This window comes from Canis lupus, chromosome 18 (genome assembly GCF_003254725.2).
Source record: "Canis lupus dingo isolate Sandy chromosome 18, ASM325472v2, whole genome shotgun sequence".
NCBI lineage: Eukaryota > Metazoa > Chordata > Mammalia > Carnivora > Canidae > Canis > Canis lupus.
Window position 1 is genome coordinate 31,450,614 of NC_064260.1, and position 135,091 is coordinate 31,585,704.

The 135,091-nt window shown below is 42.9% G+C and overlaps 3 protein-coding genes and 1 long non-coding RNA gene across 12 annotated transcripts; 1 reads left to right on the forward strand and 3 right to left on the reverse strand.

Annotated features, from left to right (window-relative positions):
* Positions 1 to 14,592: 14,592 nt before the first annotated feature.
* Positions 14,593 to 26,693, reverse strand: LOC112663501 (uncharacterized). Of its 2 annotated transcripts, none has more exons than XR_004806856.2 (6): positions 26,332 to 26,693; positions 25,164 to 25,267; positions 18,673 to 20,306; positions 18,373 to 18,567; positions 17,839 to 17,949; positions 14,593 to 15,011 (listed from the first exon to the last, which is right to left on the reverse strand). It is a non-coding gene; the product is annotated as an uncharacterized LOC112663501 (long non-coding RNA). The 2 variants fall into 2 exon arrangements; XR_003139298.3 differs by having other exon boundaries at positions 26,250 to 26,693.
* Positions 26,694 to 30,189: 3,496 nt separating this feature from the next.
* IFTAP (intraflagellar transport associated protein) lies at positions 30,190 to 94,046 on the reverse strand. 8 transcript variants are annotated; one of them, XM_049096401.1, is made up of 9 exons: positions 93,906 to 94,036; positions 92,474 to 92,558; positions 80,053 to 80,155; positions 77,040 to 77,195; positions 56,782 to 56,939; positions 55,295 to 55,366; positions 53,846 to 53,912; positions 42,162 to 42,301; positions 30,190 to 32,469 (listed from the first exon to the last, which is right to left on the reverse strand). In XM_049096401.1, exons 4-9 carry the CDS (start codon positions 77,170 to 77,172, stop codon positions 32,305 to 32,307), a joined length of 735 nt encoding a protein of 244 aa, XP_048952358.1. In that variant the 5' UTR covers positions 77,173 to 77,195; positions 80,053 to 80,155; positions 92,474 to 92,558; positions 93,906 to 94,036; the 3' UTR covers positions 30,190 to 32,304. The 8 variants fall into 8 exon arrangements, with proteins under 8 accessions (XP_048952358.1, XP_025308291.1, XP_025308290.1 ...); XM_025452506.3 differs by lacking the exon at positions 80,053 to 80,155 and adding an exon at positions 93,330 to 93,481 and having other exon boundaries at positions 93,906 to 94,033; XM_025452505.3 differs by lacking the exon at positions 92,474 to 92,558.
* On the forward strand, positions 93,935 to 97,391 carry RAG2 (recombination activating 2). The gene is made up of 2 exons (XM_025452502.3): positions 93,935 to 94,075; positions 94,355 to 97,391. The coding sequence occupies exon 2, from the start codon at positions 94,383 to 94,385 to the stop codon at positions 95,964 to 95,966; it is 1,584 nt and encodes a 527-aa protein (XP_025308287.2). The 5' UTR covers positions 93,935 to 94,075; positions 94,355 to 94,382; the 3' UTR covers positions 95,967 to 97,391.
* A 9,852-nt stretch (positions 97,392 to 107,243) lies between these two features.
* On the reverse strand, positions 107,244 to 110,558 carry RAG1 (recombination activating 1). Its single transcript, XM_035702001.2, has one exon. The coding sequence runs from the start codon at positions 110,556 to 110,558 to the stop codon at positions 107,427 to 107,429; it is 3,132 nt and encodes a 1,043-aa protein (XP_035557894.1). The 3' UTR covers positions 107,244 to 107,426.
* Positions 110,559 to 135,091: the final 24,533 nt, after the last annotated feature.

Sequence of the window (135,091 nt, forward strand, 5' to 3'; positions counted from 1 at the left end):
CAATTTTCTGCGGCACTGGTGTTCACGGAGGACTGAGAAAGAATCCCTGGAAGCAGTGACCTACATAGCTGGGTCATCTCAGGAGCCGTGCCGTCGTGTCAACACATCACATGTTGAAAACAAGGCTGAAGAGGAGTGAGGGTCTGAGAGAGCAAGCCCTACTCGTTTCATGCACGTTCCTCCAAGATTGTATGTAGACAACTGTATGGAAATAGAGGTTGAGGGGTCTGACGATTATGTTATCCTACTCTGCAGGATTGAGTTCCTGAGATTTTTCTGCCTCTAATTTTGCATCACTAGCAACCAAAGAATGAGGCAGCATGAATTTCAGCTCAGTGTTTCACTGTATACGGTGTATACGTTTCTGACAAGCTCTGAGTCAATAATTTTTTGAAAGTCAAATCACAATATAAGTACTCCAGGAGAGAATTTGTAAGATCATCTGGAACAGTGAAAATGTCTTGACTGTTTTTGTATAAATGCCTGCTTTTTTTTTTTTTTTTTTTTTTACATCAGTTTTGCTGGCTAAGAGGTACACTCGCGGTGGGCTCTGCATCTCCCTCTGGAAGGCAGACTATTTAGAGCCCTATGACAATTACTGATTTAATTTACAAAATTTGCCTGCTCAGGTGGCCAGCATCCTGCAGGAGAGTCTTGATGATCTCAACATGCCAGTGGTGGAATGCACAGGATAAATCCGGTCATCCCCAAACTGGTAAGAGATCTGCTCACCTGACCCACTGGTAGAGGAATGAGTAGTCAGACTCTTGGGAAACACAGAGGATGCCAGGAACTAGATAAGAGACTTCTTACAGCTACAGGCTCTTATCATAAGAACAACTGATAAAAAGGTATTGGAACAAAAGCCTCCGTTTCATTGAAATAGTTAATGGAGATTCAAGAATCACGGTGTTTACCGTGGTGTTGCATCAGGTTAGACACTCAAGTTTCTTCCAGGGTCAACAGCATTCTGTCGTGAAGAGAAAAGCACGCCTTGTATCTCATCAACATGACTAGCTTTGCACAAGACGATCCTTAAGAACATTTTCAATAATAAAAATAATTGGCTGAAGGCAGTTCCTGGGGGCAAAGTAAAGGATGGCCCCAGAGAACTTGGAAACAAGGGTGCCTGCTGACAGACAAACCAAAGTGATCGCTGAATAGGAGGAAGCAAAAAGTCAACCAGGCTTCCTCAGAAACGTAATCAATGATGTTGGCACATTGGGACCTCCCCTCGACCCCAAATAAGTATCCCTCAAAAGGAATCTGAATCCTTTTGCTTTGCATCTTCACTCAACCATCTACTGATTAATAACAAAGCTCGACACCCTGAACAGGAGCCACCCGGGCACACAACAGGAGTTTCCTCTTGTCAACACTCACATTGCCATTCGAGTTTATCCATTAATCTTATGTGAATGGACTCGTGAGTATTCGCTGCTTTAAATCTGATCAATTCTAAGTACACTGATAAAGCCCAGGTTCTGCAGTCCGTGGACATGTCCTATGACTCGATCCTTCCCTCTCCCACTGATCTTTATCCATTGTTTCGCTGTTGTTTAAAAGGAAATTAGCCTTTCCTTTGGTGGTAAGACTCAGATACGGTATCTGTGCAATACCAAAAGAGCTAGTTGATCCCTTTTAATTGTGCGATTAAAAACCCATTCGAAATGGTTATTTAGTGGCACAGGCAGAGATACAAGACTAGACTTTGTGATTTTCAGTAACACAAAAGCTCAAACTTTTTTAGTGACACAGACTTTTTTTTTTTTTTTTCCTTTAAGAATCTGAGAAAAGCTACACGGGCCCTCTCTCCACTGAAATGTCCAATCACAAGAGTTAGAATTTGGGCTGGTCCACCAATCCCATCTACAGACTGCTACTTATGAAGCTCAGTCTTGGGGCACCTGGGTGGCTCAGTGGTTGAGCGTCTGCCTTTTGCTCAGGGCGTGATCCCCGGGGTCCTGGGATCAAGTCCCATATCAGGCTCCCTAAGGGGAGCCTTCTTCTTCCTCTGCCTGTGTCTCTGCTTCTCTGTCTCTCATGAATAAATAAATAAATCTTTAAAAAAGAAGAAGAAGCAGCAGCAGCAGCAGCAGCTTGGTCATATGCAAATCCTTCATTTTGTAGATGGGGAAGCTGAGGCTCAGTAAAGGGAAATGACTAACTCAAGTATTACACGACTAGTTATAGGCAGAAATAGAATGAGGTCTTTAACATCTTCAAATCAACATTCATAGGACCAATTATTTTTTTCACTTTCTAACAAGGCATGTTGACATCTAGTAGACACAGTCACGTGCAGAAAGTAATCAGCACATCCTGCTTGGGCACCAGCCCATCCTGGGGCCTGGAAAGGGACCTGGAAAGATCTCCTTACCCAGCCACCCCCCATTTTCTAAGCCATGCCATCTGTACTCATCCAATTCTTGAGCCTTCATTCATATATTTTTTTAAGATTTTATTTATTCTCTCCAACATTTGTGGTTTCCTGCCTTGTTAGTTTTCCCCATTCTCACTGGTGTGAGGTGGTATCTCATTGTGGTTTTGATTTGTATTTCCCTGATAGCAAGTGATGCAGAGCATTTTCTCATGTGCGTGTTGGCCATGTCTATGTCTTCCTCTGTGAGATTTCTGTCCATGTCTTTTGCCCATTTCATGATTGGATTGCTTGTTTCTTTGGTGTTGAGTGCTGGGGATTTACCCCAAAGATACAGATGCAATGAAACGCCGGGACACTTGCACCCCGATGTTTCTAGCAGCAATGTCCACAATAGCCAAACTGTGGAAGGAGCCTCGGTGTCCATCGAAAGGTGAATGGATAAAGAAGATGTGGTCTATGTATACAATGGAATATTCCTCAGCCGTTAGAAACGACAAATACCCACCATTTGCTTCGACGTAGATGGAACTGGAGGGTATTATGCTGAGTGAAATACATCAATTGGAGAAGGACAAACATTATATGGTCTCATTCATTTGGGGAATATAAATAATAGTGAAAGGGAATAAAGGAGAATGGAGAAAAAATGAGTGGGAAATGTCAGGGAGGCAGACAGAATATGAGAGACTCCTAACTCTGGGAAATGAACTAGGGGTGGTGGAAGGGGAGGAGGGCGGGGTTTGGGGGTGACTGGGTGACAGGCACTGAGGGGGCACTTGATGGGATGAGCACCAGGTGTTATTCTGTATGTTGGCAAATTGAACACCAATAAAAAATAAATTTATTATTAAAAAAAGATTTTATTTATTCATGAGAGAGAGAGAGTGTGTGTGTGAATGAGAGAGAGAGAAGCAGGCTCCAAGCAGGGAGCCCGACGTGGGACTCAATCCCAGGTCTCCAGGATCAGGCCCTGGGTTGAAGGCAGTGCTAAACCACCACTTGAGCCACCCAGGCTGCCCCATTCATATTTTTAAAAAAGGAAGCTGAAAGAGGGAAGCAGAGCTGCCCAAACCAATCTGGAGAAGAACCCGGGAATTATCAGGGCTTCCTCCAGCAACTTGAGCGATATTATGCAAACCTTTGGTTTGCCCAGTGACTTCAGTCAAACAAATGTGAGATCATGTAAAGAAAATAGCCCATTTTTCTGAACGAACTAGGCTGGTCAATGAAAACTGACCATGTAAAGGACCCAGGAAGGCTTCCCCTACAGCCATTCCTCTGTAAGGCATTAACTAATGTGTCTTTGAGGTTTTATATCTCATAAAGTGCTTTTCGGGTACAGGAAAAATAAAAGGGAAGGAAGGATCCGCAAATCCTTAACATTAAGGGCTTTGCTTCCAAAACAACTCTGAAATAGAGACCTCTTTTTTAACCCATGAAGAATCAGATTCTGAGCAGTTAGGTAATGCACGAGGCCACGGGGTCACTAGCAGATCCAAGATTCAAATCCCGATATCTGAGTAAAACCCCATTTTATAGATGACAGATTTAGGTACTGGAAGGTTAAGTCACTGCCCTCATTCATGCAGCTCCTGACTTTTGGAGTCTGTGTTTGAAAACTGACATCTTTATGTCTCACAGCACGCCGTTAAATCCAGGGAGTCAATGTTTCTCAACATGGTACGCGGAGCACCTAAATGAGAATCGCCCAGTTGCCCATTCTTTGAGAAACACAGGTCCTGAGTAGAGATTCTCAAAGCACTGGACAGCATCCGCCACACCTGGGAATTTGTCAGAACGGTACCCCCAGCTAGGGGCCCACCTCAGACCTACCGAATCAGAAGCTCTGGGGAGGGGGAACCCAGCACCGCTTTAAGGAGCCTTCCAGGGGATTTGAGAAGCCATGATCTAGTGGTATACTTTCCCTTCAGGGCCTCCATTTAAAGAAACTCATTTACATTTAAGTCTTTTCTAGAACAATTCTAACACCTGTACCCTACCCTTAGGAGCCATCACAAGGTATTCAGTATTTATCCAAAGTCCCTCAAACTTTGCAGGATTCCAAACCCCATGGCATTTGATCGCACCACATAATTTCGCTTAGACCCTTTCCCCCAGACACACTCAGAAATCCGAGAACTCTGTATGTTGGCAAATTGAACACCAATAAAAAATAAATTTATTATTAAAAAAAAATTTTTTTAAAAAAACAAGAAATCCGAGAACTCAAGAACGGTTCACAGAACTCAACTCCGACCATGTCCTCAGAGACTGCTTCCTACTAAAGAGGAAAAAGATTCCCAATAATATCATTTGCGTAAAAACATTTCACAACTCCAATTTTTTTTCTTTTTTTTTTCTTTTTCTTTCTTTTTTTTTTTTTATGGAGGAGCTTATATTAGAAAATAGAGTTTCCTCCAAGAAAGCCAGCAGGGTAGGTTGTAAGGCTCTGTTACGGAGCTGAGCTTGGCAACATGATGTTGGTATGTGGGCCTTTCACAGTTTCCTTATTTCTTGGTGGGTGGTTTGTTTTATGACACTAAATGTTCTTCTCAAACAGGTGTTGGCTGGATAGAATAAAACTAATTAGTTTGATCTTGGGGAAAACCGAGCCTATATGCCTGGAATTCAGACTGTGTCTGCATTTGTTATTTGCTCGAATTACAAGAGTGTTCTAACAAGGGGTGAAAATGTATTACTTTTCCCGGAGTATGCTGTATTTTATCATGGAAAACACAATCAGTGGTACCAAATACAAGTATAATGTTCGCTGGTTAAACCAACACCGTCCTGCATCTCCCAATTTATTGCTTAGCAATTGGATTTACCTGGAGCCCGGCTGCGGGTGAAGGTCTCCCAAGGAACGATGCAACATTGCCACCGTGTGGTCCCCGCTAAGAATGGCTGGGACAGTGGGACCGTCCAGCCCCAGGGCAGCAGATGCCCAGCGGATGCGCGGCTCCTGCCCTCCCTACACGCTTAACCTCTGCGTTTGCAGCTCAGAAATCAGCCGGAGGAGCAGATGAGACTTCTTTCCAGATGGACACAAGGCATTGGTCAGAGGGTGCGGTGGTGCCGGGTTCTCGGCCTGACCCCAGGAACCCCCACTGTGCCCTCCTGTTCCATACACTCTGTTCTCTCCCTCCCCTGCTCCTCTCTGGTTAGTAGCCCCTACAGCACTCACTCCAGCTTGATCCACCTCCGTGCCATTCCTGAATCTCAGCTGCTGCTTATTTAATTCCCTCCCTACCCCCAGCCCCACCCCAGCCGCTCACACACACACACACACACACACACACACACACAGCTCAAACCACAGGCCCCACAACTATTCTGATCCTCCAGGCTTCACCAAGTCCCCACCCAGTCGTTAGGAACCAAACCTCTCCCTGGTCTGTAAGAGGGAAAAGGGCGGGGGGGGGGGGGGGGGGGGGACTCAGGAAACATTAGCAGTCACCCCAAAGGTTCTTTGACATTTCTTACCTCTTCCTGAACCATGTGGGAGTTTCGACTTAGTATAAACCCCAAAGAATCTCACAAGCCTCCTCTAACTGGAGGAGGAAAAGAATGATTTTTTTTTCCCCAAATAAATCCAAGGGCCGTATTGGTAAGTGTATTTATCTGCACGAACAATTCCCAAGCCCTGCATCGGTGACGCTTCAGGATTGTCACACCCTCAGCATCACTCCTAATCGGCGGGTGGGAGGCCGGAGCGCGACCCCGGCCCGTACAGATCCTGTTGCGGGCACTGCGCACACCGACCGGCCCGGCTCTCAGGTTTCACTTAGGGAATTGCGGACGACATGTGTCCTACAAAGGACAAGCACCAAAGGCGACGGTTAGATCCCGCTGGGAGACTTCCTATCTCTCCCAGAGGAGGCAGCATAGGAGAGCAGAAGGGGCACGGCTTTCAATCCACTGGAGACCTGAACCCCAGCCTTCCCACCCTCGGGGCCTGGGCAAGTCACCAAACCCCAGAGGCCTGCATTTTCCTCTCCATAGAATCAGTACACGAATCTCTACCGTGCAGGGGATAGTAAGACGACTGAACGGGGTATTGCATGAAGGCATGCACAAGGTCTAGCTCGGGATCATGAACGGAGGCCTCCTCCCCCCTCAACCAGCATATTGATGACATATGATGACATAGACTCTGATGACATATGATGACATAGACTCTAATGACAAGAGTCTCTCTTTTTTTTTTTTAAGATTTATTTTATTTATTTGACACCGAGAGAGAGAGAAAGAGAGAGAGTGAGAGCACAGCAGGGGGAGCAGCAGGCAGGGGCAGAGGGAGAAGCAGGCTCCTGGAGAAGCAGGGAGCCCGACGACGTGGGGCTTGACTCCAGGACCCCGGGATCATGATCTGAGCTGAAGGCAGAGGCTTGACCGTGGTGCCCGGGCCCCCCGAGTCTCTCGACAACACTCTCTCACACAGAGAGTGGGTGTGTAAAGAACAAAGGCTGACTATCCACCCAAGAAAAATCTGGTCGTCCCGTATTTTCACAGCTTATCCCCATTTTATTAATCACCCTGTTGCATGCCACAGTCTGCCTAGGTCCTCATTGTGCTATTTCTAATTCTCAAAATACTTGGCTTTTTTAAATATTTTATTTATTTATTCATGAGAAGCACAGAGAGAGGTAGAGACCAGGCAGAGGGAGAAGCAGGCTCCATGCAGGGAGCCCGACGTGAGACTCGAACCTCCTGTCTGGAGATGAGTTGGCAGTGAACGGAGAGAGGTTTGGGCTGGGCCCCGGGAGAAGGCCGAGTAGGGACTGTTCTAGAATAAGCATGTTTGCTTGCTTGCTGGGATCTGCTTGCCAGCAGCTGTGGGCCAAGCTCACGGTTGTCCTGGGCTCCCAGGCCCTGCGAAGCAGAGGGGAAGCCTTTCTCGCACGTTCCCTCCACCCTGGGAGGCACTGCCTCCCGCCGACACCTTTATAAACAGAGGTCTGACTTGGGAGCTTACAGAGAAAGCTGGGAAATATTCATTCCCACAGTATTTTAAGAAACATAAAGCACACACTGTAGGAGGATCAATATTCACTTACACTATACTCGGATGTACAAAAACAAATAGCCTTTCTATTCCTCCGTAATTGATCCGGCTTCCCTCACAGGCCTGCGCCCAGCTGATGGCAGGAGGGGGGGAAAATGAAAAAAATGAAAAAAAAAATGAAATGTTTGTCCAGTTTTGCAATTTAGCTTTTTGGGTATCACGTCCCTGCTTGGGTGACTTGGGCGATGTTCAGTGCTTCCGAGTCTGATGTCCTTTTCCTCCTAGGATGGGAGGATGGGAAGACCCACGTGGCTCATGTGACATCACGGGGACAGAGGGGCACGGCTGGGGGCCTCACGATGTGGACGGGCCTCTGGGGCAGAGGCCTCGGGCTGGGCTCACCCCTGGACTGAGGCATGACCCTGTGCCCTGGGCTTCCCGCGGGCGCCTCTGAAGTGCACGGTGGCCTAACGACCTACAGGCCAGCCTGACCTCAGTTCTGGCTGGCACGGTGGGCACACCCCTGACAGCTGGCCGGGGTGCCCTGACCCAGGGGCCTCAGCAGCCCTGGCTCCCCTGCCCACCGAAGAAGCAACCCCGTGGCCAAGCTCCCTAATCGGGCTCAGGGAGCCTTATCCTCTCTTGACAGAGGCCTCATCTTACTGCAGAATCAAAAATACTACTTTAAACACCAAACCCAGAACATTCACTTCTTCCCTTCGCATCCCTCTGGGAACCAGTCCACCAGGTTCGAAAGGGTGCCCCGGCAATCTAGGGAGAAGATTATGCATCGAGACATGACAAATTAAGTTAAAACAAATTTCAAAAATATCATCCTGTATTACTACCCCCCTCCCCCCAGCTCTTCAGTTAAATTCTCCAGATCTTTCATGAGCCCCAGCTACCTGTCTCGAGATTAGAACAACTGCAGGAAGTACTGGAGAAGCAGAAGGCTCGGTCCCAACCTCAAGGAAGCTTCAACCTCATAGCAAGAAAGCTTCTTGAATAGTAGTAAGAAGGGAAGATGGACTTGTCAGAAGGAGGGGTGAAGTCCATAGAAGCTCTAGCTGGCGGTTCAAAAGGAGACCCCTGCTTGCCCTTCCATTCCTGCTATTGTGAAGTTCTTTATGTTTTTGTTGTTGTTGTTGTTGTTCTTTATGTTTTTAATCTCTTTGCTGCTTGAAAGCAAAGCACTGAAGCAAAGAGAAAGCCAGCACCTGCTCTCAGCCTGTCTGCAGGCAACCCCCTGGGCGGGAGGCCGCAATTCCATTCCCTAGGGTAGAAGCGGGGTGGCCAGGGACACCTACCCCCTATCGGTTCTGCATATGCGATTTGTGCCCATAATTACTTTGCTTCCTTCACGGGTCAGGTAAGGCTTCACCAAGCCAACAGCCACTAATTAAATATTATGCAAAACGTCTCTTTCCCATGCAGTCTCCTATAGGTGAAGCAGGTAAGTCTTCCTTCAAGTGGTTCTTACCCGTCTACTCGAATTTCAGCAAGATCTCTTAAGAAAATGGTAGAGGTCGATTCTTTTTGTCATCTTTCATAAATAAAAGACTTAAAAGGACAGAAGGAAATGTTGCCAGTAGTTACTGTGGCTCGTGTGTGTGTGTGTGTGTGTGTGTGTGTGTGTGTGTGTTTTCCTTTGTGCCTTTTTTTACGATTAGCATCAACACGTAATTGGCCAAGTAGAGCATGAAAAGTCACATTCGAAAGTCAAAATATCTTCTACTGAATTTTCCATAGTTTTTTTTTTTTGAGGATCATTTGGATTTCCACCCAAAGGTAAAAAAAAAAAAAAATCAAGAACAGGGGACCTGCCGACAGTGTCCCACAGACGGATGGATGGATGGATGGATGGATGGATGGATGGAGAGGAGGAAGAGAAGGCCACTGGTCAGTGACTTCCCCAGAAGGTTTTCTATCCCCCGACCCCAGTCACCACAGACTCCCCTGGTTTTCTTTATCCTCCTGCTCAATGACCTTCTCCAGCAAACAGACCCTATAATGGTCCCAGTGTCTGCGTCCCCACCCCACAAGGTCATGGTGTTAGGACGTGGGACATTTGGGAGGTGATTAAGATTCGATGTCGTCATGACGGTGGGGGCCTCATGAATGGATCAGTGCCCTTGTGGGAGTGATAAGACAGCCTGCTTCCTCTCCCCTGACCATGCAGACCCCACCCCACGAGGGCACCCCGGGAGGCTGGCAGGCTGCTCCCGAGAAGAGAGGCCTCTCCAGAAGCCGACCTTGCGGCAGCCTGACGTCTCCCAGTCTCCAGGACCCTGGGAAATAAGTCTGTGAGGTAGCTTCGCAGCAGCCCAACCTGAGAGGGGGCCACCTGCCCCTTTCTCAGGCTCCCCCGGGAAGCCACCCCCTTGGCGACAGCCTCCTCCAGTCCCAGCCCCTGCCTCGCAGGCTGCACGGAGCAGTTTGGAAACGTCCTCATCCCAGGGGGCTGCCCCCGGGCCTGGTGTCTCCGGCCTGCCTTCCAGGTTCTTCCCGTGTGAACCTCAACACACTGCTTTAGGGAGCCTCCATTCCTGGGGGAGCCTTTGATCACCAACTTCTGTTTCTCAAATTTCTTTGAAAGATCAGAGACATGGGTCCCCTGGGGGGCTCAGGGGTTGAGCATCTGCCTGGGGCTCAGGGTGTGACCCCGGGGTCCTGGGATCAAGTCCCTCATCGGGCTCCCCGCGTGGACCTGCTTAAAGAAAAGATCAGAGAGAGCTCTCTCCCTGGAGTTCACATCTGTAGTAAGTGGACTTTTTTCTTTCAGGAAAAGAATTCTGACTTTGTCAAGCTCCTCCTGCTTCTGCGCCTCCTCCCTCCGGTGGGTTAGGATCCCTTCAGAGCCCCCCACGATTTTCCCATCACCGGGCGTTTCTTGCAGAGCTGCTCCCACTCGCTTTTCCATTCCACGCTCTGGGTTCGCGGGACCCCACGGGGAGCCGGGCTGCAGGCCGGGGCTGCAGGGCATCAGCGGGTCCCGTGCCCCCAGCGGTCTCGCCCCCGGGATCCCGCCCGCCAGCTGCAGGTGGCTGACTCCCCGGGAGGCTGCTCTGCACCCTGAATGCACCTCAGGGGCCACAGCCAGCTCCTCGGGGCTGTCCTTCGGGAAAGGCTCAAATTTGAGGTAGAAGAACCATTGCTCTTCTTGAAGGGGCAGACTCTTGAAAAGCCAATGTTCTAAACTCCTCTGGGTCCTGCGCCTAGAAGAGCAACGAAGCCTCTGAGGCTCCTCTCCTGGCGCCCAGGGGCCTGGCCGAGAAGGGGGCCGGGGAGGCCCAGCTCCTGGCCAGGCTGCTCTGGGGACTCGGGGAGCCCGAGGACTCCACCCCCACCCCCACCCCCTTGCTGCTCTTCCAGCCTCTGCTACTCTCTTGGCTTTTCCGGAACATCCTCAGGTGATTGCAGTTTGCAGCCAACCTTGCAAAGACTGAGCAGAATGGCTGTGGCCCCCGGAGGGACCCCGGTGAATTTGGGACAGGGCGTGTGTCAAAAGGACCCACACACTTGTCTCATTTCTCCTGAGGCTGGCATTTATGGCTTTAGTTACTGTAAGTATTTTGCGACTGGCCAGAGAACCAGGCACCTCTGCGCCCAGTAGAGCATGCGCTCTGCAGAGAAAAGCTCGGGAACGTTGGTCGTTGGTGTTCTTTAATGATGGTTTTGCTTTCGTTGTTAGATTCAAGCATCTTGGTCAAAGTTCACCTACCAACTTGGTGTCACATGTCTTCATTTCTTGCCAGTTGCGGAACATGCGCTAGCACAACAGGTGACTGTCTAATGCAATGTGCCGCCAACTAGAATTCAAGTAAAAGAAAATCCAAAAAAGAAGAAGAAAGAAAGAAAGAGAGAGAGAGAGAGAGAGAGAGAGAGAGAGAGAAAGAAAGAAAGAAAGAAAGAAAGAAAGAAAGAAAGAAAGAAAGAAAGAAAGAAAGAAAGAAAGAATCCTTTGCCATCCCCACATCCTTTTCACATGACCTGCTGTCAACAGTTCTCTGCGAAGATGCTCAGGCTTCAGGGACACCAGGAGCTCATGAAAACAGATGGCTCGGTCCATCCCAGAGTTGCTGGGTTAGTAGGTCTGGGCCGGTACCTGAGGATGTGCATTTGCAAAGTTCCTAGGTAATGCTGACACTCTTATTCTAAGAACTAATATGAATTAGAAATTAAAAAAAAAATCTCCTGGAGGTAAAGAAATTGGAAAAAGGCCTTCCCCCACCCCTTGTGTTCCTGGAGATTTTACCTTTAAAAACTAGTCACTGTAGGCTCTTCCTCTGCTTCTTTGAAATATATGTAAATCTTTTTAAAAGCTAAGCAAGGTTCTTGCCAATTTTGCCATCCAGAAATGTTTCCTCAAGGACCAAGAAGTCATTTCTTTGAAATGTAATCACTGGGATGCCTGGGTGGCTCAGCGGTTGGGCTTCTGTCTGCCTTCGGCTCAGGGGGTGACCAGGTCCAGGGATCCAGTCCCAGGTGGGGCTCCCTGCAGGGAGCCTGCTTCTCCCCCTGCCTGTGTCTCTGCCTCTCTCTGTGTGTCTCATGAATGGATAGATAGAATCTTTAAAAATAATAATAATAAATGAATTGTAATCATCAAGAACAATAGGTTTCCTGGAAGGGTAAGAGCTTAACTTCCTAGATCCATATTACAAACCTACCTCCCATTCATAAAGATATTAGAAATCTGCTTTTCCTTTGAATGAAGACGCCTAGCAAGCACGGATGGCCACGCCACTTATCAGGTGACCTTGGGATGAAGTGCGTGTGGCCCATAGTACTGTCCTGTCCTCCTACTTGAGGACCAGATATCATTTATCATGAGAACATGTATGTCAGGGCTGCATCTGCGCGGCTATATTGGAGAGTGAGTTTTCTTTCCATCTTCGTAATATCTTAGCAGATTGCCTGTGACTCACACCCCATTCTAGTTTAATACTTAATTAAAAAAGAAAACTCTATTTCTTTCTCTTTTATCTTTGTGGAGAGATTTCAGGGCTGCCAGGAAGGTTTGTTTCTCTGTGTGTGTGTGTGTGTGTGTGTGTGTGTGTGTGTGTGTGTGTTCTTTAAACACTCCAAACCCTCTATATTGAATACTTACCATGTTTGTGATTTTTAAAATATTTTAACATTATATCACAGAATTAATATAAAAATTAAATACATCCCAATGCTGTTTAGTTGTCTTAGACTAACAAACAAATAAGAATAAAAGATCAAGAAGGACGGATGGGACGCCTGGGTTGGCTCAGCGGTTGAGTGTCCGTCGGCCTTTGGCTCAGGGCGTGATCCCGGGATCCGGGATCCAGGATCAAGTCCTGCATCGGGCTCCCTGCATGGAGCCTGCTTCTCCCTCTGCCTGTGTCTCTGCCTCTCTCTCTTTGTCTCTCATGAATAAATAAATAAAATCTTAAAAAATAAAAAAGAATGATGGATAATTCTGGGATACTCTGGATAATCTTCAACACAGACTGATTATTACAGACCTTGGTGTCTCCATCAGAAAAATGAGGATTCTGTAACTTGTATTAATCAACTACAGGTTTTAGAAGATGTCTAAACGTCTTCTCGAGATGTCCTAAAGTACAGTAAATATGTGCCTTAATCACACACAAACTATAGATGGGCCCTCCTGTCTATAAAGCTTTTCTTCTTTTGAAACTATGGCTATTCTGTTAAAGGAAAAACAAAACAAAACAAAAAAACCACTGCAGGAGTTATCCAGTGATCTACAAGTAGTCAAGATACAAAAAGTAAAGAAATGGGTCACTTTGACATTAGTATAAGCCACCACCCTCCCTCATCCCATTATCTATGTATTTTTATCAGCGAAATATTCAGAGATTTGCTCATTAGGAGTGTTCAGGTTTTTAAAAATTACATAACGTATTTTAAATCCTAGAAATACTTTATTTAACATTTAAGGCATGTCACAGCGATGAATAATGGCCTCATAACAAAGATCAATAATACTTTCCATCACATTAAACCTTTTATCAACCCTAAATTCAAACATGGCCATGCTAAGATAACTATGAGCGAAAGGAACAATGGGCTATCCGGTACCTAAATCCCTACGTTAAAAGTCATGGAGGGGCACCCGGGTGGCTCAGTCAGTTAAGTGTCCAACTCTTGATTTGGGCCCAGGTCATGACCTCAGGGTCGTGAGATTGAGCCCCGTGTGGGGCTCCATGCTGAGCATGGTGTCTGTTTAAGATTTTCTCTCTCCCTCTCCCCATCCTCCGACCCTCCCAACTGCCCACCTGCTCAATCAGGCTCTCTCTCAAAAAAAGAAAAAGTCATGGATATGCTATTTGACTTCAACATCATACAGACTTTACAAGGTATATTCTGTTATTTACTGAAATCGAGATTAACTTTAGCAATGTAGGATCTGCCCTAATCACACAAAAAAACCCAAATTTCTAAAATCCTAAGGCCTGAACAATAAGGGCCATAGATTTGAACATAGGGAAGAAAAAAAGAGAGGCAAGCCAAGAAACAGACTCTTAACTATAGAGAACAAACTGAGGGTGACCTGGGGGTGGGGGTGGGGGGTGGGGGCGGGGGCGGCACGTGCTTAAACAGGTGCTGGGGATTAAGGAGGGCGCTTGTCCTGATGAGCACTGAAGGTTGTACGGCAGTGATGAATCACGGGGCCCCTGGAGGGCTCAGTGGTTGAGCGTCTGCCTTCGGCCCAGGTCCTGATCCCAGGATCCTGGGATCGAGTCCTACATGGGCTCCCTATGGGGAGCCTGCTTCTCCCTCTGCCTGTGTCTCTGCCTCTCTCTCTGTGTGTCTCTCATGAATAAATACATAAAATCTTAAAAAAAAAAAAAAAGGAAGTGATGAATCACCAAATTCTACACCTGAAACTGATATTATACTGTATGTTAACTAACTGGAATTTAAATAAAAACTTGAAAATACAAGTAAAATAAAAAGACCACAGATTTGGAATCAAACATCTGATTTTTTTAAAAAGAGTTTATTTATTCGGGGGATTCCTGAGTGGCTCAGCAGTTTAGCACTGCCTTTGGCCCAGGGCGTGATCCTGGAGACCCAGGATCGAGTCCCACGTCGGGCTCCCTGCAGGGAGCCTGCTTCTCCCCCTGCCTGTGTCTCTGCCTCTCTCTCATGAATAAATAAATAAAATATTTTTAAAAATTAAAATTTAAATTTAAAAAAAAGAGTTTATTTATTCATTCACGAGAGACACAGAAAGAGGCAGAGACACAGGCAGGGGGAGAAGCAGGCCCCCTGCAGGGAGCCCGACATGGGACTCGATCCCGGGACCCCAGGACCACACCCCGGGCTGAAGGCAGATGCCAAATGGCTAAGCCACCCAGGGATCCCCCAGATCTGATTTTAAAGGCAGGATTAACCATTAACCAACAGTGGGAAAACAGTGGGAACTTGGTCAGGACCCCCGTCCCCCCGCTGCAGAGTCTCCTCAGGCGAAAGTGAGTTAAAATCAGAGGCGATGCCCCCCTCAGCAAAGAGCAGCCACTAGCGCTGCTGGACAATTGCTCCATCGGGCTGTGTCCTCCAAGGGCACCGGGGGTCTTGGCTTCACGGTCACCTGCGGTCTCCGTTTACAACCTTGGTCATTTGCTGTTGGACAGAAAGAAAACAGAAGTCGCCAAAACACTCTCACAGATGCTCGTGGAATCCAAAGCCAGTAAAACTCAGCCCAGCTCCCAGATAAGGAACGAGTCCTTTGGTTTGGCCCTTTGGGAAATCCGAATTCTGGATCCACCACGCAGCCGAAAACAAAAGAAAAACTCAACTGCAGCTCACGCCTAGCAGAGAGACTTAGTGCTTTCTACCCAATGTATCGTTCTCCGGTCCAAACCAGCATCACGATAGCAGGTTTCAAATTAATGAAAAGACATTCCTTTCCATCCAAGGTACAATCAAGGCAATTTACTTCCAAACATAATCAAGAAATTACGTAAAGGAAGATTAACCATATGAGGAACTTTTCCATGTGTGAAGTTAATTGATTTTCATACATGTATATATATATATATATATATATATATATATATATATATGTATGTATATATATATATATTTTTTTAATGTTTCCAATAACAACTCTGAGAGACTGGGTTTTCTAAAATATCTCAACTCAACTCTATCTCAAAGGGCACTTCTTCAACGGAGATCACACTTGGCCCCCAAAAGAGCTCACAGGCTCCGGGGGACACTGGGATGCTCAGTGAGTTTGTCACAGGCTGGAGCGGCTGCAGTCGGGGGCCCCGGGGCTCGTGGTCAGGATCCCCTCCCAATCCGTCAAGAGGGGCAGGAGGATCGATGACCACACACGCTCCCGGGCAGCTTGGAGCCGCGGAGCTGAACAGCCCAGTGGGGCGACACCCTTGGCAGCTCTTAGAACGAAGAGCAGCGACGGGGAGACTGCTGGCCGTGTCGGTTCCCCTCTGAGTCCCCGGGGCAGAAAACAACCAGACACCTGTTCACCTGCTATAAGCCGGAGGATGGGTGCCCTCCCCCGAGAGCCACTAAGAGCCTTTTGTAGACGACAGACACACTGCCATTGCAGTAGGGACTCACAAAGGGTTCCCTGGCCCCAAATCTCTAGCTAGCGTGTCCATGGCTCCAGAGTCACCCCAGCGAACCCCCGTCTTGCACAATGTGGCAGGATGGCAACACTATGGTGCCGTGGGCGGGCATCGTGCGCGCTTGCTTGCCCAGTATCTTCCCAGTTAGGATCCTTTCTATCGGAGCCTTCCCCGCACCTCCATGGAGTCTGTGTATTGGATGATCTTGCCAATCAAACTAAGAGCATTTATTAACAATCCTTTGTTCCCTATTGGGTTTTATTATTATTAATAAAGGACAGAGGAAACCAACATCACTGCAGTGAGTTGATCTAACCCCCAACCAAAGTCTCGAAAGAGTGGGTCAGGGCCCAACCTCCAGAGCCAGAGCCCCTGGGTTAGGATCCCAGCTGTGCCACTTGCCAGCTGTGTGACTTTGGGCAAGCTGCACAACCTCTCTGTGCCTCTATTTTCTCATCTGTAAGCTGCTAGTAATAATAGCACCAGCCTATTAAAGTTATTCGACTAAGTGTGTTAACATAAAGGACTCGTAACACTAAAATATAGTGAATGCTAATGTGTGCTGGCTCTAATTTTTTTTTTTTAACAACTTTATTTCTAGAACTATCTCCAGGAAATATTCCTAGAAACTCGTGTTCCTGGGTGTTTGGTCCTAAGTGAAGGGCTTTCCATAACGGCCTTTTAAAAATTCAGCTTGGGGCGCGAGGGTGGCACAGTGGGTTAGGTGTCAGACCCTCGATTTTGGCTCAGGGTCGTGAGATCAGGGTTGTGAGATCAAGCCCAGTCTCAAATACATCCTAAAAAAAAATATTTTTTTAAATAAAAATTCACCTTGTTCTCATGTGCCTCTCACCACTGTAACTAATTATAGCTTTAGGAACTCTAGGTCTTTTAAAATAACCATTTCTTCATTCATGAGGATGAAGAAATGGGTACATCCTTCATTACTAGGATGTACCCAATGTACCCATTGTTTCTATTTCCCGTTTCATTTGAGATGATCTCTTGTGGGATAGAAGACAAGCCGTTGGAGGGGGGGGGGCAGTCATCAAACGGCAGGAGAAGTCCGTTGGTTCTCTCAGTTTTCTGGGGGAAATGGGCCAAAATGCCCTAACTGGTAACCTATGTTACTAGGCCCAGAGGCAATGAAGTTTCCAGCGATCTTGGCATCAAGCAAGACCTCGGCCAATGGCAGGGGCGCGGTGTTCTGAGTGCTGAAATGGGTAACGACCCAGTGGGGGAGACCCGGGGCCACACAGGCCCCATACCAGCCGCCCCCGGGCCACCAGCGCTCGGGGACAGACTCGGTGCAGACACCCCCTGCCCCCATCAGCTTGCAATACGGGCTCTCTAATCTTTCTTATTTTTATTTTTTTTTCCTGGCTCTGTATTCTTAAGAAGCCACCCCGTGGCTTGATCTCCTCATTGGTAAAATAGAACACCCGTACCTACTTTATAGGGTTTTGTAAGGATTAAAGAAGTAAATGTACAGAAAACTCCTAAAACAGTGCCCAGATTGTTACAGAATCTAACGATTACGTTTCTTTAAAAAAAAAAAAATACAGGTTCCTAGGCTTCTCCCCAATTCTAGTGAATCTGAATCTGCAAATCTCCGCCTGGGTGATTCTGACGTGGAGCAGCCTTGGGAACTGCGCATCGGCAACTTGATTATTATTTTATTTTATTTTATTTTATTTTATTTTATTTTATTTTTTGATTATTATTTTAAATGAAAACATCATCGGGTCCTCCCATTTCAAGCACCTCCAAGTGGGTCAAAAGTCACCCATTTCCAGCTGTAAGAGACAACAAGCCATGGGAATGGGGTGGGCAGCACAGAGACGGCAGTAACACACCGTGCTGCGTGTTTGAAAGTCGCCAAGAAGTTCTCATCAGGAGCAAACACTTGCACCTCTGGGTGGTGATGGATGTTTACCAGGCTCACCGCGGCGCTCACCTCACAATATCTACAAATATCAAATCATTATGTCATACACCCGAAACTAATGATATATGTCAATTATACCGCAATTAAAAAAAAAAGAAATGAGGCCTTTACAGGAAGAAGGGGAAAAAATATCTCCAAATGGCCCAGAAACAGAAATATGAGACCATTTGGGGGATCCAGACCAGAAGTTCTAAATGGGGGCCAACTTTGCCCATTCCTCCCCCCCCCCCCGAAGACCAGGGTCCTCCTGCCAGTTTCCGGAGGAGTTTCTGCCCCTCGTAAATGGGAGGGCAGCTCCACGGGCTCCCAGTGGGCAGAAGCCAGAGGTGCTGCTAAACATCCCGCAATGCGCAACACGGCCCCAAAACGTCGGCAGAGCGAAGATTTGAGAAACCCTGATCTGAAGCAATGCTTCTCAAACCTTCCTGTATATACAAATTACCTGGAGATCTCATTCATTCAGGTACGTATTTTGACTCTGGAGATTTAGGGTGAGGCTTTAAGGGAGTCTGCTTTTCTAACAAGCATCGCCAGACACCTGGTTGGAATCATCTCAAACTCCACCCCGGACCTGTTGGCCTGCATCTCTACCGTGACAGTGTCTCTGGGGGGACAAGAGAGTTTGAGAGGCATTGCTCTAAAAAAAAAAAAAAAAAAAAAAAAAAAAATCCAATCAGATTCATACTAATCCGTAAAAGAGAAAGCGATTTTTTGGACATAGTGACAAAGAGTGAGACCGGACCTTAGTGTCTAGGCAGTTTCTCTGTCATTTAAATACGATGGAAAACGGTAGGCATTTCTGAGTCCCTGTGTTGGCTTATTCAGGCATTCAGAGGAGTCCAAGCCCCCCAGATTGTTGGGGTGTCCTGGAAAAACCAAAAGGGGAGGGAAGGAGAGAGAGAGAGATGCAGGGAAGGGAAAAAAGGGGAAAAAAGAAAGAAGGGAGGAAGGAGAAAATAAAGGAAAGAGGGAGGAAAAGAAAGAGAAGGAGGAAAGGTAGGGATAGAGGGAGGAAGAAAGAAAGGAGGAAGGAAAAAAGAACGAAACCTCAGGGTTTGGGAGATGCCCCACTCAAGGTTAAACAAGAAAGTTTCCTTTACTGCAGGACTTCTCAGAGCCTTTAACATCCTACGTGCCATTTGAAATTCAAAGGAGCACAGTTTTTTGTTTTTTCCTCTAGACTATCTCAAGGCCTTGAGGAGCCCCCCTTTGGAAATGCTGCTCCAAGGAAACCATTCCATCCACCTGAGCATGGAAAGGACCGCGCTGCCATCTTCCTGGGCCCCCAACTCCCAGGGCCTTTATACCCCTCCGGAGGCAGAGAGGCCCCGTAATAAAGACAGCAGCCACCGTTTCGACCAAACGCGGACGGGACACTGCGCTCGACGCCGACGCGCGTCTTCTCAGGTCACACAGGCACCCTGCCGGGCAGGATCACACTCGGTTGGTGCCCCCAGAAGAATAAGCCCCGGGACGCGGAGAAGAGCACTCGATGTGCCAAGCCTGGTGCACCTGGTGCTCGGCCAGCTGCCGTCCATGGGCTGTCCCGAGGCACAAGGTGCAAAGCCCACAGCCCCCAGCACCTCCCCCCGACTCCGATCCTGACTGCAGACACCCGGCCTCCGTGGAGGCCCGGCCTCCTCTTCGCCAGCCGACGGCCTTGCCTCTGTCCCCCATCAGCACCCAGTAACCCGTAGAGCCGGTGTGTGCTGTCACCCTAGAGTAATGGGGGCCCCTCACCCCCTCTCCCCGCCAGGTGCAGCACCTGGTGCCCGCCAGCAACCCTCCCTCAACTCCTGGGCACCGAGGAGTAACAGCCCCACCGAGACGAGGAAGGCCCGGCCCGGGGGCACACTGTCCCCACCAGCCGAGCCCCAATTCTGCTCTTCCTGACCCCGAACCTGCCCAGCTCTCAGCCCCGAAGACCCTGGAGCAAGCAAGCACTCAGAGAACCCCCTGGAAGTGGGTGAAGGGGGGCCCAGATAGGGGGTGCAGGCCGCTTGCTTCCCCGGAGAGGCACCGGGGGGCTTCCTAGGCGAGTGTTTCCAGCGACGGGGGTGCCAACCGAGGAGGGCCGCTGTGACACGCAGGGGTGCCGCTCGGCCCGGACACCCGGTCGGGACTCCGGTTCACGTCCGAACGGGGGGCGACAAATGGGCGCACAGGCTCCAGGCTCGGGGGTGCGGCCGGTGAGGCGAGCGCCCCGAATCCCACCCTGGGAGCCACCCGGCTGGGTGGAGGCGGGCGAGGGCCCTGTCCTGCGCTTCGGGCCCGGCCTGCTTGTCCTCCGGACAGGGCCCGGGGGCGACAGGGGCCTCTCTGTGAGATGGACCACGCGGGCTCCCAGGGCCTTCCGGCTCCAAACTCCAGGTGTCTCTGCAACGGCAAAACCAACATCAAGCGGCCCCTTGGGCGGCCTGTCGCACGTGGAAGGCGACACCCACGAAGCTCGAGGCTTTCCCGCCCGTCGGTTCCCAGCTCCCACTTCCCCGGATCGTGGGCTTCCCGGGTTCCCGGGCGTCTCTGGGGTCTGCGTGTCGGGTACCCACGGGGGTCACATGCGCGGCCAGAGCCCCGACTCCCCGCGGGCCACTCGCGACCGCAACGAGCCAGAGGAGGAAGGAGCAGAAGCAGCCCGACTTGCCCCAGACGCCTCCACCCGCCTGTCACGCGGCCACCGGTACTGGCCACTTGGAAACACGGGGACGCTGTCACGTGGCCTCAGCCAGTGCTTCTTCAACGTATGGGGGGGGGCGGGGGGGCATTAGTTTGCCTGTTTAATTTCCCATCCAGCTCAGACGGGCGCTTTATAAAATAGAATAAAAGCAAATCACTGAAGAAAAACAAAAATGAGGTGCAGCCCGGGCGTCACAGCCGCTCCAGATCGCGGGAAAGCTGCTCCACGTGGACTGTCCGTCCCCACGTATGGCTTGGCGTGCAGCCGGCGGCTCGCAGCCCCGCGGGGGGCACGGCCCGAACCCCCCAGCTCAACCCCAACTGCGGTAGGCAAGGTGCGGGTGCTGTGCGCACCGGTGGGAGTTAGGGGACTCGCTTCAACCCCCCACCCCGGGAGCCGAGATGCACCAGGTTGGGGCCGGGCCTCGAAGTGAGGCTGGTGCTAGTAACCCACAGGCCTCAACTTGAGAAGAGGGGAGATCGCGGGTGGCTTGAGCCACATCACCTCCACGTCCAAGGCGATGATGCTTCATGGGGACCGCGACCCGCTGCCGCCGTGCCTGGAAGTTCTAGACAAACCCCCACGGCCACCATCGCATTTCTCTCCATCCTGGCTCTGACCCCGCGACGGGATAAGAGAAACCCAAAAGGCAGAAACGGGACACTGGGCCTTGGGGCCTCCCGTCCACTCCCCCCACCCCCCCGGCTAACCACCCCTGTGCCCATCAGCTCTGCCTCCGGGGCACGGCCTGGTCCTTGCCCCGCCACCAAGGCCTCCCCGCCGGGTCACTGCAACGCCAGCCACTGAGCCGCTGTCCCCACTTCCCCTGCTGACCCCACCGCCACCATCGGGGAGGATTGGTCCCCCAAACCCTGAAGCACATCCGAGGCTGGCCAAGCAACCCCGTGGCTTCCCATGGCGAGACCAAGACCCGGCTCCCCACCATGACCTCTGCGTCCCCGCCACCGGCCCCCCCCCAGCTGCCCCCTCCCCAACAACCTCTGCGTCCCCTCTTCCCACTCCATGCATCAAGGCCATCAAGGCTGCCCCCGTTTCAGGGCCTTCGCCTGACCTTTGGCTCAGCCAGGAAGGTGCGCGCCCGGGGCCCGGTGAACGGGGCTCCGACTGCACCCCACACGCAGCCCGCCCAGCACCCACCAGGACGCGCGCCCTTTGCGCCCAAATGCACCTGCCGCTGCACCTGAACCGGGGCTCCCTGTCACCCCTGTCGGTGACGGGCACCCCGCCCTACTCGCCCACTCTCCTCCGAACCTGGGTGCCTCCAGGTGATAAGCACTCAATAAATATTTATGGACTGAGTTGCTACTCAGTGTGAAAAATAGCTAATTCAGTTTATTTAAAAAAAAAAAAAGTGCAGTAAAAGGAGCCGAGGGGTCTGTTTGCTGGCTTCCTCGATGATCCTGATGGGAAGAGGGACAGAAACTGTAGTTCGTCGTGGGGCTGCTATGTGGGAGTTCTCGCTGCTTACGGGCTCCGTCCTGGGGTTTCATCCATGAGCCCCACCCTCGCAGGCGACAACGGACCACAGTGAGCTCCGTGGGTCAAGACCAAACAGCAGAGCGGAATCTACGCGAATCGCGTGGGCCTGCGGGCCGGCCGCCTCGCGGGACCCTGGCTCCCTTCCTCGTGCGCCTGAGCCGGGGCCCGAGCTGAGCCGGCCAGCCCCCCGTGCTCCGGGACACGGCCACCCAACCTGCCCCCCGAAGAACGCAGGGATCGAGGAGGCCCCTCAACGGCCACTCGTCAAGGACTCGACGGCCCGAGTCCCGACGGCCTGGGACCACGATGGGCCTGCTGGCGGCCACCTGCGCTTCTCTGAGAAGTCGGCCACCTATTTGCCACCTGCCGACTTCCCAGGAGCAGCTCCGTGTGCCCAAGCGGGGCACTGGTCCCCGAGGGGTGGCACTGCCTTCAACAGACAACCTTCAGAAGATGGGCAGCCCCGTCCGCCCACCTGCGCCAACCGTCAGCGGCCCACGAGAGGGGGTGCAGCGGTGGGAATGCCCCCGTTATCTCGGGCTTCCATCGCTGTGGCAGGGAGGAGCTGCTCTTGTGGGCTCAGAGGGAGGGACTTCAAGGGCTTCCTTGCCTTTCATGTCAGCCCCACGGTGAGCATGTGCCACCTGTCTCGCCGGGAAGCAGGCCAGGCCAAGGATGTGCCATCAGAACAGGCGTAGGGTGCGTAATGCAAATGGCATTTGCCATTGATGCTACGTGATCTAGAGGAGCCGTCCCTTCCCCCACAAGGACGTGGAACTCGGCTTCTGGAAACTCAGAAGGAAAGTCCTTTTACTTCTGCTCTTAGCTGCAAAAAAAAAAGTCAGGATTTGAAGCCCCGGGCCCAGCCGGGGCGGCACGAGTTGGCCGCTGGATCTCCCGGGAGGCTGCGTCGACCTGCCTTCCCGGGGCCACAGCGAGGCCCCGTGACGTTCTCGAGTGCGTATCCATTCTTTGCTCCTTCCCTCATGTCTCACCTAAGATGATGCTGGGACGGGCAGCAGACGCTCCAGTGATTCTTAGTGCTTTCCCAATATTTTCTATTTTGATCAAATTATTGCTCAAACTGGGATGACTGTCCAACTTGGGGGAGAATGAACACGTGAGTACACGTTTTGCAAAAGGTATTTTGTTTCTTCTTCTGAACCACTGTGGCAGCGTCAGGCTGGTTATGAACGTGACACGTAGCACACGTGAGTTGCACTTCAGCGTGAAGAGAAGAGATCACAGGTGGGGGTGCCATCGGTGCAAGACTCTGTGAACCCCGCAAATCGAAGACAGTGACCAGATAGGCTAGAAGAGACAGGTGCAGGCTGACAAGCACGGAAGCCGGGATGTCAGTGGAGGCGGGTTCCAGAAATACTATGACCTGCACCTCCCGCGGTCCCAGACATAGGAGACGCACACGTGTCCTTAGTGTTTCTGCACCCAGAAGAAGCATCTCGAGTCCAACACCCCAGAGCTCACCTGCACCTCGCATCCATTCTTCTGTGTGTCTTCAGTTGCAACCCCTTCTCCAGAGCTCTGTGCACCTGCACACGAGCAGCCAGGTGTTCAGCTGTTTAAACACAAGCCAACGAGCAACACGCGCCTCTCTGTCGCGCTTCTACTCGGTGGCCTGGGGTAAGCAGAGACTGATGCCACAGGCCACACCACAGGCCACGCCACAGGCCACGCCACAGGCCACGCCACAGGCCAGAACCATGAAAAGGAAGAGGGTTGAATAAAGACAAATGCTGCGTGCTTCCTTTTTTCCCGAGAAAGGTTAACAAACTCAATTCCAGCAAAACGAAAAGGCAACACAGACTAATCTGTGGGATTTGTTGACCTGCAAAAGTAAGTCGGATTCACTGCAAAATGACATATATACGGGTGCATAGAAAATACACACAAAGATGCAGCAGTTGCAGGATGCGGACACTGCAGCCCAAGAATTTAAAGAGAGGCCAAAACTATTTTTTAGGGACTGAAGCTGATTTGGGAATCAACTGACCTTGATTTTCCCAAGCTAAGCCCTCCGTAAGTCCAAGACACCAACCCTCTTAAGACCCCAGGACTTGGGGATGCCCAGGTGGCTCAGTGGTTGAGCATCTGGGCATGATTCTGGAGTCCCCGGATCGAGTCCCACATCCGGCTCCCTGCATAGAACCTGATTCTCCCTCTGCCTGTGTCTCTGCCTCTGTCTGTCTCCCATGAATAAATAAATGAAATCTTAAAAAAAAAATAAAAAATAAGACCCCAGGACTTAGGAAATCACTTCTGCAAAGGCACCTGTTACCATGGTTTAAAATAAAAGGGCTCCAATTGAACACCAATAAAAATAAATTTATAAAAATAATAAAAATAATAAAATAAATAAATAAAATAAAAAAATAAAATAATAAAATGGCCCCAATTGAATACCAATAAAAAATAAATTCACAAAAAATAAAAATAATAAAATAATAAAATAAAATAAAATAAATAAAATAAAATAAAATAAAAGGGCCCCAATTGAACACCAATAAAAAATAAATTCATAAAAAAATAAAATAATAAAATAAAATGGCCCCAATTGAATACCAATAAAAAATAAATTCACAAAAAATAAAAATAATAAAATAATAAAATAAAATAAAATAAATAAAATAAAATAAAATAAAATAAAATAAAAGGGCCCCAATTGAACACCGATAAAAAATAAATTCATAAAAAAATAAAAATAATAAAATAATAAAATAAATAAAATAAAATAAAATAATAAAATAAAATAAATACAATAAAATAAATAAAATAAAATAAAATAAAATAGCCCCAACCTGTGTGAGAGATGCAAATCCTTCCCAGGTTTCCCCATCCTCGTGGGGGCAGGGACGGAGGGGGAAGGGGAGGAGAATAATTAATGGGGTTTTGTTAAACAAATTACCTCGAGCGTCCTCTCCGCCCCTGGCACAGAAGCCGCCCTCTGAAAACGCTTCTCAATCCAAACTAAAATCGATGCTAATTTCTTCTGAGAATATGGGCCATATTAACACGATTCGGAGAGTCATTGGACTTACTGTTTTAATCCTAACGGGGATGTCAACAGTCTCCGTGCACGAAACGGAGATGCTCCGGGGGCGGGAGGCGAACCGGGACCTGCAGGTCTGGAAGGAGGCGCGTCCTGCCAGACGGGAAAGGCCTTAGCACCCGCGCCTGGGCCGCAGCCGTGGTCCCCGCCCCCCAGGCCCGTCCCTGCGTCTCTCCGAGGTGGGTTCTCGTCGTCGTCGCCGCCAACCTGCGCTGGGGCCTGGGGGGCAGTGCACGGGGCGGTGCAGCGGGAGGCGACCCCAGGGACGGGATGAGCCAGGTGGGGGGAGACGTGGGGGCGGCCTGGGGGGGGGGCCTGGGGGAGGCCTGGAGGGGGGCGGCCTGGTGGGGGTTCTGGGAGGGCAGCCTGGAGGGGGGCGCCTAGGGGGCCTGGGGGGGCAGTGCACGGGGCGGCGCAGCGGGAAGGCGGCCCCCAGGGATGGGACGCACCAGGTGGGGGGAGACGTGGGGGCGGCCTGGGGGGTCCTGGGGGAGGCCTGGAGGGGGGCGGCCTGGGGGGCAGTGCACAGGGCGGTGCAGCGGGAGGCGACTCCAGGGACGGGATGAGCCATTGAGGGAAGACGTGGGGGTGGCCTGGGGGGGGGCCTGAGAGGGCGGCCTGGAGGGGTGGGCCTGGGAGGGCGGCCTGGAGGGGGGGCCTGGGGGGCCTGGGGGGGCAGTGCACGGGGCGGTATAGCGGGAGGTGACCCCAGGGACGGGATGAGCCAGGTGGGGGGAGACGTGGGGGCGGCCTGGGGGGGGGGCAGGTACAGGTGCTGCAGCACAGGTGCTGCAGACGCATGGACCACGGACTCCACGGGAACAGGATGACCAGGGGCCCCTCCCCGGGAGGGTGGCCGACGCCCAGGTATATGCCTTCCGGGATCTGCCCCCAGGCACCTCCCCCTCCCCTCCTCCCCTCTCTCCTTCCCCCTCCTTCCCTTCCCTCTCCCTTTCTCCCTCCCTCCTCCCCTCCCTCCTCCCCTCCCTCCTCCCCACCCTCCTCCCCTCCCTCTGCAGCGAAGCAGCCCAAACAGGGATGCAGGCCGCACATGCTCAGGCCTGGGGCTTCCTACCGGCCGCAGGTATCCAGGCAGGTATCCAGGCCCCCAGACACCCCTGTCACGCAGCAAGCAACCGTGTGCACCCCATCTTCACCTTCTCGCTTCCCGAGCTCCTGTCCTGATGCAACTGGCACGGAGCAGGAGGTGTTTCCTTGCGGTTCCTCTTGGTTCTGTGGTTCACGGAAATGGTTTCACCGTTTTATGGATTTTAACATAAAGTTCAGGGCCGCCTGGGTGGCTCAGTCTGTTGAGCATCTGCCTTCCGCTCTGGTCATGACCTCGGGGTCCTGGGATCGAGTCCCGCATGGGCCTCCCTGCTCAGCCGGAGTCAGCTTCTCCCTCTGCCTCTGCCCTTCCCCCCTGCTCGTGCTCATGCTCTTCTGCATGTGCTCCGTCTCTCCTTCAAATTAACAAATAAAAATCTTTTTCTTTTTTAAAGAGTTTTTTTAAAAGATTTCATTTATTTATTCCTGAGAGACACACAGAGAGAGGCAGAGACACAGGCAGAGGGAGAAGCAGGCTCCTCGTGGGGAGCCCCATGCAGACCCGATCCCAGGACCCTGGAATCACCACCTGAGCCAAAGGCAGATGCTCAACCACTGAGCCACCCAGGTGCCCCCATGAAATAAAAATCTTTAAAATATAAATAATATAAATAATAAAAATAATAAAAAATTCAAAAGAGAACAGAACATACCCATTGTGATTTTAAAATGTCAATGATAAAGTTGAAAAGAATCTCAGAAAAGAGAGCAAAAAGGAAAACAGGAGAGAAGAGAATACAAAATAGGACAGGAGGGACTGCATTAGAGTAGCAATCTAAGAAGTTCACCACCTGAAATGTGGACATTCTAGGAGGAAAGAAAAGAGGAAGAGAATTGAAGGAAGAGAATAATCAAAAAATCAAGATAATTTCTCAGAACCATGGACATAGTTTTCTAAATTCAAAGGCTACTGAGTGCCCAGGATCAAAGGAGGGAGATAGGCCTACGTCACTGAGCATCATCATACATTTTCAGAAATGGTCACGATGGCACCCAGTTCCAGAGAGAAAGCCATGAAGAGGCCCTTCCCAGCCCAGCCCTGCATCCCCCTCCCTCCGGGGCCGCCTCTGCCCAGGACAACATGGCCCAGGCCCCTCGCCACCCATCTCCCCTCCAATGTCAGACCGTGTCCCTCCTGTTTAAAACCTTCTGTGGCTTCCACTGCTCTCAGAATAAATACAAAGACAGAGGAATTGGACTCGAAGACACCTCGCAAGTTTGATGACTCTCATGAGCATCAACATTTCTAAATGAGGGGACAAAGGACTGTGCTTTACAGACAGCTACCGAAATGGAGCTTTTCCTCTTCTTGCCTCTCTCTTCGAGGCCTGTCTGCCTTTCCCTTCCCAATTTGGCTTCTGTCATCAGTCCACACTTCCCCATGCAGGTCGTTGGCAATATCAGAATCATGTGACTTGCTCCTTTATGGGATCTTTCATGAAAGAAGTCCTTACAAAATTTCAAAAGAGCACCTGAGAAGTGGGTGAAGTTCCCATGTGAACCAGGTTCTCAACTCTCCAGGGAAGTTACGGTGAGGAAAAGAGGTTGTGCGTGGAACGCGGAATGGCTCAGTTCAAGTCATATTAGGCATCCCAAATTTGCACTGGCCGTTGGATTACCTGAGTCTGAGAAGTAAGAACTTGTATGTTCCCATATATGAGCTCATAAGGTGCACATAAACAGTGCTCAACATATGTCTAACCAAACTGATCTGATGAAGTGGGCCTCCAGGGTCTTCCAACTGATAAGCTTACACTTTCAGGTTTGATTCATTTAGCAAATGTTTACTGAGCACCTACCTTACTCCAGGCCCTTCTCATCAATAAAAAGATGGAGTAAGTCCCTGGCCTCTTACAGCTTATGTCCTGCTGGGAGCATCTGATAGAAACAAGCAAGGGGATGCACAGTGACGGTGACGGGGTGGGAGGGTGGTCTGTGAGATAGGAATTCCTTTAGATAGGGTGGTCAGAGAGACACTGGAGAGCTACATTTCACCTGAGACCTGAGGAATGAGAGGATCCAGCCACACAAAGGCCAGGGGAGACCAGGCAGGAAGAAAAACAAGGGTAAACGCCTGGAGGTGGAAACAAGGTAGTCTCTTTAAAAATATTTTAAAACCAGCCACTGGTCATAACGTAACAAAAAATGAGGAAGACAGTGCAAGATGGGATCAGAGAGGTAAACAGGGACCATGGTATGGATTTCCTTTCACATATGGAGAAATATTTTTCTAGAAAATTCTTAATAAGACAACAATAAGACAATAAAATGCTATTGTAGTCACTCACCACCAACTGCCAAGAAACAAACGAAATGAAAATTTTTTCAACTATCTTTTTCCATGTTAATTCAACTGTACAGTCACTGAACACCTAAGGGAAATTTCTTTTTCTAAACGAGGACACAGCTCTATCACATTCGTGGCAAAAGGAGAGAGTTCAGGATGAAGGAATCAAGGAAACTCAATAGCAGATCTGACTTTTTTCTCCTTGTGCTACTCCACACCTGGTGGATCGTGGAAGAGGACGATGGCTCGGCCTGCCACCACACTGCAGGCCTGACGGGAAATCGTCTCTCTCCGAGCTAGTTTGCGTTGCTGCTGCTGCTGCTGCATTATTTCAAGACACCTTTAAAATGTCCATGTTCTTCCTTCCCACTCCGGTACAGACATGCGGGTGTTTCTCCTTATCTTTTGCTCTCGATTACTCTTACACTACACCTTACGTGTATACAGCTACCTAATTCAGGCGAGCGCCACCTATCAATATGTGGGCACTTGGTTAGGGCTTGCCAGCCAATGTGACACAAACTAGTGACATCGATTCAAGGGATCCATGAAGCTCAAAGTCATGGAGGAGCATTTGCTACTTAGGGGCAAGAGTAACGGAGACACAACTACTTCACACAAAGGCTTTAAGGAACCCATTTTCCAGTGTCACTTTTGCTGTAATGCGCAATCGCCCCAAATGATGCAGGAATCAAAGTGACAAAAGGAATAAAGCCAAAACCTAGTACAGAAACTATACACAGAGAATGCTCTGCAGTAATATCCACCTGCCATTTAGACTGGCTGGTTAATAAAGTACTCCACTGAAATGTCATTCTTTTTAAACACTTAGAAAGATAGTTGCGGGGTTTTTTTTTTCTACTATAAAATGATTTAAGTCCATACAATTGTCTTTTTTAAGATTTTTTAAATTTATTTATTCATAGACACACACAGAGAAAGAGAGGCAGAGACACAGGCAGAGGGAGAAGCAGGCTCCATGCAGGGAACCCAACGTGGGACTCGATCCCCGGTCTCCAGGATCACACCCCAGGCTGCAGGCAACTCTAAACTGCTGCACCACCGGGGCTGCCCCATACAACTGTCTTATAAATGAAGTCTTTTCTTTATTCAAATGCCAAAATGCTGCATATATGCTAAGTCAAGAGAGTCCCTGGTCTTATGTCATGACGTGTTGTCCTCAAGTCAGTGTGCAGAGAGACCATATGCTAAAATCTTGTCTTAACCTCACAAGTGCTCTCTCATTCCCACATCGTATTGATCAATAATCCTTGCTTGTTCTACTTCCAAATCTCTAATCAGATCCATGCCCTCCACCTCCACCTCCACTGCTTTAATTAAAGCTCTTATCATTTCCTGCACAAACTATTCCAACAGTCTCCAACCAAAACCTCCCACTGAGCTCCTGAGCGAGCTCAGATGTCACCCCCTCTATGAAGATTCCCCAGCTCTCCGTTCGTGATTAAATAACTCCACTTACTTTGCCCCAGTAGCTTTCAGTGCTTACCACTCTTACAACACACACTGCGCCCCACTGCAGTGCTGGCAATACAAATATGCAAGCCATGTGAGTAATTTTCAAGGTTCTGGTAGCCTCATTAAAAAGGTAAAAAGAAATCGGTGAATTTTAATAATAGATTTTATTTGACCAGATATGTCTATAATATTATCATATCAACATGAAATCAACACAAAAAAAATAATACAATTTTTTAGATTAATTCTTCAAAATCCAATTTGTTTCACATTTATAGCATATTTACATTAGGTGCTACGCTGTCATAAAAAATAATTGGTCTGCATTTACGTCTGTCATAAAAGTTACAGATGAAAAAAATAGATCCCCGTACCCACATCATTACAAATATACTTGTAAGTTTTAAAATAAATGCATCAAATATCAACTTATTAAAAAAAGACTTGGGCCCTTTCTTGCTTGCTTGGTCATTAGCACACAGTGGACTAGTTTCGGGTGTACACAGTAGGGATTTGACATTCATGCACGCTGCAAAATGGTTATGTCACCACAATGAGTCCAATTACCTACCACTTGTCACCTTACAAAGTTAACAGAATGTTTTCGACTATATGCCCCGTGCTGTGTATTATAGCAACTTTTTATTTCACATCAAAGTAAAATTAACATTTAAAAATCAGTCCCTCGGTCATACTAGCTACCTTTCAAGTGCTCAGAGCTGCACGCAGCTAGTGGCTATTCTAGTGGACAGAGCAGCTCTGCTGTCATTAGCGTAGGTATCTGCCTCCCGGACTAAACCAGACCATGTCCAATTTACTCTCTCTTCCCCGTCACCTAGTTTAAGGTCTGGCATGAAAACGGTGCTTTATGAGGGTTTGATGACTGGATAAAGAAAAATAGATGTGGAAATCTCTTGACTCTATGACAACATCAACTCAAGAATGTCCTTTGTAAGGAATATAAGTGGCACACCCCAGCCCAGGGCCGCATGACAACTCAGTAAGCCCATGCACATTTGTTACCGAGTCCTTTAATAATGAAAATGGCTTCAGACACACTCTTCCCCATTCTTCTGCACCTTCCCCGTTCTTTTCTCCTTCCCTTAACACATTCACGGGTACTCTTCACAATTAGCACTTCGTGATATGCCTCCACATTCTCCAGTTACCTTCTCCACCTATGTCTTGCCGTCTTAAATTACATTTTGAGCTTCTGGAGGTAGACACCATTCCTTGTACTTTCTAACTATCATCACGCATGGCTTAGGGGCAATAATAAAGTACAAGAATTTAGCATATGCCCTCTTTTTCAGTGAAGCCTTTCCGGATCCATCCTAGAAGCCCAACCTCTCAGCACTCACATTCACACCGCTGTTTCTGGAGAGCTGGGACCAGGGAGCTCCCCACACCATCGGTTCCTCTCTACGTGCTACAGCGTGTTATACATGTGCAATGTCCTTCACCCCCAGGGAGGTGGGATGATGTTTCCGATCTTTGTAGCAATTACCTAGTCGCTGTGCTCACATCAAAACGGGCCCTTCTGTTCTGTGCACTGTGGGTACTCCAGGAGGGGAGCTGAGGCTGAAGCGGCACAAGCCAGGGTGTCCTGGGTACACTGAGCAGGGGGTGCCCTGGCGGGGTGGTGGGAGAGAGCCAGTGTGCGGGCCAGGAGGTCCCTGAGCTCTCTGAACAGAGAGCGCCCTGGTGGGATAGCCGAAACTAAAGTGGGGTGCCAGAGGGGAGGGGGGCTGAGGAGATGGACAAAACAGGTGCAGGAGAGTGGGAGATACAGGCTTCCAGTCACGGCAATGAAAGGCGCTACCTAGGGAATACAGTCAGTGACAGTGTAATAGCGTACCATGGGGACAGGTGGTAGCTACACTTGGGGTGAGTGTAGCGTAATGCATAGACTTGTCAAATAATTATGTTGTACACCTGAAACTAATGTAACATTGTGTGTCAACTATGCTTAAAGAAAAAAAATTTAATGAAAAAAAAAGGACCCTCTGGAGGTGTGGCTCCTGTCCTCATGTGCCACCTCCATCCCCCACCCCTACCTGCTACAGGATTCAGCAACACCATGACAGAGGAGAGCCCCATAAATGTACAGATCTCTTTGCTCTCGTTAGTTAATAGCTCCGTCTCTCTCAGGAATGCACAAGTCAATTTCTACAAAGGGAATTATGGTAGGATTACCTTTTATTCCAATGTTGCTTGAATAACAACGAAATACACATTAACACAAAGATGTCTCCGTGAGTCAGTCGTGTGGTTCCTCTAAGCCTGTGCTGGCGATGTCCCTCTTTTGCTTGGAGAGCTCTGTGATCGCATCCATCTCTGCAGGAGTGAACTTGGGGGTTAGCATCACAGCGTCATAATCAAATTCTTCATCAAGTGAGAAGGGCTGAACTTCATCTCCGAGTGTCTGTAAAAGGTAGCAGGAGAAAAATCCTACACTCATCATAAATGAAGAAAAAGTTGAAAACATAAACTCCCTATTAATATTTAATTCAACTTTTTTTAGACTTCAGCACTCTCTGCTGATGAAGCTGTTTTTAAGTAAAGTAATAAATTCAATTATTCAATTTGACCTAATTTAAGTCTCTTAATATGCCCCATTTGTACCATCCTGCATCTGAATGAATATCATTAATTAATTCTGCCCCCAGCAAGAATTGGAGTTTCTCTTGCACACATTCATTACATTTTTACCACTTGTAGTGTTAGGGTTGGAGGCATATGGAAAAACTAAGAGTTACCTTAAGATGTGAGAAAATATACCTTGAAGTTTTGATCAACCTTCAATACACCTTCACCCTTTACTAAAAAGGACCTGTACCAACAAAACAATTTTCAAAAATAAAAATACACTACACTTAATGTACTTACCACTTCAGATAGTACCTATAACTCCCCAGCCAATAATAATGGGAATTAAAACACTTACTATAGGGGCACCTGGTGGCTCAGTGGTTGAAGGTCTACCTTTGGCTCAGGTCATGATCCCAGGGTCCTGAGATCGAGTCCCACATCAGGCTCCCTGCAGGGGGCCCAAATCTCCCTCAGCCTATGTCTCTGCTTCTTATTCTGTGTCTCTCATGAACAAATAAATAAAATCTTAAAAAAAAACCCTAGAAATAAAAAAAATAAAAAATAAACACTTAGTATCACCTCAAAAGTCCAGGATCCCTCTCTCATTCCAAGAATTTAAAAAATATTACGGAATTTATCTACAAGTCAGAGTAGCTGCAAAGCAACGAAATAATTCTGTATCTATTTATTATTCATCTGTGAGTTTTAAAGACTTCCTAAAGGCAAGTAGATATTTTCCAACAAACAAAAAGAGAATACCTTAAATCACATTGTATCACCCCTTAAAGAGCCTCTCCAAAAGCAAATGGTGTGTGATACAATGAAATTATCCAACACCTCTTATGTATGGAGATGCTAAAATTGAAAACTATGGTTTATAGAAGAATGAAAAAAAAATGCCCTGAAGCTATAATCAGTTTTAAATATTCTTGCATTCAAGATTATCTCATTGAGTGGATTTCGCAATGAATGTTCTTAAAAATAGACGGTGTGGCTGAGAAACTACGTGCTGTTACTAAAGGTGCACACACACAGCCATGCACCATCCTTTCTAAGTAAAACTAGCAAGAGAACAGACTTCAGACTTTGTCCATTGCCTCTTTATTTGAAAGTGCCCGGGTGCCTCCCTGAGAAAGGTAACGATGGGAGCTGCCACTGAGTGAGCTCCCACCTCGTGTCAGCCCCGTACAAGGAATGGCCCGGGCATCAGCAGTAATCTTCAAACAGCCCATCTTCCGAAGCTCTGAAAAAGTTAAGTGACTTGCCCAAGGCTGTACAATTAGTAGGGGCGAGAAGCAAGATTGGAATCCAGGGCAATCGGCTTCAGGTAAAGCTACACCTTCTCAACAAAAACACCAGCAAAAGTCAGCCTTGGGCTTTGCACTAAGCCAAGGCAAAGCTCTTCTAAATAGGCTAAGCAGTTGCCCCAACTTCTCATAAGAATCTCATCCAAGGCTCCACCTAACACCGTGACCGTCTTTACGAGAGCGGCTGTACACAGGGAGCCAATCGGGCTGTGGAGTAACTGATCTGTCCATTGTGGTCACTTTCTGAGACTGAATTTATCACCACAGGGAAAGTGAGTGATGATGTTGTTAAGAAGAGCTCGAATGAGGAAACCCAAACAATGACGCAATGTGTTCATTTCCTGAACAGAAGCATCTTTGCCATCTCCAAATCCACTTGGTAGTAAGCACTGCGGCTGGCAGGCTTGGCCACACCTCATCCTGAGCTGATTCCAACAGATCCTGGGAGAGGACCAGAAGGAGCCCCACATCCAGTCTGACGGGATTCTTGCTGCCCTTTTATGCCTGGTTCCAGGCCTGGCAACCACTTGTCGACCGAGTCTGAGGCTGCAAGTACCTATGTGGGTCCATTGCACTAGGAATCTGAACCCCCCTCCCACCCCCAGGCCTCGAAAACCTTACCTACACCTTACCAGCCACTCTCACAATATGCAGTCCCTTTGCTTTCATCCACCTCCCTTGTGCTAAAACCCCAGTGATGCCAGACCATCCTCCTCACATTCCCTCTGCCTTCACATCCCCACCTCCCTCCCCTTTACTTGTCCACTCCCTAACCATGTGTTGAGGTGTTCAGCACGTATTAGATATGGGGAACACGAGGATGAAAACAGCAAAATCTGTGTCTACAAGGTTTTCTCACTTTAGGGAGAAGACAGAGTAAATGCACAATTTCCAGGTCATGTGCCATGCTCTCTAACAGAGAAATGCAAAAAGGGTTGCAGGAGCACAGAGGGGAAGGGCCGAAGCTTACCTTCCCCTCAGCTGAGCATTGCCACTCTCCAGAAAATCCTGCTTGCCTCCGCATGCATCACCCCACTCATGACCCACCTTGTATTAGCAACCCAGGCAGAGAACAGCTCGTGTGTTGGCCTTCTAGACTCTCTGAGAAGGGCTCACTCCCATGGCCAACTTAGCTCTACCTACGGCACAACCCATCACCTCCTTATTCTTCTCCCTTCCCTGAGGTCCCAACATACCTTGCAGCCATAACATCCAACATTATGGTACTAGAAGTTTATGGTTAAGTGGAAAAATCTTATTTTCCTTTAAGTTTTTTTTTTTTTTTTGAGACACTTAAATTTTTCTCTGTTAAGGAGTATGATTCCCTTCATCAGTCATTCGGTATTAACCGAAACAATAAACAACGAATAAAGTTTTTAGCTGGTCAATAAATTTGATGCCGACACAAGAGTTATTCATTTATAATACGCTTAAAGTTATAAAAATATATCTGAAAATATAAATTTCTTCACTTGGAAAATGAGTTATTAAGGCAGCTATTGTTAGATTAACTCCCTGGACAATCATTTAAATGCTGAACCATAAAAGCAAGAAACCAAGAGTAGCAGTAATTTTATATTTGCAATGTCAACATGTGATGATACTCAAGACACTTTAAACCTTTTGGGGGCCAGTAATGTGGCCAGTAGGTCCCTGATTCAAAATGTCAAAGGAGCAGCTTCCAGGCATCATTCACTTACTTTCCATTCTTTCCACGAAAACTATGTTCCTTTTTTTTTAATTTTTTATTTTTTTTAAAGATTTTATTTATTTATTCATGAGATACACAGGGCGGGGGGGCGGGGCAGAGACACAGGCAGAGGGAGAAGCAGGCTCCATGCAGGGAGCCCGATGGGGGACTCGATTCCGGGACTCCAGGATCACGTCCCGGGCCAAAGGCAGGCGCTAAACCACTGAGCCACCCAGGGATCCCCGAAAACTATGCTCCTGCAAAATTCTAGGCATTGTGCTAGGTGCGGAGGATGCAAAGATGAAGCCTTGTACCACATCACAGAGAAAGGAGACAGACATATAAACAAGTTCATATAGTAAAATATAGTAAGTATGAACCATATAGTTAGGGAGGGATGGGAACAGAGAAGAGATGCCTAACCCGGCACAGACTAAGGGGCTGGGGAAGGAATCAGAGAGGGCTTCGTGGGAGAGGCAATATCTAAGCAGAACCTTAAAGGATAGTAGTTAACAAGGTTGAGGGAAGGACAACTTTGCAGGTAAGGGGACTTCTAGTGAGCAGGCCAAGGAAAGAGACACCAAGTTTCACATGTGAGGATCTGCAAGCCAGTAAGTGTTAAGGTAGAGAGAAACAAGAGACGTAAGATGGTGCCAGACCACGACGGTTTCACACGCTGTTTATCCTAGACATGATGAAATCACTAAAGGATTTTTTTTTTTTTTTTTGAAAGCAAGGTAGATACTTGGTCATCTATGCATTTCAGGTAAATTCCTTCCTTCATTCAAATTTTAGCTGAGCACCTACAATGAGACAGGTGCTGCTGGACAGGTGGCTTTGTACAAAACAGAAGATGCCCTGCCCTCTTGGAGATTACATCTAGATCGGTTACTTTGAAGAGTAAAAAGAGGGTAGACTAGTTGGGAGCCTGCTGGAGCAGCCCAGCAAGAGGTAATGAGAACAGGGAGCCGAGAGCAGAAATGTAAAAAATATCAGAAGGAGGGACGCCTGGGGGGCTCAGTGATTGAACGTCTGCCTTTGGCTCAGGGCGTGATCTCAAGGTCAAGGGATCGAGTCCTGAATGGGGTTCCCTGCAGGGAACCTGCTTTTCCCTCTGCCTGTGTCTCTGCCTCTCTCTCTGCCTCTCTCATGAATAAATAAATAAAATCTATTAAAAATAAATAAATAAAAATATCAGAAGGTAAAACTGGCAGCAATGGATGACCGATTTGGATACTGAAAGGCAAGAATGCATGAAGGGAAGCAGGTAAAGAAACAAGCTCAGTTTCGAACATGTTGATTTGAAGGTACCCAAAGGAATTCAGATAGAGATGACAACAGACACCTGAAAACAGGAAACTGAAGCACCCAACAAAGTCTGACGCTAGAGATACAGCTTTGGAGATACAAACAGAGAAGGCAGTAACCTAGAGATGAAAATGGATCCAAGTATGTACGTGGGAAGAGGTTTAGCACGCAACCCTGAGCAACACCCACTCATAAGGGATGGATGGAGGGAAACCCCCAAAGGAAGCAGGAAAAGCACAAACGGAAATGCACCAGGACTCTGAGGAGAGCAGTGAGGCGAGAAGCGGTGACCACGACGGTCAGGCATGGAAGAGTGACCCACTGAAATAAAAGCTGGAGGGGGCACCTGGGTGGCTCAGTCAGTTATGTGTCCCACTCTTGATCTTAGCTCGGGCAGGATCGAGCCCCACGTCAGCTTCCATGCTCAGCGTGGAACCTGCTTAAGATTCTCTCTCCTTGACTCCTAACTCTGGGAAACGAACAGGGGGTAGTAGAAGGGGAGGCGGGCAGGGAGGATGGGGTGACTGGGTGACGGGCACTGAGGGGGGCACCTGTCGGGATGAGCACTGGGTGTTATACTATGTGTTGGCAAATCAAACTCCTATAAAAAATATACAAAAAAAAAAAAAAAAAAGATTCTCTCTCCTTCTCCCTCTGCCCCTCCCTTCACTCCCCCCCCTTACGCCCCCCAGTCCAACCCCGAGCCTCCAAAAGAAGACTGGAAAGAGTCCACTGGGATCGGGCAGTTACAGAGTAACTGGTACCTTTATTCTGAATACATCCAGGTAAGTGACTGGAGCCAAGGACATTCTGCGGTATAATGAATGAGGAATGAGGGGAAAGGAAGCAGAGTCAACCAGTAGAGTCAAGTCTAATATTTTCTGAAGTCTAGATAAGAAGAGAGGGAGGGGCAGCCCGGGTGGCTCAGCGGTTTAGCGCCGCCTTCGGCCCAGGGCCTGACCCTGGAGACCCGGGATCTAGTCCCACGTCGGGCTCCCTGCATGGAGCCTGCTTCTCCCTCTGCCTGTGTCTCTGCCTCTCTCTCTCTCTCTCTCTCTCTCTCTCTCTGTGTGTGTGTGTGTATGTCTCATGAATAAATAAATAAAATCTTAAAAAAAAAAAAAAAAAGGAAGAGAGGGAGAAGAAAAGACAGTAGCCCAAGAGGGCCCAAGAAAGAGAAAGCTGCTTTTCCTTTCCTTTTGTTTTACTTCATTTCATTAAGGGTGGAAGAGACTTGAACCTGTTCACATGTTGAGGAGAATGAACCAGTAGAGAAGAAAAGAGAGGATGACCCTGACCATGTTATTATACCAGAAAAACACTCTCGGTGGGTAATGAGGTTTTCCACTTATTTACTTGTTCATTCGACATTCATTGCATGTCTACCATATGCATAGCACTGAGCTTGGCACTAGTTCCCACTTTTTGGCTTTTTTTTTTAAACTTATTTTTATTTATTTATGATAGACATAGAGAGAGAGAGAGGCAGAGACACAGGCAGAGGAGAGGAAGAAGCAGGCTCCATGCCAGGAGCCCGACGCGGGACTCGATCCGGGACTCCAGGATCGCACCCTGGGCCAAAGGCAGGCGCGAAACCACTGAGCCACCCAGGGATCGCTGGCTTTTTAATTAAGTCAGCTGATGAGGACACACATTAGTGAATGCAGAGTCCTCCAAGACAAGGGGCACATATGCAATCCAAACAGATGGACACTGCAATTCAGAAGACATCACTGTGATCTTCACAATGGCAGCTTTTAAAATACAGGAAAGTTGCAATCCTATGTATTTCGGCTCTTGGCTACAGCCGCACATGCTGGAAATTCTTTTCCTTCAGGTTAGGTTCATTTCAGGGTTCTAAGCTATATGACTCCAAGGCTTTGGGATTACAAATTGAAATTCTGATTTATTTCAAAGAGAAGAATCTGTGCAATGGAAAACCAAATCCCCTGATACTAAAAAGAAAACAACTGTGAATTAAGTTATTAACTTGTTATTTTTGCCTAAGGAGCAGAGAGAAATATGTGGATTTGAGGGGTCTCATTTCAAATCTAATTGAAATCTTTTCATAGCCTCTCAGGGAATAGAATTTGCACACTGTTAGAAAACGGCTAGTTTCCTTAAAATTGCTTATGTGACTTATTCAAAGAGAGACCTTGTTACCAGAGAAATCATTTTCATTCATAGTACCACACAGCCAAATTAAAGAAAACAGAACTAATGCTCAAATCAGTAAGAGCAGCATTTAGCTGTAGGCTATCTTACAAAGTAATATAGTAAATAAACTGTCTTCACAGGTGAAAAAAAATTTAGAGTCCCGTTACTAATTGGAAAAACAGGAGATCTCCCACTGAAATACCACTAAAGTTCCTTCTATGATTTGGGGCTAGACGGGAGGACGGGAGGAGGCACACACAGTTTTTCATCCTCCTCATGTGGATTCTCTTTGGTCTATAAAGCTGTCCGAAATCCATCAAGACAGAATAACTAAGGCAAGAAGTTATTCACAGATGGAAAATGGAAGATTCCTGGCAAATGTGTGACTCTAAGGGGGAGATGAAAATGTATAAAACCCAGTGATAAAATTAGAAAAAAAATTAAATTGGTCTAATCTGGATCAGGAAGTCATGGCCTCTTCTTGGGCAATTAAGAGGACGTCAACCAGGCCCACCGAGCTGCGTCGCGCTTCGCGCCCTCTGCGCCGACACAGTGCTCCAGTTCCTGCTTGGATTTACTTTTGGCAACGTGGTTGGAATGTATCTGGCTCAGAAGTATGACATACCAAACGTGGCTAAAAAACTCGAAGAAATGAAAAAGGACTTGGATGCCAAGAAGAAACCCCCTGGTTCATGAGGCGAATTCCAGCACTGCCTTCTGGGTTCACGGATTCTGCTGTTCTTGAGGGCCTCCTTACCATCTGAACCAAAAGCTTTTGTTTCAAATTCCAGCCTCAACCATTTTCATCTCCGCTAGATCCTGCCTTGCCTGAGAGCATAGATGGGGCCAGAAGTTAAGAACCACCCTTTCCACCTTCCTCACCTCGTCCCTTCTTCCTCCCAGCCACTGGAGATGGCCTGACTGGGATTATGGTGCTAAATTAGTAAACATGACCTTTTAAAAAAAAAAAAAAAGAGGACGTCAAGACATCCAGGATACATTTTCGTCTTTGAGACTGGAGTCACAGAAAGCAACTACCATATCTAGCCCAAATTTGCCCCCTGGTAGGTCCTTACTATCAATCTGCTAGAAATTGATTATTATGATCTTTTACTGGCAGTGAGTGCTTTAAAATAAGATGGATGCTGTTAAAGCAAGGCACAGTTTGTACAGTATTAGGATTCTAGACAGTTCTGAAAAGTTTCTCTAACAGGTACTAGTCAGAAATAAAAATCCCAACCAAGACATTCTAAATATTCGAAAAACAGCAAAAGTTCTTCATCTATATTTCGTGAGCCTACCAACACAAAGTTTGTTCTTATCGTTTTGATTCCAACATTTAAAAAAGGTTCACGTCCGCTGGGATGTTCCTTTTAAAGATACAATCGTATACAAGGTTTTAACCTGCATTTTTACTGGCTATTTGATGGATTCTAGGAATCACTCAGCTTTTTTAACCCATCAACTGAAACAATTTTATAACAATTCTTATAATGGCGCTAGGTGCCCTGACCACTGGCTGGTCCAGCAATTTGTATGGCTACAACTGAAGTCAAGAGTGTGAGCAAGTCTTTAAAAGAAACTGATTCCTCCTAGAAATAACATTGTAATTTTAGTTTCTCAGTACTTGGAGAAAGCGATCTAAGATTCAAAAAGCACAACTGAAGAGTGGCTTTCGCTACCAGTTTATATGGTAACCAATTCAGCAGTGTGATATAAGCCTGCAAGCATCCTAGACATAGGTTTGTGATGTCACTAAACAAAAGTTCCATGAGAAAAAGACAATTTAAAATTGAAACGTATGGATTACCTCTGATGGAACGACTGCTTCCATAACAGAATAAGTGACCAGACCGGTAGTACCTGAATGATCAAATAATCAATCCCTAGCGATTATATTAGGAAGCAACTTCTTGTCCCCAATACGCTTTTATGTTGGGAGTAACCTGGGTGATAAAGGTCATTACCCAACACCACCAGCAGCCTTGGTCAGTGCAAGTTTGTGAAGGATATGTAGGGAGTTGCAAATGATGACAAGAGATGATGTCCTGGATGTGCACATGGGACAGCACACACGTGGCCGAGATTTCATTCCCCCTGATTGTGAAGTGCTTGGCTAGATGACACTTCCCAGCGCCCCTGGTGGCTGGACGGGAACATGTGACTAAGTGGCTGCCAGTGGCTCTGAACAGAAATGAAGAGTCCTGAGTCCTAAGTGTTGGGAAAATACGCTGTTCCCATGCTCTTCTCTGCTGCCCCTCCAGGTAGGACGGTGACCTGATCTGGAACAGACCAAGGACAGTGTCCTAAGGCATAGTGGAGATCCAGAGAAAAGGAACCTGGACCCAATGACCCCAGAGAACAGAGCTACATGCTCATTTTAGAGGCTTTCCTTAGGGGCGCCTGGGTGGCTAAGCCAGTTAAGAATCCAACTTTGCCTCCGGTCCTGATCTCAGGGTCCTGGAATTGGGCCCCACGTGTGGCTCCCACTCAGTAGGAAGTCTGCTTCTCCCTCTCCTTCTGCCCCTCCTCCACCCCCTGCTCTTGTGTGCAAACTCTCTCACTCTCTCAAGTAAATAAATAAAATCTAAAAAAAAAAAAAAAAGGCTTTCCATAGACTGTTATATGAGAGAAATAAAGTTCTATCTCCTTTCAGCTACTGACTTACTGTTGGGATTCTCTACAACAACAGCCTGGCCTTACCTTAACCCACACAAGATGTTTATAGGACCTTGGAAACAATAGTAAAAAGAAAATAGCCAGTCCAGACAAAAAGAGAGAATCTATTGCATAGTCCCCAGATAACACTGTCCTGTAGCATGGCACACATCATGACACAAAAATAGTTTCCCCATAAAAACATAATTGCCCTCCGTGCTTAAAAAGAAATCTACACAGGAGAGATAGAGGGCAGTCAGGGGGACTCAATTAAGCAACATGAATTCTGAATTTTCCCAAATCTAAGAAAAATAAAAAAGCACATGCATATAGCAGCATTTCTCTGAAAGGACAAGTTACAAAGTCAAAACAATTTCAAGACCAATTGAACTTCCTATGGAGTACCTCTTCTATTTGATTGCCCGGTCCTCTCACAGCGGTTCCTGGCTTTACCCCAGGGGCGAGGGGCTGGGCCACAGAAGGAATGTAAGAAGGGACACGCGTGCACACATCCTCCTCCACTTCTCCTGGAAGCAGCAGCAAATCTGTCGGATACAAAATATCACATTGGATCCTTTCACCAAGTTCACAATTGACCAAAATCACCTAAAAGCCTACAATAGTCAAAAGAATGAAGTAAAAATGCTCAAGTAAAATAGGTTCATTTTCACAATGCCTGCCCTCATTTGGAGATTTACCCAAGAGATTCCCTTTTCCATAAAACAGAAGTCATCGGTACATTTATTTTTATCTTATTGCCTCAAGGTCACACTCCGTCCAAGAGGTCTGGGGGAAGGATCCTTAGGGACCCACTTGATCGTACCTCTCACCCCCCACCCAATTTCTACCCCTGTAGGAAAATAAGGCAAGAAGATGCTACCTTTGCCTCATTTTCCCATATTTTCCTGAGGGATGGAGAGAAAGGAAACGCAGTGTTGACTTCATCCTGTAACACTATGGCACTATTTCAAAAAATTTATATATTAAAAACAAAAAACAAACAAACAAAAAAAACAGTGATGCCAGAAGGAAAGGGCTTTCACTGAAACACTTTGTCACATGCAGAAATCATGCTCTGATTTTCGACGCTGCAAACAACAACTTGTTTCCAGCCTGTTTAGCACCATGACAAGAGTTCAATAACCTGTCTGGGTTTTCTGATCTAGCCATTGTAAGGGGATCTGTTGCCTTATTTCTGCATGTGTGACAGAACATGGAGGCATCACGGTCAGCCCTTCCACAGCTTTCTTTAAGGGAGACAAAATAAAAATAAAAACAAATCGAAGCACGACAGGCTTCCTCGTCAATCCCAGCTTTTCAGGACCAGAAGGGCTGCAGGAGCTAGCCAGTAGCTTGCAGCTGGCTCAGGACGACACTGCCTGCTTCTCGATGATGATCCTAATGAAGACACTAATTAAGTTCTCAGTGGAAGTGATTAATTAACACCAGGCGTGCCTTGGCTGTTGCCAATGGCAGCATGTATGGGAGGTAATTAAGCAGGTATTGATATTCAAAAGCTGAAACTTATTTGAAATACGTCTCTCACCGCTGCAGATAACACCTTCACAAAACACATTAATTACAAAATTCGTAGGACTCCGGCAATAGAACCTAGTCAGCCTAGAAACTGAACCTGCGCGTGGATAGGGGTATTGGTGAAGAAGATATTTCTACTGTGATTAATTATTGGGACCTTAAAACATGACCTAATCAGCAAAAATAAAAACAACAGTCAAGCCTTATATGAGCTGACATTTTGTATGCATAGTTCAGCTAATCCTTCTGAGGGCACTAGCCCTTCGGTTTTGCAGGCCAGGAGCTCTAAGCAAGGAGAGCAACCTCATTCGAGGGGCCTGCAGCTAGGAAGGGTCAGAGCCAGGCAGCAGAGCCCATACTCTGCCCACGATGTCACATCATGAACTTCTTTTAAACAAGCAATTTCATTACATTTCATTCATGATTATGAATTATTTAAGATTATCAGATTATCACAACCGATCTCAGAGCCAAGGAGTGTCACTACATGACACTGGTTAGTCAGTATTAGGTACACTTAAACATTTGATACCCAGAAAAGTCCTATTTTTAAACTCAGGTTGATGGAAAGACTGTCTTTCTAATACGTCTATTAATGAGCTCAAAGCCAACTCCCTTCACTGAGCTCCCTGGTATAAACACCTAGGAATGAGATAAGCCAGGTCAGGGGCTGGCCAACAACAAAGGAAGGAAGAGAAAGGTTCAGGCCTTTTCACCTGAAAACCAGGACCTACAAGTCCCACTGTCTGCCAGGGCAAACATCAGTTCAAATGTGGATCAAAATCAATTCTGCTTTCAGAGCTGTTTAAAATCTGATTGACAATACTATGCATAGAAGAGGACAACTCCCTAATTCCTATGCTGGAAACTGCCTCCCGGATGTGTTTGCAGAGAAGGTAGGATTTTTAACAAAAGTGGTTTCTTTTATAAAGATTCTAGTGCCATGGAAACAATTCCCACAAAACAGTAAGATTTGGTTTCCTCCACACTTCAAATTCTTGTCATTTGTTTCTTCAGTGAAATAACAAATGCACAAATGCATATTCACTGATGCCTAACACGGCACCTGACACACAGCAAATCCTCAACAAATACTTGAGACAGGGAATGAATTCCCCACATCTCAACTTTTAAACTAAACCCTGAGAATCGAGGAAGGGCCTACCTACCAATAGGACATTGTAGATGTTGTAAACTATACGTAATTTTTACCCTCAAATACTACCTTTTGTTTCCAGGAGTGAGATTTTTACACACAAAAATCAACCCAAGAATAATCAAGAACAAAACTGAACGGGACAAAAATCTGTCCTGAAAAGGACAGATTTATAAAAGAGTGAAAATAATCCGTACCGGAATAGTCTGGTAAGGCGTATTTCATGAAGAAGGTTACCTTATCTTTCAGCCATTTTAAAATCATGGGTGGGTTATTTATACACTCGCATTCTCTCAGAGAGAAAAATGGTTGTATTCACTGATTTGGGAGGAATGGAATTTCTGAAGTTCTCTACAAAACTCCAAAACTGAAATGCTTTATGAAACTTAATCTGATCTTATTAATTGTTGTTTCTGAAAGAACCAAAGGCCTTGTTTTCACCTCAACTAAATACCACCATCTTGGCTGGTGTGCACTGCAGAGTCAAGGCATCTCTCAAAAGTGAATCTTCATGTTGGATGGCAAGCCTGGTTGAAAACATTCCAATCTTTTCTTTCCCAACTACATGACAAGAATTTCAACGTTTACAAACTATGTGTTTATGCCATTTGTCTTTCTGTAGTAAGTCAATAATCACAAGTCAAAAGCTATCATCTAATACAACATTAAAAAGTAAGCAATCTACCTGAGGTCTCATAATTTAGATAACAGTATTTAACCTGCGTGGCATATTTATAAAAATTAACCAATCTGTTCCTTTGTTGCCATGTAGAAATGGCCAAAATTTTCTGAAATTTTGGGCACTCAAAACCAAAAAGAATACAGATAAGAACTGCTCTAGTAATGCCTCTTCAGCACACAGTTTTCTGCTATGATAGTCTATCTCACTGGTTCTTGTTTTTTAGAAAATTTTGAAGACCCCAAAAGAGCTTTTGTTTATGTGGGTTATATCAATCAATATTCACCATATTAGAAATTAAAACTGACAATTCTGCAAATATTTGTTTATTGAACCACTAACAATAATACCATTATATATTAAAATAAATGTTTTTATGAAAAATCTCTTTTCTAAAAACAAAGAAAATAGTTTGAATAGGAGAAGAACGCACTGTTTTACATTTTTGAAATGTTGTAAATGTTTGCCTTAAGGAAAAAAAAAAGCTAGGTTTTATATTTGCCTCTGCCTTCAATTTTGCAATATGCTGTTTCAAATGAAGCAAATGAAGAAAATCTAGTCTCACACAGAAATGTAGCTGGAAAAGAGAGGAGTACTTTAATAGCCTTTTTATATAATTGTGGATATTCTTCTTTGATGCTATACCAGACCTTGACAAATGATAAAGTTTTTAAAAATAGTTTCAGTGTGCAATCTGAAACCATTTCAGTGAATTTTTCATACTGTTACATTAAAATTCATTGATCTATCTTACACATTGAATGGACGTTTCTCCTATGTGTAATTTTGTAACATCATAAATTGGTCATTTGGAAAATACTGGTTCACTGTTTTATGTAGATCTCTCAAATTTTGACACATTTCATTATATGGCATAAAGATCACATTAGTTAACATCACCAATTTTATCAGAAAAGCCATTAAATATTGGGAAGCTGTCAAGCTCACAGTACTGGATACAAGTTTTCCAAAAATGAAGATTCACTTGATCCATTGCCAATTTTGTCATTGGCAATGAACACTGCCAGTATATTTCTCTTGAAGACAGGCTTCCTTCACTCATTTTTGAGAACTATAGTTTGTCTGTCATTCTTTCAAGTAAAAATGTTGTTCCACGAAAATAATGGAGGGGAGGGGGACTAGTTCAGTCTAGCACTCAATCACACAAGTGCTTTTCTGTGAGATAACCATTATATTTCAGAATGCAGCAGAAGTGCTTTATGCATACTTATGATTTCAGCAAACAAACATTTTTTTAAAAGTGTATTCAAGGATCAAGATTTAATAAAAATAGGGGACATCTGGGTGGCTCAGCAGTTTAGCACCTGCCTTCAGCCCAGGGCCTGATCCTGGAGTCTCGGGATGGAGTCCCATGTCGGGTTCCCTGCAGGGAGCCTGCTTCTCCCTCTGCCTGTGTCTCTGCCTCTCTATCTCTGTGTCTCTCATGAATGAATAAATAAAATTAAAGAAAAAAGATTTAATAAAAATAATTTTTACCACTCCATCAAGAACATTTTCAATGGAAAATAGTATTCACTTTATTTTTAAAAGCACTTCATTTGAGAGTGAGAGAGAGTGTACACAAGTTGGACAGGGGGGAAGAGGGAGAGGGAGAAGCAGACTCCTTGCTGAGCAGAGCCTGACACAGGACCCTAAGAGCCTGACCTGAAGTAAAGTCAAGATGTTTAACTGACTGAGCCAACCAGCATCCCCCTAGCATTCATTTTAATTACAAATTCATGACAATGAAGATTACGATGACTACTAAGTACGGTTTTGTGACACTACCTTGATTTGCACTAAGCTACCAGCATCTTCACCTACATTGCTTTTGCTACATCAGTGCAAATATCAACACTTTTGACCTTCAGACCTTAGGGTTTCCCTAGGATTTCCTAGACCACATCCCCAGGGATCTGCTGGTCTAGGTAATATCAGTCCAATCCCCCCACCAATAGCACTAGAAAAGCTGGATAGATTACCAAAAAAATCAACTATTTAAAGGCATTGGCGAACCACCAGGGCAGCCCAGGACTTGTGGAGACAAAATCCCAGAGACACGGAAAGTACTGAGACCTGAGTCCAACAGTCTAAGATCCTTTACAACTGATGGCATTTACTGATTTGCAAGGAGAAGCTGAGAAGCTGAAATGCAAAGATGAGAGAAGCTAAAAGGCTGAGAAGCTTAGCAGAATTACCAACAGAATCACAGCGCCATGAAGACAAATATTAGAGTTCAGGGCCTCCAAAGAAGGTAGTGCTATGATCTACCCTGAAGGGCTACACCACAGGGGTAAGTAAGAACTAGAAGTAGATCAGCCCCCACAAGGCCTTAAACTAGACTGGATGACGGTGATCATATAAGCTATTACTATATAAGTTATTACTAAGAATAACTGCTAGCAAATGTTAAAGAAAAGCTAATGATAGAAAAAGATAATGTCACTCAGACCCTACATAATATTTTATATACAATGTTCAGCATTCAAACAAAAATTATCAGGTATACAAAGACATGAAATCAAAAGGAAAATGAATAATATATAAATGGACCCACAAGAGATCCCACCAGGTATTAGCATTATAAGGCATGGACTTTAATTTTTTTTTTAAGATTTTATTTATTTACTCATGAGAGACACAGAGAGAGAGAGGCAGAGACACAGGCAGAGGGAGAAGCAGGCTCCCTGCAGGGAGCTCGACGTGGGACTTGATCCCAGGACCCCAGGGTCACACCCTGAGCTGAAGGCAGATGCTCAACTGCTGAGCCACCCAGGCGTCCCAGATGTGAACTTTAAAATAACTACTTATGTGTTCCCCCAAAATACATTAAAAAGTGGAGAATTTCAGCACAGAACTGAAACCTATCAAAACAGATATTCCAGATCTCTTAAAAGCTAAAGTAACTGAGGGGTACCTGGGTGACTCAGTTAGGCATCTGACTCTTGATTTTGGCTCAGGTCATGATCTCAGCATCATGAGATTAAGCCTCACCTCAGGCTCTGTGCTTAGCAGGGCGTCTGCTTAGGATTCTCTCTCTCTCGTTCTCTCTCTCTCTCTTTCTCTCTCTCTCTTTCTCTTTCCCTCTGTCTCTTTCAGCCCCTCATTCTGTCTCTCAAAAAAAAAAAAAAAAAAAGCTAAAATATTTGAAAGATTGATGATTGTAGAAGATAGACACAATTCAACAAAGGATTAGTAAATTAGAATATACGTGATAGAAAATATTTTTTTTTAATATTTTATTTATTTAAGAGAAAGAACATGTAAAGGTAGGGGGAGGAGCGAGCTGGGGCTCAATACCAGGACCCCAGGGTCATGACCTGAGCCAAAGGCAGATGGTTAACAGACTGAGCACCCAGGAGCCCCAATGGTAGAAAATATTCTAACTGAAGCAAGAAAGGAAATTTTTAAAAGGATAGAAAAGAATATAAAAGATAGATATATGGGACATAGTGAAAAAGTCAAGGCATGAGTAATATTTGAAGAGACAAGAGCTAAGAATTTCCCAATATTTACAAGAATCCCTACAAACCCCAAACAAAATAAATTCAAATAAAACAATACCAAGGCATAGTGAAATTAATGGAAAAACAAAAGAGAGAATTATAAAAGCAGCCAAATGAGGGGAAAACATATTATCTTCGAAGGAACAACAACCGGTTTAACATCCGGTTTCCAACAGTTTTCTACAATTAACACCAGAAAAGAATAAAATATCATCTGTAAAATACTGAAAGAAAATAATTACAAATCTAGAATTCTCAACCCAGCAGAAATAGTGGGAGATGAAATAATACAGTAATGCTGATTAATCCAAAGTAGGCAAAAAATAGGTGAGGGGAGGCATAAAACTGGCAAGACAAGTAGAAAACAAAATTATAAGATACTAGGTTTAAAGCCAAATGTATCAGCAACTACAATAAGTGTAAATGAACTAAATACCCCCAATAAAAGACAAAATTTAGAATGTAGGTGTATAGATGCATATATACAAACCATATGCTGCTTTCAAGAGACACATTAACAAACACCTACTTTGAGAAAAAAGTCGCAGAATAAATAAAAATGGAAACATGAAAAGAGGAAAAACTGAGGGGCATGAAGGACTTACTTCTTTGGGTGGGGATGGCATTTGACAGTGATAATAAATCGTATCCCTCCATCTTTAAATACAGAAACGAAAGAGAAATATAAACAGAAGTCAGAAAGATGGGGATAAAACATGAGCTTTCCAACTAATAGAGCTGAATTTGAAAATAGAGCTTGTCCTACAGCCACGATTGGGCTTTTTACGTATCAACCTTTCCTACAAGTCTAGACCTTGGGATCCCACCTGACAGAAAGTGCACACAGCTGACATGGATCCATCTGGTGTAAGTAGAACTGCTTCACATCACGAGGGCCGTTATAGTCAGGCCTCAGAGAGTCATGCCTCTGGATGTCTGTCTAGAGATGGTTCCTAGCCTCAACTGCACAGGAGAATCACCTGAGAAGCTTTAAAACGGACACACACCAGACCACGGAAAAAGAATCTGGGAAGGCAAGATTCAATTATCTAATTTCTTTTTTAGGCGACTTCATTGTATCTCTAAAGTTAAGGTAGGTATGGCCCCATCTCAAGTGTGTCTACTATGAGAAAGATGGTACAGATATAGATGGGAAGACATACATTTCCAAACAGCATGAAGCCAAAAGAACAAAGAGGTTGATCCATATATATACATAGTTTGTTTTCCCAATCTCTCTAAGTAGATAAAGCCTTACATTTCCCTTGGGGAGAAACAAAGGATTTGGAAGGGCAGAAGTATATTCCCAATTCTGTTCCCTTCTCAGGAATGGAGTAGAAGTGTCCTTGTATAATCCCGAGGATCGGGCAACAAGTTTGTCCTTGTGGCTGACATGGCTTTCGAGCTGGGCTTTCATAGATAGCACACATAAAAATTGGAGGAAGAGGGATAAAGGAACATTCTGAAGCAAGGATTTTTCTTTCTCAATGTTTTTAGTGATCTTCTGGGCCATGAAAGAATGATTGATTGATTGATTGATTGACTGATTTGTAGATTCCACACCCAGCATGGAGCCCAACGCGGGGCCTGAGCTCACAACCCTGAGATCAAGACCTGAGCTGAAATCAAGAGTTGGATTCTTAGCCAACTGAGCCACCTAGGTATCCCCGAAAGAATGAATTTCGACAGTACTAAGTATAAAATAAACAAAATGCCTAAACTAGAAGTTGGCTGAAATAGATCTTTCTGAGCTCAGGACCTTCACATGTGTCATTCTCTATGCTGTTCCTATGTTCTTCTACCCTCCCCTCACCTCGACCCCACCCCTCTCATTTAGTTACCGCCACTCATCCTTTAGATCTCAGGTTCTCAAAGAAATTTCTCTGATCCCACAAATTTAAGTTCCCTTGCTATATGTTCTCATGAGATCTAGAACAATTTCTAATCCTGTATTTGTGATTCTCTGGTTAATGTCTGGGTAATGAATTCAATGAGGACAGAAGCTGGATCTGTTTATCCTTCATTGGATTCCAGGCTCCAGTCATAGCTGTTCCATGTCTGTTGAATAAGAGTCCCAGGACAAAAGCTGCTTAAAATTGCAGATAAGGAAATTTTTTTTTTTTTTTTAAGGTGACTGATGCCTTCGTTAGAATTGGGAGCACTGGACAGCTTGAAAATGAAAATCCAATAGGGTTGCCAATCTCTGAGCAGGGGTCAGTTGCCTGTTCTCACCCAACACAATCGGCCATAGCATAACCACACTGGCCACCAGTCAAGAGCCCTGCATAAGGCAGTATGATTCTGAGAATAAGACCTTGGGAGACTCTTCGGTCAACTGCACTCAGCCAGAGCACAGGCTCAGCCAGCTGAGGGGGTAAAAAATGAATAAAGATGACCAGGAGATCCTTCCTGCTCTAAGGCCTCAGCATAATAACTAATACCTATTCCAAATAATCATTTTTTTCTGGAAAGGAGTCTGGGGCAGGACAGTAATCACCAGGTTAACTACCTTACCTCCAATTCAAAGGAGGAAAAAGTGGTTAACTTGATGTCCAATAACCACAGGGTACCAAGGTTTGTGGCAAATGTTGCCCTCAGACAACTGCTCGATTCAGCTGCCCTGGATTGGCTGCTCTGAAAAACTGTCTCTGCCGGGGCTGCCAAAATGATAAGGCGAATCTTGGGAAAGAATCATGCTTCTGAATCTTGAAGAATATTTATGAAAGCAAATAAGGTGAACAAATAAAATCAGTGATAGAAAACAAATACGCGACTCTCTTCCCTGTTGCCCTGGGCAAATCTGTTGCTTAAACAGTAACAATGGGATCTAATCAGTAAACCTCTCAGCTGCCAAAATTATACAAGCAACTTGCCTATTTAAAATGTCACATTCCCCATCTGATATAAATATCTGCCGTCTGCTCACATTCCTGAAGTGTAATACAAATTAGGCCCAAACTAAAATTCACCTTGGCACAACTGTTTAATTTTTTTTTTCCTTACAAATGACCCAGATCTTGCATTATAAAAATTGTGAAGCCCTGGTGGTACTCTTCAGTAATTGGAATAGATCATTGAAGCCTGGGTTGCTGTTCAGCCCAGCCTGTCCACATTATTTTACACATGCGATGGGCTTGACTAGCTCATTCAAGTCTACCAAGACCTGGTTCAGCCTTAGCAACCTCTTATACACAAATGCAACACTATTTGTTGCCCAATTTCTGGAAAAATCATAGTAGTGAGATGTTTTTATGCTATTTTTTTTAACTAAAGAAACAGATTTGGTAAGAACACACACACACAACTTGAAAAAATGTTTAAAAAGACAATGTGAGGGGATCCCTGAGTGGCTCAGCGGTTTAGCGCCTGCCTTCAGCCCAGGGCGTGATCCTGGAGTTCAGAGATCGAGTCCCACGTCGGGCTCCCTGCATGAAGCCTGCTTCTCCCTCTACCTGTGTCTCTGCCTCTCTCTCTCTCTCTCTCTCTCTCTCTGTCTCTCATGAATAAATAAATACAATCTTAAAAAAAATAAAATACAAATAAAAAAACAATGTGAAAATAATGGAAAAAGTAAAAAGGCTAATTTGAAAGACTGAATATAATCATAATTAAATCTGTTGCCTAGTAAGTTTATGCCAGTATACAGACTTTCTTGCTAATGGCAGGAAGCAAGAAATGTAAGCCATGAAAAAAATGCCCAACCCATACACTTTTGTGCCTTCCTATAAAATTAAATTTATATTGCAAATGTACTACATACAGACCAGAATCACTTGTCTCCAAGTGTCTTCCAAAGACAACTCTATCAGAATCCCCTGGGGTAGTGGTAAAAAAACGCAGATCACTAGCTGTCACCAAAGACTTTCTGAATTAGACTCTCTCTTGTAAAAAAACAGGACCCAGGAATCTGCATTTTTGACATCTCTTCCCCTAAAATACTGTGCTTGCTCTACAAACCTGGCTTCCTGATAAGTCCTTAGCTATCCCTTCTGATCCAATTGGACCCTCTAAGCTGCTCACATAGAGAAATTCAGAGCTGCCTGGGGTTTTAAAGTTAAGAGAACCTCTCCCTGGAGCATGTGATTCCTTTAGATCTCTGATCTCATTTGAACCAAGTAAGTAAGGAAAAAATCTGCAAAGTCTACTGGTTAATAGAGTGCATGAGACACAATCCCTTCAATGGAGTAGTAGTGTGATGTTTGGAAGACGAATAAAAATGTTAACTGCTTCTAATTAACAAAGCCTCTCAAATTTGGGCAACCAGAGAAGCCACAGCAGGGTCTTTCATACAACCAGTTTATAGTGTTGCCACTCCCAAACTGACAACACCCAGCACTGTAACTTGTGTGTGATTATAATAAATAAAATAACTTTCCCCAACAATAATCACCATCATCCATGTTTATGACTACCTAAAAGATTGTAAACAACAATTCAATACCAGCAACCCCTGGGGGGAAACAGCCCCTTTCCAAACATTCAACATTAACTTTGAGATATTCTTGCATATTAAATTAGGAATGAGAATCTTCAAAACAAACAATTCTAATTTTGGATATATTTCAAAGGTCTTTTGAGCGACAAAGGATACCTATGTTTACACAGTAACGTTAAGCAGGAAAGGAAAAAAGGCCTCATCTGCATAAACATCAGATGAGACTAGCATTAAACCTCTCCCAGTCCAGCCCAACTGTGAACATGCTCTGAAGAAACATTTACAATATGTATTTAGTCTTTAGTGTTTGGCTTATATATTTAATAAATATTTATAGAAGTAAAGATTTTTATTTTATGATGAATTCTGCTATTTTTATGATCAACTGATATATCACTCAAAAATAATTCAATTTACATGGTGCTTCTAAAAAAAAAAAAAAACAAGAGTTTGACTCAAATGACTCTACTTGAGAAAATTATCCAAAATTCAAACACGGGGTGGGGGCGGGGGGGGCAATGGTAAGGAGGGGGCACCTTTATTTCATTTTAGACCAAAGACTTCACAACCTTCAACAGGCTTTGACCTTTCAGCTGAAATCTTTGTTACTGAAAAAGAAATTGCAGGACTGTAAGCCTTCCCTAAGTCAAGGAAGGTCCAAGTAGGGCTTACCAAAAAGAAAAAAAGAAAAAAAAAGAAGAAGAAGAAGAAGCTGTCTTAAGTCTTATTTGTAGTTTCTAGAAAGAGGTCAAGCAGTATAAAGAGGAAACAGCATACCCTTGCTCATTTGGGGTTGAATCTCTTCATCCACATCCAAATCTTCTAAATCTAGGAAATTGTCTACCTAGGAGAAAGGATTAACATCATTTTATACATATTAGACCTAATGAAAAAATACAATTAAGAATCAATGAATCCACTTCCACAGCATTCAAAGCAAGCAACTGAATCCACTTTTCTTAGTAACTTTTGAGTCCCAGCTAAAGGTCTTTGCATTCACTGTGCTTTCCCAGAGACATCTGAAAGAAGCAGTAAATTGGAAGTTGGCCTAGATTTCATGGGCACCATAGTAAGATCTCTATACTGAAAGGGAAAGAACCGTCTCAGGGGTTTTTGAAAAGGGACTTTGTTCCCAGATTCTCTCCCAAGACATAAACCACCACCAAGACAGGCCAAAACAATCTGTTTTTTGTTTTTGTTTTATGGCTTTTGCTTCTCAAGCAAATGGTGGTGGTGGGTCTGGCTGTTACCATAATGGGCTTTTCACTCTAAAGAGTCAGAGAGAAGGAACTAAAGAAAGCAGAAGAGAAAGGTTCATTCGAAACAAAATCATCTGGCCCCAGGTAAATCACAAGAGAGGTGAGCAGGGCCAAAAATCAAGTGTTCTCTCTTTCCGAGCAAATAAAACCGAAAATTACTTCAAAGGTAAAAAGCAGAGCAAATGACCTTTACAGACACAATAGCAGCATTTCAATGAAAGACTATTCTGCGTGGAATACCGCTCTCCACAGGAAGCTGACAATGAGGCATTTCAGATTAACAAAATGGTAACATTTCAGACACGAACTAATTCATCTCAGGTGAATATCAAGGAGTGTAAATAAGAAAATGATTTCACCACTGGTGCAAAGGAGACTTAGTGGAGCCTCTTACGCTCATGGCCTAAAACATGTTCATAACAAAATACCGTAAAATTACAAATTTACATCTCATAAGTGGAATTCAAAACATAGCCTGGGTCTTCCGTCCCCTAGCTCTACATCCCAGACCACGGCTCTTACATAGGAATTAAAAATGGTAGCTTCCATGGTTTGTAAGTACATAGCTGCAGTTCTTTCCTGGCATCCAAGTGACAGCAAAAATTTATCTTCTCCACGATGGTTTCAGTACTAAAACTGTTATGCTGTCATTTCTCTTAATGGTGTATGTTCAGGGTGACTAGAGTCATGTTTCTCTGTTGAAGCACCCATTCCATTTGCTAAGCTTTGAGGAATAAGGATCTGGAACCCAGCCAGCCAAGCATAGTTTAAGATACTTAAACATCAATTTAAAAAAAAAAACATATATATATATATGTATATGTATATATGTATATATATATAGGGACAAAATCTACTGAATTCTCCAATTTTGTATGAGACACAGCAAATGAGTCCTTTGGGATTTTTGTGCTGTTTTTACTTTTTTGTATTTTTTGCCATGGAAGAAAATTGAATCATGCCTTACCTTCACCTTTCCCGCCCGATTCAGATCACCTTGAAAGGAACTGCCAACTTTTTGGCCTTCATCTATCACTATCTGAAAAAAACAGTGAGGACATCTTGATGAGAAAATGAAACAACCAAAAATAAAGGAGCTGATCTTGTAGCCCTTCAGGCAATAAAACTCCCCTTCCGGTTTTTGTTAATTAGCTATGCATGATGGACCAGATCCACTAAGCCATAGTAGTGGTCAGGGAATAGTTTTCAGGAGGTCTGACTTTTACTTGTGCCTCTAGACTCATCCACAGTGTAACCTAGAGTAAATTACTTAACCTCAGTTTTCTCATGTGTAAAATAGGAACACTCCCCACCTCATTACCCCACCTCCCATCCCATCCCAATGAACCTCTCAAGGACAAACCAGAGAATGCTAATACAACATTTTCAGGTTATTAGGAAACAATATCATTGGACAATTCTTTGCCTCTCCACATGTTGGTTAAACACTCAATAGAAAATATAATTCCAATTGCCAGTGATTACCAGTAGAAAGTGAATCTTCTAGGGGGGAAAAAGAAAAAAGTTCTGGTCCCATAATCATCTCATTGGAAGCAAGTTCTAGAATTAAAGAATCTGTAGGCCTCTGCTGTATATAAACACTCTTCTAACACAGAGACTTTTGTTCCCTCATTTGAAACCACAATCTCATATACAATTTTGTTCACGATAGCACAAAGAAAACATGATGAGCTAGAAAGTAGAAACACAAATGTAAAAAAGGAGAACAGCTTCTACTAGGAGTCCTTAAGAGTTAAAAACCATAGCTAAGGAGAATAAGAATATCGTCTATTAAGTCTTAAAGATTAGGAAGAAAGCATCCAATATTTATGGACTAAATCTTGGAAAAAATAAGAAAATAGTTTTTACTTTAAGAGATGAATCTAGAGCAGATAAAAGAAACTCCCATTTTACACAGAAAACTATAAAAAGGAACTCTTTTGTCCCAAATAGAGGACAAGCTAAAATATGTAAATAATTGCAAGAACTTTTAGATGGTAGTTCCTTAAGCAAACTTAAAAACTTGGGGACAACCAAGTTACCATCATAAACATTAGCTGCTGAAATCATAAAGTGTAATGATGATTTTTAGGGCACCTGAGTGGCCTGAAAGTGCTCAACTGTTGGTTTCAGCTCAGGTCATGATCTCATGGGTTGTAGGACTGGGCTCCATGTCGTCAGGATCCGTGCTCAGTGGGAGATCCTCTACCTTTGCCCCTCCCCCAACTCTCACATTCACACACACTTTCTCTCAATAAATAAGTGAATCTTTAAAAAATGAAAAAGAAATGTAATGATGATTTTTAATAGAGTATCCCAATGGCACTTCTTCTAGAATCAGGAGTCTGAGTTACTGATCCAATAACTGTCCAATGTTTCCTATGGTCTACAGTTTCTTTTTTTAATTCATAAAGAATGCTTTTTCCTGTTTCTCTAAGTGTCCTATGGTATTACCTGTTCCTCTTCTGAACATTGTGATGAAACCCGAAGAAACATGGCTTTATTTCTAGGATGATGAACATTTGGTTCATTTTCACAAGCCAATTTTACTGAAGGACATATATTTTCTGAAGACTCGGTTCCACATGCTCCTCTTTTGGTCACATTTTTCTCTGAAATGATAAGCTACATATTAGAAAATATATACCACACCCAGTCTAGTTTATTTTGTGTTTCCTGAGAGTCTTTCTTCCAAACAACAACAAAATGCTTTTCAGAATCTACAAGCTGAATGCTTGAGATACTAAGCACTCTAAACTCTACAAAATTATTACTAAAAATGCACAGAAAGGTAACACTATTTCACTTACTTTTCAATAATACTTAAGTGCTTACTACATACACAGCACTGTTCTCACCCATTATTAAAAAGTCAATAAAGTACAGTATTTATTTCAAAACTTAAACATTATCTATCTCATTTTTTTCTAAATTTGAGGGGAGGTTTTCCTTATATGGAAGCAAAGTGATTTTGGAAAATTTCTAAGAGAAAAAAATTAAAATTAGAAGATCACTCATAATCCTAAAAACAGAAAAGTTGTAACAATTTTTTCAATGACTTTCTCATATCTTATCTGTGCATTCATATACTACTAAAAAGCAATGTTTAACTACTCTTGACTATTTAAAACTATAAACAACTAATACCTTTGTACTAAATCTATACACATGCATTATTATTTTCTTAGGCTAAGGGAAGTCTAAGATTAATCTTAAATTAAGAGATTGAGAAAATTATAATATGATGCCATTAACAGAAATACGGGAGATAAATTCGGATGATAGATAATGAATGAAGGTCTGATCATTTTCATTTGGGTTGCTGGTAGAAATTGTGAGGGAAATGTCCCAGAAGGAGCTGCAAATGTAGGTTAAAACGTGGGAGAGAGATCACAGCTATAGGTAAATATCTGGTAAAAATTATATTGGGATAATGGTTTAAGCCATAAAATCGTTTTGTATATTAGAATTAATAATTAGGGTTAACATTTATTGAGTGTCAGATACTCTTTTATGAGCATCTCATAAATCTCATTTAAGGCCCCCACAACCCTAAAGGTAGGGACCATTGGTATCCCCATTTTACAGATGAGGAAACCAAGGCCTACAGAGAGAGAGAGAGTAATTTGTTCAAAGTTATACAGCTGGTAAATAGCACAGTGGGGATTTGAAACCAGGCCTTTGACTCAGAATCCACACTCCCAACCACAGTGCTATGTCACCTAGAGTAATACAGCAAATGAAGGCAAAGAGTCCTTGGAGAACAGAAGAATGAAGCAGAAAAAAAAAAAAAATCCCAGAAAAGAGACAAAGAAGAAAAGTTTACAATAGCACAGGAAAAACCAAGGGTGCACAGTACATTCCAAAACCAGAACTGGCTTGCTGCGAATGACAATAGGAAATACAGGAATCTAAACAGTAATTGATAGAAAAGCGATAAAGAGACTCAAAAGAGGCTAAGTGGCAGAAATCAAGCTATAAGCAGACTGGGGAACCCTGTCCATCCCCTGATGGTTCTCTACCATCAAAGGGCTCCAGAGCCACAAGGACTATCTGATGTGTGAACTTTGTAGGCAGGTTACGAAACAGCCTAACCAGCCTAGTGGCCATGCTTGTTTCTCTTGAGCTATTAATTTCCCGGCATCAGAATCAGTAAGACTCTTGTTCACAGCCTGGTGCAAGTCCAGAGTCCTTTGTCTGCTTCCTTCTACCCCGTCATTGGCAGAATTAAGACCTGTAGGGTTATCAATAGGACATTACCACAGGAACATTGCTGGAGCACAGAGATACACTAACCTAGTCTATAACAGGGTATTAATACTCAAGAAGCTGGGGGCACCCGGGTGGCTCAGTCGGTTAAGCATCTGCTTCAGCTCAGGTCCTGATCCAGGAGTCTGGGGATCAAGCCCCACATGGGGCTCCCTGCTCAGAGAGGGAGTCTACTTCTACCTCCCCCTCTGCAGCATCCCCTGCTTGTGCTGGTTTGCATGCTCTCATTCTCTCTCTCTGTCAAATAAATAAATAAAATCTTCAAAAAGAAAAAAAAAAAAAAAACTCCACAAGGCAGAGAGGGAAAATGTAAATACAGACTGCATCAATTTCTCTTTAAAAGGGTTGTATTCATAAATAACACAAGCTCAGGCCTGCTGTCCCTACTGACCTCTACACCAGCATCCATGACTCCTAGCTAGCTTCCACTGGGAGCGTAGAAACTCTGTTGTGAAGCACCAGCCTTGGCAGCTGGCAGGGAGGGGTAGGGAGGGGCAGGAGGAGGTAGTTGGGAGGGTTGCCAAGAACACTGCCCGAGTAACCAACCAGCACTACAGAAGATCAGATAAGTGAGATAGAGATGGTCCTAGGACTTATCCTCCTAGACTTCTTCCCCTTTTACAGCTGCTGAGAGGTCCTAAATCAGTCCTAAGGCAAAGCTATGCAATGGTAGCAGGGTGGAGCAAGATACGGTGGAAATGCTTGGAAACAGGAGGAATTACCTGGGGAATGAAATGGTTCCTCAAACTCCATCAGAGTTACAGGCAAGACTTCCTGTGGCTACCTGCATTCCTCAGTGCACTGTTCTAACAGGAGGGGGTACAGTTTCCCTTCTCCCTGCTTATCCTTTACGGCTAGCACAACCTAAATCTAGTCTTGACTAAGAAAATACTACGTCCCAGCAACTATTGTAATAGTCTATTGACTTCACTACCTGAAAAGCACACTGAAGTCTGGGAAGAACAGATGCTCTGTAAGGACAGAGTTCTATTTATTCTCATACTCACTCAGTGTACGCCTCTGCCATTTTCAACAAAACACCCAGGTTATTTGACAGAGAACCAGATGAAACTCCTTTAAACCAAAAAGCAATAGGTGACAAAGTCCCAGCTTCTGATGCTGATGTTGAGCTACTGTTGGGGTCTCAGATCTAACGAAATATCTTGCTCGTCCTTTTAAAACTTCCTTCCGTAAACACAAAGCTTTCATTTAAAAAAAAAAAAAAAATACCAGAAGACTCAGAAAAGAACTTGTTCTCTCTCTGATGGGCCTACGGTTTAAGCCTCTTTCCTGAACCTTGAAAGTAGTTTCCGGAGAATATATACTCTATCACTCCAAAGACCAGAAGTGCTTCTCATAAAGGCTTTTATCATTTTTTGAAAAAACAGCAAATAATAAATCTCTTGGCAGAATAAGATAGGGGAAAAAAAAGTTCTTTTTTCAATATGATAATGTCAAAATGGCAGATGCTGGCGCAGCCCAGAATCCAAAGTGGCCTGAAGCCTGATCAGAGGGCCAGCTGCTGCCTCCCAGAGTTATCCTGGTGGCAATCCAAACGTGCCACCCAAGTGTCCGTCTCATCTCCTTCTGTTGCTGTGTTCCATCAGAGTCCTTTTCCCCCTTTCATCTTATCCTCAATGTTTCTTTCTTTGAAATAAGTGTCAGACATAATACACTTTAGAAATCTAGCAGCAATATTTCAGAGCACAAGTAGGTTATCGAGACCTGAAAGAGAGTTTCTTTGGGCATTTCTGAGTCAAAACTTCAATACGGATGAAACAAAGGCTCTTTTTTTTTTTCTTAAAGGTTTCATTATTCTGAAGCAACGGAATTTCAATTTTCTTTTGATACCAAACAGACAAGCTTCCAACAGATCTCCCTTACAAGGCCACCAACTATATCTACTGTGTCTAATTTCAGGCCAAGGAAAAAGATTGCACTCCTTGAAGAGGTGGAAACCACAGATGCCTTGATAAATTAAACACTAATCACATATTGATTGCATATCTTCCAGATGAAAGTGATCGCTTTTAGAGAATCTAATTTTGAAAAAAAGAAAAAAGAAGAAAAAAAAAAAACCTTAAAAAAAATTTCAAATGTATTCATACAAAAGCCAGACTAGACTAAACCCCATATGATGATGCTGAGAAGCATCACCACACTTGCAGGAGAGTTTTCACAGATCAACACGACCAACATCAGAATTCATGACCAAATCCTGACGGCAACCTCGAGTGTCAGTACTTCTGCGCCATGGTCAACGGCAATATAAATCAAGAGCATGTTCCCAGTCACGAAGAGGTATTGACTATGTTGCTAGAAGGAAAGAAAAATTCATGAGGGGAAATTCTGTGCAACAGTGGGTAGTTGCAAAAAGCCCTCTGCAAAGAGAATAGGGGATAAGCAATCATGCTTATAACAAGGTTGGGTATTTTGAAAGTTAGGGGGTGATTTTCACATTATATTCCTAGCCTAGAGCAATGTTTCTCTGGACAATAATATTTGCTCTTGATTTGTCCAGCCAAACTACTTCACTCCACTGCTTCCTGATCACATGCTCCTTGGTATCTGGCCTCCCCTGGAGCGATAGTCGTTAGGATTAAATAAGCAATTTAAAAACCAATCAATCATAAATCAGAATAAATCCAAAGAAGCTAAATTCGGCAGACAAATGTTTTGTCTAAATTCCCTTTGCAGTGCTCTGAATTCCAACTGTTTTATGTTCTTCATTTGAAAGGGCATAGGGAGGAGAGGATTACCTCAGCCTGGCCAGTCAGGAATAATTGTGCTTTCCCCGAGGCTGGATGATAATTGACTCATTATTCACAGCCATAGCTCTCAAGCTGCCAAGACACAAATGCACAACCCTGGCCTGGAAAAACGTGTGTCAAAGCCCAAGATGAGGGACACAACAGCAGTAAGTTGAAATTTTTGAAACATCCAGTTTGAGGTACTTACAGGGAGAAAAATGTGAAGAGAGCGCAAAGGAGATGAAAGTTGATTTACAGGAAGAAAATCTGAGTGGCAGTTGAGTTACGCAATCCATTCCATCTGAAAAGTTATATTCTGGGCATCAACTATATGCAAGCTGACAAAGTCGGGCAAGACCCAGTCTCTGCCCTTACTGAGTTTGCAAACGAAGAAGTTATGCCAGGTATGCCGACCACCGAAAGAGAACACAAGTATGGCAGGCAACGTGAGGGAGTACAAAGTAAGAGAATGCTAGAAATCGCAATACATTTGAGAGAATCACATAGGCGTGGAGCATCCGAGCCGGGCTTTGAAAGACAGCGACGATTTCAACAGACAGGCGAGCCCTGCTGAGGTTATCCCACAGAGGAAAAATTGCATGAGCAAAGCCCCCATGGTGGGAGAGCACGGGGCCTATGGAAGAGTCCCAAAGTATTCCAGGAAGATGGGAGCACACACCCAGGGACACCTGGAAGGGCTGATATTTGGAAGGCCTGACAAAACCTCGGTAGTTTACCTAGGCCCTTGGGAGTCACAATCAGAGCTGTGCTCTAATACATGAAATGGGTAGAATGGGGCGGACTAGATCAGACACTGGAGCTAGCAGTACAGGTAGTAATCCGGGCAAGAACAAAAGGGAACCTCAGCAAAGGATTTAAGAAAGGAAAAAAGAGCTCACAAAGGGAGTTCTTTTTTTTTTTTTTTGTCTCTAAAACAGAAAGGAAGATATTATCTCCAAGTGGTTATATTTCTTCCCTCTAGATAACTCAGAATATTCACCTTATCTTCCCACTGCGATCTGTACTGTTCTTTTAATTTGGCACACCTTAAGTGACTTTTTTTTTTTCAACAATCTCTGTGATGATGGTAGTAGATAATACAGCACGCTTGCAACCTGTGAAATGGATTACATGTTGGTGCAAAGAGGCAACACATGTCACCCCGTAAGATAAGCTCACCTTCCCGATGGATTTAGCCAAGGCTACAGAAGGGAGGGGGCCCACAGTAGCAGCAGATACAGCGCATTTGAGCACAACTTCCCTTAGCTCCCAGAGTCCTTAACCGGGTGACTGCTGCTGTTGACAGTCTACACAAGGTAGGATCTTGTTGCATCCAAGAAGTTCCTTTCTCTTCGTATCGCAATCCTTACCTACCTAAAACTTTCTAGTCTATGTACACAGTTTATTTTCTTAGTAAGAAATATTTCAAACAGGCTTTCCTCGTTCTTGAGACAAATTCAGAGTCACAAGGCCATATGCTCATCCAGTGAAGAACGTACGGTAAAAAAAATCTAAATATCGGTGATTAGTAGCTCTACCTCTTGGTTACTGAGGCACCATTTACAAAATTCACTTATTTTACATGTACAATTCAATGATTTTTAGTAAACACAGAGTTGTGTGACCATCGCCACAATTAAGTCTTTAGGTCATTTCCATCGCTCCAAAAAGATCTCTGGTGCTCGTCTGCAGTCACTCCCTATTCCTATGTCCAACTGTGACCACTCATCTACTTTTTATAGCTACAGATTTGCTTTCTCTAGACATTCCATATGAATGTGATCTCACAATAGTCTTTGTGCCTGACTTCTTCACTCCACATAACATCTTTGAGGCTCATCTGTGTTGTAGCATGTGGCAGTACTTCGCTCCTTTTTATCCACTGTCTGGATGCAGCCCATTTTGTTTTTTCCATTCACCAGTGAATGGACATGTGGATGGCTTCCACATTTTGTACCCCCTTGATTCTGATGTTGAGTTTGATCCAAGGACCACCACTGCTAACACAACTCAGTGCCACAACAGGATGAAACCAAAACAAAAGACAAGGACAGAGTGCCAGCTTCCCTCCACACCCAGACAATGGGAAGAATGCACATACTCGCTGAAGCTAAAATTCTCTGATCGTCTTCTCTCCTTACATGGTCACAGCCTTAGCAGGAGGCCACTCTACTATGTGGTCCTGTTTTCTTCAAATTTGTCTGAAATTACCTGAAACTACCTTTCTTATTGTTCATTGTCTAGCTCTTCCCACTCAAGTGTAAGCTTAAGGAAAGGAGGGACCTCTCTGTCAGGAAATTACTTATTCCCAGTTCCTGAAAGGGAAAATATCCCTTCTCCACACCAAAGGGCATGTTAACATTTAAGACTGAAGGTACAGTGATGCTCGACCCTTCAACCAGTGAGTTCACCTTTGCTGAGCTGGAAGACTCAAGGAGGAGTTAAGAAAGTCATAAGACACGGCCTCTGCCTGTGAGAAACATAGAATTTATTCGCTTAAAACTCTTACTCAAAGGCACAACATTTTGCGTATCTTTCAGCCAGCATTTCCACATCTAAGAATTTATGCAAAAGAAATAATTATGTGGGTAAAGATTTCACTACAAAGCTAAAAATGTCTAATCTATTCCCTTGAAAAATTTTTACTTAATCAAGGCCTTAGATTTTGCATCTCTTTGAATTTCACGTGTAAAAATTTACCCAAAGGCCATAAATAAGAAGAGTACAAAGATGTAGCTATTGGAAAAATAAATATATAAATAAGGCCAAAGGCATTGCTAGGACATACAAGGCTACCCATAGGCATGACTTGTCTGCCCCACACCTGCACACCCTCTGACCTCAGCTCCCCCCTCACCCTTGCCCGTGCCACTCTGGTCACAATGACCTCCTCCCTGCTCCTCGACCATGCTGGGCGCTGCTGTCACCAGGCCTCCACATGGGTTGTTCCCTTGGCCTCAAATCCTTTTCTTTCGAGAATCCACAGGCTTTACTCCACCAGCTCCTACTAATCTTCATTCAAAGGAGGCCTAATCAGATCACTCTACATAATAATGCAACCATATAACCCCCCGCCAGCACTCATGATCCCCCAAATCCTGCTCTGTATATTTTTTTTCTTCTTTCCCAGAGCAGTTACTATCTTCTAACACAAACATTTTTATTTCTTATGTTTACCGTCTGTGGCTTTCTCTCCCTTCTAGGATGCAAAGTGCCTGAAGGTAATGACCTTTGTCTCTTTTGGCCACTTATGTGAGCAGTACTTGGCACACAGTAGGTGTTCAATAGACATTTACTGAATGAATGAGGATGTGCAATATAGCATCACTTGTAATAGCCAAAAATTGGAAATAACTGAATGTCCAACAAAAAAGAGAATGGTTAAATAAATTATGGCATATCCACATAATTGAATACTATGCAGTCTTTAATAATTCTGTTAAATAATCATATTTATTAATTGGGAAGTTCATCATATATTATGTGAAAAAGCAAGTTACAAAAAGTATGTATAGTATGATATCACTTTTATAAAATGTTTATAATAAATTTGCAGAATATATAAGTGGATGAAAATATCCAGTTGACCCTGTACTATAATTTAGGTACTATTAATATAAATAAATAAATAAAAATATGTATGTGTGGTTTTTGCATATATAATTATTTAAACCTCATAATACATCTGTGAGTTAGAGGTTATTATATCCATTTTACGGATGATAACACTTAAACTCAGAGATTTTTTTTTTTTTAAGATTTCATTTATTTATTCATGAGAGACACAGAGAGAGAGAGGCAAAGACACAGGCAGAGGGAGAAGCAGGCTCTGTGCAGGGATCCCAATGTGGGATTTGATCCCGGGTCTCCAGGATCACACCCTGGGCTGAAGGCAGGAGCTAAACCCCTGAGCCACCCAAGGATCCCCTGAAACTCAGAGATTTTAAAAACTTTCCTAAGACCACCTCGTTAGGAAGCAGCAGAGCTCAGATTCAAATCCTCGTTGTCTCTAAGTCCATGTTCTTAACTAATATTTGTATCTATACACAAACTAAAACAGAACAATTCAGCAAGGAGGTGTACACCCATGGTTTATCTCTAACACACAGGATTACAGTTTTATTAATTAGTTAATTGGATATAGCCTTACCTGTATGAAACAGACACCTCACATAACCATGGCTTAAATGGGATGGAAGTTTATTTCTCTCTCATGCGCTAATACAGATGCAGATAAGCCATGATAATACGGTTATTCTGTTTCACAGAATCATGCCAGAACCCAGACTCCCTCTTTTCTGCTCTCTTATCCCTAGGGCACCACCCCTTCTCTAACATGGTCCAGGATGGTACATGACCACACCCTTGCTCCAGGCAAGATGATTTAAAAGAGAGAGAGAGAGAGAGAGGAAAGCATGTACCTCTGTTCCCTTCTGTTATTAGGAAGGCATGGTTTAAGATACTGTATCAGGGAGGCACCAAAATAAAGCAGCTCAAACAAGAATTTCATTTCTCTCTCAAGTAACAGTTTAGGGCAAGTGGGCAAGCTCTGTTCCATGAGATGGTCCAGGGATCCAGGCTGGCAGGCTGCTCTGCCATCTTTGGCACATGGCTTTCATCTCTGTATCTACTAAGGATTGCTCCCACAACTGCCTATTTCCAGCCAGGGGAAAAGGATTCAAAGAGTCTAGGGCATGTTTCTTAAAGATAGCACCCCGAAGTTACATGTATCCATTCCCTCACTTCTTATTGGCACAAACTTAGGCAAACAGCTCTACCCAGCTGCAAGGACGCTGGGAAATGTCATCTTTATTCTGAGGGACCAAGGAGCAGCTAAAAATGTTACTGCTGTAGAAAGAGTAAATTTTGGGGGATCTTTGGGTGGTGCAGCGGTTTGGCGCCTGCCTTTGGCCCAGGGCGCGATCCTGGAGACTCGGGATCGAATCCCACGTCGGGCTTCTGGTGCATGGAGCCTGCTTCTCTCTCTGCCTGTGTCTCTGCCCCCCCCCCCCCCCCGTGACTATCATGAATAAATAAATAAAATCTTTAAAAAAACAAAAAAAAGAAAGAGTAAATTTTCTGGTTTTCCTGTCTGTGTGTGAGTGTGTGTTCATGCCTCTGTTATTTTGTAACTTTCCCACCACGAACAAAAAATAAACTTATCTGTAGAGGTGAAAAGCATTTGATCTAACCAAGTGTCTTCTAATCTCCAATCTAGGGAGATAAGCTATATGTATCTCCTTTCTTCTTAAAAAGTCTTTCCTAGAGATACTAAGAAAAAAAAAAAAAAACCACATCTACATACACATTTCATTTACATTTTTTATATTATAGACCCCAGATTCTTTTAATATTCAACTTTGATGTCCCTCTTTTACATCAAGGTTACCTAGTCATAAAATTTTACACTTGAATAAGTCTTTAAAAGTACCCTCATGTATGAAATACACAGCAAAAAAAGGTACCAAACACACTAAAATTATTAGAGGCACATTTCCTAGAAGTATAGGCAACAAGAGGCCTCTATGTCCATGTTGTCTCCCAAGGCTCTTGCCCATGCACTTGCTAATGGCAAAATGCTCATAAAGAACACACCTCTTCTGGTAATGACACAAGTAGCCAGATTTCCCTGTGATAGAGTAACTCTAGCCTGTACACACATGCTCTATCATCCTTTGCACTTGGGACAGAATGTATGCTGAACCAAAGGGTCACCCTAAAATTCTGTAAGCGAGTATAACCTAGCATCTGTATCAGCAAGATTACAGTAAAATTATTCCTGTAACCCATCATTCTTTTTTACTGTCAAAGTTCCCTTTAAATAATATAAAATGGTGACATTAAACAAGACTATGACTAAAGTAAAACTATGGTTCTTGCCCTATGGATGGGGGGTGTAGACAATTTCATGAAAGCTGTGGACCTTATCCTTAGGAAAAATGCAACATATACAAAAGCATTTTGTGGAATACATACATCTCCCCGTATCTCTCCTTGATCTCATCGAGGGCATATTTCCAAAAGTTGGTCCAGGAGTCAAGGCTCTTGGTCTGTACACTAGCATTGCTGAGCCACAATCTGGGGACTGATTCCCCAAGAATCCACGTTTTAATAAGCATCTCCCAGGTGATACTTAAGGTAAGATGCCCAAGTAGAGATTCCTTGGAGTAGAACGTAATAATAGAGAATTAAAAAGAGAGGGAGGTCCAGGTTCCTTGTTATGGAATGGAGTACGTCACAGGGATGAAAGGTAACAGCACAAGACTATAGTCAATGGAATTTTAATAGGGTTGTATGGTGACAGATGGTAGCTACACACATGGTGAGCACACTACAAAGTACACAGTTGTTGAATCACAGTGTTGTATACCTGAAACTAATGTAACACTGTGTGTCAATTACACTTCAATTAAAAAAAAAATGTAGTATCTGATATCTTTGTCAAAGTATCTAAATACCTTTGCATAAGGTTCTGTGCAAACATACTACGTAGTCTATCCACCAGAGGCCAGTGTAGGATTGTTCCCTCAACTGTGTGGTCTTACACGATACAGTAGACCCCACATTCCACAATATATACCATACAGACTTGGTTTTCTGACTCCATCAAGGAACAGGACGTGGACAGCTAACACTATAAACAAATATTTTACCTATTTTATATTGTAGATTCAAGATTTAATATTTAACCTCGATGTTTCTCTTTTAAATCATAAATCATCCCTATAAATGAAACGACACTGGAGTACATCTTTAAAACCTACCGGTACCTTCACGTATATGTCACCTGATTCACATCCCAACCATATGAGACACACGGAACAGGAAAAATTATCCCTGATTTACAGATTCAGGGAGATCAAGTGGCAGGCCTGCAGTGACAAAGAATTAATACGTGCCTAGACCAGGTCTTCTGAATCCTACGCTCCAACAGAACCCTTTCCATTACACTGGCCCTGCCCGCAACAAAATGAGAAATATAAGGGCAGTCCACTAAACTCTTCATAAAACTAAATCCCAGCAACCTAAGAAATTTTCCTTCACCCTGAGATCAGGCTCTTCCTCTGCTGCCTGCACAGCGGTGCATCGACCTAGACACCTCTTTTATTCACACTGGTTGGAGAAAGGCAGGGCAAGTAATTTTTTCTCTCTCCTTTACAAATAAATGCTTTTTAGGGGTTTTCAAGCTTTATGAGGCAGAACAGCAACTTCTGCACAAATCTGTCACAATCTAGGGCTCATTCATTGGCATACAGCATTAGGGCAATGCAAGAACACATTTAAATTGTTACAGGTCTTTCACACTCCCTCATTTTTTGAGGGTACTGCAGCATGTCCCTCATAATTTTTTTTTAAAGCTTGAAGTCAGAAAAGGAGAAAAAGCAGTCTGAAAACAATCATTCTGATTGTTCTTTTTTAAACTCATAGCGAGTATTTATTCTAATCTACAACTGAGTCCCCCAGACCAAAGGCAATATTCTGGATATTATTTTATCAGCACTATGCAAAGAGTGGTTAGTATTACTTTACCAATTGACCTCTAAGCATTCAGTCTGTTTGACTGCTAGTGTGCCTTCACACATCTAGAGCATTTGAAACACGGAGCACACAGAAATAAGTAAGAATGACATCTCAGACTAGAGGACTCTGTCTCATTCATTTTCTATTCCCAGATTTTAGCTCGATGCCTAAAATATAGCACAGGAACACAGTCGAAACTGAAACGACCTCAACATTTGTAAGAACTGCATGGATACTTGAACTGAGGGCTAAGCTTAACACCCAGAAATTAGATGACTGGCTACAAGTCACAAAAAGCATAACTGATGGAGAAGAAAGGGGAAATGCGGCACTCGATCCAAAATCCCTTTTTTCTAATCAGCAATCCATACACACAAAACCAAATGCAAAGGTAGACTTATGGTAGGCTTAGCCCAGAAACACATGAAGATAGTATGATTCTTCTCCGTGCTTTGAGGACAATGAGCTTCCTGGCACCACTTTAATCTATCTGATTTGGAGGAATTCAAGTGAGGGGGTGGGGAGATAGTAACAACCTCAGACTAGACAGACTGTGGTTTGATTTTCATACAAAGATGAGTTGGATTGCAATAAAGTTTCCTGTTTGAATCCTTTTGGGTTTAGCTGACCATTTCAAAGAAAATATTATTGTTCCACAGCTGAAAGATTCCAGATTTGAAAGCCACTCACATTTGAATACAGACCCACTCAACTGAATCAAAGAACACAGTCTTACAACCACCTTGGTTTCAAGTTAAGGAATTTATTCTTTCTCTTCAAGTATAACAATACGTTGAACAGTGATTAGTAAAAAATATAATGTCTCAAGTGAAAGACAAACACATCCAAAACACCTGCGCATTCATTTAGTATTGTTTCCATCAGCTACTTACAGGCTGACTGTGACCATCTTAAAAGTTTATTTGGCCACTAGCAGTTTTCTGCTCCTATTTTGTAAAAGTTCAAGATTCCATTTGCCTAAGAAAATTCACCTCTCTCATTCATATGCACACACAATGTATATATATAATATATACATGTTGAAAACATACAAAGAAAATTATTCTTTATTTGTACACCAACCAAACTAAAAAGCTATGATATTTTATTTCACTGAGAAAACACACTGGAAATTTATTGCAACAAAATACTATGCATTAAAAACACTGCCAAAAATAAAGTTAATGGTTATAATTCAAAATGTTGTAAATACTTAAACACATTTTCTCTCCTTTATCCAATTACACCTGAACTACAGGAGACACAAAACAAATGATCATCTATGGACCAAACATTCATGTGTAGAATATGAATTGTAACAAACGCAGCTGAAGATTTACGCTAATACATCTAAAACAAAATAGCTTAATAAGCTCAAAATGTATCATGATTCTCAGGGGGCGGAAATCTCCTTCCAGCACTGAACTGGTGGTTTTCTGTGTTTCCTAATTTGTCAATCTGTTCCCTAAATGTAGTGATTTAGTGATGACAAAAGAAATAGAGAAACAATGAAAATTGCTTAATTATAGTTTACAGATGTTCCCCCAGAAAAAGAATAGGTTAATGCTGCTGGTGCTGTTTCTTCCACAGGGCTCTGCTATAAACTCACTTTGTGCAACACTTTTTCCTCCTTCGGCCTTCTTGGTATATTTGGTACTGTGTTTTGACAAAGAAGTCACATCCATATGGCTACTGATATAAAAACCAATATAAATCAATATAAAACCATGAACTTTTTTCTTCTTTTATTCTTTTCAGCCAATACCAAAAAGTAAAAAATTAATGAAAAGCTTTGACAGGGCTTCCTTATTCTCTCCCTTGGGATGCCAGGCTAATTAGTGGGGTTTTCCTCATATGATGCCTCCTACAACTTTCTCTTGAGGTTAACATGGCAATGACCTATGTCTTAAGTCAAAGTAAGTTTACTGCTATTTGCCGTTTTCCACTGTGCACTTCACTGTTAAACTCACATTTGCAAAAGTGCCTCCCAAGCTGCTTTTTTTTTTTTCCTCAGTGTGACTAACGGAAAAAAGAAAAAAAAGAGAGAGAAACAGAAAGACACTGCAAATGGCCTGTGAAGTAAAAACACCACTCACTATTCAGTAGGGAATTAAAGTGAGTGATAACAACTGCACAGAAAACGTGGCGTGAGTGCCACCTGGAAGCAGAAAGCCGGGCAGTTCGTTTCCAGCTTCCTCTGGCAGGCAATCTGCCAGTTGCAAGGGTATCAAAACAATGTTAAGCCCGCTGGTCTCTGTCTAATTCTCGACTGAAAACAACTGCAAAAGGCTACACAGCAAGGATTATTTGTTGTTGTTGTGTTTTCTTTTTATGAGAGAAAGCTGTTTTTATGCTCCACTGAAATTCCTTGCCTGCTCTGAGATTGGTAAGAGGGCCAGCTGCTTTCTATATTTTTCTCTGCGGTATTTTTCTACAGCAGATTTTAAATGCATCCTTCAGACTGGGAAGAGGCTCTTTGCACCACTATGGAAGTTTAAAGATGTGTTTTTCTAACGTTCCAATTCAATAGAGCTTTGGGGACCAAAATGATATGTCAGCTTTGGAGGTGTGTTGTTTTATGCGCTGTCACCACTTTCATTTTTAATTACATTTTTTAGAAGTTGTCACGTATGAGAAGTGATATTCCTTTGGCTGAACTGACAACTCATAACTTATCAGGCCGGAAGTATAAAAGCAAATCCCAGCCCAGGATTGTAAGCTCTTGACAGAACAGACGCTCAATAAGGAAAGAAACAAAAGCCTCCTGAAATGAGAACTGCACACTTTGAACAAGTCACTCGGCCTCTGTGGGCCTTGGCCTCTCCCAGGAAAGACACTTGTGACTCATCTTTGACTCCTTCTTCTCCCTCATCTGGTGTCATTCACCTGCTGCCAAGTGCTGTGAGAATCTCATCAGCCTTCCCTGCTCTACGTGTCCCCCTCCACTGCCCTGCTCCACATCTCCACAGACGTGCTTCGGCTCAGGGTCCTTGCTGGTCTCCCTGACTCCAATTGTTTCTCTCCTTTTCTTCCTCTGCCTTTCAAAATCACTTGCCATGTCTGCTTCTCTGTGTGGGGAACTGCATTATCAGAACTGTCGTCTAAACCAGTGGTTCTCAAGACTAGTGGTACATCCAGCCATATTATCAGTTAAGAGCCCTGTGAACCTAAAAATTCCTAGACCCCTCACTATAGAGCCTCTTGTTTATTAAGCCCAGGATAGTGTCTGGATATCTTTAGTCTCATACGAGTTTGGTATTATAAAGGGTTTTTGGGGGGCACCTGGGTGGCTCAAGGGTTGAGCGTCTGCCTTCGGGTTAGGTCATGATCCTGGCGTCCCAGGATCGAATCCTGCATCGGGCTCCCTGCAGGGAGCCTGCTTCTCCCTCTGCCTCTGTCTCTGCCTCTGTCTCTGTGTCTCTCATGAATAAATAAAATCTTTTAAAAATAATAAAAATAAAAATAAATAAAACTTAAACTAAGTGAAATTTAAAACTCAGTAGGCAGCACTAGCCACATTTCAAGTACCCAACTGCCTGCCACATGTGATTACAGCCTCTGTTGTATTGGACAATGCAGACCTAATGATCACATCATATGGTAACTGTACATTCCTGAAATTTGCAATGGTGATAGAGCATTGGCATAGCTTCTTAAAGAACTAAACGTGAATAAAATTAAAAGGATGGATTAAGCTCTCTTATGGTTACATAAGATTACTAAAAACTAAGAAAAATTGAAACCCCTTTAGATGCTTTGTAACTCTTAAGAGTTTGGAACAATGAAAGGCCAGACCAACACCAGTCTGTAAAGCCACAGGCACTGGCCATTTGTCCTGAATATTCTACCTTAGAGGGAATTTAACTAAAATATTAACAGGTATCAATGGAGAAGGGAGGCTGAATTGATGGGATATTTTTCAAAGATATGTTGAAAGAATAATAAAATGCTTAAAAGCACAAAGTATTGCAAGCAAAATGAGAATGGCATAAAGAAAACTAGAAACGAAATCACACATCAAAATCAGAAACAAGATCTTTGATCTAGACATAAGGAAACAGGTTAAAGTAGATAAATACAGCAGTGCCTAGGAAGCTGTTATGTGGTAATACAGAAACTGGTAGGATCACTGGGGAATGGAGCCTGTGCGTTTTAAGATTGAGAGAATGAAAAACAAAGACTTATTTAACAATCATAAAAATCACAGATTCATTTCAATTTCCAAACTATTTTAAACAGTTGGTAAAGTGCATAACTTGAGAGAAAATTGATCATGTCGCCTGAAGAACAAAATCAGAACAATAAATGTGTGTGTGTGTGTGTGAGAGAGAGAGAGAGAGAGAGAGATTGAGAACTGGATGTAACTACTGTAACCCCATCCCACCCCAAGGTTTCTACTATATGTAACAAAATGGACTTGAAAAGATTGAATGTCCATTTCTAAGTCATTGGCTTCTTAAATATAGAATTTCGGTGTGACTGCAATATGAGAAGTCACTAACACTAAAAAATGGGAGTAGACGTCTCCCAAATCAGATCATGGGGTAATCCTGGTGTGGAAAGAAATTAGAAATGACTCTCACCCTTACTAAAACAAGGCTACGTCTCCACCTCCGCCATACCTTAAAAAATATACACATTAATACTAAGACAAATGGAAATGTGATCCAAAGGACAATCAACAATGGAGGCATTTTTTAACATCTTTAATTTGGCTCTCAGCTGTCAAAATTTCCTGCACTCTATTTTATTTATGTCTTAGGACCCAAGGCAAGTTTTGGTTCAGTGGTTACCACAGACTCACCGTGGGCATCCTCTTCAATGGGTAGATTTTACTGCCCTCCCCACCCAAGGGCTGGACAGCCCTCCTCTGAGCTGTCAGAAAACTCCATGCCTTTCTCCATGATGATACTCATTATCATTCACTAGCGTAATGTTTTATTTACTTATCTATCTTTCTTCCTGGACTATGAGTGCTTGAAAACACAAACTATATCTTATTTCTGGATCCTCAGCACCTAAAACAATATCTATATTGTTAAGATACACTGAATGAATGAATGAACGCATTAGCAGAAAATTAAATATACATTTTCACATCTGTGTTTTTATAACATAAGCAAATGATAGAAATATGTCAGACGAGGAAAAAGCACATTTTTCCCTAAGATGGGAAGTTGAGAAAGACCTGTAAATTAATCACATTCACAAAGAAACGGAGATGCCAAAGATTGAAACTTGGCCTCTTATCTTTACCCACAGTAATATCAACAATATAATAACATCTTCAGCAATAATGAGTAAAACTAAAATCTGCACACTGATTTTCCTAATACAAATTTTACAACTCGGTCTTACTCTCTTGAACTGATGATACTACTGAGAATTCAATTATAACTACCTGTTTAAAACAAATAATTAATGTGTCTCTTTAGACATTTTGATAGAACATTGTATCTATTACCAAGTATGTACCACTATTTAAAACACCAGAGTTGCTTTTAAAAAAAAAAAAAAAAAAAAGCAAAAACAAATCCTCAAAACATGGTCAACATCAGCGTACTGGAGAAAGGATTTTGCTACAATATTTACAGTTTCCAACAATTTTTAACAGTCTGTAGCAGCTATGCGAACTTCTTTCAATCAGGCTATAGTTTAATTTTTTCATGGAAATATTTTTAATAGGATTACTGACCCTTTTAACACTCTTGGAAAGAAAATGAATCCTATAAGCATTCTGGCATATAACTATTATAAAAATAAATAGAACAGTCAATCAAGGGAAATTGTAATAGATTCTAGAAACCAAACTTAGTCAAGAAATGTACACGACTATGCGAGGTGATAACCACTTACGGAGGGAAGATTCTACACATCAGCAAAACAACGGAGCACAGCAAGACAAATGAAGGGCTGGAAAGAAGGGGGAAAGTTTGAAGAAACAGCTTTCATGTTTTCCTTAAAACAGAACTAACCACATTCACTTCGCTCAATCCCGCGGGCTATCACTCGACTCCTAGGCTGTCCCTAATTGCTGTTTGGCTTTTCGGAAGGTACTTAAATGTTTCAGGGGAGACAAGGATGCTTACTGATTTAAGACACATTTTTGCACTCACAATTCTTTATGCTTTAGGAGGAATTTTTTCAGGTCATTAGTTTATAATGTGAACTGGCGCCTAGAGATATTTTGAAAGGAGAAAAAAAAAAAAAGGAGTGTGCTTGGAAATGCAGTTTATGTGACTTGCGTCATCATTTATTTCAGCTCAGTTTGAGACCCAAAACTGAGCTTGAAATGAAGTCACCACATCCACAACAGTTTCTTTCTCAGCACGCAATGACCTTACAGAAATCTGAAAACAGTATATATCCCTTACCCTCAAAACAAAAACATTACAACCTCTTCAAAGTATCCAAGTGTCGGCAAGAAGTTCTTACCTTTTCAGAGCATGAAAATAAAGTCAGCTTTACAAGTAATTTCCAAAATAATTTGGATTATCAAATACCATTGGCATTCAAAACGTATTAATCCTGCTAGCTTTAGCCTTGTTTCCACTACCCCAACCCACCATTCACACTGCCCTGTTTGGGAGAAAGAAAAACCATCTTCCCAAAACGAGTTCATACACCAGAAGTTGATTTGGCCATTAATCTAGATTCATTTGATCCACATCTCATGTCAAAATAGATCATTCACAGCCCCAAAGTAAACTAGACATTTCCTAATTTTTCCATTAAGTGTAAATAAAAACATAGTCCACAGTTTAAATGTGTAAACAAGACAAATATCGATATTCCAACTATCTTACTGAAGAAACAGGGTAGAATCACTTTTCCTTTTCTTCACTGTAAATATCCTTCTTGCACATTTGTTAAGGACACAGGAATCATGACTTAAAATCACGAAGTCAAATATCTTGAAAGGGTCATCACCCCCCACCCCCACCCCCGAGATTATGAAACTCCCTGTTCTCAATCGGGTACACATTAGAATCACCACAGGAATTTTTAAAAATACAGATTCCTGGGCCCCAGCTAAGATTCAGAGGGGCTCTACGATCACCATGCTCTAAAAGCCCCCCCAGGTGAGCCCAAAGTGCAGGAAGGTGGAGAACCAAGCATGGATCCATGCAGATCAATAACCCACAAAGGACCAAGTGGAGAGCAAGCCAGCAGCAGGCCAGGCAGGCCGTCTGAAGCAGAACCCAGAACAAACATTACAAGCTCAAACGCCTACAGGAACCACTTGGATGAATGAAGCAGGCAAGGTATATACAGACGTTTTTAGAATGTATGAGTGCCAGGGGGTGTGACAGTGCCAGAGGGGTGGAGGGGGGGGCACGGTACAAGGGTTTCCAAGCTCTAGCTGCTATTGTCATTGAGGAAATAAAAGGTAACAGGTCTTCCCTCTTCATCAGAAAAAACAAACAAACAAAAACCTACAAGTCAAGATTTTCATGTAAAATGTCCCAACTTTTAAAAGTTGGCTCAATTGAAAAAAAAACATAAGACACATAATGAAACACAACATGGGCCTGGCCTTTAGGTTTCAGTTGATCACTTCTCCTCTAAAGAGTTGTTTCCATTCTATAGAAACCCTAGGCGCCATCACCATCACAATGACAACACAGTACCCAGCATTCATTCAGTATTTAGGTGTTAGCCACTATGCTCAGTTTTACTTGGATTACCTTACTTAACCTTTATCAACTTTTAAGGTACTATTATTACCTCCTTTAGTCAAACCCTTCCCCCAAACTCACATACCCATTTGGATGCCAGGATCCAAATGAATAGTGTGACTCCATAGTCTATCCTATACTATATTTCTTAAAAGCTTTAAATACACCTTAAAAAACCCCTACTCTTTGCAGGTACAAAAATAATTGTAATAATTGTAAATAACTGCTTCTTCAAAAATAAAGCAATTCTACAAAATGATTTCTCAGGTCCTTTTTAATTCTCAAATGTGATGGCCCTGATACAACTCTTGGTTGTATAAAAATGTTGGTATTGACATGCATCGGACTCGCACGCCTGATATGAATCACCTGATCAAAGGAAAGGAATGAACGACGCTTATTAAATAGTCTTTTTGAAAAGGCAGGAAAGACTTTAAATTATAATAAAATTATTTCTCCCTACTGCTGTAGAAAGTTTACTTCTCCATTTTACCTTTTGAAAGATGAGTAAAAGTGCTCAGAAATTCTTCATATGTTTGTTCATGGCAATTAACAAACTTATCCAAGACTTCTTCAATTAATCGATCTTCATCCATGACCTCCAATTCTGATATTTGGGCAGGCATTCCTAGTCATGAGGCCACTTTATCTAGGAGACAAAGAAAAACATCGGCTAGAGAGAGCCTCCCTGAAAATACAGAAATTCAAAGTCTTTCAAGGTGAGACGGACTTCAAAGGGTATGTGAACCACCCACCCAATGACAACAATAACAGCTAATATTTATTAGCTACTTATTTAGCACGTTATTATGTATCAAGGGCTGTTCTGGGCATGTTAATGTTAACTCCATAACAATCCGAGCTCAGGCTGCCAGAGCCAGTAGGTAGAAGTAACTGGTTCTAAAGCCGGATTCTAGAATCCATGACCTTACACAATTTACCATATTTCACTCTATCCACTGTGCGACACTCTGCCCCTACCATGTACTATCCTACGATTGCTGCCAAACGATTGACTTGTCTGCGCTCTAACACACCCCGGGACTAAGAGCTCTGAGCATTCCAAAGAAACCTCTGGAAAGCTCTATTCAAGGCTTCTTTTAAATCTCTCTCCCTGTACATTTCCCCAACTGGTCCCTGAGCCCCTGAGATCATATTGAATCATTTCAATCCTTCTTATACATGACATCTTTCCAAATATTTGAACAGGCCTATTCTGCTCCTTCTCAATTTTATTTCATTCACCTTAGTTTCTTTTTTCAAAACACAGCTCAGAATTCGGTTTCTCTCTAAAGGCTGGAGCCTTCCATCTCCTATCACCACAGAGAGCTCATCATAATTTCTCCGTGCTGCCTCTGCACTGGGTCCACGTTACACACCGATCATATTGTAGCTGTGTACATTCCTGTGTCCTATGAGACAGGAAGCCCATGAAAGGCGGGGCCCATGTCCTTTCATCTTTGGATCCCAAAATGTTTAACAGCCCAGGATGTGGCATACGGCTGGCAGCCAATCGATACGAAGCTAAAATTACTCATCTGAGCGAGTACGGTAGTAAAATACTGCTAGATGCTGGCAAAACTCTCAACTAAACTTGCCCAATTATTTCACCTGCGCCTTACATGACATGGCTTTAAGTGCTTCCACCCTCCTGCTCAATCTACCTGGAGAAGATTTCACACTGCTGGCATCCCTTTAAAATATGCCATCCAGAAATGAAGCCAAGGCTCCAGATATGGTCTGGATCCAGTGAGTTCCAAATACTGCACTCCTGCTATGTAGCTGAAGTGCAGGCACATTGCTGGTAGCCTCTTCACATTGTCACTTCATTTAGCCTACTGCTAAATGCCTGTCAGCTAAGACACAATGCCTCAATCCTTGAAGTCTGAACTTTGTTTTTCCCTTGTGATCTTTCATCTTGTTAAATTCCATTCATTCTGTACGAAATATCATTCCTGCATAGCTTTGAGAAATTCACTATCTACAGAAAGCAGAAGAGTAATCACTGCCTAAGTAGTCAGAATAATTCGTGGGGGATAATAAAAAGAAGCAGGTTCTCCAGTAGCCTACAGCAGGAAGAGAAAGCACCAAGCTTCTTTCCATTTTTCCAAAACAAGAGTAAAATTTTGTTATCTGTTATTAACTTTATTTGTTTGGTATTTACCAAAGGTTCGGAAAGACACAAAAATGTTTTCATAAGATGATGCCCAACCTCATTTGGGGGCAAGACCTGATCTGAATTGACAGGGAAGTACTTATAGCTTTTATTTATTCTACTCAGTGTGAATACTCATACGTTCCCCTGAAGAAATATTAACGGGCTTGCTCTTGAGGTACTTTCCCAGACCCCACTGGAGATTTTGTGTCATACATGGCATTATCCCGGGTTACCTTTCTAAACTCCAAAAAAATCTGAATTCTGAAACACATCTGACCCTAAGGGTTTGTAATAAGGAACTGTTAATCTACACACACCTCACAGGATCGCTACGAGGATCAAATGGGCACATGCGGCCCCACAGAAGTGTTAGCTGCGATGACGGTAACAGATCAGCCTTAGTTATTCCGTCCTTTGCCTACACAAAGACCTGCTTTGACTGTGACCCCTCGGACTCTGAAGGCACTGATGTCACCTAAAGATAAACAAGATAACCCCTCATGCTTTACACCCCCAGATAAAACACAGTGTTGGAGAAGACCAAGAACCACAGGAAATAAAATAGAACTAAAATGAGTATTTTAAATGTAGCTGTATATGAACTCAAAATGAGGGAAACTGTTTCAAATTATTTGTACCTGAAAATTAAATATAGGAAGAAGCATCAGTTAGGGTTTATGCAAATTTACCTGTAACACTGCCAGGCTTCAGCAAGCCAAAGTTTAATAAATTATGCTGCAGTTGCTAGATAAAAAAAAATAATAAATTTGAAGGTGGCTATTATTTCACTGTCAGTAGGGCATGTACTTAATTACTAGAATGTTAATGTCAATCTGCTTTTCCCGAATTGGACCCCAGCAAAATTCCAACTCTGGATGACATCAACCTCTTCCTTAAACCATCTTGGGTAATCTACTTCGGCTAGCAAATACCAAACAGAAGCAGCCAGGTTGTGTTACATTGCTGTAAATGTCTCCTTGTGGATGCTTTAAAAGTGATAATAGAAATTCTTTCAAACTTCCTTTCCAATTCTCAAAGTGGTATATTTTGAGGTTTTAGCCTTAACACGTCGTAGTTTTACCAAAGGGAAATAATTAACAGTCTTTGACAGCAAGGATTCAACCTCCTTCGAGGTTTAATTTTATTCATGTGGTGATCACAATACAGAAGAGGTAGTGTTTCTATTGACTTTTTATGAAGACTTCTGGAAAATCCAGTTTCATAAACTGTCATTATTTAAAGAGTTTAACAAATACCCACCTTCAAATTCAGAACTTTCCTTATCTACAAAAATACATAACCTAATGCTAAAAGTCCCCAGGGACTGACGGAGCAGATAATCATTTACCAGTCAAGCGGTTTATGCAAATCCTAGTGGTTTTCTAGAAGGAAGCGATGCTTTTTCAGTTGCCATTCACATATGTTTGTGTTTTTTATCATGAAGTATTTTTCTAAATAAAAAAAAAAGAAGAGAGAGAGAGACACTTGCCCATAACAAGGTTCTTTGTTTTGGTTTGGTTTTTAAGTTTTAAGGCTTACAGCAGCACCCGGCTAGCTCCATCAGTAGAGCATGAGACTCTTAAGGCTTAGAGCCCCACATAAAATACCCAGAACATGTTATGATGATAAGTGTATGTATAGAAAATATTGGCCAGTAAATCCCACACAACACTTTGAATATCACAGTTTCTAGGAGGGGACACAGGGAGGGAGTGTCTTCCTCTGCCTGGACTACTAAATTTCACAGAAAGACCACAGGCTTGGTTCTCTTCCTCTCCAGTCACTGAGAGGTGGAGAGAAAAATCACATAATCTTCCTGGGGTCCTGTTTTCTACTACCAAATAATGAAACTAACAATCACTCAAGCCAGTTGGTGTTCTGTGCTCTCTGAAAGGACGTTTTTATGAAATATTGCATGTGGAACTATCACCACTGGTTTAGCACATCTTGGCTGTTTATCTTCAGATCTCTGCCTAACACAACCTACCTAAACACAATACAGTTTCAGAGGCAAAGAGTGGTTAAGTCTTTGGAAACAAGGCGCCATGAGGTAGTCTCCTCCTAATGTGTTTAACCTGCTTTTTAACAGCACAGAGAGTTGTGTGTTGGCAAAAAAAGGGGTTGTCTTTTTTAAGCTGTGAGGTTTACTGCTGATATTCTAAAATAATAAATAATAACACATTTTTAAAGAGTTGTGCAGAGGCTGTCAAAATCCACTTTCTCAAACTTTCATAGTTCTGCTCAACAAGAATCTCCTGCTATGCTGGCTGGTAAGATGGAATATTATCAAAAGAATTCACCTTGCCTACGGAAATGAAGCCATCGATCTTGGTATCTCACAGGTTGGGTCTTCGTTTATATTTTGGAAAATGGGCAAATTTCTAAAATACCAAATTATACGTCAAGTATACAGATTTATATATGTGATAGAAGACACCTGGTTTCCTCTCCCTTGACTGAACTACACCTATTTGCATCCTCTAATATTTTTCGTGTCTTTTAGATCATATTAAAGAGAGAGAAAGAAATCCAATGACTGGAAGTGTCACAGATTCTCAGGGTTGACAGAAACCTGAAGGTCATTGGTCATCTAGTCCAGTGATAAAGAATAAATGAATAAATCTGGGAAGGAAACTTTAGGTAGGGTTTTTACCAAGTAATGACTATTGATGAGGAGCAGTATTGTGGTTCTCATATCGAAAGTAGTAAATGACATGCTTCTCATTATGAATTTTAAGGCATCCATGAAGTCAGCAGGAAATTAAGGGGAAGGCAGCAATCCCACCCAGATGGGTATACCTAGACCTCCAACTACACTTTGTACCCCAATAACATACAAAACACCTTGAGGTGAAGCAAGGCAAAGCATGTGTGTTATGCACGTGTATGTGTGCACAGTAACTCCTCTACTGTGTTTTATCAGGGTAAGATAAAAAACAATTCTAGCATCAAAGAGTATGCTGCACTTCAAGTTCTGTTTCTCCTAACAAACCTTTCCTAACACTTGAAGTTACAGAATTCTTCATTATCACCAAAATGTTGAGAGCATATAGACCTCTATATAAAGACTTCCCCAGGATGCCTGAGTGGCTCAGTTGGTTAAGTGTCCAACTCTTGACTTTGGCTCAGGTCATGATCTCAGGGTTGTGAGACTGAGCCCTGCATCGGGCTCCGTGATGGGCATGAAGCCTGCTTAGGATTCTCTCTCTCCTATTCCCTCCACCCCTCCACACCCCCTTTCTTCCCCAGCTCTCTCTCCCTCCCTCTCTAGGAAAAAAAAAAACACTTCCTTTAGGTATACTTCTGCAGTGAATTTTAAAGGGACGTATTTGGGAGTTGGGAAAAGCTTGGGGATTACTACTGACTTCAAAGCTTCAGAAAGAAGAAGCAGTCATCCATGCAAAGGTCTTAGTATAGAAGCCATCCATGTCTCTGCTATATTTTTTTTGGTTGACAAAAATCTCACCATGAGGAAAAGAGAAAAAGAAGACACCCATATTAAAAACTGCATCTAATAAAAAATGTGGGCTAAGTACCTGCTTACCATAAACACAGATACCACAAAAGCTGCCTGAACAGAAACAGATCTAGTTCCTCTCCTAAAGATGATTATAATCTACACATTCTATACAAGACTCCATTTTTGGAACAAGAATGGCTCTGATGACTCATATGGTTATTATTTTTAAATTAGAGCAATATGGAATGGAGTGGAAGTATTTTTAAATGAAGGCTGTAACAGGAGTAAGAACAATAAAAACATATCAACTCAAAATAGTGAATTTTATAAAAGAAGTACAAAAAAATATAAACAATCTTTAGGACATAGGACTAGGCCAAGAGTTCTTAGACTTGACACCAAAAGCATGATCTAGAAGAAAAAGTGATAAACCACATCAAAATTCAAAACTTTGTTCTGTGAAAGATCTTACTAAGATGAAAAGACAAATCACAGGCTGGGAGAAAATGTTTATAAATTACACATACAACACAGAACCAGCACATAAAACATATAAAAAAAAACTCTTAAAACCCAATATTAAAGAAAAATCCAATTTAAAAAAAAAAAAAAAACTAAAGGCATGCACAGACATTTCACCAAAGACGATATATAAATGACATATAATCTCATAAAAAGATATTTACTATCATTAGCCATTAAAGAAATATAACTTAGGGATGCCTGGGTGGCTCAGTGGTTGAGTGTCTGCCTTCCGCTCAGAGTGTGATCCTGGAGTCCTGGGATCAAGCCCCACATCAGGCTCCCTGCATGGAGCCTACTTCTCCCTCTGCCTGTGTCTCTGCCTCTCTCTGTGTGTCTCTCATGAATAAATAAAACCTTAAAAAAAAAAAAAGAAAGAAATCTAAATTAAAACCACAATGAGCTATCACTACATACTCCTCGGAATGGGTGAGAAGAATCATCAGAAAAATTGTGAGAACACAAAATGCTGGCAAGGAGGCAGAACTGGCTAACTCATTCACTGCTATGATTCAGTCACTCTGGACAATGGTTGGCATTTCTTTCCAAAACTGAAAACGGACTTACCAAACTAACAATTGCACTCTTGGGTGCAATCCCAGAGAAATAAAGTCTTATTCCCATGCAAAGCACTTGTATGTGAATGTTCATAGCAGCTTTATTCATTAACAGCCAAAAAGGGGACAACTACTCAAAAGTCCTTTAATAGGTGAATAGTAAAGCAAACCATGGTACATTCATACCATGGAATACTATTCAGCAATAAAAAGGAACAAACTATCAATTTATGCAACAGTTTGGATGAATCTCAAAGAAATTGTGCTTAGTGAAGAAAGCCAATCACAAAAGGCTACACTGCATGATTCCACTTATGTAACATTCATGAAACAACATAATTATGGAGCTGGAGAACAGACTACTTGGGAATTGGGCTGGAGAAGGGGATGGATGCAAATATAAATAGGGTAGCATGAGTCCTATAGCCGTGGTGCAGCTGAGTATCTTGACTATGGCGGTGGTTATACAAGGCTACACATGTGATACAGTTGAACTACACACACACACACACACACACATAAAATTAGTGTATATATAACTGGTAAAATCTGAATATATTCTATGGATTGCACCAATATCAGTTTCCAGATTTTTATATTATACTACAGATATACAAGATGCTAACACTGCAAAAAGCTGAAACAAGGCGTGCATAAAATCTCTGTACATTTTTTTTGCAACATTATGTGAATTTATACTGTGATCTGTAATTATTTCAGAGTTAAAAGTTTGGAAGGAGGGGAAGAAGGGCAGGAAAAAAAAAAAAGGCTAAGCCAATTAAGGCAAAAAAAAAAAGATTAAGGAAAAGAAAATCATCACTAAAAGTTTACCAAGAATGTTGGAACTCGTGTATGTTGATTGTTTTCCCCCTGTAGAAAGCTCTGGGGGGATGGGAATAACACTAATCTATAAAATTACATGTTTAAGCAGAAACTTTCCTCTTGAAAAATTTGCTTCTCTTTCCTGCTCATCCGTCCAAGCTACTGTAATGAGGTTTCTTGAGGCTATCATTCATTAAGCCTTGCTGTTCATCAGCAGATTGTATAAAATCAATTTTATTTACCCAAAATATACTCTTCCTTCAAGCTGTTTAAGTCAATCCAGAAATGTCTGCATTGACTCACTGAGGCAGGTCAACTGAGTATTGGACTATTTTCAATTACACAGTTATCAATTCCATTAAACAAGGAAAAATGCAGTTATCTATTCAAACTTCCTCTACCCTAAAAACAAAAACAAAAAAACTTCCTCTCCTCACTCACTCCCTATTGTTTTGTTAAAAAGCAGATTATCAGTGGACATGGAATGTGAAGGATATACCATAAGACAAATTTCAGAAAATCTACTGTTTTGGATATCAGAAAGACTTCTTTTTCACTACCACTTTTGTTTATTCCCTTTCTTAAAAAAAGATCAAGTTATGGGTAATCACCAAGTAAATACCCTACCTTCATCCCCTAATAAAGCTCCTACATGTACATGAGCTCTAGACTAGCACATTTATCAAGAAAAATGTCCACTACACGTATTTCAACCACATTCAAAACTGATCTCCTATCTTCAGAAATGTAATCAATGACATCGGTGAGTTATGAATGATAACAGTAAATCTTTCACTGAACACTTTTTTCAAGGACCCTGGTAAAGCTGCAAATCCAGCAGAGGCAGTACAGGGTCTGAGTCAAGTTTATAGCTCTATAATCATGCAATAATATTCAATCATTTCAACTGAGCTAAAACTGTAATCCCACTTTCACGTGGGATGCAATGTCCCATTAATGCTTATGCTTTCTCTACTGCATAACAATTGTAACACGAAAGGCATCCACTCTTAATTAAAGTTATCCCTTCTCTCCAGCTTCCTGAGCCTGTCACAGCACTTTTACAATACCAGAAAGCTTGCTTTAAAGCAAAAGCCACACAGCCAGTTAGGAGCAGGTGTAGACAAACCCAACTAAATCAACTCTGCTTGCAGAAATTCATTTCTAAGTGTTCCAAATGCCAGACCTTGCTAATAAAATCGACCTTTTCATTTGATATTCTCTTAAAAGAAGATTTTAGAGATGCATTTCCCAACTATTTTTTATTCTAAATTCCCATGACTGTAGAATAAGTGTGCCTCAGTACTTTCCCAGCTCCCAACTAATCTCAGCATTTTACTCACAATTTTGCCTCAGTGAACACAACATAACACACATCAACAAGGCTTCTACATCCAAAGATAGTAACTAAGAAACACAAAATCACTCCTTCTCTAAAAATAAAATTTTTTGAAGTGAATTTTTTCTAGTACAACACCTCTGAAATTTTTCTCCGCTTTATTTTACAGCGAAGAGTCCACCTTAAATCACAGAACAATGAAACACAGGAAAAATACCAGTCATTCCAGTCAGGAGGCCATATTTAATTAATAGCCCTAAATAAAAAGTGACAAGTCACTTGTCATGTTCTTGACAATCCATCATGCTAACTGTAGATTGCTTCCTCCTGTATATTTCCTTTTCCTTCCTCTTTTCTCTTCTTTGCCAGTTTCAGTTGTGGCTCCTAGTATGGGATTTACTCAACAACAAGTCAAGTATCTCCTTTTCCTATGCTATTTATATTAATTTCCTTAAAAATGAGCCACTTATTTCAAAAGTAAATATTGTCTATTCTGATCAGGGTGCTACAAAAAGTTGTTCCTGACCTTATCCCTAACACTTATTAATTCATTGCGCAACAGCGTAATTTGTTTCTCCATTTATAAAACGGGGATGGAAATGCTTGAGGGGCTCTCTGCACTTCTCGAAAAACAGTTATGGATTCACACAAGAGTGCTTCTCCCCTGCCTTTCAACCCACCCTGTATACACCCCTGCAGCTGTGTTACTCTTGTCACGTGGGTTAACTTTTCTGACCTTAAGTTGTTTGAATGTAAAGCTAAAGGGACTGGATTTGAAGCTGTCTTCCATCGCTGGCATTCTGTTTTTCTCCAATTATGCTTCCTAATTGTTCAATTACTATGTCAGAACAGCCTGTTACTTTTATCTCCCTGCTGTGAAATAAAAATTATTTTCTTCTGTAATTGCACTGACTTGCATTCTTTAATTAGCCACTGTTTTTTGGATGTAAGGTGAGAGAAATCAATATATTTCAGAAGTTTGAATTTGATTCTGCCTCAAAGTGTAAGAATGGGCTGAGTAAGCCTTCAGAAACGATAAATACCCACCATTTGCTTCGATGTGGATGGAACTGGAGGGTATTATGCTGAGTGAAGTAAGTCAATCGAAGAAGGACAATCATTATAGGGTCTCACTCACACGGGGAATATAAAAAATAGCGAAAGGGAGGAAATAGAGGAAAGGAGAGAAAATGAGTGGGAAAAATCAGAGAGGGTGACAAAGCATGAGAGTCTCCTAACTCTGGGAAACAGGAGGTAGAGGAAGGGGAGGTGGGCAGGCCCTGAGGGGGGCACTTGACGGATGAGCCCTGGGGGTCATGTTGGCAAATCGAACGCCAATAAAAAAATATACAAAAAAGAAAAAAAAGAATGGGCGGAGTAACCTATAATTATGATTTGATAATTATGATAATGATAATTATGATTTCTTGGTGAACTTGTAAGACTTTTTAAGGGTGAGGGTAAGCGGAATGCCTGGGTGGCTCAGCAGTCGCACGTCTACCTTTGGGTCAGGGCGTGATCCCAGGGTCCCAGGATAGAGTCCCACATCGGGCTTCCTGCAGGGAGCCTACTTCTCCCTCTGCCTGTGTCTCTGCCTCTCTCTGTCTTTCATGAATAAATAAATAAAATCTTAAAAAAAAAAAAAATAAGGGTGACAGTAAGAAGAATGTAAGGTTGCTTTGTCCAATACCATGTATGTTCCTTAAAGGCAAACTTGTGTCTGTGATGATTTTTCTAATTCTCCACATGCCTCTATACATAGTAGATGCTCAGTAAATACTGTTTATTATTTCACATTTAGTTTCTATGCTGAGCACTTTAGTAGACTGGGATCTTGCTGCAAGCTCAATGCCCTCCTAATGGTGTGGCAAAAGCTGAGAGTTTTAAAACCCATATCCAAATGTGTGGTTAATTTCCAGCTGCTTCAAGAAACAACTAACCCATTCAGCAACTACTTGTTTGTTTTTTGATGTTAGTAAAATACAAAGGTGAAAATACTTGCCTAAACCTACCCATGGTTTCTCTGCTATATTTCTTATGTGTATTTAATGTGGAGATAACCAATGTGTCAACTTCATGAGAGCTGTCATTTCATGATGCTGGAATTTCAAGTACTATAATCATTATATGACACCATAAACAGGTCAGGGAAATAATCCAATACTCTTTTGCAGACAAAGAAAAAAAAAATCATCATGGAAGTTACCAGAAGAGATGATGATGCTTTTTTGAAGGATGGACCAACACTTCAAATGATGAAAACCAAACAACTGAGCTACTCATCGGTTTTTAAAAAGTCAGCTCTAAAAATATATCCTAAAATTTTGCTAGGAATTAAAAGTCACTTGTAGATACATATTTACAGCATCATCATCATCAGACAAGATTTACTGAGTATACTCTTCTTTTTTTTTTTAAATTTTTTTTAAGATTTTTATTTTATTTATTTATTCATAGAGTCAGAGAGAGAGATGCAGAGACACAGGCAGAGACACAGGCAGAGGGAGAAGCAGGCATCATACAGAGAGCCTGATGTGGGATTCGATCCAGGGTCTCCAGGATCACGCCCTGGGCTGCAGGCGGCGCTAAACCGCTGCGCCACCGGGGCTGCCCCTGAGTATACTCTTCTATACCATGCACTTTATACTCATTAATTCTTACAATAGGGCAGGTATCATCTCTGTTTTAGAGATAAGGAAACCGAAGCTCAGAAGGATCATTTAGCAAGCAAGTGGCAGACCTGAGACTCAAATTCAGACCTGTCTACCTTTGATCATGTATTCTATCACCTAAGCCACATGGAAACTGATTAAATGACCAACAATGGTAGATGGCCAGATAAATTAATTATATATACTTAATGGAATTTTAGGAAGTTATCAAAAATGATAAAGGTGGAAGTAAAATATACATTTCATAGCATATATGAAATGTTATATTAAAAAGATAAAAAAAATTTAATTCATTCTCATTATAACCAGGTAAAATATGTATATATTTGGATAAAACTGTAATAGAGCACAAATCAATAAAAAAATTCTATGATTAGGTGATGGGCTAATGAGTGGTATATATTTTTCCTGATGTAACTGTTTTGTTTTGTTTTGTTTTTTAAGATTTTATTTATTTATTCATGAGAGACACAGAAAGAGGCAGAGACACAAGCAGAGGGAGAAGCAGGCTCCATGGAGGTTGCCCGATGCAGGACTCGATCCTGGGACCCCAGGATCACACCCTGAGCCAAAAGCAGGTGCTAAACCACTGAGCAACCCTGGGATTCCTGATGTAACTGTCTTTAATGAATTGTTTTAAAATTAAATCAGCTACAGTAATCAAAACAGTATGCTATTAATGAAAGAATAGACAAACATATCAACAGAACACAACGGAGAGCACTGAAATAGATCCATATAAATACAATCAACTGATCTTTAACAAAGGAGCAAAGGCAATACAGTATAGCATAGTCTTTTCCACAAAGATTCTGGAACAACCGGATTTCTTCAGGTAAGAAATGAATCTAGCCACAGATTTTATACCCCTCGTGAGAATTAACTCAAATGGACCACAGACCTAAACAAAAAAATGCAAAACTAAAAAGTTCATAGTTCATGGGTATGGCAACATGGATACAATACCAAAGGCACAATCCACAAAAGAAATAATTGGTAAGATGGGCCTATTAAAATTAAAAACTTCTGCTCTGCAAAGACACTGACAAGGGAATAAAAAGAAAAGCCACAGACTGGGAGAGAATATTTGCCAGAGACACATCTGATAAAGGACTGTTATCCAAAATATGCAAAGAACTTCTAAAATTCAACAATAAGAAAACAAACAACCTGATTAAAAAATGAGCTAAAGACTACACAGACACTTGATCAAAGATGATAGACAGATGACCAAAAAAGAAAAGCACATGAAGAGATGCTCCACATCATATGTCATCAGGGAAATAGAAATAGAAAATAAGACAAGGAGACAGCATGCTACCCAGCTGTTAGAATGACCAGAATCCAGAACATGGACACCACCAAATGCTGGCGAGGATACGCAGCAACAGGAACTCTCATTCGTTGCTACGGGCACCGAGCACTTTACAGACATTATCTGACTTAATCTTTTTGCAACAATCTTTTGAGGTGACTACTTCTAGCATCCCCACTTCAGAGACAGAGAAACAGAGGCTTAGAGTTTAGGATGACTCCACTGGCAAACGGCAGAGCTGGCGAAGAAAACCAGGTCAGTTTGACTCCAAAGCCCGTTTTCTTAATCATTCTGCTGAACAATATTACACAGCAGCTCCCGATACAAAGTTGGTAGGAGGCCTCCAATAATTACAATGACTTCTGAGCTCTGCATTAAAGAAAATGAGACTGTTGAAGAACAATTCAAGATCAAAATGACTGGCACTTGTGTTAGTGGTATCTGCCTTAGGAAAAGTAATGTTTCATTTGATTTGAACAGTATTATTTAAGTCACAGGAATTATATTCATTTTCTTCTACATTTTTTCTAAAATGTTTTTAATAAAGATAAGAATCAGGTGTTTCAGCCAGATGGTTCTTGTGGGGCTTGGTGTTTTGTTTTGTTTTGTTTTGTCTTTACAAATAGTGGATTGTATTTCTATTGTTCACCAGTTAGGAAATAGTTAAATCTTGAGAGTATACCCAGGTGGATATCTCCCTCAACCATCTAAAGAAAAAAAAAAAAAAAAAACGGTCACAGTCGGTTACTCCCGTTAGATCAGTGTTCACTGCAACATCTGTAGGCACATACACACGCTCTCTTTACTGTGCGCCTTCTGCCTGCCACGGTCAGAGTGGGCAGTCAGTGAACCTTACCCAAGTGCTGACATTTACTACCTGGTTTAGCGGCAAAGATTCAGAGAGGGGTGAGCATCCCCTCTGGCCTTCAGGTAGGTCCAATACCTTCGTTTCTACCAAAGCTAAAAGATGGGCACCCACGTTTGTCAACGTTAAGGGAAGGATGATGCCCCACTTCAGGAGCATGTTAGTTACAGATGGATTGGGTGTCCAGATGGGGAAGGGATGCCGTAAAATTTGGAAACTATGGAGCTTTCTGGTATCAGGCTGCTGCAAGGATTTAATTCCTGTGGCATCAGAGCCCATGTGTTAATCTCAGTACGTAAATACTTCTCTGGCATTAAGTGTCAGGAAAAAGACCTAATCCTAGCTTCGGTGCCAGCAAAAAAATCAAATAATGTATGCCTCGAGCCTGATTAGCTGTGCAAGATAGTGTTAATTCATGCACAAAACGACTGCAGCTACATGAGGTTACCTGCTATTTTGGAGCAATCAGGAAAACATGGGCAACACTGATCAGTAAGATTTAATGCCTCAGAGTACAGTACCTTTCTTTGGAAGGAAGAAAGAGTTAGTTCAGACACAAGAAACTACAAACCCAGACCCCACACCATTAGTCCCTCTTTTGATTCTCAACTATGCCCTAGCTTCACAGTGAATAAATGAAAACCTCCCTGCTGAGGAATGTTAGCATGGGGTTGGGAAAATTGTATAAATTTATTGGTCCTCTATTTCTGTCTGTTAAAAAGAATCTTTAATGTGTTGACTTTGAAACTTCCTTCAGCTGGAGAACAGTGTCTTCTTTTTCAAAAGCTGCCCTTTCTTATCCAGCCTATTTAAAGAAAGTAGATTATTTTAGTTCTAGTATAACCTTCTAAAAACTCTTAAAAACCAAGATGCAACTAATATAGTCATATTAAAACCATGGAAAATATATAATTATGTACGGCCAGTGAAAACATTTCATAAAGCAAATTTCAAAAACTAAAAATACATATGGCAAAATAATGTAAAGATGCTTTCAATGTTCCTGTTTATTCTTTAAATTCTAAGTCACCTGGTCATGGTTTAAAATGGGTATTCTAAAAATTAAACGCACAAATCCTTGAACTGTGTTACAAGAGGAGAGAAAATTCATCCTAACAGTAATAAAACTCACGACTGTTTTTAGGGCCCTGAAATCATGAGGTGTACTGAGAGCGGGGCATCCAAGGGAGAACAGGTCAGGAATCTTCAGGGACCCAAAAACTAAACTACAAAAAGTGGGTAGTATTCCTTATGTCTTGCCTAAGAAAATGTGTCTGTTAATCTACAGTAATCATGTTTTTCACTCATGAGAAGCGGAATTCCCTAAAATGAACCCAGTGGGCTATAATGAAAACTTTATAAAAAAAAAAAAAAAAAAAAAAAAAAAAACCCTCGCTGTTTAAAAGCAAGTGTTCCTGGTGTATGCTCGCTCATCCCTTGAGATCTGGAATCCATTACCCCGGCATGGCTTGCTTTATATCCCAATAACAGTCTTCAGAGGTGTTTAACACGAACAGGTTTGGCTTCAGGGCTCCCTCCACCCAAAAGTGGACAACTCTCTGACAATCATCAACATACCATGCTGAGTGCAACCACTTATGGTTTTTGTTTACTGAATCGAGAGTCAGCAACATTTCCTTTTAATTCTAATGCAGAGCATTTTCTTAGTCCACAAAAGCTTTGTCTTCCGCATACTTGGATAGGCCACGCATAAAGAAAATGCCCGTGTTATTTCATTAGTAGGGCAAGTTGCTGAACCTACAAATACCGGGGCCTGAAGAAGAGGCAGGCTTTCTTTCGTGACTTCAGTAATAATCCTTCTCATTCACCATGTCCTCGTTTGGCTTAATGACTCTCAAGAGGATCATTAAACTAGCACACCTTGAGGACTTTCCCAGCTACACTAAGCAGAGAACATTGAGTTCTCCATCAACTACGTCTGATCTACAAAAGTGCTTCAAAGCCAAAAAGCCCCACCAACATCTCATCAGACTGACCACAGATTCTAAATGGTCCAAGGAAGTTCTGCGGGGAGAATAAAAACATAGGATCAGATGACATTTATTAAATGCTTGTAATGCGCCGAGCAGCACTGTGCTTCGTGACTTAACATGTGTTAACCCACTTATCCTTCAAAACAACCCAACAAACAGGTCCTACTGCTCCTCCCATTTTACAGGAAAGAAAGAACAGAGAGGGAAAAAAAAAATGACTTGCCCAAGATTGTTACACCATCTTGGCAGCTAAGTATCAGAGCCCAGGTTTGGACTCAGACGTCAAAGTCTGCATACTTAATGAAGGGCTAGAGAAAGGGGAACAGAAGAATAAATGAATTATTTCCTGTTATTTAACTCAGGCTCACTACCAGCATCTCCCTTGTATGTGCTTATCCAATTCTCGTCGGTCTAAAAAGTTAATGGTTTTACACCCACTGACCGGATGGATCCCTTCTCACCATCTCCAACGTTACAAACACCACCTGCCGTGACTGGCAGGTACCTGGGCACTAACAATCTTTACTGTTGAGAAGTCCAGGCATGATCATAAAGACGACCAGCATGCCAGGCCCCATTCTATGAGCCTTACTCACTGATTTAATAAATGCTGTATTGATTTTTACCAATCATGACTTACGTCCACCAAGGAGGTGGGTAATCATCTCATCTGCAGATGGGGAAATCCGAGACAGAGAGGGGTGTTAAATGCCGAGTTCATAGAGTTAGCAGGTGGGTCTGAATCCAGACTCTGAAGGCCTGAGAGCCACCTGCAGAGACTCTGCTTCGAGCTGTTTTTGGAGCAGGGTAACAATTTCAACAGTCAGGAATCTGTTCTCTTGCGGTGCCTTTGACCTCACTCTGCAAACTGCACGTGCGTTATCAAGGCTCCTGGCCCCTCTCTCTGTCTAAGGTGACCTCACTCTGCAAACTGCACGTGCGTTATCAAGGCTCCTGGCCCCTCTGTCTAAGGTGACCTCACTCTGCAAACTACACGTGCGTTATCAAGGCTCCTGGCCTCTCTCTCTCTCTCTCTAAGGTGAGTGCTAATAATGTAAATAAAAGCCTATCAAGCTTACTCCATCAATGCCTTTTTGAAAATACTGTGACACTAGCAGGAAGCCTCCTGAATGGTCCTGGGGGCCTGCCTTGCGACGGGTGTTAAAGAATCATTTCCAATGTCCCGGGCTGCAAAGAGCTGTGGAGTAGGTCAAGCCACGAACCAGCTTTCCTAAAGAGAGAAGGGGAGGGAGGGAGGGAGGGGGAGGCAAGGGGAAGACGAGAGACCAGAGGAGAAGGGGCGGGGGGAGTCCTCGCGGCTCGCCCTAAGGTCAGGCGAGCAGGGGATCCTTGGCTTCTGTGAAGCGGTCACGGCTTTGGGGACCTCGGGGCCCCCGGTGCACGCTCCCCCAACTCCCCCCCGCCCGGTCCCGGCATCCTAGGGACGCCCGGGGGTGCAGCTGCGTCCAGTCTGCAACGACGCCCCAGCCACGGCGTCCCTCCAGGCTGCCGTTGCCAGGCAACCGCCCCGGGGGCCCCCGGCAGCGGGGCTCCCCACCGGCCACCCGTCGGCGAGGCCCCGGAAGCCGCCGGCTCCCCCCGCTGCCGCGGCCCGCCCGAGTCCCGCGTGCGGGGTGCGCGTCAGCCACTCTCACCTCCCGTCCCCTAGTTTCCCGCCTGGGCTCGCATCTCTAATCACTTCGCACTCGGAGCGTCTCTATTCGGGGACGCATCCTAGGAGTCTCCTCTCCTGGGGCAGCGCAAACCCTCGCCGGGAGAACGGATTCCTGGGAAATGTAGTTCTTCCTGCCGGCAAGCGGGCAAGGTGAGGGGGGGGAAGGGACTACAATTCCCAGAAACCCAAGGGAGGATGGTCCAGGTCTAAAACAGGTCCCAGTTGCTTGGATGCCTACTGAGAAGGAAGGTTCTGGGGCTCTTTGCTTACCTGACTGCCTGGGGTTTGCTAATTCAGCTAATTACAAGCTTGTAGAAGAACTTTTTTTTTTTTTTGACTTTTTAAACATGAGATGATCTAAGCATAGTGATTTTTATATGACTAGATACAATAAGTCTTTTTTTTTTTTTTTTTTTACAATTCTTCCAGATAAAAGATCTACCCAGGATTGGAAAATATGTCATTACAGATGGTAACAGTCAGTAATAACGTGGCCTTAATTCAACCAGGCTTCTCACTGATGAATTTTGATGGACAAGTTTTCTTCTTTGGCCAGAAAGGGTGGCCAAAGAGGTCTTGCCCCACTGGAGTTTTCCACTTTGATGTAAAGCATAACCATCTCAAACTGAAGCCTGCAGTTTTCTCCAAAGATTCCTGCTACCTTCCTCCTCTTCGTTACCCGGCCACTTGCATATTCAGAGGCAGCTTAGAATCTGGAAAGCATGAGTACATCATCCATGGAGGGAAAACACCAAACAATGAGCTTTCAGATAAGATTTATGTCATGTCTGTTGTTGGCAAGAACAACAAAAAGGTGACCTTTCGCTGCACTGAGAAAGACCTGGAAGGAGATGTTCCTGAAGCCAGATATGGTCATTCCATTGACATGGTGTATAGTCAAGGGAGAAGCATGGGAGTTCTCTTTGGAGGACGGTCTTACATTCCTGCTGCCCAAAGAACCACGGAAAAATGGAATAGCGTAGCTGACTGTCTGCCCCATGTCTTCTTGGTGGATTTTGAATTTGGGTGCTCTACATCATACCTACTTCCAGAACTTCAGGATGGGCTATCTTTTCATGTCTCCATTGCCAGAAATGATACCATTTATATCTTAGGAGGACATTCACTTGCCAATAACATCCGCCCTGCCAACCTATACAGAATAAAAGTTGATCTCCCCCTGGGTAGCCCCGCTGTGAGTTGCACAGTTTTGCCAGGAGGGATCTCCGTCTCCAGCGCAATCCTGACTCAAACAAAGAGTGATGAATTTGTTATCGTTGGTGGCTATCAGCTTGAAAATCAAAAGAGGTTGGTCTGCAACACGGTGTCTTTCGAGGGCGATAAGATAGAAATTCATGAGATGGAGACTCCAGATTGGACCCCAGATATTAAGCACAGCAAGATCTGGTTTGGGAGCAGCATGGGAAATGGAACTGTCTTCCTTGGAATACCAGGAGACAATAAACAGGCTACTTCAGAAGCTTTCTATTTCTATATGTTGAAATGTGCTGAAGATGATGCGAATGAAGATCAGAAAACACTCGCAAATAGTCAGACATCAACGGAAGATCCAGGGGACTCCACTCCCTTTGAAGACTCAGAAGAGTTTTGTTTCAGCGCAGAAGCAAATAGTTTTGATGGTGATGATGCATTTGACACCTATAATGAAGACGATGAGGAAGATGAGTCGGAGACAGGCTACTGGATTACATGCTGCCCTACTTGCGATGTGGATGTCAACACTTGGGTACCATTTTATTCAACGGAGCTCAACAAACCTGCCATGATCTACTGCTCTCATGGAGATGGGCACTGGGTCCATGCCCAGTGCATGGATCTAGCAGAACACACGCTCATCCATCTGTCGGAAGGAAGCAACAAGTATTACTGCAATGAGCATGTGAAGATAGCAAGAGCACTACAAACCCCCAAAAGAGCCCCACCCTTAAAAAAGCCTCCACTGAAATCCCTCCACAAAAAAGGTCCTGGGAAAATTTTGACCCCCGCCAAGAAATCCTTTCTTAGAAGGCTATTTGATTAGTTTCACAAAAGCCTTTCAAATTCAAGTGCATCAATGTTTTAGACCTATTTTAAAGAGTCATGACAATGATGAAAAGTATGTTTCTATTTTGGCTTATTGAAAACATCTATGTGTTCTTTTAGTCTTATCAATTAAGTGCCTGGGGAAAGCGTTCGTAATACAATGCTAAAAAATACTTGAAAATCTCTTGCTCGAAGATATCTTAAATGAGAATTTCTGACCTGAATTTTTTTTTTCGTTCAAGGAATCTTAAATACAGAAGCAGTAATAATAAGATAAGCTTATATCCCCTCTTATGATTTTTGGTAACAAGCTATAACGTAGTAAAGACAAAATCAAACCAATAAAGAAACTAACTCCCAAAGGAATTGAATGAATTATTTTGTACAATACAACAACCTGGTGGTTGGCCAAAAATTGAAACCAAGAACACTTGTATCCCACGCTAGAGCTCTTTAATACCTCTAACTCTAAACTGGCCTCTTGATTATGCCTGTGAACAGAAAAAGTTCCATATCGATTACTGAAACTGTAATTCTCCATTGAGGTGAAAGAAGAGAAAATGAATCTACATCAAGTTTGTTATCCTTACCAAGTTACCTGCATAAACTTTCTTCAGAGGATCCCCTCACCATCTGGTGCACAAATGACCAACCAAGGAAAGTCACTTGAACCAATTCTTTGAGAGATTTAATGAAAACTGAAGTCCACTGCTACTTAACATTCTGGGGAAAGAGTATAAGAGAGCACACTAAGAGAGGACCACCAATGAAATCGTAAAAGAATAATAATATTATTTCCCCCAAGTAAAAAAAGTTTAAAGAATTTTCTAAAGTTAATTTTAAAATATTTTAAATGGGGAAAAATAAATTTGTGTGTGTATGAGTCTAGCTGATATGTGGAATTTGCTGCCAATGAAATTTATAAAATCAGTGAGTCTGCTGAAGTCCAATTAAATACTTCCTAGAAAGAAGGTTAAAAAGACTGTTTTGAGCCATTAAGACATCAACTGATAATAGAAATTATCAATATAGAAATAGAAATTATCAATATAGAGATAGATAATTAGAAATTATCTTAGAAAGAAATGTTTTTCCTTTGGGGTATTTTTCTAGCAAAGCATCTCACCTTATCCTAAAAGGCTTAAGCCATAGCTTATTATTCATCAGTTTTCCCTGAGAGTCCACAGTGTGTGAAGTAATATTACCACATTTAGGGAAAACATGACCATATGGGAGATAAACCCCTGGAACACAAGTTCATCTGCACTAGTTCCATGGCTTGGGCGCTAAAAGTAACTTGGATAAATTAAATCATGTTCAGTTTATTTCAGTAATGTTGCGTAATGGATATTCCTTTTGGGTTTTTTTTTTTTTATATTCCTTTTGAACTATTTACCATTGTTTTGATTTTTTGTTGTTTTTGTCACCGATGTAAAATTAATAAAACATTAAAATGTTTTCCGTTGATAGTGATTTCTTCCAATTATTGTCCCAATTAGGGACAAAATTTTATTATTTAATTTTCTCAGGATCCCTCTACTTTGATTTCTTTCTCTTTTTTTCCTGTTATTAGGAAGTGACATAAGTTAAAACTGAAATATCCTTCATAGAATTCAAAAGGGTTATTTCTTCAAGAAGTAGCTACATTTCCTTATCTTGACTGGCCTATAGTGACTGAGTGGCTAAAGAATTATTACTGTATTTATTTTGTAGTCAATAGGTTCAGATATGATAATCTAAATGATTTAATTCTGAACTCACTGGGTTCTATAGTTAAACTCAGATCCCACCAGCATAGCTACTTTGGGGGGTATATATGTGTGTTATATGAGTGTGTGTTACAAAAGCAAGTACTTTGGTTTTGCTTACCATATATTTGAGTAAAAATAGGTCTTTTGAAGTCACCTCACCAGGGAGTCCATCGGATGTGAGATTAAAGATAATGAGACTTGTGTTCTAATAAGCATATGCAAATGTTCAAATGAACCACATTAGGAGAGTACTCACTCCAATGATATACCGCTTCTGCTTAAAACATTTCCTTTTTTTTTCTAAGATTTTATTATTTCTTTGAGAGATAGAGAGAGCAAGGGTGAGCAGAAGGGGCTGAGGAGGAGGGAGAAAGAATCTGGAGCAGATTCCACACTGAGTTCGGAGCCCAGTGCAGGGCTTGATCCCAGGACCTCCATGAGATCATGACCAGAGCCAAAACCAAGAGTTCAGCCAATTTGAACTTAACCAACTGAGCTGCCCAGGCGCCCCATGCTTAAAGCATTTCTAGGACTCACATTTCAGTCACCTTCAAGGCCTATGGTTCAGTCCTTTGGCAAAACTTAACAACTCCCCCTCTCCCACCATTAGAGATGGGGTTGGTTTCTGGAAACAGACAAACATCATCCAAAGCTTAGTACGATATGATTCTCAGTGTTACATTACCACTTCAGGTTAAAAAAAAAAAAAGGAAGTCTGAGTACAAGCTACAATATGGACTTTCTAAGATGGTTCATAAATGGGTTCTAAAGAGAAGTCTGGAAACTGTTTATCAGAATAATATCAATAAATAAGTATATGGCTTTCCTAGGTGATCATTTAAAGGACTGCACCCATTTCCAAGTACAAGTAAACTTAATGTGTCAGGAGGAAGGGAAGTGTAAAGAAAAGGAATAGTCTAAAGATCCTGGGGTGAGATGAAGTTTATCACTTCTGGAAAACTGAAAGGTCAATCCTGGTAAAACAGAGCAAACAAGAGGAATGGGGAGTGGCATGAGCCTGAAAAGGTAAGCAGGAGCTGGCACCCTGAGATTTTCACCTGTAAAACAAAGTCACATACAACTTCATTCATACCATTCCCCTCCACCTCCTGTTACATCACTCCTTTCACACTTTGTGCTCAATCTCCAGAAATGCTAAACTGATAACATTCTCAGTACTCAGGGCTTTTGAGCAAACCCACCCCTTCTGCTGGGCATACTTTTCCTCTGTGCTTCCTAACTCCTGCTAATATCCTAGTCCATCTGGCCCATTCCTATCCACTCTAAATCTCAGCTCAGATACCTGATCCCCCAGGAAGACTGCTCTGAACCCCATCACCTCCTCGATGGCTATAGCACTTACAAATCTTCACTTACACACTCACAAGTACAAGAAATGAAACTATCTGTATGTTTGTATAACTCACATTGTATCATGCATCCTCTTTTACTGTGTGTTGGAAATTTAATTTCAATAAATTTAGGGTCCTCCCTCTTCTCACCCAACTTTTTATCCAAGTTCCAGGGGGAAACATAATGCTGAATTGCCAGAAGTAGGAGTGAGTGGGGGTGAAGCATCTGGTTCTTAAGGTCATCATCCCTTCTCACTAGCTCCTGCTACAACACCCACACTCCCAAGGGGCCTGAGGTTATCAGCTTAATGATAACCTCTGAGTTGTATCTCAGCCTTAAACACAAGTTATCATTAGATCTAGCTCTCTCTCAGATGCTTTTGGGTCCCTAGTGGGATCACATGATGAGGAGGAGGTCATTCTGTCCCATCCTCTCCCAGCATGGCCACAGTTCCCTCTGTAAGACCACCTGGGACTTAGTCTGTTTCTGTATCACTCTGGGGCATTTCATAGTAAATTTAGATCGAATAGGCAGCCATTCTAATCCACAGTGACAAGAATTCCAAATTATGTATACGCCACGAAATTTCATGCTAGCATAGAATATTGTTTTTTGATTTGGAAGTTACCATAAATGATATCACATTTTCCCAAACCTAGTTCTGTCAGAAAACATCTAACAAATCACATTTATTTCTAACAGAACTAATACATTATTCCATCTCTAGATATCAATCCAGTAAATGTACATTCATTTAAATTATAATTTTTAGAATAAGAAGGAAAAGTAGTCAATAACATTCTTTTTAAAAGGCTGATGAGTATGTATAGGTTAAGGATAAAGATCCCTTGGCTTACTTCCTCTATTAGTGGGCCTCTTCAAGGTACCCATCAGTAAATATTTATTGGAAATCCAAGATCTGGGGCACCTGGGTGGCTCAGTGGTTGAGCATCTGTCTGCCTTTGGCTCAGGTTGTGATCCCAGGGTCCTGGGATCGAGTCCTGCATCAGGCTCCCACATGGAGCCTGCTTCTCCCTCCACCTATGTCTCTGCCTCTCTGTGTCTCCCATGAATAAATAAGTAAAATCTTAAATAAAAAAAAGAAAAGAAAATCCAAGATCCACAATAAAAATTATATGATCTGAAAAAGAACTAAAGAATTGCCCCATCTTTAAGGAACTTACTGCCCTGCTGTAGAATGGGGTAAGGGTCAGGACAGGAGAGTTACAGAAAGTGAAATAATACACTTGAAGTAGTGCGTGATAAATTTTAAATTGTGTAGTGCAAACTATCCCTGCAATAACAGTTTACTTTTCTTATTTTAACCTGGAATAAATTGGATAAATTAAGAAATTGAACTAAAATATCCTGTAACAGCCCAGGTCTCCTTCATTATACTGACATTTGCTTAAAAGATGTGTCTAAGACAACCATAAAATGTAGAAAAGATAGCTTGAAGTGCTGAGCAAAATGTATAGTGATAACTCAAAAGAGGAAGGGTTTGGGTGTGTATGTAAAAGATGACCAAATCACCAGTCTTGTACCATTAAAAAATATGAACGTGGCGTCATAGAAAGATATTTGGTCTTTGTCCCTTGTTCTGGCATAGAGCTCCTAAAACTCTTGGAATTTCTTGAGTGATAAGGGTGATAGGAGAGTCTTTTGTTTTTTGTTTTTGTTTTTTTAAGAGTTTATTTGAGAGAGAGAGCGTGGAACGAGGGGAGGAGCAGAGGGACAGGGGGAAGGAGACTCCCTGCTGAGCTGGGAGCCCACCTCCAGGCTCCATCCCATGACCCTGAGATCACAGCTGAGCCACCCAGATGCCCTGAGAGTCTTTTGTGCTGATGAGGCCACCCTTGACAGCCCTAGATGGCTTCAGGAAGGGGGCTGTTCACCGCAGACACCAAGCCTTTATGAGAAGCTTCAAAGTTTCAGCCTCACCCCCAACCACACTCCCCAACTTCTGCCATTGATTCAATAAATCAGTGCCTACATGATGAAACCTCCACGAAAGCCCCTAAACAACATGGTTTGGAGAGCTTCTGGAGTGGGAAGATAGAACACCCCAGTTCCATGGGGACAGCAGCTCAGGACTCAAGGCATCTCCAGACCTTTTCACTAGTTGTTCATTTGCATCCCCTATAACAAACCAGTAAAAGGTAAGGAAAGTGGCTTCCTAATTTCTGCGAGCCATTCCTATGAACTACCAAACCTGGGAAAGAGGGTTGGGGGGACCTTCAGATTTGTAGCTGACTAGGCAGACGTGTGGGCAGCCCAAGCACCTTCTCATTTGTGTCTCGTGTTAGGGTGGGGAGCAGTCTTAGGGGACTTAGCTGTTCATTAACTTGATAGTTAATGTCAGAATTGAATTGACTTTTAGGACATCCAGAGGGTATTAGAGGATTGGAGAATTGATCTCCGTGGGGGAAAACTTACCAAGGAACTTCTTAAAGACAAAAATGGAAAGATGCCTAATTGAATGCTATGTATTTATTTCAACTTTGATCAGACCTCAGGAGCTCAAGCTCAACCTCTTGGCCTGCAAGGAGCTCAGTATGGATTTTGTAAAGGCAGAGATACATTGTCACTATTGGGGGGGGGGGGGTGGAGATTATATAGTAGCTAAGGAGCAAAGGAACTTCCCAAGAGAAAGAGGAAAACTGTCATAGGAAGAAATGCTAAATCCATGAGAAGACGATGCTACGGCCAAACCTCCCTTGGTGTCCTCCTGCCTAGGGTTGGCCACAGTTGTCTGAGGGAGTGAGACGTGTGCATTAGCAGGCATGTATACTGGACATCAAAAAGGTTTGAAATTGCTACTCTGTCATTTAAATATATATGAGTGACCCTTCTCAGTCTTGAACAAATCCCCTCACATTTGTACCTTCTGAAAGCATTTCACTCGTGTCCCACCCCTGGCTTGGCATGGATGACATCCATCGCCTGCTTAAAACTCTTCGAAGATCTCCATTTGCACTGTGGTAGGGCTCAAAGTCTTTACCCAGCCCACCGTGCCCTGCAAAATGAGGCCTCTGCTTGATTCTCCAGACACACACTGACCCCTTCCCCGCCTTCGCTCAGTCTGATCCTGCCAGAGGGACCTTCTTTCTGTTCCTAGACTCTACCAACTGCTCTCCACCTCAGGGTCTTCCCACCGGCTAAGTATGCTCCAGGTCTATACCCCTCACTCCTTCTACCCATCTCTCCTCAAGGGTTACTTCTTCCTAGATGCTTTCTCCTGATCTCCCAGCTTAAATTCCATTATCCTACTGTCCTCAGATTATACTCAGTACTTCTTCATAACACCGACTAGGGTGTGTCATGATGCATCTATCAGGCTTACCTTGGTTTTAATGTTCGCTTCCACCCAGCTCTTCGGTGAGCAGAGACTGTGTTGTTCACCACTGTATGTCTAGTGCCAAGCACACATGTAGAAGGCATCTTGTACATATGTACTTAAAATATGAGTGAAGCGGCACCCAGGTGGCTCAGTGAGTTAAGCATCCGACTCTTGATTTAGGCTGAGATTGAGCCCCGAATCCAGCTCCACACACTGGGCATGGAGCCTGCTTGAGATTCTCTCTCTCCCTCTCTCTGCCCCTTTTCCCCTACCCCCTCCCCCTCCACTCACATACTCTCTATTGCTCTTACCCTCTCAAAAAATAAAAATAAAATAAAGGCTGAAATAGTTAGAAAGAGTATCAGGAGTGACATAGAATTTAGCCAGGCTTTCAAGGGTGAAGAGATGCTTCCTTCTCAAATGCAGGGGTAATATTCAAATACGTGGTCAAAGGGTGGAAACTTTCAGTGATGAGTAAGTTCTGAGGATCTAAAGAACAGCACAGTGACTACCGTTAATAATACTGTCTTTGTACACTTAAAATTGAGAGTAGATCTTAAACACCCTCACCCCATCAAAATAAAAGGTCATGATGGGAGATGATGGATATGTTCATGAGATTATGGCAAATACCCTACAATATATATCGAATCAGCATGTCATGCACGTGATACACAATTCTGTTTGTCAATTATGGCTCAATGAAGCTGGAAAAAGACAAAACAAGGCAAGGATAGCAGGGTTTAAAAAAGCAAGCAATCCAAGAAAATGGGGCGGGAGCAGTCCCTGAAGGCTCCCTGAGGTGCTGGTATGAACCTGTGACTTGCTGGACGGTGAGTTCCTGGAGGATGGAGCTGGCTGCCAGAGGAGAAAGGGTACTGGGGCCTTCGGGACACAGGCTGTTTGCCTACAAGTACAGACATATTTTAGTATTTTACAAACTGGTACGGTTGCACAGAAGTGCCAGACTGAATCTCCGTCCTGAGCAGAAGAGAGCTGGGAGGTCTCCAGCGAAGGGGGTGCTGAGCTGCTTCACACTTCATGGCTACAAGGAGACCACCCAGTCATGTGAGGGTAGGATGGGCAGAGCTCTGCCCTTTACAGGCTGAGCTAAGCTTCAGCGACCACGTGCACAACGCGGAGGTAATCGCAGTACCCCCCTGAAAGGATCCAGTGAGAAAACCACGTGTCCTTCCTTCCACCCTGTTTGCTAAGAGGCAGATGTTGTTTTAGTAGTAGTAATAGTATCATCACCATCATCATCGCCATCAGGAGTGCACTGGCCAGTGCTGCCACAGTCCATGTGATCGTGGACAAGTCAACCACTCTGACCAAACTTTTGAGTATATGAAAACATGAATTTTCTGGGGAACAAGGCCCACATTCTTAACAGGTTCTCAAAGAGTCCAAAACCATCGATTTTTCCAATTCTACATCTTCGAAAGGCTTACTCTTCACTTCAAATATCCAGAAATGAATGGTCTCGGCCGAGATTAGGGTAAATTATACCTATTAATCACTATCCTGTTGCCCTTTATTCTAAAGGCCACCAAATTTATTTTGTATTTCCTCTAAAAAATATGCGTTACCTCATTCTTTCAAATGTTGCACTCAGTAGTCTTGACTATAAACCACAATACACGCTCTTTCCAAATTTTAAACGTTTATTTCAAATGCTTAAAACAAAGTTAACAATAATCACAATACTTATAAGGAGTAAAAACATTAAAATATAAAAGTAAGTATTGAAACACACACTTTGTCTAATTTGAAGACATTTGCCACGGAAACACAGGCGACCTGCATCAAATAACTTCCACTGCTTTCTGGCGCCTGAACTTTCCCTAACACACAAAAAAGAAGGCTCTTGGGAGCCGCTAAACAAACTTTATGATTATTTGTTAAGAAAATAAAGCAAAGTGCAGTTCTGCACAAAAATCTTACCAAAAATGATGGCTGAGGTATATTTATGTAGATTACTATAGTTAAAGAGGAAAAAAAATCAAACAAAATATCCACTCTTACTTAAAACCTCCTTACATTAAAAGAATGGCCTGTCTCTCATACAAAAACCGGAGACATATACACAGCTGCAATCAAAAATCACTTGCATCCACATGTTGCTTTGTCCCTCCCAAACACCGCTGGTGCTGACAAATCCTGCCTCCTGGCTGTGCGGAATTTGAATTCTGTTTGATGTAATGCGAGACCTACATACTCAACCCACAAAATCTTTATCTTCATTTATATTTCGTGAAAACACATTGAGGCAAACCTCAATTCCAGCTCACCTGGAAAGAAAAGACATCTTTTCTCCTGCTCTTGCTTCACAGGGCATGTTTATTAATCCCAAAGCACTTTCTTGACCTCACCCCGACCATTCAACAAGTATTCATCAGTTGTTATCTCTGGTCCCGGTACTACCCCCCACCTCCGCCCCCATGGGTTGACAGGAAAACTTGTAGAATCTGGTTTCATGGGAGGAAAATGCATTGCCCTTCTGAAGCCCCAGTCTATACCCCCCCTCAAAAATGCTCCATTCAGTGTGGTGAATTTTTCTTGAGTAAGTGACTTACAATGGGCATTGTCAAAACTAAAATGCAATAATAAAACCAGGTCTTGGGTATTGCAATCTCAACCATGAGGGCTAAATCCACAATAGGCAGCATTTCTATATATTGAAATTCCTGCAGCCAGATGTTCCTGGGGTTCATCAAAATGTGATCTGATTAAGAGATTATTGGGAAGGTTGTGCTATAAATCATGCTGTTAGTCACATGCATTCCTACAATGCTAGAAAAGGAGAATTTAATATTGGAATGCATTTACAGTGCCACCAATCAAGGAACAGGGTGGAAATGAGGGGAAAAAATCTACAAATAACCAGCACCAGCATGCTTCAGGAAATGAATGATTACATGAATTTAGCTGTTTATTAGTGCAGAGGCATGCTGTAAGAATTAAATGAGAGGAAGAGAAGGGGTGGCTCAGAAGGCCGTTAATTTGCAAAATACAAAACTCGACATTTTCAAGAAAAAAATACAATTAAAATGTGTATATATTTTTGACAACTAAATTACAAATGTCTTTGTAATTTATATATATGCTGTATATGAAAAGCAAGGAACACTGCTGTATTTTTTAATGGAAATTGTGGGGCTCAATCCCTGTATAAGCACCAAATGCATATCATTTAGGATAATGTCACTGACACACGTTTGACAACTAAATTACACAGCTCTTTGATATACTGTGTATGAACAGTGGCAATTATGGCCAATAAAATCAAAGAAAGAAAAAAAAACTAATTAACACTAACATATCATTATGACTCACTAGCATATAAAATCCCATGCCTGCTCTAAATTGCCAGCAATTGGCAATTCCCAAATTCCTAAGGATGAAGACAATAGTCTCCAAATAACTGGAGCCACCAGAGATTATAGGGGGCTCCTGGGAGCTTTACCATAACTTTCTTCTATCAAAGCACAATAATGACTTATAAAACCCAGCCATCCCTGCTCCCAAGAATTATAAACTGCAGTGATTAGTTTGGGATCCTAAGCAAATTATGACACTGCCTTATTGAAGAAAAAAAAAAAAAAAAAGGATGGTGGTTAATTATTTTGGTAGAAAGAACATGGAATTTGGAGACAAAAGGCCTGGTTTGCATCCAGATTAGGCATTTATCATCACTGTAACTTTGGGCTGATGATTTAACCCTCCATCAAGCAGGAATAGTAACAACTGTCTACCCTCACAGAGTTGTTGTGAGGAGAAATGAGGACAAAATGAATGTGAAAATATTCAAAAGTGGGGGGAAACCCACTCTACAAATGTTAACCCTTCCCCTGCGCTATGAACAGGCTTCATCTAAACTTAGCAAGTAAGAAGAGTACAAAAGTATCCAGCTACAAAAATCCGAACACACTGAAATTAGACTGATCTTAATAGAAAGAGTAACACATTGCAGAGGAAAAGACTCCAAGAAATCTGGATTTAGCAAAATTGACCCAGGTTTCATCTGGAGAAAATCGGGCAGAAATTTTCAGTAAGACATTAAACCTGTTTTTACACAGTGAGTAAAAATCTTAAAAGCCACTGTGGCTTCGAGATCCTATAGAAAAGCGCTGGAGATGCTAAATTAATTGAAATTAAAAAAGTAAAAATAAGAAGCATACTTGGCTACCGACAGCTAAGTAAAAATGTATTACCAGAAGATTCAACAAATAACTGTAGAAAACAGTTTTTTATTCTTCCAACTTCATTATTGAAAACTTCATGGTAGCAGGTGACTTCCTAAACTCTTACAGTCACTCAATGCTGACATCACTGAAACCCAGAAGGGGGCAGATTTTCCAAAATTTTCCTGGATGTAAGGTATTTCTGCATAAATGTCCCAAGTGAGAAAACGCATTGAGAGCACTCTGTGAAGGTCATCATGCCATCCAAGTGTGTAAGATGTTATTGGTAGAGAAATCCAATAGAAGTTTTTAAAGATTTCTGGATCTTGCAGAATAAGCCCAGATCTGTGAAATTTGTAAAATAAGGAATTCTACAGAAATGGCATTAAAAAAAAAAAAAAACACGCATATCTCAATACAAAGTTATGCTAAATCGAAGGGGTGGGGAACGGATCCCACAAGACAAATTCCTTTCCCGGCTTCCCTGGCTGTTCTTTGATAACCCTGACTTTGATTTTCTGTGTCACTCAGTCACACGCACGCTCTTCCTTGTTCGTGTCTGGTCCCCTGCAGTTACTCCTCTTCTGAGTTATTGAGCTTTCAAATAACTGATTTCTCCTGTTGCTCTTCTGAACTCCCTACACGGTTCGGGCAATCAGTTCATCAGTTATCCATTCCTGACATGGATTCAGCACGGCTGGCCTCTCCTATGGACCACTGCTTGGGTGGCAAAGCCCCCCCCACACAGGAGTGAAGGGTGTGAGAAGGCCCCAGTGCAACCCAGGGGAAAACTGGTTTGCAAAAAACCAACTCAAAAGCATCTGCCTTCCTTAAAATTCCATCGAATCTTGAGTTTCCAGAGAGTCCTCTAGGCCTAATGGATCGCCTAATCCTGCCTGTGAGTTGAAGGGAGGGCCGGACTTTTTATACCCATTGTGAGCATTCATAAACCTCTGCAGGTATTTGGAGGTGTACAGCCAGTGGTGTTTCAGGACGTCTTCCATCTCGTAGCACTTGGACTGCCTGGCGTTCATTTTCCGGAAGCGCCTGAACAGTTTGTTGCCAGACTCGTTGCCCTCGCTCGCCCAGGCCCCGATGGAACCATCTCTCTCGATAATCTCGGGGACGTGGGCCAGGGTTTTGTGGAAGTAGTTGGTGATTTTGCCCTCATATCTATACTTGAACTTGGTAGACAGGAGCTCGGCGAAACGCTGGGAGTTGAAGCTGTACTGGCACAGGGATTCTGGGCACTCTTTCGCGGGACACGAAGATCGCCATACGGGCTTCATCTTCAGGTAAAGGTCCATGAGCTCCCTCAGGGCTTCGTGCCTCTCCTCAGAGGGGATCAGTTCACAGACTGCTTCAACCGTCTCTTTGGTCATGAGCTTCCTGGCGAAGTTGCCGTTCATCCTCATGATGGGCTTCAGGTTCATCTTCTTGCGGAGATGCTTGTCCAGCGTGGCCTGCCACCTTCTCCGCTCCTCCTTGGAGGCACCGGCCTTGCTGTAGGCCTGGCCTATCTCGAGCTGGAAGATCTTGTAGAACTCGGCCGCGTTGCCGATGTCGCAGTGGAGCGCATCGATGGAAGGCACCGTCTCAATGAAGGGCTTGGAGGAGACGCCCTTGACCCGGTCCCTCAGCTCGTCCACGGACTCGTGGTAGGGGTTGGAGCGCCAGACCTCATAGCGCTCCAGGTTCTCCGAGTGGCTCCTGGTGATGGAGTGCAGGACGAGGTTCTGAGAGGCTTCCAGGCGGGTGGCGTCGCAGAGGGTGCAGATGTAGACCGAGCCCGAGGCCTCGAGGCCTTCGACCTCCCGGACCAGCTTCTCGTCGTATCCGGTGCCCCTGAAGATGAACCTGAAGGTCCGCAGCGCGCCCCCCATCTCCAGCAGGAGGCAGCTGCTCTTCATGGCCTCCCTCTCGGCGACCAGCGGGCTCAGGATGGCCGTCAGGGTCTCGTGGTCGGCCTCGTCCGCCAGCATGAGACACAGCGGCTTGCAGCACAGCTCCGAGTTCGGTTTGCCCTCCTCGAACACCTGCACGCTTTCCGAGCCCTGGGCCACGGTGATCCTCATGACCGTGAACGAGAACCGCACGGCCTTCTCGGGGACGGCCGGGCCGCCGCCGTGCTTCTCGCTCACGTCCCCCATGCCGTCGCAGGACTCCTTGACCACCACGGTGAACGGGCCCCCGAGGTGGTCGTCCAGGCCCCGGGCCCTCACGCCTTCCAGGAGGTCCTCCTGCATGTCCATCAGAGCGGACACCAGGGCCGCATCGTAGCGGAACCGCTTGGCGATGGTGCCCACGGGGTAGTCGTCCACGCAGGAGGACAGGCCCGACAGGCCGTCGATGATGCCAACGTGGGCGCTGGAGGACACGTTCTGCAGAGGCGGCTGCCACTCGAAGGCGTGGTGGCCGGGCAGGAGGGCCTTCTCGGCGGCCCGCAGGGCGTGCAGCGGCTGAAAGATCTGCCTCCCGGTGATGGCCTTCACGGTCCGGTACATCTTGTGGTACTGGCTGCAGCTGAGGAAGGTGTTGACCCGGATGGCCAGGCAGACGGCCGGCTGCAGGCCGGGGCCGCGGCCCTGCAGGACGGCCTCCAGCTCGTCGGCCTGCCGGTGCTCGTTCCTGGCCCGCAGCACCAGCAGGAACAGGGCCAGGCACACGGACTTCACGTCGCCCCCCTCCTCCCGGTCGGCGAAGGCCTTGACCTGCAGCTTGAGCTCCCGCAGGCGGTGCTTCTGAGCCCTCCGGGTCAGCGACAGCAGGGGCTGGCGCGGCCGCCCCCCCTTGTTGATGTGCACAAAAGTCTGGTCCGAGTCCTTGTGGCCCGCCACGTGCTGGTTGTACCTCTCCAAGCTGACCTCCTCGTCGCACCCTTTGGCCGGACATCTCACCATCAGGGAGTTCAGGATGCTCAGAAAGGACCTCCCCGGGCTCTCCAGGTCAGTAGGGAAGCAGGGATACCGGCAGCAGGGACAGTAGCTGCCCGTGGCTTTGAGGCGGCGGAGAATGCAGACCCTGCAAAACACGTGCTTGCACGTGGTCTCCACGGGGTCCGCCAGGATGTGCTCACAGATCCGGCAGGAGATGGACTTCACGAAGTGGGCCGGGAAGTCCACCGCCAGGAGCTCGGTACCAAGGTGCACGTTCCCGCAGTCGGAGGCCTTCCCGGTCGCCCCGCTGTCGCGGAGCCCGGCCCGGGCTCTTCTCCGGTGCCCACGGGCCCTGCCCGCCCGCTCAAGCACGGTTCTGAGCCTTTTGCTGAGCTGTGCACTTGGCTGAGGACTCTTCCTCTTGAGTCCCTGGCGGGCAGCACGGCAGAGGTCACAGGAGGGCGCGTGGGGGAGCCACTCCGGGGCTGCCTTCCTCGGGAAGCAAACCCCGCGTGGGGCGCTGCTAAACCTCCTGTACATGACCTTCCAGCACTTGTGGCAGAAGTTGGTGGGGTGGACGGAGTCAACGTCTGCTTTCACATCGATCCGGAAAACCTTGGCAATGAGGTCTGGCCAGGATGTGGCCCTCCTTTCCTTCTTCCGTAGAAGGACTTGGGTTTTGCCATCCACGGGCCCGTGGACCGGATACCTCCTATTACGCCTGTCGGTTTTCAAAGAATTCCCACAGATACGGCAGAGGTGTCGAAGGTTGGCTTGGTGGATCGCTTTGTCTCTTGTTTTCCCATCATCGTGGGGTTCCTTCAGAAACTTAGGGTGAGCTTTCAATGCTGGTGGACTCAGGGCTGCCTCCTGACCATCAGCCTTGTCCGGGACTGCTGGAGATTGCTCCAGAGAGGGTTTCCCCTCGGAGGAAACTTTCTTTTCTATTTGAGCTTCTTCAGGTGCCTTTTCAAGAGACCGCACCCTGAACAGTTTAAATTTCCATTCTGAAAATTTAATATGTGGGTGCTGGATCTCATCTGGGGCAGAAGTGAGTCCCAGGGTCGGTGGCAAAGAGACAGCCATGCTGCCTGAGATACCTGAGAACAATGAAAACAAGTCAAAAAAAAAAAATCAATATCCCACTGATGCATCTCGGGAGGAATACAAATTAAAACATTCAATTATTCATTCATTTGTTGATCCTCCAAAAAGTTACTTACGAAACCTCCTATTTTTTTTTAAGATTTTATTTATTCATGAGAGACACAGGCAGAGGGAGAAGCAGACTCCATGCAAACAGCCCGGTGTGGGACTCGATCCTGGGACCCTGGGATCACGTCCTGAGCCGAAGGCAGACGCTCAACCGCTGAGGCCCCCAGGTGTCCCTAAACCTCCTATTTTAATAGACTATGTTAGGTGCAGAGCATACAGCAGAGAACAGTCATTCCTTGCTTTGCCAGTGCACGAGGTCATCTATACCAACATGCACCACTACGCTTCGATTTACGTATATATGTACCATCTTATTTTCTTTCCACCAAAACCTGAAGGTCTTTGAGGACAGAATCTTCGAGTGATTCATCTCTATCTCTCCAACATTCCTTGTACGCATTAAGGCTGAACAGTCTTTTGTTGAATAAATACAAGGAAAAACTGGCTAGTAAAAGGAAAAGTCATATTTTCTGCATTGTATTAGCCTCATTGTACTAGCTGGACAATATATTTCCAGCTTTTTAAAGCAGTCTCCTGGGAGAGAGATTGGTTGTTTATGTCTTCCAAACGGGTCATAAAGGGATGCTAGAGCTACAAACTCAAAGAAACTAATTACTCACTACTTGAAAGGATGAAGTGAATTTTGAGGCTTTATGAATGCTAACTAATAATAAGTATCATGGATAGTAATTATGCTTACAATTTTAATTAGTGAACACTGCTGTAAATTATAAGGCTGTGTCTTACATTAGAAACAAAACAAAACAAAACAAAAAAATCCCACAGAACTCTCTAAACCTGCAACAAACCATAGTGTGCTCATAACAAAGATCCTAAAGGACTTTTAAGGTGAAAAATTCAAGGAGTTTCAGGTAAAAATCATCCAGGCCCTCCCGGAAGTCATTACTGGACAACGAGGTTTGGGGGGAAGGAGGTGCCGTGGCTAATCCTGACTGCTGCTACCGAAGTTTCTTTTTAAGTCATCCCTTTAAACTACTGAAGTTTGTTCTATCTTGTATGCTCTAGACTGCAGGGACTGATGTTCTTAATGAAAACTAAAAGCCAATTTCCAAGACATGGTTAAAAAGGAAATCCTGTGAAATTGTTCTATAGGCAGGACTGTGTGAGATCTAAACAACTGCAGTCTCAAAGTTCTCATTAACCTCAAAAGTATTTCACCTGCAGCCCAGCAAACACCTTAACATTGCTTAGGGTTCAGTTATGTTCCTCAATTCTGTCCTGTGTCAGGTGTGAAGGCCTTCTGGGTCTCCTCCCCCATTGGCTAGAACTCCTTCCCAAAGGCCTTTTCATCCCATTAGACTTGTCCTACCCAGGCTTTTTCTAACATGCTTGTTCTCTGGATTTCCAAAATAATATTTTGAGTTTTTATTTAAAAAAAAAAAAACTGCGTCACCATCTCTGGAGCTAAATAATGGACTTTCTCAATGAGGAAGTCAACCGCAAGGCATGTTGGAGGGGTCTCTAGAACTATCTCCCCTCCCTCCCCATTCCTCTCCTGACTCCCACTGGCTGGAAACGTTATGTCAAAATCTGCCAAAATACATTTATTTAAATACTCCCAAAGAAAGCATATCGTCACCAACCGATTATTAGCCATTGACATCCAAATCAAATGTATTTGTTGTTGTTTTCAACTCAACTGCTAAAACTTTATCCAAACTAGAAGAAGGGGGTAGAAGGGATATTATTCTTCTTGCCTTGAGAGGAATATACACTGAGATGCTGATCGTGGTTATCTGTGGAAGCTATAGATGTTTTATTTTAAAAAAATATATTTTTATCTTTAAGTAATCTCTACACCCAATGTGGGGCTTGAACTCACAACCCTGAGATCAAGAGTCACACATTCTGCCCGCTGAGCCAGCCAGGCACTCCCACTATTGATGTTTTATTTTTTTAATCCTTACCTATGATTTCTACTTTTTCTGAAATAAACATGTATTACTTTTAGAAGAAGATAGAATTTTTAATAACTAGATCTAATGAGGTATGTTTTATCTATCTGGCTAACAAAGATTTAAAATATTATTACTCAGCATTAATGAAAGTATGGGGAAATCCAAGTATCTTCATACATTCTTAGGAGGAGTATAAATTGGTATAATATCTCTAGTGAACAATTTAGCACTGGTTTTTAAAAGTTTAAGTATATCTTATCTTTGGTGCAATAAATTTGCTTTTAGGAAGTTATTCCATAGAAACATTCTCACAGGCTATTTCTCGGGTGGGAATAAACATTCCACAGGTTATTCCCACAGTGAATATTACATGGAGAGAGGCCGAGACGCAGAAAGAGATTTGTTTAAAAAAATTTGTTACTTTCAAAAAATAGGAAACAGCATAAATAATCACCAATAGAGCATTATTAAATAAACTAAGATCCAGATATTCCATGGAAAACCATACAGACATTTAACATTTCTATATGCATTAATACATATCTGCAATATCCATATGCATCAATGATACGGAAAGATACACGACAAAGCAGAGAACAGGACAACAATAGCTAGTAGGATTCCCTTTATACACATTTGATCACACCCCTGGAAGTACAGTCGTGCTGGGAGGATATGCACTAAAATCTTAACAATGTTTACTCTCCAAAAATAGAATTACAAGAAAGAAAGAAAGAAAGAAAGAAAGAAAGAAAGAAAGAAAGAAAGAAAGAAAGAAGAAAAGAAAGAAAGAAAAGAAAAGAAAAGAGAAAAGAAAGAAAAGAAAAAAGAAAAGAAAAGAAGAAAAGAAAAGAAAAGAAAAAAAGGAAAGGAAAGGAAAGGAAAGAAAAGAAAGAAGAAAAGAAAAGAAAAGAGCAAAAAGGGGCCTTTGGGTGGCTCAGTCAGTTAAGCATCTACCTTCGGCTTGGGTCATGATCCCAGGGTCCTGGGGTCAAGTCCCATGGCGGGCTCCCTGCTCAGGGGAGGAACAGTGAGCCTGCTTGTGCTCTCACTTGCTCTTTCTCACTATCTCTCTCTCTCTCTCAAAAAATAATAATAATAATAATAATAATAATAATAATAATAAATAAAATCTTAAAAAATAGAACTGACACCGGTAATATAGTCTCTTTAATTTTCTATTTTATTCATTCTTACGTCATTTTAATTTTTCACAACAAACATGTATTTTTTTAAATGTTGTGATCAATTTACTTTAGGGAAAAAAATGTTTTAAAGACTAGATTTATAGGTACATACCCATTGTCACATTTCTTTATTTCTTCCTAAATACACCCTTCCCAACCCCCAAGAAATTTTAAGACCTGGCTAAGCCTCAAATCTGACCAGCATCCTTATCTTTCTTTTCTGGTAAATGTGTAGAAAGGGAACCAAAATATGGGCCTATACAGATCACGAAGCTGGGATTATGTAAGCATTATCCTGTGGTCATTGTTTGACACTCAGGAATCTTACAAACGCTTGATCTCTCTTTTAAGGAAAGGTCCCAGCCTCAGACCAGCCTGGGGTGCTGGCTCAGCCCCGTTCCCAGGAGGCACTGCCGTCTCCGTGGGGCCATCACCTGCCATCACAGCTGTGGGGTCTTTGTCAACACAGGGCACAGATTCATTTGGACAAACTAGGCTGCGGTGGCCTGGCTGGCCCTGGGCAGAAGCTACACCTTGGTGACTGTATGATTAGTTAGGTCAGGAGGCGGGGTCGCAGCAGCACCACCACCTCCCACTCCCAACCCAGCCCCCGCCCTACACACACCTACATCCTAGCACTTGTCCCACAATCCCCCCACTTCACATCTTTGACTTGGTCTATATACAATGTTCCAAATGACCACTGCGTGCCCAAGGGTGACCCCCTGGCTGTCACACCTACCCCGCTCACGTATTCACTCATCCACTCTACAAATATTATTCTCTACTGTTTGCCAAACACCACCTCCAAAAATTGACAGCATCAGCCGCCTTTCTAGAAGCCTCAGCCATCCACAAAATGACCCTAAGATTTTTTTTCCTTCCCCCCAGGCAACTTCTTGCTTGAACTACTTCAGGAAGAGAAGGGCACTGTCACAACCCCCGGTCAGGAATCCCAGTTCAAGAACATAATCTCTGCATAGGGTCTCTACAGTGTCAATTCTCAAAATTATTATCTATTAGGGGCACCTGGGCAACTCAGCCGGTTAAGTGTCTGCCTTGGACTCAAGTCATGATCCCTGCTAAGCAGGGGTCTGCTTCTCCCTCTCCCTCTGCACTCTCTCTCTCTCAAGTAAGTAAATAAAGTATTTTTAAAAATTATTATGTGTGGGCAGCCCTGGTGGTGCAGCGGTTTAGCGCCGCCTGCAGCCCAGGGCGTGATCCTGGAGTCCAGGGATCGAGTCCCACGTCAGGGTCCCGGCATGGAGCCTGCTTCTCCCTCTGCCTGTGTCTCTGTGTGTGTCTCTATGGATAAACAAAATAAAAAAATCTTCAAAAAAATTATTATGTGTTAGAATTATAGGGGATTTTATGTTTAAAAAAAAATAATGCAGACCATCAGGTTCCAGAAATTCCGATTCAGTTTGTCTAGGAAAGAGTCCAGAAATTGCAGGTGTTAAGCATTTCGGTTGATCCTGCTACGAGTAGCCCACGGGTCACGCGTTGAGAGAAGCTGGTCTCCCACTCAATCCAACCTGGTTCAGGAAATTGCTGGCAATACCTGGGAATACCTGGGAAACTACATTTCCTCCCACCCTAGAATTCCGTTAGCTGATTACTTATCATGCCTAGACAAGCACAGCATCTCTTTTCCAAGAGCCACACCTTTCCTTCTGATAATTCATTTACGGATTCATTCAAGAAGCACTCCTTACAGGTCTCCCCTGCCCCCAACATTCATTTACAGCCATCTGGGTATCGGCATCTTCTCTATGAACCTACGCTGTCTTCTTAAACTTAGCTTCTTAGTCCTCTCCGATTTTTATACATGGGAAAGAAAAATCAAATTGTTATCAGCTTCCCTTCATCCCTCCCCTTGTCCCCTGCAAGGAAAAAAAGCCCAAGTCCTCCTAATTAGAAACATAAAAATGTAATAAATATTGTGGCTCAGGGCATGAAAGTGACGAGTGTTACCTTGCTCAGCAGGCCGCCTGGCCAAAGTGCTGGGATGGCTGTAATTCGGTTGATATTACTTGATACCAAAGAGAAGGCAAAGTGTGTTCTCCTCCCCCTCTTTGTTCTCTTGTACCCCAGAGCAGGTGCTGCATTATTTATCAGCTTCCACTGTCCTTCCTCGCCTCCCCCACCACAGAGGGCTAACCACACATGCTAGCAGCCAATCACAGGCCAGGAGCCCCCAGCTCCAGCTGACACCTGGCTCTTCAGGAAGCTTGGCCGGGGGGACCTGAGTGTCACGGGTGTGTGCTGGAGCATTGCCAGGGCTGCTAGCTCACTCCCCAAGACTGTTTGGGTTGGAAATGAGCTTGTCAACATAAGCTCTGGCTTCTGCCAAAAGATTCTAGAGCTCTGTGCCTCAGTTTCCAACGTCTGTAAGATAGAAATACTAATGGTGTATACCTCAGGGTCTGTGAGCTTGTACGGTGAGAGTTATCATGGGAAAATACTTGGGACAGTGTCTGCCCTTAGTAGATACCCATCAAATACTAACTCTATGAGGATTTTTATTATTATTTTGAAATAGTATCCGTGCCCATTCCAGAATCCTGCTGCCCGGTCAATTCTGAGTCAGGGAAGGTTGTGTTCCTGGTAACAACATTGAGTTCAAAACACAAGTCATGTGTTTTGAAGTCAACAGACCTGGATTTGAATCTTGCCTCAGGTCTTTGATACTTTAGTTAAACCGGGAGCCATAATCTCCTAATCTACAGCTTGGATTGATCATTTCGGTCCCAGGCTTCTAAGTGCTTTACCCATTATTTCATTGTCCCAACAATCTACACATTTGACACTATTATCTCTAAAGAGGAGCAGTAGAAGTTGAGAGCAATGGAGAACCTATCCGTGGTCACACAGCCACTGACTGGTGAATGTGGGGTCCTTAAGCACTGCACCCCACTGTAAAAGCATATTGAAAGCCAGTTTGTAGTAGTAGTGAGAGGATGACTCACATATTTCTATATACTTAGTACCATCTCTGTTTCAAACCCTTTTCATAGTTCTTAGACCGGCCTGATTCCCCAAAGTACCTCTCTGTCTAGCTAATATGTGAGGGGATTCTCTGACATCTGATTCTTAGCAAAAACTGTCAAAGAGGCAGGTGCAAGGATTTCTCTGTGCTGTCCTGGCCTCATAAGACACTCCTCATATAGCTCCACTATGTTGCACTTGGGCCTACCTAACTGTACAACAGTCCTGGGGACACAGCTTCTACTAAGATAAAGACAGAACAGAAGCCATTGCAATAATATTTGGAGAGATGGCCTGTGGCTTCTAGATCCTTCTAGGTGTGTTTGTGCCCAAGGCGATAGACCCATTACCTGAGGTTCCCATGATACTGTGAGACTGGGCAGTCGGGAGCTGAGAGTCTCCTAAAGACGGTGTCCACATTCAAATCAACAGGATGGAGGGCCTCCAAGATGGGTGGGCTTTGTGGCCTTGAAGTCCCCTTCATTCAGTGGGAAGAGGTAGAGAGGAGGCACAGCATGGCTGACATGGAAGACGATGTCCTTCCCATCCGTCCACCCTCCCCTACCCTAAAACCCCGCATCTTCGCGGGACTCGCAGAAAGAGAAAGGGCCAGATGTTCTTGCCTCACCTTGAAGGAAATATCTCACGGAATTAGAAAAAGCAGCGAGTCCCAGCTTCCAAGGATCAGGTACTCTTCAGTTCTAAAGACTCACCTAGAAGTTAAGTGAAACTAAGGTGACCAATCATCCCACTTTCCTGGAAAGTGAGTTTCCCTGAGTTTAGACCTGAAAGTCCAAGCAAACAGGGTCAGTTGGTCACCCTTCAAGCCCAAACCAGAGTTGGAAAATTTCTCTAAGGTCAAAAATTCATAAACGGAATTCTTTTCAATTTCTCTTAGGGAAGTTAGATGCTCACAGAAATTCCTCAAAGAGTATACACCAGGCCAGAGGGGACAGCGACATGAGGGTCAGACCAGCTAGCCAGAGTTTTATCTTTCTTCTTCTTTTTGAACCATATTTACCATAGATTTTTATATCATCTAATTTTTTATCAGTCATGTGTTACCTTAAAAATAGGAAAAAAATCCATGAGATTTACAGATAAGTAAAAGTACTTTAGTGAATTTTAAATGAGGCAAAATAAAATATTGATAGACTTCTAATTTTTTTTTTTAATGAAAGTCTAGATTTGTATATATCAGATTCTTCAAGGGCAGGATTTCCAATATTTCTTTGTTCTTACCCTGGGTCTTTTTCCCATCCATGTCAAAAATGTGTCACTGTCACCTGTCCTCTGCTGAGAATTAAGACCTCCATCGAATCATCAGGACAAATAAGCTGAGCCATGAATTCTTGTCCCTTTTCCTGGCCACTAAAATTCTACCCACTATTCTTGCTCCAGATCTTTCCCACGTGACGAACCCCACCTGGAGCAAACTTGGACTTCCATCATAAAATAGCAAAATCAGAGCTGCCTAGGATGCCACGTTGTTCCAAGCAAATTAAAAATAAAACACTGCTGACAGATCTTGGCCAAATTTAGCAGGAGGAAAAGAATGAAAAGGCCAAACTAGTGTTTGGACGATTCGATGCCAGTTTCCAGCCTTGAGCACAGCACTCCCAGCTGAGTGATTAGCTGTGGTTAATCCTGGAAGTGTCCACAGTCCCTGGCATGGCCTGGCTCCCTCGGGGCATGTGTGCCTGGCAGGCTTGTCGCCCTCTTTCCCCTGCCTCTCCATCCGCGCCCCCAACTCTCCTTGACAAGTTGCCTACCCTTATTCCCCTTGGTTCTCCGCAGGCCCTTTTAAGAGAACTTTTCAAATTCAATTTCTTCCCAGACAGCCACAAGCTCCAGCTGCTATCAGTCAAAATCTACTCCTGCAGCCGTGGTCCGAGTGTGTGAATGTGGCATTCTGCGCTCTTATCATAATCCAGCAGATGCTATTTACTGACATCGTGATTACATATATAAGCTTGTATCTATCTATCTCCAGCTTGCAAAACTCTTGCCTCCTGACATCACCGACTCGAATGCCAGAGCTAAAAGGGAACTTAGAGGTTATCTGACCCAATGAACACATCTCATAGGTGAGAAATAGTCCCCAAAGGGCAGTGTCCTGCTCAATGTCACAGGAGGGAATTAGTAGCAGAAATAGCCTTACAAATCAGGTCTCTAGCATCCCGGGACAATATTCTTTCCACTACACTGGGAACAGAGCATCCCTCCTTCTCCCACCCCCATGCCATCTGGCTTCCCTTAGCCTGGAAAGGAACTTGAGTTGGCAAAGAAGCAGAACCTTAATAGGTCACTGCTAGATTAGAGCCCTCGGTGATCATGCAAACTTGCCACAGCACTGGTAGCGGAGAGCCAGCATCTCTACATGCTTTTTCCTCCCCCACTTCCCCAGTCTTGAAATTGCTTTCTAATTAACTCAATGTGGATTATCCCTGTTAGTAAATTTTCTAATGTGTTATTAATTGCTCTAAACGTCAGCTGCAGCTCATTCTCCACAAATTCAGGAGTGCCGCAGCGGGCTTTCTGATGTGAGCGAGGCTGTTTCTAAACAACTACTGCCATCGTGTGGTCCAAAAAGTCTATCAGAAAAACCCATTCAGGAGACTCCAAAGTCTCATGAAGTTGAGTCCATGAACTGATTTCAGGAGTCATTAAGTTTGGTTCCCTTCCCTCCGCCTCTTATCCCAACTTCTATCTTCCCTAACCTTCCCCTCCACCATCACCTACCTCTGTAGGAATCCTCCATAATTCCTATAGACTAAGAAACAATGCCAAAAGCTTAGGCAATCAAAGCAACATGCTCAAGACCCCACCCCTAGTTAACTGCAGTCTTCCACTGAAGAGTCCAACATGAGACTCACTACTGGTAACTGGCCCCAGAAAATCTGTAATAAATACCTTCTCCTCGATCCTCAAACAAGTGAAGACATGAGAGAAGTCCTCATGAAGGTGTCTGAGGAACTGAGAAGTGATGTCCAGTGTTTAGGACTCTACTAGACATCCTTTCTAATTTGGTGACATCCGTTCCATCTTCAAACTCCAAATATGGGAAGCCGTTTCTTTCTTCCTTGTGTTTTTTAGTTGTATAGGGTCTAAGAATGAGCTCAAAAGTGTAGGATGAATTTTATAACAATTTCTTAAAGCTAGAATTCAAGTTTGAGGAATGAGCTTTCTCAGCCTCGAGGAAACATAATAGCCTGAAATGAGTAATTGCAGGACAGCAAAAGACAATTTTAGAAAAAGCCATACTTGGCAACTGTCCCAAGCCCTATAATTTGGGGGTTTCTAAAATCTCACAATTTTTGGAGGGTGATAAAAAGATACTTTGAAACAAAGGAACTTTAACTGCAATTTAATTTAACTGTGTTTCTGTCCATAGTTACTATGTGGCTTGATTTTCTATATAATGAGAAAAATTGCAACGTTTTTGACAAATGTTAACTAAAAACTATATTCTTTTCAACTTATGAATAGAGGTTCTGGAGAGAGATGGAAAGTAGAATTAATTCCTAATTTTTTTGTGCAAAAATCTGCCATTGAATTGTCTGTGATGTTTCTCCAAAAAAATAGTTTATTATTTATTGTGTGATTTAAATGTTTATCTTGTTATAAATTTTTTCCTGGGACATCCCTCCCACTCAAACAGAAAGCACAATTTCCAAATGCAAATAGAATCCCACTTGGCCATTATCATTACAGAAAAGAGAAATGTTTATATCTTTATTTCCACATCTAGGGATGGATATTAGTAGTAATAATTAACTTCATTATATAAGTTTCTATAAAGACCAATCTGGATTCTACACTTTCTTGTCTTCATGACAATCTTAAAAAATAACTGCTTTGTGACAGGAAGGTTGGTGGGGGGCAGAGCATGGCTAGCTGAGTTGAGTTTTAGTTGAGATTTGTTATCCTTTGTACTTCTAGAAAAAAAAAAAATCATTCTCCTCCAACCTTCCTTAACATTTCCAATCTTTTTAATGCCCCTAACCTCTGCCCCTCCAAAAATTCACCAACCATAAAAAAAACCATGATTATCTTTCACTAGCACATATTACATATATTATACCAAAAAAAAAAAAATGTTCTCAGCAACATGACATCATGAAGAATTCTCAGAACTTCTCATTCTTTTTTGAGGTTTCTCCTGTTCTCATCACCCGCAAACCATTATGTAGAGGCTACATGTGAGATACCAGGAATCAACTCCACATTCAGTGGCCTTTTAGCAACCTGGACTCATGACTCCCTTTCTCCAACAAAACTATTGTTCCTTGTTAACAATCAGTAACAGTACAGTGCAATGTTAAAATAAGTTAAGGTTTATGTCGATTGATCTGAAGGTGGGTGTCATGGGTTGAATTGTGTCTCCCAAAATTCACATGATGAAATCCTAACCCCCAGCACCTCAAAATGTGACTGTATTTAGAAATAGAGCCTTTGGGGATCCCTGGGTGGCTCAGTGGTTTGGTGCCTGCCTTTGGCCCAGGGCGTGATCCTGGAGGCCTGGGATCGAGTCCCGCGTCAGGCTCCCGGCATGGAGCCTGCTTCTCCCTCCTCCTGTGTCTCTGCCTCTCTCTCTCTTTCTCTGTGTCTATCATGAATAATAAATAAACAAATAAATCTTAAAAAAAAAAAAAAGAAAAGAAAAGAAATAGAGCCTTTAAAGAGACAATAAAGACAAAATGAAGTCATTTGGGTAGCCCCTAATCCAACTGATGTCCTTTCAAGAAGGAATTAGGACACATCTAGGGATGCATAAGCACAGAAGGCCAGGTGAGGACATAAAGAAAAGGTAGCCAACTACAAGTCAAAGAAACCAAACCTGAGCTGTCTTGACCTCTGACCTATAGCCTCCAGACCTGTGAGAAAATAAATTCCTATTGCTTAAACCACCCACTCTGTGGTATTTGGTTATGGTAGTCCAAGCTGACTAATGGGGTGTGAATCAAGTGTCTCATCTTGGGCACTTCCCTTATCCACCTACCCAAGGAAGAAGTTGTTCTTTGAATGGTCAAGTCTGAGGATACTTATTAGGCCTCAGTCTTAATGAGCAAATATGGACATTATTATCTGTATGGTGTTGGGCTATGGTTCTGGGTATTGCAGGCTTTGGACTGACATAAACCTGAGTTCAAGTTCTAGTCCCTACTTTTACAAGCTGTTTGACCTTGGGCACATTTCTTAACTTCTTTGACTCTATTTCCTTATTTGAAAATGGGAATAATAGTAGTAGTAATGTTCTTAGGAGAATTGAATGAGCTAATAATACACATAAGATGCTTAGCACTCAGTTGAACACAATGTTGCCTCAAGAACTCCCCATCCTCCCCCAAAACCCTCTCTCCTCACAGTCTTTTTCATCTTCTTTCACCTAACCTCTTAATTCAAGGTAAACTTCGAGGGTCATCCTTCCTTCATCTTGCTCTAAATCCTCAGATCCAATCAGTCAACAAATTCTAGTCTTGTCAAAATTACAAGTCAGATCATTTCACTTCTCTGATCAAAACCCTCCTGTAGTTCCCCATCCTGGTTAGAGGAAAAGCCAAAGACTTCATAAGGACAAACAAGGAGCATTACTTCTTCCACCCACTTACTACAGCCATATTGGTCCTTGTACTGGTCAAAAAGTCCATATATACTTCTTCTTGCTATCCTCTCTGCCTGAAATATTACATTAGACACTGCTGTATTAGACGGGGTTCTCCAGAGAAACACAACCAATAGGAAATATTTCTATTCTAGATATCAAGGAGAGGAATTTAGTATGAGGAAGTAGCTCATATGATTACAGAGGCTGAGAAGTCCCATGATCTGCCATTTGTAAGCTAGGACCCAGGCAAGCTAGTGGTTTAAGACCCAGTCTAACAGCAGGAGAAGACTGATGTCCCAGCTGGGATAGTCAGGCAAAGAGAGAGAGAGGGAGAGAGAGAGGGAGAGAGAGAGAGAGAAAGAGAGAGAATTCTCTCTTCCTTTACCTTTTTGATCTATTTAGTTCCTCAACAGATTGGATGCTGCTCATCTATACTGAAGAGGACAAACCACTTGGCTCAGTCTACTGATTCAAATGCTAATATCATCCAGAAACCTCCTCACAGAGAGCTAGAAACAGTGGTTAGCCAAGTATCTGAGCATTTTGTGACCCAGTCAAGTTCACACTTCAAAGTAACCATCACAGCTGCCTCCGAGTTCTAGGAACATGCAGTCTAATGTGGAATTAAAATAAACAAATCTGGAGTAGTTGGTAGGGGAGAGAGAGATGATGAAATTATGAGTCAAGAGTCAAGAGATATGAGATGTGTTTTCTGCTCTGTCACCTGCATGTAGTTCTGTGACCTTAAACCATTCATATAACCACACTGGAGTGGTGATTTTCTCGGTTTAGCCCTATGTAAAAATGGGTAACACTTTCCAGAATCCTTATGAAGATTAGATAATTAGAGGAAAATGCCTGGCTCAGCGTCTGATGCTATGTAGGCATTTAATAAATACTGGGTGCTAACTGGGCATACTGGAGAAATATCCACCCTCTAAAAAATTTGAATTAAGTTTGCCTTCTTAGAGTTATACTATAAAATCAATCCACAACAAATCAGAACAAAGATGTGAAAAGTCACATCAAGAGGAGAAAATACAATAATTTCCAGGCTGAACAAAACCTGAAGACAGATATTAAAATATGAAAAGAATTTATTAACCAAAATGAGATGGTTGGTCATTGTTACAAGCTGAATTGTGTCACCTCAGAATTCATATGTTGAATTCCTAATATCTCGTATCTTAGAATGTGACTGTATTTGGAGATAGAGTGTTTAAAGAGGTAATTAAATTAAAATAAGGTCATAATCCAAAAGCATTGGTGTCCTTATAAGAACGGATTAGGACACAGACACACCCAGAGGAAAGGCCAAATGAAGGCATAGGGAGAAGACGGCCAGACAAGGAGAGAGCAAACCAGACTCAGTAGGAACCAACTCTGCTTGATCTCAGACTTCAAGCTTCTAAAACTGTGAGACAATAAATTCTGGTGTTTAAGCCACTCAGTCTGTAGTGGTTTGTTATGTCAGCCCTAGAAAATCAACATACTCATTAATGCAAACTTAGAAAGTTGAAGTCAGAGAGACCTACAGATATCCATATATATTCACCAAAGGGGATGGGGGCTGTCAATTCCAAAAATGCCACTTTCCTATCACCGGGGTGTGTATAGCTTGAGGAACAACCTAAAGCTATCATTGCCTAAAATCACTACCCTTTTGAATCATCCAACTAAATCCTTTTGCTCTAGTTGGATTTTCAGCAAGTAACATCCTGACTATTTTTTATTTTCTATAAGAAGGTTGCCATCAGTTCCTTTCTGTCTTGTCCAACTGAGGCCAACTCCTCCCCGACTTATAGTGACTCTAACATTGTGGTCAGTCTCACCCCGCTACCTTCTTCACTGAGCCAAGGGCAATTCCACTATCAAATTTCTCAATCCCTTAAATACAGTGACAGGACCCTCACAGGCAAAGTCTTTCTGGGAGATGGATATGAACAATTGAGAGAAAGGGGCCACTCTCTTCTCTCCAAGGTTGTGCACCCAAAGGATTTCATAGGTCTGTAGTGGCCAAGGCGATCAGGTTGCGTTATGACAAAATCTATATGGGCATGAAATCCAAGTAGGCAGGAGAAGGGGAAAGGCAGTAAGAAAGAACTGATGACATCATTTAAACTCTCGAATCCAACTATGCCTGAAATAAGCTTCAACCTCATAAGCTTTTCCATTATAAAAGCCAAGAAATTCCATTTTCTCCTTAAGCTAGGTTGATTTGGATTTCTGTCCCACAAAACCATAACAAGTCCTCGCTAACATATGCATGGATCTTTTCTTCTGCCTTGTGAATCTTCTAAGAAACCATGGCTTCCTGGAAATTTGGGGTAACATCGTAAGTTTAATTTAATGAGTGAAATGTTTGAAACTTTAGATCCTCTCCTGTTATTGGCGGGCAACACAAAGATTACAAACTTTCCTGAGTTATAAGAGCCAGTAATTCCTTTTTTTAAATTTTCGTTTTTGTATAACTGGGTCCAATTTGGGTTTCTGATTAAGGCAGGTATCTGGCTGTCTTTTGATCAGGTATAAAATTATTAGTGAGAAAGCCAAAAAAAAACCTACTTCTAAAAGTCTTTTTTTAGAGGCACCTCGGTGGCTCAATGGTTGAGCCCCTGCCTTCAGCTCAGGGCATGACCTCAGGTCCAGAGATCAAAGCCCTCATTGGGCTCCCCATAGGGAGCCTTCTCCTCCCTCTGCCTATGTCTCTGCCTCTTTCTCTGTATTTCTCGTGAATACATAAATAAAATATTTTTAAAAGTCTTTTTAAAAATTATTTTAAAAGATGTTCATGTAGCACTGTCTTTTTATGAACAGTTAAAAATAATGTAAAGGTCCATTAGCAAAAGAGCAGAGACTGGAAGAAATACAAATAAGTCAATCTTCATGGACAGTAATTTGGCAATAATTGTCACAATTGCTTATGCACTGTAACAGTCTTCATAGGCTGCCATAACAAATGCCACAGACTTGGTGGAATAAATAACAGAAATTTATTTTCTCACAATTCTCAAGACTGGAAGTCCAAGATCAAGATTGTAGTAGGGTTGGTGTCTGGTGAGGCTGGTATCCTTGGTTTGAAGACGGCTGCCTTCTTGCTGGGTCTTCACATGGTCTTTTCTCCTTGGGTGTGCATTCTGGTATACCTTCCTTTTCTTATAAGGACATAGTTCTAGTGAATTAGAACTTCATCCTTATGACCTCATTTATCTTTAATTACCTCTGTAAAGGCACTATCTCTCACTATAGTCACACTGAGGATTAGAGCTTCAAGATGAATTTCAAAGCAACACAAGTCAGTCCCTAACATGCACCAATATTTTGACCTAGAAATTCCACATCTACTAACCTATCCCAGGGATATTCCAATATACTGGAATGCAAACAAAATTATAGACGTACAAAATTCATTAATACCTGTTTGCAATAATAAAACACTGAGAACAACTAACATTGTCACTGGTTAAATGAATCCTAATCTATCTTTCCAATGGAATATAATGAACACATAAAAAGGAAAAAAGAAACTATACAGAACAATCTCTAAGAGTTCTCGTTAGTGGGGAGAAAGCAGGGAACAGAACAATGTACATGCTAAAAAGAGGGGGGAAATATGTGCAAACATACTTTGCTTGTATATGCATCAAATATCTCTGGAAAGATAAGCAAGAAAGTAGTAATACGGCTGTCTTCAGAAAGGGAGATAAGCTTCTAGATTCTTCTAGTAACTTCTGAATTTTGGAAGGTTCCAGGGAAGGACTGAAGAATCAGTTCCTTGCTTCTTCCGGTCTCCAGAGCAGCATTCCTTGAACTCCACTGGAGTGGCCACATCAGTCTAATCTCTGCCTCAGTGGTCACCCTTTCTCTTCTTCAGTCTACGTCAAACATCTCCCTGCCTTGCTCTTAAAAGAACATCTATGATTGCACTCAGGGGCCATCTGCATAATCCAGGATAACCTCCCTACCTCAATACCCTTAATTTGCTCACATCTGCAAAATCTTTACCATGTAAATAACATTTACAGGCTCGAAGGATTAGGACTCAATAACTGTGGGAGCCGCCATTCAGCCTACTGTAACTCCTCTGAAGGAATGGCTAAAGGAAGTTTACTGGTTCATTATTTGTGGCAAATATACTGATAGAGGAAACTATACTGTGATAGAGGAAACTAGATAAGGGATATATAAGAATTCTCTGTACTAGCTTCTCAATTTTTCTATAAATTTGAAAATGTTCTTTAAAAACAGTCTATTAAAGGGGTACCTGGGTGATGCAGTTGGTTAAGCATCCAACTCTCCGTTTCAGCTCAGGTCCTAATCTCAATGGGTCATGGGATCCAGCCCTGTATCCGGCTCCAAGCTCAGCAGGAGGCTCCTTAAAGATTCTCCCCCCTCTGCCCCTCCTCCTACTCTCTCTCCAAAATAAACAAATAAATCTTTTAAAAGACCCATTTAAAAAAAATCTAAATATGCAACTATCCTATGACCCAAAAATTGCACTCCTGAGTATTTATCCCAGAGAAATAAAAACAAGTTTCACCCAAAAACTTGTACACAAATGCACATAGTAGCTTCATTTGCAATAGCCAAAAACTAGAAATGGTCCAGATGTCTTTTAACAGGTGAATAATTAAACAAATTGTGGTATATCAGCACTGTAGTATTCAGCAATGAAAAGGAACAAACTAGTGATAGACAACCTGGGTGAATCTCCAGAGATTATACTGAGTTAAAAAATAAATAAAAAGCTAATTCCAAGAGTTTACATACTGTATGATTCTATTTATGTAACATTCGTGAAATGACAAACTTATAGAAATGGAGAACAGGCTAGTGGTGGCCAAGGGTGAAGGAGGGAGTCCAGGTGGGAAGGAAGTAGTATGGCTACAAAGGGGCAATGCAAGAGATCCTAGTAGTGTTGGAAACTCCTGTATCTTGATGTATCAAGGTCAATATGCTGCTTGTGATATCTCACTATACTTTTGCAAAATGTAACCATTCAGGGAAACAGTAAAGGGTACATGGAATCTTGATTATTTCTTACAACTCTATGTAAATCTGTAGATTCAAAATAAGTTTAGTTTTTTAAAGTGATATTGAATAAGGAATGTTTCCAAATCTTAAGGGGAAAAGACTAAGTATTTTATTTAAGTTCAAAAGTGAAGGGGGAAACGTTTTGAAAGGAGATATATATATATATATATATATATATATATATATATATATATGATAGAAATGATATATAATGTACATAATATTCCTTAATATAGGTATAATTTTACATATACATATCTAATTCCATAATATAATATATATATTTCTTCCATTATTGTATATACTGCTAGATATACAAGGCCATGGGTTCTCTGAGGCTGGAGTCTGAAAAGGACGCAGACAGTTGAGAGGAAGAAACAGAACCAAAGTCAGATGACCAATGATGAAAAAGAGTTATGTCCGCAGAAACTGGGATGTGAAATCCACTCCCAAGATCCTGAGCAGATGTCAGCCAGGTCCCCACTCTCCATCTCCAAGCCATAATGTCAGAAATGTAGGTGCCACCAAGGAAGAAGGATAGAGGACCAGAGACAAAACACAGGATTGACTGTTTTCATCTGAAATGACTGGAAAAATGAGGCACTGTTTCGATTAATTTGCCTGCCTTTGGATTGAATGGGAGTTCCTAATGGTGAGTCAGTTGGCTTCTGAAAATGAAGAAATTCACTTACCTGCACACCTGAGATTTCTAACTGCTCTGCATAGGGATTTTATACGTAGTTTCTATTTTTCATATTTTTCTACATTGAAGTATATAACATGTAACAATAATTATTTGATGGATTGAAAGGGAAAATCCAAAATATTATTTAAGACCCCAAGATCAACAACAGTTGACAGCAAGCTTTGTTGCCTCCCCACAGCACAGACAGCTTATATGCCCCTTTGATATGACCGGAAATCCCTGGTTTCTCGTGCCTTTTAAAGCCACAGAGACTACGTTCCCAAACTTTTATATTCTTTTTTCCAGCACTGTTCTTCTCTCTTCTGCTGACCAGTGGAAGAGTGGCTGCTAGGAGACCATCTCTGTGTAGCAGGCATTGCCATTGTGAAGATCCATCCAGATGCCAAGCTCTGGTTACTTCTAGGGGAGCCTCTCCTTCCCTTTGGTCATCCTGGTCATAACAGATACCACCAACTAATGATCCCAATTATCCCAACTCAGCCTCTCAGTGAAAGATTACAAAAGAAGCAAAGGAGGGTAGCCTGGGTGGCTCAGCAGTTTAGCACCTGCCTTCAGCCCAGGGCGTGATCCTGGAGTTCCTGGATCAAATCCTGCATCGGGCTCACTGCATGGAGCCTGCTTCTCCCTCTGCCTGTGTCTCTGCCTCTCTCTCTCTCTCTCTCTGTTTCTCTCATGAATAAATAAATAAAATCTTAAAACAAAAAGAAGCAAAGGAAAGGAGGGGATGCCAGCAATTTCACTGTGGACTACCTTCACAAATTTTGCCCTATTCAAATATCACTTGCACTATTATTTAATATTTGTCTCTATGGGAAGTCACCTTGTTTACATGAGGAAAGACATTCATATGTTATTATCTAATGGTCGTAGCCGAAAAACAACGTAGGAGAGAAAATGCTTTCTCTGTTAGAAAGGAAGGTTATGGAGTACAAAAGTCTACCGGCACCAGACAGATACTTTTCTCCTTTCCGGGATCAAAAAGACTGAAAGAAAATTGGAAAAGCAATTCACTGTTCACGCGCACCCAACATGAGTATGTCTCCACCTAAAATCATCTGGTATACGACCTAAAATCATTTCAGGTACCACAACGGGACTTTAAAACACCAGCAGGTAGGATGGGTAAGTCTCCTTCCAACTCCAAGACCTCAAATCATTCCACACCTGTCCCTGAGCAGCTGACTGAGGTCGATTCAGGAAATGCCCAGTGGGTGGCAGCATCCAGACCAGTGCTGCCCATGCAAGACCTTTCTTAATATAGCTCTGGTTGTTTACAGCCTCAGCCTGCTCCAGCAGCTCTTTCCCCCTCACCTGCTATTTGTCTACATCTGCCTCTAAGTCCCCAAGGAAAACAACAGACCAGCACATCGCTTCATGTGGAAACCAGAATTGAGGGTTCCAAATTTTTTTGGAACTTATATTTGTTGGGAAAAGGCCCAGTCCCCCCACCCTCCCTCCTCATGGAACTGGGATTTACCATCTGAACCTAGGAAACGGAAAGGATCAAGAAGATCCCTGTGCCCTGGATCCATTTCAAGGTTTTAAATCAACCCACCAACCCTCCAGCATTTTTAAGTGTAGCTGGGTGTTAGACAGGAATTACAGAGCATAATAACCTGCTGCTGGCAAGCTATAGGTTAATTGGGCAGATGATATTAAAGCTGTTGTTATTAATGAACGGAACAAGATAGAACATAACTGCTAAATTATATGTGAGAGATCATAAGAAATGTGAAGTTTCAGAGGAGATTAAGGGAAGGCCAAGCAGACCCTTTTTTCCCAATGCCCATTAAAAGGCCCATAAAAAATCTAAAATGTAAGAAAAACTCAGCAGTATCAGATATTAGGGATAAAAATTAGACATATGCCAGGATCCCCAGGAGTCTCTACTGATGAGCCAAATGACGGGGGAGATGGAGCGTGTATTAGTCTGCTAGGGCTCACATACCAAAATAACCATAGACAGGGTGGTTTAAATGCAAACCTACTTCTGACAGTTCTGAAGGTTGGAAAACTAAGACCCAAGTGTCATCAGGTCTGGATTCTCCTCCAGCCTCGCTCCTCAGCTGGTGGACTGCCTTCTTGCTGTGTCTCCATAGGGTGTTTTCTCTGTGCTCATGTGTCCCTGCTGCCTGTTCCTCTCCTAGTAAGCACACTAGTCCTATTGGATTAGAAACCATTCATTTGACCTCATGTAGCCTTAATTACCCCTTTAAAGGCCCTGTCTCCAAATACAGTCACATTGGGTGTTAGGGATTCAACATATGAATTTTGAGGGACACAGCTGAGGCCATCACAGAGTCTCAATCTAGTCTTCAATTTTTGCAGAAAAAAATTGGCTGGAAGGAAAACAGGAAAACAAAAGGAAGGAGGTAGAGGGAAAGGAAGGGAAAAGGGAAGGAGAAAAGGGAGAGCCCATGGATGACAGAATTGAGGCCCCAGGGATACTGTCCAACTTAAAGATGAGAAGGGAAGCTGCCCTGATGAGCAGGGTTGCTCCAAGAAGAAAGGCCTTGGAGCATGGAGCAGAACAGAGGATCTGCCTCAGATAAGCAGCTGTTCAAGTATCTGGGAAGCTGACTCCAAAGGCAAGAATACAAATCCATTCCAGGCAAGCAGCATTGCATTAACCAGAAAAACAGGCCAAGGGGCAAAGTTAAGAGCCCCTCAAAAGGCTCTCCTAAAATCCTCTCTGCCTCTTTGCAACTGCAGCTTTAGATGCACATAGATTTATTTTGAGTCCAGTGATAATGTATTTATTGTACCACATGAAAAAAAAAATGTCATGAAACTAGGAGGGGTCTGCAAATATACAATAAGCCAGGTGCCTATCCTTATTTGCCTTCTTATGCTGTCAAATACGAACTCATTTAAGGAGGGCATGTGATGTAATGAGTACTGGGCATTATATGACTGGTGAATCACTGAAATCAATAATACGTTATATGTTAATTAATTGAATTTAAATAAAAATTTAAAAAGAAGAACTCATTGAATCAAGTAACAGCTATTTCAATGTGAGTCTCTGTGTATTTGCGTTGAAGAGTTTTATGTTTGGAAAGAAAGCCAGCATTGTTTTTCCACCAAGATAGATCCAGCCTTAAACTCAAGCTGAACCTGCAGGTAGCCCCAGGAAGCGTAGATCTGAGAGTTCTGATTGAAGCTGACATAAGTATTCTTTAACACTTGCTCTACATAGAACTCTCCTCTTTCTAGGACCAACAATAGAATTAAAATCAATATAAGATCTATGAAGAAATTCAACAGCACAAAGTAAAAGCTTTCTGATGACCAAATAATCCAGTGGAAAATACTTTTTCTGAATTGGAAGAAAAATGGGAAAATATTTATTTACTTTTGTTCCCCTAAAGAACTGCCTCTCTTGAACAAGAAGGGGCCTTGATGAGGAGATAAGCCAAAATAAGAAGGAAGGGCGCTGAAACTAACACCCAGTGAGAAGACATAAAACAAATACACTGGATGCTACAAAAGACAAATTTGTAACTTGGTGATACAGAAGAAAAACTGGAGAAACACTCTTGATCACATGGGACATGAATAAGGAGATGAAAATGACAAGAGAAAAAAGATAGGGATAGATACTCTGGGACAAATGAAATGGTGACATGAATTCCCAAGAATGGTGGCATTCCCCCAAAGTTAATTGAATCCAGTCAAACCAAATGGAATAAAAGCATTACCCAAGATAGAACTGACATCCGTTTTCCAGCATTAAGCAAAGCTTTAGCTTTAGGAGAGCTCATCACCATATTCTGATAAAGATAATAAATAGAGATCTCTTCCAAGACACAGGCTTTTAAAAGTTTGAAGTTTAAAGAATAATAAAGAATCTTAAAAACCATTCATTCATGGAAAAAAATTACCTTTGCAAAACAAAAATTATGAAATATGGGCAGTATAAAATGACCTTCATTATTCTATGTGATGCTTTTTCTTTGATTTCCACTATGGTTGGGATAACCATTGCTGCCCTGCATTGGTTTGGTTTTTTTGTTTTTGTTGTTTTTAATTTACTATAGTTGATAGGTAGGTAGACAATCGCCATCTTTTTACCTATCTGTGCTATTTTATCCTTTTAATTTATTAATTTTTTTATTTTTTTAATTTATTTTTTATTGGTGTTCAATTTACCAACATATAGAATAACACCCAGTGCTCATCCCATCAAGTGCCCCCCTCAGTGCCCGTCACCCAGTCACCCCCACCCACCTCCCTTTCTACCACCCCTTGTTCGTTTCCTAGAGTTAGGAGTCTCATGTTCTGTCTTTCTGATATTTCCCACTCATTTTTTTTCTCCTTTCCCCTTTATTCCCTTTCACTATTTTTTATATTCCCCCAAATAAATGAGACCATATAATGTTTGTCCTTCTCCAATTGACTTATTTCACTCAGCATAATACCCTCCAGTTCCATCCACGTCGAAGCAAATGGTGGGTATTTGTTGTTTCTAATGGCTGAGGAATATTCCATTCTATACATAGACCACAGCTTTTTTATCCATCATCTTTCGATGGACACCGAGGCTCCTTACAGTGTGGCTATTGTGGACATTGCTGCTAGAAACATCGGGGTGCAGGTGTCCCAGCGTTTCACTGCATCTGTATCTTTGGGGTAAATCCCCAACAGTGCAATTGCAGGGTTGTAGGGCAGGTCTATTTTTAACTCTTTGAGGAACTTCCACACAGTCTTCCAGAGTGGCTGCACCAGTTCCCATTCCCACCAACAGGGCAAGAGGGTTATTAATAGAGTAATCATACAGAAGAGTGCATAAAAACATTTACGTCCAAATCTCTTCCTCTTCCTCTTGAATTCAGATGAAACTGTGATTTGTTCTAAGCAAGGGAACATGGGAAAGGTGGCCGTCACCACCTTGAGTATGCTGCATCATAAGACCCTACCTTAGTAGCCAGGAGAGAGACTTTTCTCCCTTGCTGGTTTGCAGAATCAGGCTTCCTCACTGAGAAGGCCCACAGCTGTCCTCACGTGACAGGGAAAGGCTGGCAGTCCCTCATAACTGAGAGCACACCCCTGGCTAACAGCCAACAAGAAAACAGACAAATACTGTAGGAGTCTACTTCAATGAGGTACTTAAAAGAGCTGAACCCATAGAGACCGAAAGTAAAATGGTAGTTGCTGGGGCCTGGAGAGATGGGGAAGATGGGAGTTGTTTAATGGGGACAAAGCTCCGGTTTGGGAAGATGAAAATGTTCCAGGGTGGATGGTGCTGATGGCAGCCCAACAATGTGAAATGTCAACACCACTGAACTGTACACTTACAAAGTGGTCATGATGGTAAATTTTCTATGTTGAAAAATTATGCCCTGGGACAGGTGTTAGCAAATGCTATGGTGGTAAACATTTTGCAAGATGTAAAATACACCCAATCAACAAGTTGCACACCTTAGCCTTACACAGTGTTGCGAGTCAATTATATTTCAATACAGCTGGGGGGAAAAGTTAAAGATGAAATAATTTTTAAAAGAAACAGTGAGATAAGAAATGGATGTTGTTTTAAGCTGCTAAATATGTGATGATTTATTAAGCACCATGGGAAACTAATAAAATGCTCGATTCATGTGTTGAAAAATTTATGTGCAAAAGAAAAAGAAAATAAAAAAGTATGTGCAGTCTGATGAATGCTTATACAGAACAACAATTCAAATTAAGAAATAGTACACTGCCAACCTTAAATGTCCCTTTGTGTCCCTTCTTGATCATGCCTTAAAGCAAACACTTTCTGTTTTTGTTTTATGCTTTTACTGTCTGGGAATACATCCCTGGGTGCAAGTTTTTGAAAGCTGTATAAATTAAACAGTAATAAATTTTTTTCCTGTCTGTCATTTTTTTATTCATCTTAATGTTTGAGGATTGTGTCCAGCTCTGCTTCAATTTCATTGCTATAAAGTATTCCATTTCAAAAAATAAAAATAAAAATAAAAATAAAATATAAATAAATAAATAAAGTATTCCATTTCATGAACATACCGCAATTTACTTAAGCATTTACTGTTGGTGGCCATTTGAGTTGTTTGACTAATAGTATTTCATTTGAACTGGGATTTTTATAAATAGAATATAATTGAATAAATAGGATATAATTAAATTTAGTATTTTAATCCAATCCTCCCCTTTTGATAGGTGAGTGTCATACATTCATTTTGATCACGACAAGCAATACACTTGTTTGTACTTCTTTGTTATCTTAGTTTCCCCAAGATGTGAAAGACAAGATCACTTAACCATTAACTCTATTATCAGATGTAGAGGCCAAAGGCAGGCTGCCCCAAAATGGGTCACTTTAGCATGAAGATAATTTTAGTGAAAAAGTAATAAAAACTCAGCAGGTCAGGAAAGGTTTTTTACCTCCCTCTCAACTATTTAACTAGGCTAAAATATTTCTTTTTAACTAGGCTCTACACCCAATGCAGGGTTTAACCTCATGACCCCAAGATTAAGAGTCTTATGCTCGACCAACTGAGACATCCAGGAGCCCTCTAAAAAGAATTTAGATACAGAACCTCCTGCAAGAAGGAAGCTATCACCATAGATAATTACATTATGATATGAACTAGGTATGATAGGAAGGAACCTATCAAGACCTGTTGGTCAAAGTCCTCTATGTCCCATTGTTTCCCCAGTGGCCCAGCAAACAGTTGTCTACCAAGTGGTTACTCTTTGTCCTCTTCCTATAATTTGTATTCCTTCCCTTTGAAGTCCCAGACCCCAACCCCCTTTTCCTTAGTTCAGAATGACATATACTTCATTTTACCTATCTCTGGAATTTCCTTGTCCATGTGGTTTCCCCAGATGAATGCTATTAAATTTGATTTTCCCCTGTTAATCTGTCTCCTGTCAATTTGATTCTTATTCTGGCTAGAAGGACCTTGAAGGGGACAGAAATTCCTGCTTCCTGACACAGAATAAAGGAACTTGATAGGGAT

Excerpts from the sequence above, each read along its gene's own strand:
- RAG1 (XM_035702001.2), bottom strand. The coding sequence starts at position 110,558 with ATGGCTGTCTCTTTGCCACCGACCCTGGGACTCACTTCTGCCCCAGAT.
- RAG2 (XM_025452502.3), top strand. The coding sequence starts at position 94,383 with ATGTCATTACAGATGGTAACAGTCAGTAATAACGTGGCCTTAATTCAA.
- IFTAP (XM_025452504.3), bottom strand. The coding sequence starts at position 77,172 with ATGCCTGCCCAAATATCAGAATTGGAGGTCATGGATGAAGATCGATTA. Across the intron at positions 56,940-77,039 it reads TTTTACTCATCTTTCAAAAG|AGAAAAATGTGACCAAAAGA; the intron begins GTAAAATGGAGA and ends TTATCATTTCAG. Across the intron at positions 32,470-42,161 it reads CGGGCAATCAAATAGAAGAG|ACACTCGGAGATGAAGTTCA; the intron begins GTACTCCATAGG and ends TACCTTTTACAG.